General features: G+C 45.5%; 1 protein-coding gene and 2 pseudogenes across 1 annotated transcript; 1 reads left to right on the forward strand and 2 right to left on the reverse strand.

Moving 5' to 3' along the window:
• Window positions 1–581: 581 nt before the first annotated feature.
• Window positions 582–91,264, forward strand: ITIH5 (inter-alpha-trypsin inhibitor heavy chain 5). The gene is made up of 14 exons (XM_055427231.2): window positions 582–755; window positions 11,598–11,642; window positions 29,202–29,365; window positions 30,548–30,649; window positions 32,832–33,082; window positions 51,063–51,232; window positions 51,954–52,070; window positions 70,551–70,719; window positions 75,162–75,471; window positions 76,294–76,859; window positions 80,508–80,561; window positions 82,524–82,640; window positions 84,399–84,776; window positions 86,882–91,264. The coding sequence occupies exons 1-14, from the start codon at window positions 666–668 to the stop codon at window positions 87,169–87,171; spliced, it is 2,823 nt and encodes a 940-aa protein (XP_055283206.2). The 5' UTR covers window positions 582–665; the 3' UTR covers window positions 87,172–91,264.
• On the reverse strand, window positions 47,504–47,731 carry LOC148775471 (dynein light chain 1, cytoplasmic pseudogene; annotated as a pseudogene).
• A 46,059-nt stretch (window positions 91,265–137,323) lies between the features above and the next one.
• Window positions 137,324–138,396, reverse strand: LOC148775472 (14-3-3 protein theta pseudogene; annotated as a pseudogene).
• Window positions 138,397–144,179: the final 5,783 nt, after the last annotated feature.

A 144,179-nucleotide genomic window follows, 5' to 3' on the forward strand; every position in this document is an offset into this window, starting at 1 on the left:
ACACTTCCAGGAGGGCGGTATACATGCGGCGGGGGAGCGAGGTCTGTACAGCAGGTGAAGGGGGCGGACTGTATATGGAGGGTCAGGTTGGCTCTGACGGTGTCCTCCTGCGACAGGAATGGCGCGAGTTCACGAAGGAGCGGGAGAGGGGCATGCAGGTGGTGGCAGGTGCCCCCAGCGCTGGTTGGAGAAGGCGAGGGAGCGGCGGGGCAGGAGCGGGGTTGCGTAAGGTACTGGCGGGAAGGCGACGGGCGATGGGGGGCGAACCGTGCGCTCTGGGCTGGGGGCACCCGGCATGGATGCAGCGGGCCGGGGGCGGGCCTCGCGGGGGTGAGGAGTCTGAACCCGCGAGGGGTGAGGAGCCGCGGCTGGGCGCGGAGGCCAGGGCAGGAGGGGCGCAGGGCCGGGAGGGGCGCCGGGGCGGGGCCGGAAGGGCCGGGGGCGGGGCAGAAGGGGCTAAGGGGCGGGACCAAATAGGCCTCGGGGCGGGGCCGGAGGGCTCAGCGGGCGGGGCAAAAAGGGCTAAGGGGCGGGGCCGGAGGGCTCAGGGGGCGGGGCGGGGCGCGAGGCGCGGCCGCGCGCGTCTGCAGCCCGAAGTGCAGCCCTGAGTCCCGCGCTGTATCCGCGCGTCCCGAAGCGTCTTGGTGCAGCCGCCCGGCCTCACCATGCTCCCGCTGCTCGGGCTGTGCTTTGCGCTGCCGTTCTGCGCCGGGTTGCTGGAAGAGGCGAGGAGCTGGGGGGACACATCGGATCAAGTAAGTGGAGCTCTAGGGGGCCCCGGCTGCAGTCTCTTCCTACCGCCGCCTTCGGGCGCGTGGCTGCGGGACAGGCTACTGGACGCGAGGGAGGGTGGGATCACCCGCATGTCCTGACACATCGTCCCCACTTCTCCTCTCCATCCCCAGTCTTCTGCTTGGGAGCTTCCCCATCTACTGTTCCCTCGAGGAGAGAGTCTAGCTGACGAAGTTTCTTGCAGAATTGTGTCTGCACTTCAAAGTCCTGCAGAACCAAACCTTTTCGGCTTCTGTTACCTGCGCGGGTTTCTGCGGGATTTGTTCATTTCTGAGCCAGCACCCTAAGTTCTGGTTCTTTCAGATGCGCCAGTGGGGTAGAGTGCTGGCAGGTTGCTGTTGGTTTCTAGTTGTTCCAGACAGAGAGCACGTCTAGGAAATGTTCTAAACTCGTGGAAGCCTCCGCTTTTCTCATCTGAAAACCAGGAGAACAGTTTTCATCTCTTAATGCTTTAGCAGCTTAAAGGTGGCCAAATGATGGGCGGAGGACGAAGAACCAAAGGGTCTCAGTTCCCCTGGTTAATACTCTGTGTATCTGCCAGGATTTTTTAAATGGCTTAACCTCACAAGTGAATGAAACCTGCAAACATGAACTCTTAATACAATGTCTGATGGATAGGAAGGCTCTTGAAAGAATATAAAACAGGTTCCCACAGATATCAGTGCATAGACCTTATAGGGAGAAAGGGCTCTGTCCTGGTTAAGGTAGACGGTGCACTTCTGCATCTCCTGGTGCTGTTTGCACACATGTTTTTAAATTGTTTAGCTGAAAGCATGCTTTTGCAGGATGAGAAGAAGAGATAAGCAGGTATACTTTCTGACCCCTTTCCCAGCGCCTTGGTTTGAAGGCAGATCTGTAAAACAGAATCTGCCTAAACATCCCATGGTTACTTTCACGTCAACTCTGCCTTCAGGATGTGCTTATCTACAAAATGGAATGATTCTTCTCTTGTAGGACTGCCATGAGGAATAACCCATAAAAATTCCGGGAGGCTGGGTGGTGGAGGAGGAATGTGCAAGCTTAGCATCCAGAGAGCAAGGCTGGTCTCTCCTTTGCCCTTTACAGCTGTGTGGCCTGGACAAGCTCCTCTGTGCCTCTCTGTGCCTTCCTTTCCTGTCCCTTACAGCAGGGCACACGCCTCCTCTTGAGCATACTTGTAAGGATCCAGCTGCTAGTTTGTGTAAAGGACCTCGTATACTGTGGTGTATGAAATGGTAGATGTTTCGGTTAAGGACGGGGGCTTGATGCCCGTTACCGGGGCTCAATTCCTGATTCAGGCGCTTTTCAGCTCTGTGATGCTGAGCACAGTCCTGAGTGCTTCAGTCTCCAATTTTGTACAAAGTGGGAAAGAATGGATTAATGAGGGTTGGGTCGGTAATACATCTAAAAGTGCTGGGAATGGTCAGCACTTGATGTTGGAGCCTGCTGTTAGGCCTGGGCAGCTGAAGTGCTGAGGGAAGGAATTTAGGGTAAAGATCCGAAAACTTTTTAGGGGGCGGAGGGAGAAGATGTGGGAAGCCCTGAAACAAAGATTCTGTTATGAGCTAAGAGGAGGGATTAAAGCTCTGACATCTGCAAGTCCAAGTAGGTTTAACACTGAACTTCCCTGCTTATAAGAACACGGGTTTGGCCCATGTTAGTAATTTCATCCTGTCGTCAGCCGGAGGCACTGTTTATTCTTCTGGAAGATGACTAAATCAGGAAAGAACTCTGAATATAAAGTTTTGCAAAAATTTGTGATTTTACCTTTTAATCCTTACCCTCTTAAAAATTTTTTTTGTGTGTATAAGATGTAGGACTTGAGAGCACAGCCTCCAGAACCAGACTTCTGGGCTCGAATCCTGTCTCTGTGCTTACTGGAGAGTTAGTTCACATCTGTGTGAGTGCTAAGTCACTTCAGTCATCTCTGACTCTGCGACCCTGTGGACTGTAGACCACCGGGCTTCTCAGTAAATGGGATTCTTCAGGTTTGAATAGTGGAGTGAGTTGCCATGCCCTCCAACCCAGGGATCGAACCTGTGTCTCCTGCATTGTCAGGCAGTTTCTTTATCACTAACGCCACCTGGGAAGCCCTAATTCACATCTGCGAGCCTCTATTTACCTATCTCGAGGATGGGGGTGACTAGATTACTTAATTAAAGGATTCTGAATATTAATTAATATACTTTGAACAGTGCCTGGCAATACAATTAATGCTGTGGTCTCAATAATTATGACCTTCAAAATTATATGTGAACCATTTTTTAAAATTTGTTTTTATTGAATTGTAGTTGAATTACAATGCAGTTGTAGTTGTATTCGTTTCTGCTGTATAGCAAAGTGATTCAATTATATATATGTACATTCTTGTTTATTATATAATTTGATTGGTCACTGTACTGTGACTTATTTTTGTTTTACTTTTTTTTTTTTAATCTTTTGGCCACACCACAAGGATCCTAGCTCCCCAACCAGGGGATTGAACCCACACCCCCCCTGCATTGGCAACACAGTCTTAACCTCTGGACTGCCAAGGAAGTCCTGTATTATTCTTCTGTATTCTATTCCATTATGGTTTGTCACAGGGTATTGAATATAGTTCCTTGTGCTATACAGTAAGACCTCATTTTGTATCCATTCTGTAGCTAATAGTTGGCATCTGCTAACCCCAAACTCCCAATCCAGCCCTCTCCCACCCCCTCCTCCTTGGCAGCCATCAGTGTATTCTCTTTGTCCCTGGCTCTGTTGGTGTTTCATATAGACAGGTTCATTCGTCACATTTTAATTCCACATATGGTATTTGGTGAACAGCTTTCAGAGCTTTCTAGGTGGCTCGATGGTAAATAATCTACCTGCCAAAGTAGGAGATGCAGGAGACTTGGGTTCGATCCCTGAGTTGGGAGGTTCCCCTGGAGTAGAAAATGGTAGGCATGGCAACCCACTCCAGTATTCTTGCCTGGAGAATCCCATGGACAGAGGAGCCTGTTGAGCTACAGTCCCTGGGGTCATAGAGTCAGACAGGACTGAGCGACTGAGCACAAACAGTTTTTAGATGTCAGTGAATTTGTGAATTTTAGTGTACCTGAATTTGCCTGTTAGCCTGCATTCCTATTACTTATCTTTTATTGAAAATATTACTAGTATATGCTGGATTCAAGACGCTTTTCCCCCCACACCTCGTCTATAAACAGCATTATCCACAGTGTAATAAACCCACTATCTGCAGTGGTTTTCAAACTTCCTCTTGCAGAAGGACACTCAGGGCTCTTTAAAAATTCAGATTCCTGAGCCTAACTCCCATCGATTTCCATCCACCAGGTTTGGATGGGACCCCGACCGTCCTGATGCGGGCAATGTATGGACCACATTGAGACTGATACAGCTTTGAAAGCACCTTTCAGGGAATTAATATTGAAAAGCAAGTCTCGGTTTCCCCTGGTGACTCAGTGGTAAAGAACCCACCTGCTAATGCAGGAAGTGAGGGTTCCACCCCTGATCTGGGAAGATCCCACATGCTTTGGGCCACACCTATTGAGCCTGTGCTCTAGAGCCCGAAAGTTACAACTACTGAGCCCAAGTTCTGGAACTAGTGAAGCCCACACTCCCTAGAGCCCATGCTCTACCACAAGAGAAGCCAACACAATGAGAAGCCTGCGTACCGCAACTAGAGTCTCCCCTGCTTGCTGAAACTAGAGAAAAAAGCTTGTGCAGCAGTGAAGACCCAGTGCAACCATAAATAAATAATATTTTAAAATCAAATTAACTGCAATTTTTTTAAAAAAGCAAATGTCTTGTATAAAATCAGTCTGCTTTCAAATTGATATGCTTTCTTTAAATAAGGATGGAGCTGCATTCCCATTATTGCAAAATCAGTGTTTAATTTACAGATAATAGTAGCTACCAGGTATTGAGTGTCATGGAGAGTTTTCTAGGAACTCTATGTAAAAATTATAAGAAGTAGTAAAGTATATAGTTAACAACATTCCAAGTGGAACCAGGCTGCCTGGGTTCAAATCTGGATTCCACTGCCTACTGGCTGTGTGTACTTGGGCAAGTAACTTAACATCTCTGGGTCTCTCTCATCATCTGCAAGATAGCATTGTTAATGGTTCCTACCTCATAGGCACGGGTGGATCTAAATTTTTGAGAGGGGAGTCAAGTTTACATAATTGGCAAAGCCTTCTTGACAAAATTCTGTGCTAAAATGAACATTTATTTTTAAAAATTAATTAATTAATTTTAATTGGAGGCTAATTCCTTTACAATATTGTAGTGGTTTTTGCCATCCACTGACATGAAGCAGCCATGGGTGTCCATGTGTCCCCCATCCTGAACCCCCCTCCCACCTCCCTCCCCATCCCATCCCTCAGGGTTGTCCCAGTGCACCGGCTTTGAGTGCCCTTGAACAGTTATTTAGAATGATAAATCACAACAGATGACACATTTCGACAGACTGACAAGCAGCATAATTTTAGAATAATGTTTTTTTCTCAGACTTTTTTTTTTTGTAATTTATTTATTTATTTTAGGCTCCTCTAGGTCTTCATTGCTGCTCAGGCTTTTCGCTAGTTTGGTGCGAGGGCTTCACACTGTGGTGGCTACTCTTGCTGCAAAGCACGGGCTCCAGAGAACAGGCTCAGTAGTAGTGGCGAACCGGCTTAGTTGTCCTGTGGCATGTGGGATTTTCCTGGACCAGGGATCGAACCCGTGTCTCCTGCACTGGCACGCGGATTCTTTCCTACTGAACCACTAAGGAAGCCTGATATCATCATTGTTAAGGGACTGTGCAAGTGAGGGATCCTGATGCTTACCTTTCATCAGCTTCTAAGTAATAACAGACTATTAAATAAAAAATAATTAACCCACTCTGTTGGGTAAAGCACTTACATATAGTAACACTCAGGTCTCATGAGCTATTTTTATTATTTATAAACAGCCTGGTTGAATCCCTACCACTGCAAGGAAAGCCTCAGGAAGCTTCCTCTCCAGGAGAAGAAACTTGGAAATCCCCCCAGGGGGAGTGATGCACCCAAGGGGATAGTTTAGAGCCTGAATTAGACCCCAGGTGCGCTGAATGCCAAGCTGGGCTCTCAGTGACTCTTCCAAAGACTGCACCACTTTCATATTTACAACTCGATGTGGTCTGTTTAGGGAGGTTATCTCCTGGCACACAGATAGTGTTGAGCCTTTGCTTCCAGTAACACATTCATTGTGGTGATCTGTTTCTAAGTCCCTGAACTGAGCATTTCTGCACTTTTAACTTTTATAATCTCCCACTTTGCATTTGGGAAAACACAGAAAATCAAGACAATTTTTTTTAAATTCTTTGAAAAATAAAGGCAAGATCTTGTGAGCCCAGACCACTCAATCATATCTCCTTTATGTGCATGGCTGTGATTGTTTCAGTGGAGTCGTAAGGCTGGATGGGGAAGAAGGATATTGTGGGAGAGATTCCAGAGATTGGCTCACTTCTGAATTAGCCGTGTCTGGTTTCTCTGGGGGTGGGATTGGGGAGAAGAGGCGCGAATCCTAAGAGCTGAGCCATGAGTCCTGTGTGGCCTTGTGTTCCTATCACACACTCCCCCAAAGTCCTGGATGCTCTAATGTAAAGGAGCCCTGCCCACATGCTGTCAGAGGTCCAGCTGAAAGTCCTGCAAGCTTTTTCTTTTTAAGTTTTTATTGACTTTATTACCATATTGCTTCTGTTTTATGTTTTGGTTTTTTGGCAGCGAGGCACGTGGAATCTCAGCTCCCCAACCAGGGACTGAACCCACACCCCCTGCATTGGAGGTCTTAACCCCTGGACCACCAGGGAAGTCCCCTGCAAGTTTTCAGTATCTAAGGAACAGATGGTCGGTTTAGGAAGATGGAGCCATTGGATGGAGACCTGAGCTTTTTTTTTTTTCTGCTGGGAGGGTCTCTGACCTCTTCATTATCTTCCCACAAGCTGAGTCCATGTCCCTTGTTTCTCACAGATTGAAAGTGACAGGGTAACTCACCTAAGGCTGGTTGGTTTGGGTTTTGTTATTGTTTTCCCAGCTGCCTGGAAACTGACATTTCAGCCCCCCAACCCCTGCACCCGACCCCAGATGAAGTTTCTTCTCCCATTGCTGAGGTTATGGGCAGCCCACATGGCGCATGGCACGTGGCTGAACAACATGCAGCCCCATTTCTCCGAAAGAAAACTTTTGTGCCAGTGATAGAGAATTACTGGAATGGGGCTCTTCAAAGACTAACTGTCCTCAGCCCAGGTGATGGGTGGCATCTCCTGTGCTGTCTGGCCTGTCACCCTGGGGTCAGTGTCAGGTCCTGGCCAGGTCTCTGAGGCAGCTGACTCCTGAGTTCCTGGTCTTGGCTTCAGAATGTCCTCGGGAGATGCAGGCCATGGGGTAGATAAGTTCCTGGCACAGAGCCCACTAGGAGCTCATGTCTCAGCCATTTGATGGTGTGTGGCTGAGACTGGCCTCAGTGCAGCCACTCCTGGCTCTGTGATGGAACCTAGAGAGACAGAGGTGGTGGCAGAGCTCGGAAGGAGTGAGGGCTTGAATCCGGCCTTTCTGTCTCTCGATCAGTGGACCCGGGTCATGAAAGCACCCATCCCTAAAGGGAATGTGTGTATTGTACGTGTTTCAAATACCCCTCACCCTGGGTGGAAGTAAGTTTCACTCCTGTCCTCCCTTCCCACACTCTTCCCCATCTGTGGACTTTCTGGAATGCTCTCTCTTCCCTTCTGAGCCTGATCCAACCCTGTGATTGATCCTGGGGGGAAAATACCATCTGTTTTATCCAGATGATGAACATTAAGCTGTTTTTCACCTGTAGTCGGACCGTCTGATGGTGGGATAGATGGGGATTCCAGTCCCCCAGGTCTGTTGGGGTTATTGCTACATTCTTGGTGCAAAGGCAGTCTTCAGCCACCCATGTACGTTCTGGTGGTAAATGCTGCTTGGTCCCTGTGAGTTGAAGAGGCAGATAATGAGTGATTTCTCAGCATGGTTCTCATGTTGAACCTGATTCTCTTTAAATTTGTCTTCCCTCTTTATTCCATTCCAACCAGCATCCTACACACCGACTTCAAGCCATCCCTCCATCGTAAAGCCTCTCGTAGTCACTTGAGAGCGTAGTGAACTCTTCTTTTTCTCCCCATTTTCTTTGTAACTTATAAAAATTACCTCATCTGGTAAGTTTTCCTGAGTGTATTTTCTTTGAAGTTAGGTAGTATGGCATGAAGTAGGTCCTTCATGGCAAAGATTGTGGCTGATACTTATTAAATACTGTGGTCTGGACATCTGTTCTGGCGCTGGAGAAGTAAGCTCAGCTTGGAAGGAGTAGAAATTCCTATCTGAGCCATCTCATAAGTCTGTGATTTGGGGCCCATGCTCTGAGGTTATTATTCAGAACACTCCTTGACTTTAAGCTGGATTCGGTTACCTGTCCTTAACCCCCACTTCCAGGTTCTTATAAGGGAACAGGAAAGCTCTCAAACAATAAAAGGGGCCAGGAATTCCTAACTAAAAACAATGAAGATGACATTAGTGTCATTTCCACTTCTAATCCTAGCTGGCACCAGGAATTTCTGTTCACCAGGAAGTTTTGATTCTGGTTTGGTCTGTGTCTAAATCTGGACTCAAGTGCTGCCATGGTGATTCCCTGAGATATCAGATAGCCACCTCAAAAATGAAAAACCAACTTCTCTTGTTCTCCTGAATACTTGTTTATTTTCTTGGAAAACTATTCTTCAAAGGAGGAGACTTCAAAGAGAATACTTTAGATCGACCAGAGAACATAATACCTGAGCAGGGCCAGGCTTCTCTTCTGACCATGGTTAGTTATTTTAAGTGGTCCCCAGACGATTCCACAATTTTAGGAAGGGAGGGGCCAGAGACAAACCTGCAGAACTGGTGGAGACCTTGCCCAGGACACTAATTCTGGTTCCCTTTGGACCGCTCAAATCATTCCACCTCATTTTAGAAATGAAACCAGTAGTCTCCTAGTGACTAGTTCTCATTTGGCGTCAGAGCATATGTCAACTGAAATCCTATATTAGTTCTTCCTGTTCCATGTTCTATAGAATAGGGGACTCTATGATGGCTTACAATTGTAATTTACAGTAGCACATATCTATTTGCAGAAGGGATCAGAAGAGGATCATGATTAAACCAGTTTTTTAGTTTACTGAATGGAAATATCTTTTTTTTTTTCTATTTGCAAGTGATACAAAGCTAAGGTACTACAGAAGAGTTTAAAGAAAAAAAATTCAGACATTCGGAGGTAATTGCCATTAAAATTTTGGGTGCCTTTCTGCACATACAGACACTTATACTTAAAAAATGAGATCGGTAAAGATAGCATTTTGTTACATGATTTAATCATTCAAAGTGTGTCTGACTGTATCAGTGAGGACAGGCCAGGCTGAACTGGGGTGAGAACCCCCAAACTGCAATGATTTAAATGACAAACATTTATTTCTTTTTTTAAAAACTTTTTGTTTTGTATTGGAGTATAGCCGATACAATGCTGTGATACTTTCAGGTGAACAGCAAGGGGACTCAGCCATACATGTACATATATCCATTCTCCCCTAGATCCCCCTCCCATCCAGGCTGCCACATGACATTGAGCAGAGTCCCCTGGCTATACAGAAGGTCCTTGTTGGTTCTCCATTTTAAATTCAGCAGCGTTTACATGTCCATCCCAAAGGCCCTAACCATCCTTTCTCTCCATCCTTCTGCCCGCTACCTGGCAACCATAAATTAGACGAACGTTTGTTTCTTGCTTGTATGGTGCCCATCCTGGGGTGTCAGTGGAGCAAGTGTGACCTTAGGCTTGATGGGGCAGCAGCCTCTCAAATGTTACTGCTTACTGCGCAGGTGAGAAAAGGCAGTTCTGGAGACTCTCATACCTTCTATCAAGTCCTTGGTGGAGAAGTGACAGAGGCCACCTACATTCATAAGTTATTGGCCAGAACCAGTCATGTGGCTCTGTCTTCCCACCAGGGGCCAGGAAATGCAATCCTTCCAGCAGACAGCTAGAGAAATATTTATTGAACAGCTCAGAAGTCAGGTAAAACTAACATTTGATGTCAATAAATATAGGTCCATACCATTATTTTAATAGCTGTATTCTGATTTCACTAAAGCATGATATATTTAACCAAACCACTTTTAAAGGATATGTTAGGCTATTTCCAAGGATCAACAATTGTTTTAAAAGTTGCAAAGAAGTCTTTTCATGCTTTCATTTTTTTTGTATTGATATTCCCTCCCCTCCCAATTGATACTTTTCTGAAAGTAGGATTTCTAAATTAAAAGACATGCATACTGGCGGGAATGTAAAATGTTACAGCTAGCTACTTTGCAAACTGGTGTATCTATTTCTCAAAAGTTAAATTTACCATATGACCCAGGAATTCCACTTATAAAGGAAATAAAAACACAGAGACATCTATGTGAATATCCGTGCAAGTTCCACAGTGTAAATAATAGCCAAAAGGTGGAAATAACCTTCGAGTCCGACAGCTGGGAAGTGGATAAACACAATGTGATGTATCCACACAATGGACTATTATTCAGACATAAAAAAGAATGAAGTGCTAATAAATCTACAAGATTATGCTAAATGGAAAGGGCCAGTAAAAAATGACCACATATTGTACGAGTCCATTTATACGAAATGCCCAGGATGAGTAAATCCATAGAGACAAAGTAGATTAACGGGTGCCTAGGTCCAGGGAAAGGCTGGGGTTGGGAAGTGACAGGTAGAGCAGGGTTTCTTTGGGGATAAAAATATTCTAAATTATTTGTGGTGATGGTTTGTCCAGCTCTGTGACTATATTTTAAAAAATAGAATTGTGCACATTAAAAGAGTGAATTTTATTGTTTGTAAGTTATACCTTACGAAGCTGTTAAAAAAGGTTTGTGTAAAGTCTAAGCATATTTTCTAAGGTTTTGATCAACATTGTCATACTGCCCTCCAGGAAGGCCGACTTATTACTCACAACAGTGGAGTCCACACTTCTGTTCTTTAAACAGTGATTTATCTTGAGAAGTGGTTGGCAACCAGCTAGGATTTCTACATGAGTCCGGAGGGGCTGGTTAATTATTAGATGATTTTTAAAACTAAGGACGCTATCACCTTCCCGTGCCCCTCCTCTGCCTGTGGGAAAGTATGGCAAATCATCCAGACAAAACACATTAGAAAGTTCAAGGTAAGTTCAGTTTTGCCTCTAGAACTTCCTGGGGTTTTGAGCAGAATGAATGATCCCATCAGAGGCAGGCAGACATGTTTACTCATTGTAATAGACACAACAGCGAAGAGTTGATTTTCAAGCCAAAAATAAATGGAAACTGAATACAAATGCTCTTTTTTTTTTAAAGATTTTTCTTTTGATGTGGACCATTTTTCAGGCCTTTGTTGAATTTGTTACAGTATTGTTTTGGATTTACATTTTGCTTTTTTGTCTGCGAGGCATGTGGAACCCAGCTCCCTGACCCAGGATTAAACCCCAGCTCCCTGCATTGGAAGGTGAAGTCTTGCCCACTGGACGGCCAGGGAAGTCCCTGAATACAGATACTCTGTTCTGGTCATTTCATCTGCTCCCCTAACAGATGTAAGAACCCTCAGATGAGGAGGGTTAAGCAGCCAGCCAGGTCTGAGAAGCATGAATTCTAACCTTGTTCTGGGTTCCTCCTTGTTCAAAGTCAAAACTGCTTTTCAGGTGGTGGATAACCCTTCGTGTGCCTTCGTGGGTCTTAACCCTCTTCGTGTAACTAATTCACGTGAGAAAGACCTCACAATCATATTTCATGTCTCTTTTTTCCTTCTAGGTTGGACTCAGGATCCCAAGGCAAGTCAGGCTGTTGCAAAGGCTGGTACGTATATTCACATAAATTCTCTTAAAAGTCTGTACCCCTCACGAGTCTGTGCATTTGGAGCCAGGTAACAGCTATGCTCGCAGCTACTCCAAACCTTAAAGTTGCATGTAGAAGAAATTGAACGTGAAACAGCATAGCTTTTTTAAAAATGTTTATTATGATGATATTGTCATGTTCTTTTTTTTTTTTTTTGGCTTCACAACATGGGGGATCTTAGTTCTCCGACCAGGGATTGAACCCTCACCCTTTGCATTGAAAGCATGGAATCTTATCCAGTCGACCACCACGAAGTCCCCAGCATAGCTTTTATAAACCTTTCTTTGATAAACTTTTTCTTTAAGTGGATGTTTTTCTGGAAAGGAACCTGATTATTCCAGTAAAAGTATAAGGACGAAGTGTGAAGTTTTCAAAGACCTTCTTAGAAAAAAGCTAACACCTAAAGTGAACCTTTCCTTTTTTTTAATAATGTTCTTACACAAGAAGTAAAGATGGTGTTAGGAAGTAAACAGTGAAAGCAAGCAGAGAATTCCCATTTGTAGATTGAAGCTTCATATGATAGAAGTTGGGCCAGGCTCTCAGTGTATGCTGCAGGCTTCCAGATGGAACTTGGGAAAACGTTCAGGATTCTAAGTGTTTATTTGAAATGACCTCAGTCCTTCCTTCCCACGGTGTGTACAGTGATATATCCAAATGTGGGGACACGTCTTCAGGCTCTGAGGATACGGAATCCTCTGCACACCCTCAGGGATAAGCCATAAACCCAAGCTGTTTACTCCCTGTTCCTGGCTGGTGTCTGAATTCCTGCTGAATTGCTCATGACCAATGTCACAATCATTCCCACCTTTATTTGGACCGGGACTTTGTATTCTCCTCATTTTCTGCATGGCTTCCTCCTCCCTGCCCACCCCATCCTCCCAATCCTGCCTCCCCAGATTTACTACCCTCAGTCTTTTTCTGTTTTGCTGCATGTTCACATAATCATAGACACTCATACCTGTAAGGTATAGTTCGGGCTGAGGCAGAAAAGAAGGAGAGATGACCTCAACGGAAGTAGGTTACCTTTATTCAGGCAAGGAGGGGCAACAGTCAGCCTAACGACCAGGCTGAGCGCCCAGAGGGATCAGGGAGGCTCCATATTGATAGGGAGGTTTATGGAAGCGATAAGGGAAATGTTAGTCAGGTGGGCAGGGGGTGATAAGTCTTCTGGGCAGGTGTAGGGGGTGGAAGGTTTCTGGACAGGGGGTGATAAGCCCCAGCTAGATACAACCAGCCTGGAGCATCAGGGCGGGACCTAAAGTTTGGTTTTGTTTTCTCCGAAGTTAGATGATTCAGCAAGGGCCTTTGAGACTCTTGTTTTCTTTTCTAGGCCCAAAGACTCCTTCAATATGTGAACATAAATGGGGGGCAGGCGACACCTACACACCCGGCACCTTGTTGGTTTGACCACAAGAGGGGCACTGAATACCGAGGGGATTGCCAGCCTCTAGGGTCTAACGTCTGATGATCTGACGTGGAGCCAATGTAATAATAATAGAAATAAAGTGCACAATAAATATAATAAACTTGAATCATCCTGAAACCATCCGTCAACCTTCTGGTCCATGGCAGGATTGTCTGCCATGAAATGGGTTCCTGGTGCCAAAAAGGTTGGAGACTGCTGCGTTATAGCACAGGGAACTCTACTCAGTACTCTGTAATGACCTATATGGGAACAGAATCTAAAAAGGAGTGGATATATGTATGTGTATAACAGCAGAAACTAGCTCATCACTGTGAATCAACCATACTTCAGTTCAGTTCAGTCGCTCAGTCACATCTGACTCTGCGACCCCATGGACTGCAGCACACCAGGCTTCCCTGTCCATCACCGACTCCCAGAACTTGCTCAGACTCATGCCCATCAAGTTGGTGATGCCATCCAACCATCTCATCCTCTGTCGTCCCCTTCTCCTCCTGCCTTCAATCTTTCCCGGCATCAGGGTCTTTTCAAATGAGTCAGTTCTTCTCATCAGGTGGCCAAAGTATTGGAGCTTCAGCATCAGTTCTTCCAATGATTATTCAGGACTGATTTCCTTTAGGATTGGCGTTGGATCTCCTTGCAGTCCAAGGGACTCTCAAGAGTCTTCTCCAACACCACAGTTCAAAAGCATCAATTCTTCAGTAAAAATCCATAAAAAAGGGAGGAGGCCTTGCTCCCAGCAAGACATAGATGCACATATTCATTCATTCAAGGATTTTGTTAAGTCTTCACTGTCTGCCCAGCACTGTTCAAGGCATTGGGAATCCAGCAATGGACAAACAGGCAAAAGACACTATCTTTCATAGAGCTTGAATTCTAAAGAGGGGCAGAGATAGGCAAAGTCTATAAATAAATGGTTAAATGCGTTAGGAATGGAGAAGATAAGTACCACTGAGAAAAAAACAGCAGAGCAATGTGGGGACTCTTGTATACCTTTTAAGATTTTGAGATTTTTCATATTTGCTATCAGACAGTGGGACCATGTAAATACAACTGCTGTTCCCTGCATGCTGACCACAGGCCAGGTGTTGTCCTGAGTATCTCTTGTGTTCTAGCTCAGCCAAATACAGACACATTTTACAGACAAGAAAACAGAGTCACTTATCCAGGATTACACTTTCCATAAGAGGTGATCGAACAAGGGTTTTGAGTCCCAACAGCCTGGCTTCTGAGTTTGTACTCGGCACTAATACACCCAACTGCCTTCTCACCTAAATATATTTGTTTCTTATTATTTTCACTCAGCAGTGCCTCACCTGGCCTAAATCTGTTCCTCCTTCTAGACGATGAAAAATATACCACGTCGTTGGCACACCATAGTTTATCAAGCATTCTGCTATTGAGCTTTCAGTATGGTTTCAATTTTTTGGCGTCTGTAAACGTTGCTGCAGGGTTGCTGATCAAAGTGCACATACATTTTTAAAAATTTTGATAGATGTAGTCAGACTACAGGAAGATCCCCTGGAGAAGGAAATGGCAACCCACTCCAGTGTTCTTGCCTGGAGAATCCCAGGATGGGGGAGCCTGGTGGGCTTCCATCTATGGGGTCGCACAGAGTCGGACACAACTGAAGTGACTTAGCAGCTTAGCAGTCAGACTAGTTTTTGAATACTCCTAGTACTTTCTGTCATAATTCCATTTCTATCAGCAATGATGAATATGCACATTTCCGCCAGCAACAGTAGAATTACTCTTTGATTTGTCAGTCTCTGAAATATAAAATGATATCAGTCCTTCAGTGTGTATTCCCCTGACTTATGAGTTTGGATTTTTCTCCATACAGAGTCGTTCTTCCATGAATTGTTTTTCAGGTCCTGCAGCCATTTTTCTTTGATTTCTTTTCAAATTTTTCTTGTTGCTTAGTCCCTAAGTCATGTCCAGTTCTTTGTGACTGCATGCACTGTAGCCCACCAGGCTCCTCTGCCCATGGGATTTCCTAGGTAAGTATACTGGAATGGGTTGCCATTTCCTTCTCCAGGAATAGAACCCACGTCTCCTGCATTGGTAGGTGAATTCTTTATGGCTAACCCACCAGGGAAGCCCTCTTTTGTGATTTTTATCTCCTGATTGTCAGTATGGGCTTCCCAAGTGGCGTTAGTGGTAAAGAACACATCCGCCAATGCAGGAGACAAAGAGAAATAGGTTCGATCCCGGGTGGGGAAGATTCCCTGGAGGAGGGCATGGCAACCCATTCCAATATTCTTGCCTGAGAAATCCTGTGGGCAGAGGAAGGAGCCTAGTAGGCTACAGCCCATAGAGTCGCAAAGAGTCAGACATGACTGAAACGACTTAGCATGCACGCACGCACTTATCAGTATGTGGGAGATCTCTGTGTGTTTTGGATACTCTGTATTCTGAATTGGAAGAGTTCTTCCCTAAATCTGTCATTTGTCTATTAACTTTGTTTATGAAATATTTGTCATTATAAAGGCTTTAAGTTCCTGAGTAATAAATAAGTTTATCTTTTCTTGTTTTCATTCGTAGTTACAAAGATTTTCTTGACCTTTGACTGTTTCATAGCATCTCACAGATTTTTCTTTAGAAATCTAGGAATGGTGAAAGCCTCTCTTTAATTAGTATCATATAAATTTGTTAATGTTGACTTCATTTACCCATCCAGACAGTATCAGAATGATCTTTCCAGCATGGGTCTGGTGTATCACTCTCTTTTTTTTTAAATTTATTTATTTTAATTGGAGGCTAATTACTTTACATTATTGTATTGGCTTTGCCACACACTGACATGAATCCGCCCCGGGTGTACATGTGTTCCCCATCTTGAACCCCCCTCCCACCTCCCTCCTCCCCATATCATCCCTCTGCTTCATCCCAGTGCACCAGCCCTGAGCATCCTGTATCATGCATCAAACGTGGACTGGCGGTTCGTTCCACATATGATAATATACATGTTTCAATGCCATTCTCCCAAATCATCCCACCCTCGCCCTCTCCCACAGAGTCCAAAAGACTATTCTATACATCTGTGTCTCTTTTGCTGTCTTGTATACAGGGTTATCATTATCATCTTTCTAAATTCCATATATATGCATTAGTATACTGTACTGGTGTTTTTCTTTCTGGCTTACTTCACTCTGTATAATAGGCTCTAGTTTCATCCACCTCATTAGAACTGGTTCAAATGCATTCTTTTTAATGGCTGAAAAATACTCCATTGTGTATATGTACCACAGCTTTCTTATCCATTCGTCTGCAGATGGACATCTAGGTTGCTTCCATGTCCTGGCTATTATAAACAGTGCCACGATGAACACTGGAGTACATGTGTCTCTTTCAATTCTGGTTTTCTCAGTGTATATGCCCAGGAGTGCGATAGCTGGGTCGTCTGGCAGTTCTGTTTCCAGTTTTTTGAGGAATCTCCACACTGTTTTCCACAGTGGCTGTACTAGTTTGCATTCCCACCAACAGTGTAAGAGGGTTCCCTTTTCTCCACACCCTCTCCAGCATTTATTGCTTGTAGACTTTTGGATAGCAGCCATTCTGACTGGTGTGAAATGCTACCTCATTATGGTTTTGATTTGCAGTTCTCTGATTGTGAGTGATGTTGAGCATTTTTTCGTGTGTTTGTTAGCCATCTGTATGTCTTCTTTGGAGAAATGTCTGTTTAGTTCTTTGGCCCACTTTTTGATTGGGTCATTTATTTTTCTGGAATTGAGCTGCAGGAGGAGTTGATTGTATATTTTTGATATTAATTCTTTGTCAGTTGTTTCATTTGCTATTATTTTCTCCCATTCTGAAGGCTGTCTTTTCACCTTTACTTATAGTTTCCTTTGCTGTGCAGAAGCTTTTAATTTTAATTAGGTCCCATTTGTTTATTTTTGCTTTTATTTCCAATATTCTGGGAGGTGGGTCATGGAGGATCCTGCTGTGATTTATGTCAAAGAGTGTTTTGCCTATGTTCTCCTCTAGGAGTTTTATAGTTTCTGGTCTTACATTTAGATCTTTAATCCATTTGAGTTTATTTTTGTGTGTGGTGTTACGGAGTGTTCTAGTTTCATTCTTTTACAAGTGCTTGACCAGTTTTCCCAGCACCACTTGTTAAAGAGATTGTCTTTTCTCCATTGAATATTCTTGCCTCCTTTGTCAAAGATAAGGTGTCCATAGGTGCATGGATTTATCTCTGGGCTTTCTATTTTGTTCCATTGATCTATATTTCTTTTTTTTTAATTTATTTTATTGGAGGCAAATTACCTTACATTTATATATTGGTTGGTTTTGCCATACATTGACATGAATCCGCCCCGGGTGTACATGTGTTCTCTTTCTTGAACCCCCCTCCCACCTCCCTCTTCCCCATATCCTCCCTCCATGTCATCCCCGTGCACCAGCCCCAAGCATCCTGTATCATGCGTCGAACCTGGACTGGTCACTTATGATAATATACATGCTACAATGCCGTTCTCCCCAATCATCCCACCTTCACCCTCTCCCACAGAGTCCCAAAGACTGTTCTATATGCCTATATCTCTTTTGCAGTCTCGTATACAGGGTTCAGGTTACCGTCTTTCTAAATTCCATATATATGCATTAGTATACTGTATTGATGTTTTTCTTTCTGGCTTACTTCACTCTGTATAAATGGCTCCAATTTCATCCACCTCATTAAAACTGATTCAAATGCATTCTTTTTGATGGCTGAAAAATACTCCATTGTGTATATGTACCAAAGCTTTCTTATCCATTCATCTGCAGATGGACATCTAAGTTGCTTCCATGTCCTGGCTATTATAAACAGTGCTGCAATGAACATTGGAGTACATGTGTCTCTTTCAATTCTGGTTTCCTCAGTGTGTATGCCCAGGAATGCGATTGCTGGATCATATGGCAGTTCTATTTCCAGTTTTCTGAGGAATCTCCACACTGTTCTCCATAGTGGCTGTACTAGTTTGCATTCCCACCAACAGTATAAGAGGGTTCCCTTCTCTCCACACCCTCTCCAGCATTTATTGCATGTAGACTTTTGGATAGCAGCCATTCTGACTGGTGTGAAATGGTATCTCATTGTGGTTTTGATTTGCATCTCTCTGATTATGAGGGATGTTGAGCATTTTTTCATGTGTTTGTTAGCCATCTGTATGTCTTCTTTGGAGAAATGTCTGTTTAGTTCTTTGGCCCATTTTTTGATTGGGTCACTTAGTTTTCTGGAATTGAGCTGCAGGAGCTGCTTGTATATTTGGAGATTAATCCTTTATCAGTTGCTTCATTTGCTATTATTTTCTCCCATTCTGCAGGCTGTCTTTTCACCTTGCTTAGAGTTTCCTTTGCTGTGCAGAAGCTTTTGATTTTAACTAGGTCCCATTTGTTTATTTTTGCTTTTATTTCCAATATTCTGGGAGGTGGGTCATGGAGGATCCTGCTGTGATTTATGTCAGAGAGTGTTTTGCCTACGTTCTTCTCTAGGAGTTTTATAGTATCTGGTCTTACATTTAGCTCTCTAATCCATTTTGAGTTTATTTTGGTGTATGGTGTTAGGAAGTGTTCTAGTTTCATTCTTTTACAAGTGGCTGACCAGTTTTCCCAGCACCGCCTGTTAAAGAGACTGTCTTTTGTCCATTTTATATTCTTGCCTCTTTTGTCGAAGATAAGGTGTCCATAGGTGCGTGAGTTTATCTCTGGGCTTTCTATTTTGTTCCATTGATCTATATTTCTGTCTTTATGCCAGTACCATACTGTCTTGATGACTGTGGCTTTGTCGTAGAGCCTGAAGTGCAGCAGGTTGATGCCCCCAATTCCATTCTTCTTTCTCAAGATTGCTTTTGCTATTCGAGGTTTTTTGTATTTCCATACAAATTGTGAAATTATTTGTTCTAGCTCTGTGAAAAATACCATTGGTAACTTGATAGGGATTGCATTGAACCTATAAATTACTTTGGGTAGTATATTCATTTTCTGTCCTCAGTGGCTTTGTGGTTTCCCTGGTGGCTCAGTGGTAAAGACGCCACCTGCCAATGCAGGAGACTTGGGTTTGATCCCCTGGGTCAGGAACATCCCCTAGAAGAGGAAATGGCAACCCACTCCAGTATTCCTGCCTGGAAAATTCCATGGACAGAGGAGCCTGGCAGGCTATAGGTCATGGGGTCGCAAAACAGTTGGACACGACTTAGTGACTAAAATGAAAGCAAAAAATCAGTGACTTTGTATCATCTGTAGGATTAACTCTGAAGATGTCTAAGCCCACCCCACCCCTGCTCCATGATCTGGCTCCTGCCTGTCTCTGTAGCCTTAGTTTACCCAAAGTTTCCTTGTATTTCACGTTCTAGCTGTGCCGCACTAATCTGAACGTTCTCTACTCTGATTAACGAAGAGGATGTGGTGGCAACAGCTGGGATGTTCCTATCACTCCCAGCTCAAGGACCCCTGGGAACACGCTTTGATTTTATTCTGAATTAATTAGGTACCCTTTTAAGGAAGCTCTCTGCTATTGAAGATACGTACAGTGTTTACCTTTTGAAAAGCAGGAGTATCTTTTTGTTGGAGTCTTCTTGGTGCTTGACAACTACTGGCCTGGTTTTCCTAGAATAATTCGCTGTCATATGTTAACCTCCCGATGGCAGAGCCACGGCTTGGCATCCTCTTCATAACAGAGATTCTAAAATTTGCAGCTTTGTTTTGAGCGGATGTGGAATGACCATCACGAAGGAGGAGGTTTACACTCACAGGTCCCCAGGGACGAGTGGCATGCAAGGCCACGTGGAGAAGCACCAGGTCACTTGGGGCAGCACGGTCAGAGGGGAGAACATGGCCAAGAGCCTTTATTGGGGTTTTTGCAGGAAGGAATTGATGAGTCAGGTTAGGTGTGCTGAGTAACCATAGGACTGGCTGGTGGTTTAGTCACTCAGTTGTGTCCAACTCTTTGTGACCTCATGGACTGTAGGACTGGGTAGCTGAAATAATTTTGGCAAGCTCTGGGCTACAGAGTCTGACCATGGTGTGATTTGGGGCAGGGGGAATATTGGCTGGTGTGCAAAAGCTTGGTAAAGTAGGTGGCTGGGATGGGGGTGGTGCTATTACTGATTGGTTGTATCTTGAAGGTATGCTCACAGGGCATCGTTTGCTATCTCCAGGAATCAGCTGACCCTGGGAGGGGAGGAACAACCTCTCCAAGGTCAAATCCCCAAATGCCGGAGCATCAAGAATATAGAAAATAATGTAGCAATGTAAATTGATGTCCTGTGAATTAGGCACACAATCCCTACTCCTACCCCAGAAGACAAATGGAAAGGACATACAAAGGACCCACCCCACCCCTACTGCCACCAGCATAACTCAATAACATACTTAGCAGAAACCTACCTCTTCTATTGTATTAAGTTTTTTTAAAAATATTTATTTATTTGGCTGTGTTGGCACCTGGGATCTTGCATTGCAGTGCACAGGCTCAGTTGCCCCTTGGCATGTGGGATCTTAGTTCCCTGACCAGGGATTGCACCTACATCCCCTGCATTGGAAGGCGGGTTCTTAACCATTGGACCACCAGGAAAGTCCTTTTCTTATTAATCTTTAAAATTACACTCAGCCTAAACATTCACTTTTTTTCTTTAGAAGGTAATGTCATTATAGGGCTTCCCTGATGGCTAAGTGGTAAGAATCTGCCTGCAATGCAGACGATATATATTCGATCCCTGGGCCAGCAAGATCCCTTGGAGGAGATGGCAACCCACTCCAGTATTCTTGCTTGGAGAATCCTATGGACAGAGGAGCCTAGTGGGCTATAGTCCATGGGGTCGCAAAGAGTCAGACACAACTTAGTGACTAAACAACAAGAGCAACTATGTCAGTATACATAGCTAATAAATGTAGTAACAAGCACTTTATAATCTATAAAAATGACCTATATATTAATATTTGTATGCTGACTACAATCCCAGTTTCAGTAATTTAATTTTTCTGTAGTATTTCTAAGTATTAAAACATTACTAGTTTTCTTGGTGTTTAAAAAAGGGGATATAGAAAAGAAGAAAATACAGTCGACTCAGCAGATAGCATGGTGCCGGCACTGTTACTTCACTGAGAGCTAGTAATGTATGTGTCTATCTCCCTAATTCCAACACCAGCCATCTTGGTTCATCTTTTAAAATTTGTTTTTCTTTTTTGGCCTCAAAAAAGTGAGCGAGTCGTTAATGTTTTTAAACGACTCACGTGGGCATGCAGGATCTTAGTCCCCCGATCAGGGACTGAACCCACATCCCCTGCACTGGAAGCTCAGAGTCTTAACCAGCGGACCACCAGGGGAGTTCCATCATGGTTTATCTTAAGAGATTATAGAATTTTTTTTTCTGAATAAAAATAAACGCCTGTTGTGTTTACTCTCTAAAGCCTCTTGATGAAAGTGAAAGAGGAGAGTGAAAAGGTTGGCTTGAAGCTCAACATTCAGAAAACAAAGATCATGGCATCTGGTCCCATCACTTCATGGGAAATAGATGGAAAAACAGTGGAAACAGTGTCAGACTTTATTTTTGGAGGCTCCAAAATCACTGCAGATGCTGATTGCAGCCATGAAATTAAAAGACGCTTACTCCTTGGAAGGAAAGTTATGACCAACCTTGTAGTATATTAAAAAGCAGAGACATCACTTTGCTAACCAAAGTCCGTCTAGTCAAGGCAATGGTTTTTCCCGTGGTCATGTATGGATGTGAGAGTTGGACTGTGAAGAAAGCTGATCGCCGAAGAATCGATGCTTTTGAACTGTGGTGTTGGAGAAGACTCTTGAGAGTCCCTTGGACTGCAAGGAGATCCAACCAGTCCATTCTAAGGGAGATCGATCCTGGGTGTTCATTGGAAGGACTGATGCTAAAGCTGAAACTGCAGTACTTTGGCCACCTCATGCGACGAGTTGACTCACTGGAAAAGACTCTGATGCTGGGAAAGGTTGGGGGCGGGAGGAGAAGGGGACGACAGAGAATGAGATGGCTGGATGGCATCACCGACTCTGTGGACATGAGTTTGAGTGTACTCCGGGAGTTGGTGATGGATAGGGAGGCCTGGCGTGCTGTGATTCATGGGGTCATGGAGAGTCGGACACGACTGAGCAACTGAACTGAACTGAACTGAACTGTGTTTACTCTCTAAACAAAATGAAATATCACGCCATAGAATGTTACTACAAATAGGCGATTCAGAGCTGATGACACCCTCTGTCTACAGAGGGGAAGTTATTTCCCCATGGTGGTAAATACAGTCCTCAGGGAGGTACCGTGTCTGGAGGTCTTCTGCTTCATATAATAGCAGCATGAACTTTTTCTTGATAAGAAGAAGCATTAAAAAAAGAAGAAGAAGCATTGAGGTTTATTAACAGTTAAGATCTCTGGACTTGGGGATTCCCTGGTGACTGAGATGGTAGAGTCTGCGTGCAATGCTGGAGACCCAGATTCAATCCCTGGCCTGGGAAGATCCCCTGGAGAAGGAAATGGTAACCCACTCCAATATTCTTGCCTGGAGAATTCCATGGACAGAAGAGCCTGGCGGGCTACAGTCCATGGGGTTGAAAAGCGTCAAAAACGGCTGAGCGACTTCAGTTTCCTCTCTGGACTTGGAGCCAATCAACTGCCAAGCTCCATCAAGTGAGGGGAGTGGATGAGGTGGTTTCTGAGGTTCTCTTCCACCTCTGAGATGATTTATTCATGGTTTATTCTTGGTTGAGGAAGAATTGTTAGCCCAGAATAAAACAGCAGGAGGTTAATCCTCTGGGAAGCGGCCTGGCTTCTGGCACTGCCCGTGGCAGACACTCCCGGTCACCTTTCCGTTTGGCATTGTAGGTGATTCGGGATGTCTTCTGTGTGGCTTGATCTTAAACGGCTCACATGAGTCACACGGAAACCTCTGATCCCTGACTAATTAAGACTCTCCCTGCCTCAAAACGCTTTTCCATCTGTTTAGGTTTTGTAGGAAAAAATAATGAAGAAATAATTATGTCACAGGAAGGCTTGGTTTCTGCCCACATCCCTAAACAAAATACTGGGTCGAATACAAATATGGAAAGCATGTTGGATTTTTAAGCACTGTGCTTTGGCAGAGGTTGAGGCCACTGTTTTATATCCTTTCTTCTATGACACGTTTTTGTAAACCTCTGCCATTCCAGGTTCTGTGCTTGTCCTTGGGGTAGTTTGTCTCCTCACGATTTTATGTACCTGGCCAATATTCTTCACCCCACGTGCCCTCCTCTCTAACTAAACTGCTCTATTCTCATGCCAGGAATGGGCTCTGGTTTATTCTTGTTTCTATGTCTTTTATGTTTCTAGAATTTCTTTTTGTTCTCTTTCACGCCATACAAATTCTATATCTCTTTAAAAGCGTTTTCTTACTCCTACGGTCTTCACTGTTTTTCTCTTCCTTCTGGGCTGTGGAAAGTCTTCTAGCCAATAAATAAATACATATACCTCCTTGTATCTTCCTGTGTTTCTGCCTATTTTTTTGCACTTTCTTCCCCCCACACCTTGAGAGAACAGATTGTATGTTAATATTTCTTCCCAATCCATCCTAGAATGTAGAGTTGCACTTAACTAAATACTACTTATTACCATTTCCTGTTGGGGGGATATATATTTTTCTTTAATTGTTCGAGATTCAGAAAATTCAGTTTTGTAATTGGTTTTGATTTTGACTCCATGCTGAGAGCTGTGCATGGAAAAAATAAAAGAATAAGTCACGAGCCCTCTTTTCCATGTGTTTACAGTCCAAGAGGGGCAGGGGAAGGGAGGGAAAGCTTTTGGGGATGGGGATGCAGGAGTGCATAATTGATGTTAATAGATTTTCAGCAGACAGTGCCATCACGGCCTGACAAGGGGTGTTCGTGTCAATAACACAGAGCTTCCTGTAGGCAACCTGTAGCAGGGCAGGAGCAGTAACAGTTAGATAGTTTCTTGAAACTTTTCTCAGCCTATCTCTTGGGGCCATGAGCCATGAACTGTGCTTTGTCACATTTTAGTTGCAGTGAAATTCTAACTGATCATTATCTCATAAATGAGAACAAATCGGTGTGACATCGAAGATTGTCTCAAGGGTATCGAGTGCAGCCGATCTTTCATTACATCAGAAACAGTACAGGGCAGAGACCCTCTACAAAAGAAGCTCAGCTTTGTTCGGAATGCTAGCACTGTCCTCTCTGCTTATCAGAAACGTAAACTTAACAAGAATTTTTTCTATGTTAGTACTCAACTTTGTGTAAAGAAGTGATAAATTGATAAGAAAAAAATTGGGGGAAATGTCAGAAGATGACACCAATGCAGAAAGCATTCAGCTCCCTGCTCTGTCTGGAGTGCTCATGATTTAATGGGGTAATAACTCTGAGGTTCACAGGTAACTTCTAAATCAGTGTTGTATTTATGATGTTTTGGCAGTTTTGTATTTTACTGACTGTCTAACAGTGACCGCCGTGAAAGCCTTGACCGGCCAGCTTCTGCAATCCTTTAACAGAAGAGGCAGGACTGGAAGTTAGGGACTTCTGATTCTTACTCTGGGTTTTGTTTAAAGTATCGTAAGACTTTGACTTTATTTTTTAGAGCAGTTTCAGGTTTAAACCAAAGTTGAGAGAAAAGTGCAGATTTCCTATATACTCCTACCTTGACACAGACATCACCTCTGCTATTGTCAACATCATTCTCTAAAATGGGACATTTTTAACCAGAGATGAACCTGTATTGGCCCATCATAATCACTCAAAGTTTATAGTTACCTTAGGGTTCACTCTCGGTGGTGTATTCTATGGGATTGAACAAGTGTTTAATGACATATATCCATCATTATTGGAGCCTCCCAAGTGGTACTAGTGGTGAAGAACCCACCTGCCGATGCAGGTTCGATCCCTGGGTTGGGAAGATCCCCTGGAGGAGGGCATGGCAACCCACTCCAGTATTCTTGCCTGGAGAAAACCATGGACAGAGGAGCCTGGTGGTCTACAGTCCATGGGGTCACAAAGAGTTAGACAGTGACTGAAACGGCTTAGCATGCATCCATCATTATCATATCAAAGGAGAAGGGGGTGGCAGAGGATGAGATGGTTAGATAGCATCGTTGACTCAATGGACATGAATTTGAGATTCCCTGGTGACTCAGATGGTAGAAAATCCACCTGCAGTGAAGGATACCAGGGTTCGATCCCTGACTTGGGAAGATTCCCTGGAGAAGAAAGTGGCTCCCCATTCCAGTATTCTTGCCTGGAGAGTTCCATGGACAGAGGAGACTGGTGGGCTATAATCCACAGGGTCAAAAAGAGTTGGGACATGACTTAGTAACTGAACACAACAACAAAACTGAGTATTTTCACTGCCCTGGAAATCCTGGACTCGACTGTTCACAGACTGCCCCCCCTGCAATAGTGGTTGTACTTTTGCTCTTTCCAGAACATTATAGGGTTGGAGTCATACAGTATGTAGCCTTTTCATATGGACTTCTTTCATTTAGGAATATGCATTTATGGTTCTTCCATGTCTTTTTATGGCTTGATAGCTTGTTTCTTTTTACTCTGGATTTCTTAGCTCCCCCTGTGTGACTGGAGGCAAGTACCTTACCCTGATCTTACATTGGTGAAGCGAGGGGATTGGACTTGAGTTGTTTTTTTTTTTAATATTTGTCTTTGCAGCTTACACTATAACTTCTTCATTTCAGGGGTGTTTCTAATATGCAGAAGTCTAGTTCCCAAAACAAAACCAGTAAAATGTGTCATGATCAGACAGAGCGTAGAGTTTGGAATAATTAACCCAATGTCTAAATGCAGCTCAAGGGCAACTCCCAACTAGAGCAGGGTTGTAAACTCAAACATCTAAAGAGACGAAGAGGGTGTGCAGTTTTTACTGTTGTGTCAAATCCTCTCCAGACACCGTGGCGTCATGCAACAGATTTTGTCCTAAAGAGACGAGAGGTACACAAAGAATATTTTGTCGTCAGTTAGTCCTGATTTCAGGAATAATTTCCTAAAATCCAAAGCTTTATTCCTTACTTTTGACTCTGCTTTAGATTCTTGGATCTCAGAAGAAGACATAATTTTGGTGATTTATTCAAGCCCTCTCAATTTATATTGTTGTTTAGTTGCTAGGTTGTGTCCAACTCTTTGTAACCCCTTGGACTATACCCCACCAGGCTCCTCCGTCCATGGGATTTCCCAGGCAAGAATACTGGTGTGAGTTGCCATTTCCTTCTCCAGGGGATCTTCCCGACCCAGTGGTCAAACCCGTGTCTCGTTCTTGACAGGCAGTTTCTTTACTACAGAGCTACCTGGGAAGCCCTCTCAATTTAGAGATATTATAAAACTATAGAAGAAATACATGAAGTGTCATCTATATTAACTTTAAAAAGTGTTTCTCAAACATCAGAGTCCCTTAGAGGGCATGTTGAAACATAGATTGCTGGCCTGTCCCCCTGAGATTCTTGCTCTGTGAGTTTGGGGTAGAGTCCGATAAACTACATTTCTTCTTCTAAAATTTTTTATATTTTAATCAGAGGATAATTGCTTTACAGTGTTAGTTTCTGCTGTACAAGAACGTGAATCAGCTGTATGTATACATATATCCCACCGCTCTAGTCATCACAGAGCACCAAGCTGAGCATCCTGTGCTATTCAGCAGCTTCCCACTAGCTGTCCATTTCATGCATGGTAGTGTATATGTGCATGCTAAGTAGCTTCAGTCGTGTCCGACTCTTTGGGACCCACCAGGCTCTTCTGTCCATGGGGATTCTCCAGGCAAGAATACTGAAGTCGACTGCCATTTCCTCCTCCAAGGGATCTTCCCAACCCAGGGATCAAACTTGCTTCTCCTGGGTCTCCTGCATTGGCAGGCGGATTCTTTACAGCTGAGCCACTGGGGAAGCCCGGTACAGTACATAGGTCAGTGCTGATCTCTCTATTCGTCCCACCTTCCCCTTCACCCACTGTGTCCACAAGTCCATTCGCTGTGTCTGCGTCTCCATTCCTGCCCTGCAGATAGGTCATCAGTACCATTTTTATAGATTCCACATATATGTGTTAAAGTCTCTACATTTTTAACCAAAGTTTCTGGGTGATACTGTTGTTGCTGATCTGTGGCCCACATCTTGAGAACCATTGTTTTGAAATAATTCCTTCTCAGACCAAATGAGAGGATTTCTTTTCTTTTTAGGTGAAGATTTTTCAAATGCAGTTAGATTTTTTTTTTCCCTACTTGAAGTTCAGCCACGGAGTGAATAGTCTCCAAAACTCTGCCTTCAACCCCACCCCTACTCTGGCTTGGCTCAATGCTGGTGCCGAAGACACTTAGCTGAAATTATAATACAATGAGATAGAAGCATATACATGTATTATGGATGCACAGAGAACAGGGCATAGTTTTAACCAGCTTTGAAATTTGCACTTTCTAGCCACTGCCCTTTATCAGAAGCTTTAGGGATGAATGTAATTAGCATACACTTTCCTTTTTCTGGGTTCTAATTCCCCAAATACTTTCTTGAGCTCAGCATTGATTCTTATTGTATAACGGTGGGCTTGTCATCTGAATGGAAACACCCCACAGTATAGTTTCTCTAAGTGGATGTTGAAATTAATTTGGAAGTATGAGAATTTCTTTAGGCATGCTCTGATCTTGCGATCAATTCAGTGATCCTAGAAATGTGATCTAAAAATTTATAAAAGTATTATGTGCTTCACATACTTATAAAATTCCAATAATTTTTTAAATTCTTTAAGAAAAATTAACTCTGTTAAACTGGAAATTTTGCATGTGTCTTTTTTTTTACAATTAAAAAAATTTTTTTTGAAGTATAGTTGATTTATAATGTTGTGTTAGTTACAGGTGTACAGCAAAGTGATTCAGTTGTATACAAGCACATATCCATTCTTTCTCAGATTCTTTTCCCATATAGATTGTTACAGAGTATTGAGTAGAGTTCTCTGTACGCTACAGTGGGTCTTTGTTGATTATCTGTTTTATACATCTGTGTGTGCTAAGTCTCTCAGTCGTGTCCGACTCTTTGTGACCCCATGGGCTGTAGCCCTCCAGGCTCCTCTGTCCATGGGGTTTTCTAGGCAAGAGTACTGGAGTGGCTTGCCGTTGCCTTCTCCCTACTGGTTTCTAGGCAAGAGTACTGGAGTGGGTTGCATGCCCTCCTCCAAGGGAATCTTCCCGACCCCAGGATCAAACCCAGGTCTCTCGCATTGGCAGGCAGGTTCTTTACCACTAGTACCACCTGGGAATCCCTATTTTATACATAGCAGTGTGTATATGTTGGGTTTCCCTGGTGGTTCAGCTGGTAAAGAATCTGCCTGCAATGTGGGAGACCGGGATTCGATCCCTGGGTTGGGAAGTTTCCCCCTGGAGAAGGCAAAGGCTACCCACTTCCATATTCTGGCCTGGAGAATTCCATGGACTGTATAGCTCATGGGTTCGCAGAGTAAGACGTGGCTGAGCGAGTCTCACTTTCGTTTTCTTGCATATGTTAATTCCAGTCTCTAATTTATCCTCCCTGCTAAGTCACTTCAGTCGTGTCTGACTCTGTGCGACCCCATAGACGGAAGCCCACCAGGCTCCCCCGTCCCTGGGATTCTCCAGGCGAGAACACTGGAGTGGGTTGCCGTTTCCTTCTCCAATGTGTGAAAGTGAAGTCGCTCAGTCGTGTCCGACCCTTAGCGACCCCACGGACTGCAGCCTACCAGGCTCCTCCATCCCTGGGATTTTCTAGGCAAGAGTACTGGAGTGGCTTGCCATTGCCTTCTCCCTACTGGGTTCATTTCTTAAAGCTGGGCTAAGCAGGTTGTTCTCTGTCATGTACTTGTTGTTCAGCTGTGTTTCTCTTACAAGTGAGGGGAAGAATCACAGAAACTCAGGACAAGTCAAAGAAAGGAGAGAACAATCACAAGTTCAAGGACTCCCAAATTGAAGATGATTTTCTCTTACAGAAAAAAAGACCACCCCTACCCCCAAATGATTGAATCACGCTTTTGTGGGCTATGTGTGTGGGAAATACTGTGTTTTTTTTAAACTTGAAGTATAGTTGATTTACAGTGCTGTGATGGTTTCAAGTGCACAGCATACTGTGTGTTTTGATTCCAACAGAAAACCAAACCCTTGATGACGGAGTTCTCGGTGAAGTCTACCATCATCTCCCGCTATGCCTTCACCACAGTTGCCTGTAGGATGCTCAACAGAGGGTCTGAGGACCAGGAAGTCACGTTTCAGATGCAGATTCCAGCTGCAGCTTTCATCACTAACTTCACTGTGTAGGTGAACCCTGGAATGAAGATTTCTCTGTAGAGTGGTCAGGGGGAGTCTGAGATGCTGTGAGGACAACAGCCTTTGACCCTGAGAATATATAAATTCTCAACCCAAAGGACTGTGCATGGGAAAGAAGGTTGATTCCCTCCCCTCTGCCCTCTTCTCTGCGTTCCCATTTCCCCCTTCCTCCTTTTTATTATCTCTTCTTTTGTCCCATTCCTCTCTTCTTTCCTCCTCCCTCTCATTTCCTATTTCCTTCCCTCCAACAAATGGCTCCCCACCCCAGGCCAGGCACACTTCAAGGTGATTGGTCTACTTCTTTGAAAAAGATGAGTGTTGCTCTGCTCTGGAAATTCCTCTGGGGAAAAACAAATAAGCAAACAGATGAATAATGAGATTGCCTTCAGATAGCTGTGAGTTCTCTAGAGATGACAAGTAGGATTGAGGGGGCTCTTTTAGGTCGGGGAGTTGGGGAGGTGGCTCCGAGGAGTCAGTGTTGAAGCTGACATCTGAAGGACCAGCCAGCATGGTAACCTTGATAACTAGATACCATATATTTCTTCTTTTCACCTGAACTAAGAGGTAAAGAGATGCAAAATAGGTGTGTGGGTTTAATTTTCTGTCTGGGCAGGATTCAGGTTGGTGCATCTTCTTGGAAGATTGTTTGAACAGGTCTTCTGTGTCCCTCCTGGAGAATCAGAGACACCATGAGTTGGCTCTTAACACGTGGACCTGTTGAAATTTGCCCTAGAACGAAATGAGTGATGCCCCAGTCTGGAATGCATTCTCAGTGCATATCCAAGAGGCAAACAAAAATATTTTCTAGGGTTGTCATGGTTGTGAGATCCATGCTTGAGTTTGTCTTGGCAAGCTGGCAGCACAGCTGTCTCTTTTTCTTTTCAATTAAACATTTTGCATGGCGGTATAGCCCATTAACAATGTTGTGATAGCTTCAGGAGAGCAGTGAGGGGACTCAGCCATCCATATGCATGTACCCATTCTCCCCCAAACCCTCCTCCCATCCAGGCTGCAACATAACATTGAGCAGAGTCCCCTGTGCTATACGCTAGGTCCTTACAGCAGCATGTGCATGTCCCCTGCAAACTCCCTCACTATTCCCCCTCCCACCCCTGCCCCCAACATCCATAAGTTCTCTTAAGTCAACACAGCTGTCTCTTGTGTTTCAGGCTTATTGGAGACAGGGTGTATCAGGGAGAAATCACACAGAGAGAAAAGAGAAGCGGTGACAAGGCAAGAGAGAAGAGGAATGAAACCATGGAGGATAATGGGTGAGTCCCACTGCAGTCAGGAATTAAAACTCCACCACAGCCACGCGTCAAGTTTCCTGCCTCTTGGACGTCTCATCTTGCTTTCGCCCTGTTTCAAGGATTTATCTTTTTATTTTTATCATATTAATAATATATAATATAACTGGTTAATAATATAGTAGCTAAGGGTTTATGATCAAAAATCCACCCACCCCCATTCCCCAGTTCTTACGTCCTAGAAAGATCCACTTCTGATATTCCTGTAGTTTTATGGTAGTTACCTCCCTTATTCTAAATATTTTGGTTGTTGTTCGTGTTCAGTCACTTAAGTCATGTCCAACTCTTTGCGACCCCATGGACTTCAGCACACTAGGCTTCCCTGTCCTCCACTATCTCCCAGAGTTTGCTCAGACTCATGTTCATTGAGTCGGTGATGCCCTTCAACCATCTCGTCCTCTGCTGCCCCCGTCTCCTCTTGCCCTCAGTCTTTGCCAGCTTCAGGGTCTTTTCCAGTGAGTCAGCTCTTCTCATCAGGTGGCCAAAGTATTGGAGCTTTATCTTCAGCGTAAAAGTCTTTCCAATGAATGTTTCATTTAGTATTGTCTGTTTTGATCTCCCTGCTCTCTGAGGGACTCTCAAGAGTCTTCCCCAGCACCAGAATTTGAAAGCATCAATTCTTCGGCTCTCAGCCTTCTTCATATCTGTACATGACTATTGGAAAAACCATAACTTTGACTATAGTCTTGCTTTTTAAAAAATTTCTTGATAAAAATCAGATGTTGATTGATTGTTGATTCTCTGCTGTGAAGAAAGAGGATTCAGCAGGTTTATAATACTCCCACTTCCTCTCTGCATTCCAAATTTTTGTATGATTTCTTTTTCTTCTTCAATATAAGCAGTTATACCATCCTAGATGAGCCCTGTTATCTTCAATGGTAGTATTCTTTCTCCTGCATGTCACCCGACCTTTTCTTTTCCTACTTAATCATTTACTTTTGCATTGTCAGAATTATCAACATTTAAATTCTGATCTGTCATGGTGTTTGAATTCTTTGTCTACAAACTGAATCCGAAGACCAATAAGTCAATTCACTTTTAATGACTGTGAATAACATTAACTGCAGAGCCACCTAGTGTACTGAGATTTGTTTCCTTCTCTGCTAGCCCAGTTGAAAAAAGTTTCTGTTCCTTTTGAAGAAAAACGATCACAGGATCTAGAGAAAATATTGTGAGCTTTATGAAGATTCTTATTTTTTTTTGCACTTCACAAATTGTTCAGAATCATGCCACAGTTATGTTTAGTTGGACCACAGCATGTATCTGCTTTCCATTTTTTTAAAATGTTACTTTATTCATTAATTTATTTTGGCCACGCCTCGTGTGGTATGTGGGATCTCAGTTCCCGGACCAGGGATCAAACCCACACCCCCTGCATTGGCAGTGCGGAGTATTAACCACTGGACCACCGGGGAAGTCCCTGTGTGTTTTTCCTTGAGGTCACCTGTGTCAGTCCTCTTCCCCTTTGCCCCCCCGGGTCTGCATCAGGGAGAAAGAAGTAGAAGGGTTCCGTGGTCTTTGAACTCTCTGCTCTTCAGGATTCCTTGGACCCACATAACCTTCCTCTAGTGCAGGCGTTTGCTTCTCCTCCCAAAGCTAAATTCTAGTTTTGCTTTCTAATGTCGACTGAAAAAGTTACGCACAACCTGGAAGTCGAGGATTATGTTTTCTTGGAGGCATTTTTGAGGACTATAGCCCTGGTGACCATCTCTCAGGTAGCTCTGAGGGACTGTTCCAGAGAGGTAAGGGAGGACTAGGATATGGAGGAGGTTCTACTGAAAAAATAAATGTAGTTGAACATCGGAACGTGCCTGCTAATCAGAAAAAAATCCAGATGTCTCAGGTGAATGGTTTTAGTGCTTTTCTGTGTATGGGAAGGTGCGAGAGTCTGGGCTCATTGAAACGAGTCCTTAGGTATGCACCTTAACTACCTATAACTATAACCTGTAACTAACTATAAGTCAGTCTCCTATTTTTCTCCATCCAGAATCCCCTCAGGGTGCATCGTGGGGATGGCTGCAGTGGCTGGTGGCTTGTTGGTAGGGAATGCTGAGGGTTCTCACTGAGCGTGCTTGGCTGGGACCATCTTGGACTTGAGGGCGCCTGGCTTTCTCCGATCCCCCGTCATCTTTTCTCTTCCTTCCAGGGAGAAGGGGACGGAGACATTCAGAGCTTCTGTGGTGCTTCCCAGCAAGGACAAGGCTGCCTTCCTCCTGAGTTACGAGGAGCTCCTGCAGAGACGGCTGGGGAAGTACGAGCACGTGGTCAGCGTGCGACCCCAGCAGCTGGTGGGGCGGCTGACAGTGGAGGTGACCGTGCTGGAGAGGCCAGGCATCGCGGAGCTGGAGGTGCTGGGGCTGCAGAACAGCCGGTACAGGGGCAGCGGCCGGGGGCCAGGTGAGAGGTGCTGGCGGGCGCACTCAGGTGTCCCGGCATTAAAGCAGATGGCGCCCCTGCTGTCCAGGCCCAGGGTGAAGCGGGGATCTGAAGGACAGCAACCAAGCAAAGACAGTGCCCTGTGCATTTTGTAAGAAAATTTATTTGGCTGCATCGGGTCTTGATTACAGTTCAGGGGATCTTTTACGGTGGCACAGACTCTCTAGTTGTCCCGAGGCACGTGGGATCTTAATTCCCTGACCAGGGATCAAACCTGTGTCCTCTGCTTTGCAAGGCAGATACTTTGCCATTGGACCACCAGTGAAGTCCCAATAATGCCTTTTTTTTAAAGCCGTGCTCTATCAGGAGATTTTACAATGTTCTAATCATCTCTCACTGTTGTGTCACTTCTGGGAATCTACCCTTGGTGAGACATCTAAAATGTTGGGATGGTTATATATACAAACGTGTTTGATAATGTTTGTAGGAGCAAAAGCTTTCCTTCATCCTAAATATTCAAGTACATGGATGTGATTAGTAAATTGGGTTGTAAAAACAATTCGTCATATGATAAGGAAAAAAGAGACACATTTGTATGTACACTTTAATGTTAAATATGGTAACTGTGAAGCTGACCAAAGAATAGGGAGTCATATAAAATAATCATTTATGGGTGAGGGATGATGGGGTCATTTTCTAATGCTGTTTTATTTTACCTTATTTTTTAATACACTGTTATCAAAACAAGCATTTAACATTAACAGAAACATCTAAATAATGTGCTATGTTCTTTCTAAAATTAGTGAAAAATATGTACTAGAAATTTGATTTAGACATAGACATTTGTGTTCATCAGCAGGATCACTTAATTTGAATTTTTCTTAGATTTTAATTTTTTTTAAGTTAAGTAATTAATTAATTTTAGACTGTGCTAGGTCTTCATTGCTTCGTATGGACTTTATCTAGTTGTGGTACTTGGATTTCTCTTGTAGATGGTAAACTCTAGGGCAAGGGAACTTCAGTAGTTGCTCCTTGAGGGTTTAGTTGCCCCAGGGTATGTAGAATCTTCATTCCGGGTCCAGGCATTGAACCCATGTCCTCTGGGTTGGCAGGCGGGTTCTTAACCACTGGACCACCAAAGAAGTCCCCTCATATTTTAATTTTTTAAGTAGCACTCTTTACTGAGATGATCATGAAAAATTCAATCTAATTTAATTGCTATATTAATGTCAACTAATAGTTTATATTTAATATTCACTTGCATTCAGCCTTATCCTAAATATATCTGTAAGGTCTAATGTCAAGTTGGATAATGAAACAGATGTGCCCCCAAAATTGCACCAGGGTTAAAATGACAAGACTTTGGGTACCTGTGATGCTGAGGTCAGGGAAAGGCTGAGTGGTAAAGGATCACAGAAAATGCAGAACCTGAATTCAACCCCTGTGACTGCAAAGAGGGTGCAGAGTTGCCTAAGAAGCCTTCTCGTACAAGAATATTTAGGGATGAGTTTGCAAAGAGATGAGAGAAATGACTTGACACAAGGAATAAGAGAATGTCGTTATCTTACTTGAGGCGAAAATAGTGAAGCCCTGGAGCTGTTAGTGAGAAGAGTAAAGAGTATGGAACCTAGTTGTGCCCCCAGCACACAGTTCAGTGATGGAGAGAGGATGGGAGAGGTAGTTTGCTCTCAAAGACTGGAGCATGGATGCAGGTCTTTGTTAGAAGTTAACTCCAAGCAGTGAGTTTGCAATCTATCCAGATCTCATCAAGAAATTAAAGATATTGTCAAGAGACCTGACATTCAGAAATGATGAGATAAAATACATCATTCTTAGATCATTGAGGTCACCGTGGGTAGGATTAATGGATTTGTGATCTGTTAAGAGTTAATATCCTTGAGAAAAATGACTTGGGCCCGGTGAGACTCAGCTTACAGATCTGTAAATAGGGATTATAACTGTCTCTCAGGGTCATTGAGAAGCTTTCATGCAGAGTAAAATCGTAATCATCATCATTGTTACAATTACCTTCTATTTAGTTTTTCCTCTGCAAATCTTATCTCTCCTATTAGATCATAAATTATTTTGAAACAGGACTTTGTCAGATTAACCTTTGTCACCTTGTAATAGTTTTTTAAAAAATATTTATCATTTATTTATTTAGCTTCATCCAGTTTTAATTGTGGCATGTGGGATCTTAGTTCCCTGACCAAGGATGGAACCGAGGCCCCCTATATTGGGAGCATGGAGTCTTAGCCACTGGACCACCAGGAAAGTCCCTCCGTATGGTATTAAACACTATGCCTTTTAAAGAGTATATAGCTAATTAGGTGTCTGCAAAGTAAAGAAGAAAAGGGAAAAAAGAAACAAACAAAAAAAATACACACCTAAACTAATAACAAAGAATGTTTTAAAATTTCATTTTTTCCTAATCATAATTTATCACGAAATGATCCCACATGGGAAGGATGATTATCCTGCTGTAGAAATGAAGTGCCTGTGCGTCCTGCCAGGTTCAGAACCACCATGACTCTTCCAAGATGTGTCTGTGTGGTGGTGTGTGGGTCATCTTGTAAGGGGTAGGTCTGAATCCTGATGGTTGTTTGTAAAGTTGCTCACTGCTTATCAGCAGGGCCTGTGGGAATCTCTGAGGAATGTTTCCAGACCATTGATCTCCTGGGAATTTGTTTATTTTTAAGAAAATTGTTTTCCTGGCTCTTTGCACCAGACCAGATATCTGGCCTTACAGAGCGAGAGATCTCACGGGCCGTTCCCCGGGCCAGGTGCAGTGGACTGGGGCCCTTTTTTGCTCCTCAGTCTGGTCCAGAGCTCAGCTGCTTCTGTTCCTGCAAAACAGCCGCTACAGGAAGGAGCCAGAGGCACAGGATGCTGTGATTGTGCCTGGATGTTGTTGCGTGTATTCTGAAAGCACCCGGGCAGAGATGCAGCTAGAATAGAACTGAGACCAGGACGTGGGCTGCGAGCGTGTGAATGTGGACTGGAGCCAGCGCGGGCCTCTGAGGTCAGACTTCTGGATGTTCTCTGAGCAAATCTCTATCCACTGGACCCGCTGATATGGTTAGGGAAGCAGTTCTAGATAAGAATGACCGTGTGCTAGCTACTAGACTCGGTCTGTACACACCAGACTTCTAGGACAGCCCTCCCTGGGAGTTTTTGTAAAATTCTCAGGGTGTGGGTTCAGGTTCCATGTCTCCGCGTAGGTCCATAAAAAGAAGAGAAAGCCTAAAAGTTGTGCAACCTACTTTTGCCTCGGTTTGCTTGTCTGATGTGTTGGGCCCATGGCTATTGAACCATGAATGAATGAACTTTGTCTCAGTGTGAAAGCCAGTGCTGTGAGACATACTTTGCAAGTCAAAGCATTCTACTTTCTGGATTATTAAAGCAGTTAACTTGTGTGTGTGGTTCACACTCTAACAGGTTACAAATTGGTGTTCAGTGCACGACCACACTCCCTGTCTCTTCCGTCACCCTGCTTCCTTCTCCCTCAGTAACTTGATGATTGGGCTTCCCTGGTGGCTCAGAGGTTAAAGCGTCTGCCTCCAATGCGGGAGACCTGGGTTCGATCCCTGGGTTGGGAAGATCCCCTGGAGAAGGAAACGGTAACCCACTCCAGTGTTCTTGCCTGGAGAATCCCATGGACGGAGGAGCCTGGTAGGCTACAGTCCACGGGGTCGCAAAGAGTCGGACATGACTGAGCGACAGACCGGAACTTGATGATTTGGGGGCTCAATGGAACAAGAGTATTTGAAATTAATTCTTTTCTGGGACATCCCTGGATGTCTGATAATCTTAAATTATAACCTGGATAAATATTCTATCTATGTGATTGGTTTAAAGCTGGTTACTTCACTCTCTAGGTTAAAATCTCAAACTTCATGTGGTCCTATGGCACCTGAATTACTGTCCTTTCCATGACTCAAAAAAAAAAAAAAAAAAGCAAAACAAAAAACTGGTTGGGGCCATAAAATTTTCATTTATGATCAGATCCCTGATGGCTTGGAGTAAAATAAAATGAGATAAACAATATTAGAAATAAGGTACCTTGCCTTTTTCATCTCCTTTAGCTTTATATCAATGATGCTCAAACCTGGCTACACCCTAGAGTCACCTGGAGAGGTTAAAAAAAAAAACAAAACACAGATGACTGAGTCCTCACTCAAACTCTTGAATTAGAATTTACCCAGGTTGGGGCCTCGATAACTGTATTTTGAGGTGTGATATTCTGAGTTTATTCTATGAGAAACTGAAAATTTTATGAGTGCTTTTAATTAATTTATTTGTAATGCTCAAGAATAATGCTCAAAATTTTTCCTACCACTGAACAGATATGACTCTGTGACTTGCATAGTTTAGCCTTTATATTCTTTGCTTATTTCTTTTTGAAAATTTTATTTCTTTATTTATTTTGGCTTTGCTAGATCTTCATTGCTATGTCTGGCTTTCTCTACTTGCGGTGAATGGGGTCTGTGGGTTTCTTATTGCTGTGGCTTCTCTTGATGTGGAGCATGGGTTTTAGGCACGCGGTCTTCAGTAGCTGCGGCTCACCGGCTTGGTTGTTCCGGGGCATGTGGGATCTTCCCAAACCAGGGACTGAACCCTTGTTCCCTGCATTGGCAGGCAAATTCTTAACCACTGGACCACCAGGTTCTTTGCTTTTCTAAAAAAGCAGTTTTATTGAGGCTATGTTTGCATAGCATAAAATTTACTCATTTTAAGTCTTCTAACTCAGTGATTTTTGTACACTTGCAAAGTTGCGCAACCATCAGCCCAGTCCAAGTTTAGAACATTCCTTTCACCCCGAAAAGATGTTTGTGCCTCTTTGCAGTCACTCCCTGTTCCAACCTCAGCCCCAGGCAACCACTAATCCACTTTCTGTCTCTCTTTTCAGACAGCTGCGTTTTTCAAAGCACCCCAGGTGGTTTTGACAGTTGGTAAATGTCAGGAGCCTTACTTTGGACCTCCCAGCAGAGTATATGGACATAAACTCTGTTAGGATCCTGCCCTATAGAAGGAGCTTTTTTGAGATGAATTACTTTTATTCATTTATTTTTAACCATTTAAAAAAGTTGAAGTATAGTTAATTTGCAATGTTGTGTCACTTTCAGGTATACAACAAAGTGAATCAGTTATACGTACATGTGTATCTATTTTTTCAGATCCTTTTCCCTCATGTACTGTGCTGTGCTTAGCAGCTCAGTCGTGTCTGATTCTTTGCGACCTCATGGACTTTAGCCAGCCAGGCTCCTCTGTTCATTGAATTCTCCAGGAACTAACACTGGAATGGGTTGCCATTCCCTTCTCCAGGAGGTCTTCCTGGCCCAGGGATCAAACTGGGGTCTTCTGTATTGCTGGCAAATTTTTTACTGTCTGAGCCACCAGGGAAGCCCACATATAGTAGTATATGTTACTCCCAAACTCCTCATTTATTTCTTCCCTTACCCCACCTTTTCCCCTTTGGTAACCCTAAATTTGTTTTCCATGTCTGTGGGTGTATTTCTGGTTTGTATGTAAGTTCACTTGTATCTTTTTTGGAAGAAAAAAATTATGTTTTAGGTTTTTAGAACCCATACCCGCGCCCCAACCCCCCTCCCAGTCCCCACCAAGTGCTCTGCAAGGAACGTGTGCTTTATATCCTTTACCTGCCCAGGAACTCAGCCTACAGCTTGCTTTTCAATTGTATCACTCCTAGGTCAGCTTCCCATAAAATAATCCTAAGAACCAAGAAAGCTTCATTAGAAAGAAGAGAACCACTCCAAATACAGTTTCATTACCTTTGATGCTGGAAGATGAGATTGTCGACTCTGCCAGGGTCTTTGAGGATAAATTAATGACCAGTCTTGAGTCCTGCAAGCTCAAGTCGCCTTTGACTGCAGGCTAGACTTGTGTGTGTCTACAGTGTCTTGTGTATCCGTAGACACCAGTGAGGAGTTGGTTGAATCTGTTTAAAAATCATATTTTTCTTTTCCTTTGCTTGGTCTGTCAACCTCCTGACTCTGCCGTTTGCTGTGATGGCACTCAGGATTGTAATGGAGGCAACTAGCGTGGTGCCTGCCATAGAATGGGTGCTCAGTAAGTATTTGTTAAAAGAATTTAAGAATAGATAACTGTCAACAATGAAGATGCCGTTGGGTTTCCAGTGCCTTCCTGGCTTGCTGTTGTTCAGTTGCTAAGTTGTGTCCGACTCTTTGCGGCCCCATGGACTGACTGTATATAGCGTGCCAAGCTTCTCTGTCCTTCAGTACCTCTTGGAGATTGCCCAGACTCATGTTCCTTGAGTCAGTGACACCATCCAAACACCTCATCCTCTGTCGCCCCCTTCCTGGTTTAAGTTGGTGAAGTTCTCCCGATCTTGGGTGTGGCTCTTATTCTGTTGTGAAGGAGGGATTCAGAGGCAGAGTTTGGTTCCACAAGACTCGCTACAAGAATATAGATCCCTCCCATTTCCAGAATTGTCAGATAAAAGAGGGGATGCTGGGTTTAAATTTGAAACTCCAGGTAAACAATGTGTCCCATGCAGTATCTGAGACATGCTTATCCTAGAAAGTCACTGGTGGTATATCTGAAATTCAGATGTGACGGGGCATCCTTTTTCTTTGCTAAATCTGGCTACCCTGCACTATTAAAGGCTGCATTGTGACTAACAGTTCACCCCCAGCTCCGGTTCCCCGCTGCCGTGTGTCCCTCCCCGGGATCCAGTCTCCAGGCTGCAGCTGGAAGGGTATGGCCCCGCTTGGCCTCTGTACCTTTGCCAGGAAGCAATCTGGCTGTCATGTGAGGGTTTCCAACATTGTTCAGTGCAGAAATCACTGATGTATGAATCATTTGGCTCCACAGTCAGGTCTGTTTTGTTTTATTTTTAATGCTGATAGGAGGACCCACGCTATCTCGTCTGTTTGGTCGTCGGCTGTAGCTGGGTGGGGGTCAGCTGTGAACAGGATGGCTCGGAGACACCCGGGAGGGTGACCTTCTCTCTTTCACTTAATACTGGTGAGCATCCTCCTCTTCTTCAGGATACCTCACTCTGCTTCGTCCTTTTCCCTGCTGCGTTAGTTTGCCATGCAAGGTGGGATGTCTGGGCAAATGGCACCGTCTGCCATAGGTGTGACCGAAACCAGAGGTGGAAGCATGTGCCGTGTTTCAACTAGAGCACTGCCACACCCATCAAAACACTTCCAAGGTGATCCTCTTGAAGGGCCCCTCCGTCCACCTGCCTGAGTGTGTGCCGATGTGTTGAGCCGTGTCCATGTTAAATGTTCCAAGAGCTCACAGCGAGTCCTCACCATGTTCCTGCTCTGTGCTACAGATGTCCACCGCCATTGTCACTGCCCTTGAAGAACTTAGAGTGGGCAGTTTTTAAAAATTACCAAAAGTGTTTTTCTTTAATTTGCATGTATTTGATTTGCAATGCTGTGTTAGTTTCATGTGTATGACAGAGTGATTCAGTTTATATATACACATATCTGTTCTTTTTCAGGGATTTCCCCAGTGGCTCAGTGGTAAAGAATCCACCTGTCATGCAGGAACCATAGGAGATATGGGTTTGATCCCTGAGTTGGGAAGATCCCCTGGAGGGGAGGACATGACAACCCACTCCAGTATTCTTGCCATGGACAGAGGAGCCTGGTGGGCCACGGTCCATGGGGTCACGAAGAGTTGGACATAACTGAAGTGACTTAGCACGCATGCACATTCTTTTCCAGATTCTTTTCCATAGAGTTTGTTACAGAATATTAAGTAGAGATCCTTTTTGATTATTTATTTATGTTGTTGCTATTTAGTCATCAAGTCGCATTCAGCTCTTTTGCAACCTTGTGGACTGTAACCCACCAGGCTCCTCTGTCTGTGGGATTTCCCAGGCAAGAATATTGGAGTGGGTTGTTATTTCCTCCTCCAGGGGAAGCTTCCTGAACCAGGGATCAAACTCCCATCTCCTGCATTGCAAGCAAATTCTTTACTGTTGAGCCATCGGAGCCACCCCATTTTATAATGTATATGTTAATCGCCTGATTTATCCCTCCTCTTTGGTAACCATAAGTTTGTTTTCTGATTTGATATTTGTATATGATGCCAAATGATGATTGCAGTAAACCTCAGTGATATCCTTCACCATACACAGTTACAGAATCTGTGTGTATGTGTGAGATGAGAACTTTTAAGATCAGCTCCCTTAGCAACTGCTAAATTTGCAGTACTGTATTACTAACCATAGTCACCATGCCGTAATTATATCCCCATCACTTTTTCTGTTAACACTCTGCCGATTGGCCTGAATTTGTCTTTTTGTCGATGACAGGAGGATAGTTGCCCAATTATTCATTCCCTCTGTTGCAGAAATCTCCCCACTGGAGCCCAGGTGAGCAGGTGACATAAACAAACATAGGCAGTTTAACCTCTTTTCCAAGGGGAAATGAGGAGACAGTGTTTGGAAATGCTTTTGTAAAATCACCAGGTGTTGTCTGCTTTTCCCTGACAGTGGGGAAACCCAAGGCCCACAGGAAACAGAGGCCAGGAAATCCCCCATCAGTTGAGTGAAAGGGGCGTAGTGTTCAGCTGATGACCTTGACTGTGGTTCTTTGCTCTTAAATTTTTTCGCCTTTAGACTCTGTACATAGCAACTGGCTTCCCTTTACCCCCATGTGGTTGTCTAGGAGGGGAACGTTTGTCTGTAAATAACATCCTGTTCTCTTCACCCTTTATGCAAAATAAACAATGTCTTATCATTACAAGATAGAATCAATGGGGAAAATAGGAATTTTAAAATTATTTATTTATGTGGCTGTGCTAGGTCTTAGCTGTGGCACATGGAATCTTAGCTGCAGCTCTCAGACTCTTAGTTGTGGCATGTGGGGTCCAGGTCCCTGACCAGGACTCGAAGCCCGGGCCCCATGCATTGGGAGTCTTCGTCACTGGACCACCAGGGAAGTCCCAAGAATAAGAATACTTCATAGCACTTGTAGGTGTGGTTCTTAACCTTAAGGGGGCTCCTTGGAGAATCTGGTGAAAGCTACAGACATCTGTCCAGAAACAAGTGTACATGTATCAGTTCAGTTCAGTCGCTCAGTTGTGTCCAACTCTCCGCGACCCCATGAATCACAGCATGCTAGGCCTCCCTGTCCATCACCAACTCCCGGAGTTCACTCAAACTCATGTCCACAGAGTCGGTGATGCCATCCAGCCATCTCATTCTCTGTCGTCCCCTTCTCCTCCTGTCCCCAACCTTTCCTAGCATCAGAGTCTTTTCCAGTGAGTCAACTCGTCGCATGAGGTGGCCAAAGTATTGCAGTTTCAGCTTCAGCATCAGTCCTTCCAGTGAACACCCAGGATTGATCTCCTTTAGAATGGACTGGTTGGATCTCCTTGCAGTCCAAGGGACTCTCAAGAGTCTTCTCCAGCACCACAGTTCAAAAGCATCAATTCTTCGGCGATCAGCTTTCTTCACAGTCCAACTCTCACATCCATACATGACCACGGGAAAAACCATTGCCTTGACTAGATGGACCTTTGTTGGCAAAGTAATATCTCTGCTTTTTAATATACTGTCAAGGTTGGTCATAACTTTCCTTCCAAGGAGCAAGCGTCTTTTAATTTCATGGCTGCAATCAGCATCTGCAGTGGTTTTGGAGCCCAAAAAAACAAAGTCTGACACTGTTTCCACTGTTTTTCCATCTATTTCCCATGAAGTGATGGGACCAGATGCCATGATCTTAGTTTTCTGAATGTTGAGCTTCAAGTCAACATTTTCACTCTCCTCTTTCACTTTCATCAAGAGGCTTTTGAGTTCCTCTTCACTTTCTGCCATAAGGGTAGTGTCATCTGCATATCTGAGGTTATTGATATTTCTCCCAGCAATCTTGATTCCAGCTTGTGCTTCTTCCAGCCCAGCGTTCCTCATGATATACTCTGCATATAAGTTAAATAAGCAAGGTGACAATATACAGCCTTGACGTACTCCTTTTCCTATTTGGAACCAGTCTGTTGTTCCATGTATAGTTCTGACTGTTGCTTCCTGACCTGCATACAGGTTTCTCAAGAGGCATGTCAGGTGATCTGGTATTCCCATCTCTTTCAGAATTTTCCACAGTTTATTGTGATCCACACAGTCAAAGGCTTTGGCATAGTCAATGAAGCAGAAATAGATGTTTTTCTGGAAGTCTTTTGCTTTCTCCATGATCCAGCGATGTTGGCAATTTGATCTCTGGTGCCTCTGCCTTTTCTAAAACCTGCTTGAACATGTGGGAGTTCACGGTTCACATATTGCTGAAGCCTGGCTTGGAGAATTTTGAGCATGACTTTACTAGCGTGTGAGATGAGTGCAATTGTGCGGTAGTTTGAGCATTCTTTGGCATTGCCTTTCTTTGGGATTGGAATGAAGACTGACCTGTTCCAGTCCTGTGGCCACTGCTGAGTTTTCTAAATTTGCTGGCATATTGAGTGCAGCACTTTCACAGCATCATCTTTCAAGATTTGAAATAGCTCAACTGGAATTCCATCACCTCCACTAGCTTTGTTTGTAGTGATGCTTTCTAAGGCCCACTTGACTTCACATTCCAAGATGTCTGGCTCTAGGTCAGTGATCACATTATCATGACTATCTTGGTCGTGAAGATCTTTTTTGTACAGTTCTTCTGTGTATTCCTGCCACCTCTTCTTAATATCTTCTGCTTCTGTTAGGTCCATACCATTTCTGTCCTTTATCGAGCCCGTCTTTGCATGAAATGTTCCCTTGGAATCTCTAATTTTCTTGAAGAGATCTCTTGATTTTCCTATTCTGTTGTTTTCCTCTATTTCTTTGCATTGATCACTGAGTATAGTTTCATGCCAAATTCTGTATTTAATTTCAGGGAACTCTGGAGAAACCACTACCTCCACAACCTTTATAAAGGTTGTTCCCTGTATGAGAAGCGAAAGTGAAAGTCGCTCAGTCGTGTCTGTGTCCATGGAATTCTCCAGGCCAGAATACTGGAGTGGGCGGCCTTTCCCTTATCCTGGGGATCTTTCCAACCCAGGGGTCAAACCCAGGTCTCCCGCATTGCAGGCAGATTCTTTACCAGCTGAGCCACAAGGGAAGCCCAAGAATACTGGAGTGGGTAGCCTATCCCTTCTCCAGGGGATCTTTCCAACCCAGGAATTGAACCCAGGGTCTCCTGCATTGCAGGCAGATTCTTTACCAACTGAGCCAGACATTATTGAATTCCTTGTTATGAATGTTCTACATGATGCACCTTTTTTTCATCCAAATAATGAATATTTGTTTTTACTAAGTTTTCAGTGGTATAAAGAAATGTGCTATTGGAAAACGTAAACTATATGTTACCAAAATGTCTTTTTTTTCTCATGAGTTGCCTTTCATCCTAGACAGAATAACAAGGTGCTTCTTGAGGGAGAGAGGCTGGGGGCTAGTATGTATTGAGCACTTATTTTGTGTCTGGTGGGACTTCCTTGGTGGCTCAGACAGTAAAGAATTCAGGAGCCACGGATTCAATCTGTGAGTCAGGAAGATCCCCTGGAGAAGGGAATGGCAATTCACTCCAGTATTCTTGCCTGGGAAACCCCATGGACAGAGGAGCCTGGCAGGCTACAGTCCAGGGGGTCGCAAAGAGTCTGACACAACTTAGCAACAGCACCATCCTTAGTTCCTTTTAGATGTGATGTCATTTAATTCTGACCATGATTCTATGATGTGGATTTAAAAGACATGGAACTGAAAGGCTCAGAGATGTTAAGTCAGTCATTTGAGTCTATCAAACCCTGGACTCCACTTCCCATATTTTCCAATTAAAAAATATGGGACTTCAGACGGGAAGGCCTCGTGGGGATGCTGGTGACCTGAGAAGCAGGGAAGAGTGGGTGGGGACAGACCAGTTGGTGCATCTTCAGGGGTTGCCCTAGAGGCAGTCCTGTGCCCGTGAAGGTCATCTTTCAGGAGACCACTCTCGCTTGGGTGAAAACTGGGAGACGGCATGAGAAGACACAGCTTCCTCCAATTCAAAGCAATCATGAAGTTCACTGCTAGCCCTGACCAAATGGATGTGAAGAAGGCAAGCCAGGATATGTGGGTTCTCATTAGAAAAGTAGGTCAGATTCTCATTCTCTTGGTCTGCTCCCAACCTGTTCCCTTGCACTCTTCATTATGTGTAGGACACATCCTGTGATTGCTGAGGGCCCTGCTAATAAATTAGCTCATTGTGCTTCCGATTGTGTGGCAGGCAGCAGGACCCCTGTTCACACGCAAGAAAAGCTAAATAGTACTATTCTGCTTTTCGATCTTGGTCTGTCATTAGGGGCAGCCTCATTGATTTTTTTCTTTCTCTAATAAAAAGAGGATTTTTTGTTCTAGAAATACTTCTCTGGAATTTTTCCCAATGGGCCTTTATATTTTTTTCTGATAGGTAGTGGAAAATTCTTTCGGTCACATTGACTGTCTGATACTTAGTGGGTGGAGGTCAACCTCAGGAACTGGGCTTCTTGGTGAATAACCCGGTTGGGAATCAACCCACTCTTTGAGCACATAAAAGAAGCCCATTTAGAGGAATCTCATGAATTTTCATCACGCACTAGCAAACATCAGAGGTCAGTAGGAAACTAAAATAATAATACACTATCCTTTCTCATGGCTTATATCAAAGAGGCTAGTCAAATTAATTTTGAAGAGAGAAATTATACTTTTTAATCCTTGGTGCTTTCATTCAGCTATGAATGGTATTAATTCAGGGTAATTGTGAAGACCATTTCAACAAGAAAGACTTGAAACATGAAATGGTAGGTACGTCCTGATAGTGTTGTTGTTCAGTTATTCCGTTGTGTCTGACTCTTTGCCACCTCATGGACTGTGCATGCCAGGCTTCCCTGTCCTTCACCGTCTCCCGGAGCTTGCTCAAACTCATGTGCATCGAGTCAATGATGCCATCCAACCATCTCATCCTCTATTGGCCCCTTCTTCTGCCTTCAGTGTTTCCCAGCATCAGGGTCTTTTCTAATGAGTTGGCTGTTTGCATCAGGTGGCCAAAGTATTGGAGTTTCAGCTTCAGCATCGGTCCTTCCAGGAATATTCAGGGTTGATTTCCTTTACTATTGACTGGTTTGTTCCTCTTGACAGTGTAAAGAGAATAAAATTTCATTTGTGTCAACTTTGAAGGTTAGAGAGAATCTAGTGCCGTCCGCTCACATACGTCAAAGGCACACCACCATTGTCTGTGCAGGAACCAGAATCATCTGGGAAGCCTTGTGAAAATACAGATTCCTGGGTCCCAGTTGCGTGGTTTCTGACTCCAAGTTTCTGGGATGAGCCCAAGAATTTGTGTTTCTAGCAAGTTCCCAGGTGATGGCCACTGGTCCAAAACCACACAGGAGAGCTGGTCCGTGTCACCTGGCAGATGATGAACTCATCTAGGGTTTGCTGGAGCACTGCTAGAGAGACGCATTGTGAAGCTGCCTCTGCCAACAGGACATCTTTCTTAGAGCCGAGGGATGCGGAGGGCTTCCCTGGTGGCTCAGTTGCTAAAGAATCTGCCTGCCAAGCAGCAGACTGCCTGCAGTTCAAACTGCCTAGGGTTCAAATCCCTGGGTCAGGAAGATTCCCTGGAGAAGGAAATGGCAACTTACTCCAGTTTTCTTGCCTGGAAAATTCCATGGACTGAGGAGCCTGGCAGCTACAGTCCATGGGGTCATAAAGTCGGACACAACTGAGCATGCACACACATAGGGACATTGCACAAGAAAATGTTTCCCTGTTCCTCTGTCCCTGGTCTTCGTTCTGCTAGCTATTACACTCCGTAAAACCACCAGGTATTACCCTGTATGTATAAATGCCCACACAAAAAGATTTACCCTAAGACAGAGGTCCATTTGACAAATAATGCTGTGTTCCATCTTGGGAGTTACTTATTCAATCTCTTGTGCTTTGCAACTTTCAACAAGTTTAAATTTTTTTTTTAAATTGGGGTATGCGTAAAATAAAGTGTATAAACCTTATGTGTGTAGCTTAAGGAAGTTTTACATCTCTATATATACATATGCACACCCAGCAGTTACTTTTGAGTCAGATGTAGAGTGTTTTCAGCACCCCAAATGTCCCCTTATCCTCTTTCCCCGTCAGTGTTTACCCTCCCCGAAGGAACCAGTATGCTCTTTTTTTTTTTCCCCAACAGATTCATTTCTTTAAAGGAATGGATTTTGAAAAGAAAAAACAGGGGGCAGACAGGTATGAAAGAGAAAATAAATACAAATGTAAGCTGTTTTGCTCATTGCTTTATAATCACAGCAAGCTAGTACAGAGAATGCCCTGTACAAAACACAGTAAAAGTTCAAAGATGGAGGGGTTCCCTTAGGCAAGGCTGAAGATTTCAGCCTCTGGAATTTGGAGTTTTGGCTGCAGTCCTGGTTTTCGGATGGATCACTGGGTATATGGCATGGTTCATGCTTTTAACCAGATTTGAACAGGAGAATGGCCACTTGGCCCTGGTAAAAGTGGATGAAGTGTTTGGTGCCATGTGTCACATAACTAGTTCATCCCCACGATGCCGCGCCAGGTGGGGTTGTACTTCTTGCCACACGCCTTGTTGATATGGGCCATGATGCCCTTCTGTATATTGTATGTCTCCAATGCCTGAGTAGCATGTCCTCCAAGTCCTGCTGCATCTCCTCTGACATATCAGCATTCTTGATCACGGCCTTTGGGTCACCAAGAAGCAGGGCCTGGCCAGCTGCAACGGTCTCCTGCGGGAGGGGTTGATTAGGCTCACACCCGCGGAGAGAGGCCCCAGTATGCTCTTTCTATTGCTGTGAGTCTTGCCTGCTCCTGAGCTTCGTATAAATGGAAATAGTGAATACTTTCTTCTGTATCTTATGTTTTCACTCAGAATGGCTCTGACTGAACCATGTTGCCAATAGCAGTTGTTCTTTCCTCTTCCTTGGATAGACTGTCCCAAGCTTGACACGATGTATTGTTTCTCGCCTAATTCACCGGCACTTCTATTTTGTACCTGTTTCTGGTTGATATTAGCAAGCATGACTGTTCCCCATGAATCAGAATGGTGCTAAGTACATCACATCACAACCATGTCAAGAGTGTGTTTGGTAGACCACTAATCCATTTGCAGTTCAGTTCAGTTCAGTCGCTCAGTCGTGTCCGAATCTTTGCGACCCCATGAATCGCAGCACGCCAGGCCTCCCTGTCCATCACCAACTCCCGGAGTTCATTCAAACTCATGTCCATCGAGTCGGTGATGCCATGTAGCCACCTCATTCTCTGTCGTCCCCGTCTCCTCCTGCCCCCAATCCCTCCCAGCATCAGAGTCTTTTCCAGTGAGTCAACTCTTCGAAAGGATGGCCAAAGTATTGGAGTTCAGATGAGATAACAGCTGGACCAGTGCCAAGTGCAGGTCCTTGTGACTCTCCTGAGATCGCGAGTTCTTAGCCAGGGTGTTTTCATACGTCTCATTGTTGGTGCTTGACCAGTAATCATCAGTGAGAGACGACTCCAGAGAACACAGGCTGGTACTCTTCATGGTCCCCTGGAGATTTTCCCAGCACCTTTTTCACAGGAACAGGTCTGTTGGAAGTATTCTCTTACCTACCATTGACTTTCTGCAAAAACAGACTTCCCTGTTTGCTACCTCTCTGGTCAGTCCTGAAATTCCTGCCCTTGGTAAGTATAAAAATAGAAGAATCAGTTCTGCCTTGTGGTGTGTCAAGGTTACACCAAATGGTGTCTTAAAATTAATTGTCTCTTTTGGTGAAGGAAATGTTTAAACTTCTTTTGAGTTTTGTCTAATAAGCCCTTGGCAGAAGGAAGTTTATTCTTAGACACAAATAACCATGGGCAAATGATGCCTTGTTTCCATTTTTGTTTTGCTAATTAAGGATGGAAAATTGTTGGTCAGCTTACTCCATGGTATGAACTTGAATAGATTTAAAAAGAGAATCTGATGCTTTGTGGCAATTTCAAGCCAGCCTTTGATTCAGTATCTGGGTTAAAAGTCTCCACATACTGATGTTTAGGAATTCCTCATTTTCCTATTCTTCATAATGCATGCAAATCTCAAAAAACTAGTTGCTCAACATATAGACACAGCATTGATTGGATTTACAAAGTTGGGTAGTCTGTGAAATAATTCTCCGTAGTGTGTCTTACTGAAGGAAATGAAAGTTAGGAGTAAAACGAGATTGTTCTTTGCTTAATGTATCATCTCACTCATTTTTCTTAAATCACAGGAAAAAATAATTTATCTCTCCCTCTTTCTGGAATTTTAATTTACATCCTAAGTTTTTTGCTGGGGAAGGCTTTGGGAAATGTTTTTCTGAAGAGTCATAAACCTTCTGGACAAGCAGCACATTATGAGAACTAAATGACTGATGGAGAAGCGCTCCTTATGGAAGAATTGCGTATGGAAGGAATGAGAGAATCAGAAGCCGCCCTTTTGCAACTCTGATGAAACAGTGAACAAACATTATCAGTGACTGGTAAATCTGTTAAGGGAAAGACTGATGAGGAATTTCACCATGGGTGATCAGAACCGTCCAGCCCTCTTGCTGAATCTAAAAGCAGACAACTAGATATTGTGTACTTCCTGATGTGGTAAAGAAGAACTCAGCATAACCGGGAAGTGTTCTTGCCCACAGCACTGAACCTGAATCTAACCAGCCTCTAGCTCTACCCACCGAACACAAGGAGGTACAGGGGACTGAGCTGTGAGCCTCAAACTTGACTGAGCATTAGACCACAGAGGGAATTGAAAAGACCCAACACCCCGACTGTGTCCCACAACAGTTAAATGAGCTCTTGGCCTTGGCATTGGCATGTTTTCTGCTCCCTGTGATGCTACGTTCAAACCAGAGTTGGGGACCAGGAGAGCAGGGGACCAAAAGACAGGACAGGAAAACCATCATGACATACAGAATGTGAGAAACTCCATAGAAGAGAGGACCAGTGTTTTACAAGATGTATATGTAGCATTAGTAAAAGGGTAGAGAGTGTGGACATTTGTGGATTAAGAGAGATTTCAGAAATATCAGTCAAATGTGATGTGGGGACTTTGTTATGATCCTGAGTCAAACAAAGCTGCCATTCTAGGACATTTTCCAGAGAATCAGGAAACTTTAAATACAAGCTGAGTATTTGATGATATTAAAGCACAAAGCATTAATTTTGTTACTTTTGATACCAGTTTTGTGGTTATGCTGAAAAAAGTTCTTGTAGAGGTACATAAAGAAGTATGTTGGCTTCCCAGGTGGCCCTCGTGGTAAAGAACCCATCTGCCAATGCAGGAGACTTAAGAGATGTGGGTTCAATCCCTGGGTCAGGAAGATCCCCTGGAGGAGGAAATGGCAACCCGCTCCAGTGTTCTTGCCTGGAGAATCCCATGGACAGAGGAACCTGGTGGGTTACAGTCCATTGGGTCGCAAAGAGTCGGACACGGCTGAAGTATTTGTGCCCTTCACAAATGCACTCACGCACAAAGAAGCATTTATGGATGAAATATGATGCCTCAGATTTGTTTTAAAATTCGAGCAGAAAAATGGTGAAAGGGAGATTTCCCTGGTAGTCCATTGACTTAAGACTCTGTGTTGCCAATTCAGGGGGCGCAGGTTAGATCCCTGGTCGGGGAACTAAGATCCCACATGCCATGTGGCACATTCAAAGGATTAAAAACAAATGGTGAGAGGATCCATAAAGACAGATAAAATAAGACTGGTAAAATATTGACAATTGTTGGGCCAGATGATGGTTCCATGAGAGTTCACTTTACTATTTTCTCTCCTTTTGTGTGTTTTTAAAATTCTTGTAAGAAAGGATTTAGAAGAAGGCATAGAAATGAAATGCAAGCCAACGTATCTCATGCATTGAGATATGTTGCCCGTACAAAGTTTTGAAGTGCAAACCTGAAATAAAGGCAAACTTTATGTGTCCATGCAAAAGAGATCTTATTTCTTTTCAGAAAAAGTTATTCAGTTATTCATTATGTTTCTATCTTGCCTACAGATGATTCTGGGCCACCTCCTTCTACTGTCATCAACCAAAATGAAACTTTTGCGAAAGTTGTTTTTAAGCCTAGTGTGGTCCAGCAAGCCAAGATTGCCCAGAATGGCATTTTGGGAGATTTCATCATTAGATATGATGTCAATAGGGAACAGAGCATTGGGGACATCCAGGTAATGGGTTTGTTGTTGCTGTTTCTCATTAGTGGCATGACACTTTTAGTTAGACCCAGAACAAGGGATTTCAGTACTCACCTGAGAGAGTGAGAACTACCAATTCTTAGGAAATCTATTTTAGCCCCAAATGTGTCTCCGAGACCACCAGTGATGTTCCCTTGCTAGAGGCCGGGGGTATCTATTTCCTTCTTCAGTAATCTAGAGGCAAATGAAACCTATAACCTAATTTTCCCTGAGGTGCTTTAGATGAAATTAGAACTTAGTTCATCTTTTTAATTTAGAGAAACTGGCCCATGACTCAATTTCCTGTAGGTCATATTTCTCCAGAGACAGGGCAGGATTATCAAAATGTATTAGTGTGCATCCAGCATGTAGGCAATCTTTATGTCTGAACATGAAAGATGCTTCGGAAGAAAAAAACAGATAAAGCAGGAAGCAGGATTCTCAAGTGACAGGGGTCAAGAAGAGATGAATGATTTAAATTGAGTCAGTGTAATCGATGTATTTTTAAGGAATTATTTTGCCCTTACCCAAATTAAATTAGCAATTAGTTGGAGGAATCAGGGCCATGGGTGCTTTTGCTCTGGATGTGGCATCTGGCCCTAGACTCTGTTTCATGCTGTCTTTGACTTTTAGATGTTCCATAGAATCTCCATTTTGGTTTCTTTTGCTACCTAATCTGGGCACTACCAGTTTTACTTTCTCTTCCCTCCACCAGGTTCTAGACGGCTATTTTGTGCACTATTTTGCCCCCAAAGACCTTCCGCCTCTACCTAAGAATGTGGTGTTTGTGCTGGATAGCAGTGCCTCCATGGTGGGAACCAAACTCCGCCAGGTGAGTCCCTGCTGCTTTTTCCTCTTTCACGTTTGTCCAGGACAGTGATGTTCTCAGTGAATAGGATTCAACTGATGCTAAATGTCTGCTTTACCATTCATCTGTTCCTGCCTGTGGGGGAACATTCCTGAACAGATTCGGTGAAGCCACTGACATGAACTGTCATTTCAGCATGGGAGTTTTAGGAGAGCAGAGGGCTGCAGAAACACCTTGAAATAAAGGGAACTGGGGGATAATGTGAGTGAGATAAGAACACAATGAGGAGGCCACTGAATAGCACCATTGTGGATGGAATAATTCTGTTCAGTGATGGGGTCCATTGAGAATAACAGAATAGAGTCATTGGCAGCTCCTTGACCTGTGGTTAGAACCAAAGACCTGTATCTCAATAATTCAGGACTCCTTGGTAGCTTAGCTGGTAAAGAATCCTCCTGCAATGCAGGAGACCCCGGTTCGATTCCTGGGTCAGGAAGATCCCTTGGAGAAGGGATAGGCTACCCACTCCAGTATTCTTGGGCTTTCCTTGTGGCTCAGACAATAAAAGAATCCACCTTCAATGTGGAAGACCTGGGTTTGATCCCTGGGTTGGGAAGATCTCCTGGAGGAGGGCATGACAACCCACTCCAGTGTTCTTGCCTGGAGAATCCCCACGGACAGAGGAGCCTGGCGGCCTACAGTCCATGGGGTCACAAAGAGTTGGACACAACTGAGTGACTAATACAGCACAGCACAATTCGGGACTCATAGTCTCACAATACTTAGGAAGAATCTTAGCATTCTAGGGATGGGGGACATTAAGGGGACATGTAATCTATGCTGAAAAATTAAGTTATCACACAAATGTAGCCATTTACATTCTTTTTCATAAACCACAGGAAAAGGCTATTCCTTGTCTTACTCTGGTATCAGAAATGTCATAAATTTGCATTTATATTTCAACTTACGGAGTGGAAAACAGAAAGAACTGCAGGTTGCCAGACGAACAAATATCTCAATGGTCAACAAAAAATTAGGCCTCTTAGATTTTCTTTTTTAATTCATTATCCGTTTTTATCAATTAACAATAAATATGTGGTCTGATGAGTAAAACAGCATCTAGCATCTCATGCCTCCTACAGACCCTCTGTCCCCCACTGCTTTCCCCTTTAAGTGCCACCCCACATAGAACTGAACTTGGTCTTGGCTCATAAACCACTGCAAATATTTTCTCTCAGTTATCACTTTGTCGTTACTTTGGCCATTTGTATGTAAATATTTAGTTTACATATTTTCTAACATGTCATATATGTATGTATATGTACTTTGTTTCAATGTGCTGTACGGTTGTTCAGATCTTAGTTCTCCAGCTGCAGATTGAACCTGGGCCCCCTGAATTGGAAGCCCAGAGTCTTAACCACTGGACCACCAGGGGATTCCCAGTATAACATACTGATCTTTTTTTCATGATGTCTGATTTTGCCCTACCCTCAAATAGTGAAAACTACGTTCCAAAATCTGATGCAAGGATTTGCTTTAGCCCTTTCTTTTTCTTTTTTTTTTTTTTTGAAGGATAGATAAGTATAATTTCTAACTGGTGTTAGTGGAGGATACCCTGAAGCCAGGTTCTCGTCGTTCTTCAGCGTTGCATTCTTGTAGTGAGCCTGCCAGCTCCTTCGTCTCCTATTTTATTTTTTTGCCTGTGCTGGGTCTCCATTGCTACATTCAGGTTTTCTCTAGTTGCAGTGATGGAGGCTGCTCCTTGTTGTGACATGTGGGCTTCTCATTGCAGCGACTGCTCTTGTTGCAGAGCACAGGCTCAGCAGTTGTGGCCCGTGGGCTTCGTCACTCTGCAGCATGTGCGATCTTCCCGGAGCAGGGACCAAAGCTGTGTCCCCTGCATAGGCAGGCAGGTGCCTCTCCACTGAACCACCAGGGAAGTCCCTAGAGCATCTTCAGTATGCTGCGGCATTTCACTAAGGGTATTACATGGATTGTTGAATTAAGGGATATTTAATCTTGATAATAATTTGGTTGTTATCCCCGTTTTACTGATGGAGAGACTGGAGCTTTGCAGGGGCAGATAACACAGCTAGTACATAGCAGGGCCAGGCTTTCAAGCCAGGTCTGACCCTGAAGGCCATGAATCAAACCAAGATACTGTGGGGTCTCAGGGCGAGTAACACAGTGATGAGGCAGCATCCTCATGTGCAGTGATAGACGTGCCGGTGCCTACAAGGTCAATGCCTTGACGTTTTAAGACTCCATGGCAAAGGCTGCATCTCAGGGATTTCCTTGCCAAGAACGGAGTAAGGATAGATGTCACCCTGTTTATTAGCCTTCCCTCTCCCTTCATTCTTGGATTTGTTGTTGTTTAGTCACTAAGTCGTGTCTGACTCTTTGCGACTCAGTGGACGGTAGCCTACCAGACTCCTCTGTCTATGGCATTTCCCAGGCAAGATCACTGGAGTGGGGTTTCATTCCTGCGTAGGAAACTCCATTCCTTGCGAGGCATTGAGCACCTGGCCTGCACTCTTGCTGGCTTTTAAACCACAGCATGGCCTCTTCCCAAGGAGAACCACCCTAGACCAGCCAAACACATGTCAGAAGCCTCCAGGAAATTTCTAAAGCCTGTGGCTACTTTAAGTGGTTTTGAAAACCATTGAGTCTTTGAGCAGCTCTCAGCTTCTCTAAGGCCACAGCCCTGAGTGGGCAGCTTAGCTGGCTTTCGGTGGAGTCTGTACACGGTATCATGTTCCCTGGTGAAGAGGAAGATTTGCCCCAAGCAAAGGGCTTTGGTGATGTGTCTACGGGCTTGGCAACACCAGACATTTGGAATGGGTCCCTTGAATGCTGTGAAGACCATGAAGCGTCTTTCTGGCATTCTTATCCAAATGTTCTTGGCTCCCTTCATATTTGCTGGGCCTGAGACGTTTCACTGTAGATATCACAAGCTCAGGCACATAGCTGCTACTGAGGAAGTACTTGAACAGTTGATCTGTAAGGAATTGTAAGGATCATTTGAGTTGAAAATGTGTTCTTTTTTTCTTTCAATTTTTAAAAAAATGTATTCGGTTGCATCAGGTCTTACTTGTGACACAGGGGCTTAGTTGTCCCGTGGCATGTGGGATCTTAGTTCCCCGAGCAGGGATTGAACCGGCATCCCCTACGTTGGAAGGCAGATTCTTTACCATTGGACTATCTGGGAAGTCCCCTGAAAATGTGTTCTTACTCAAGGGTCTGTCAGTACCCGGGAGCAACCAAAGCTGTGTGCATTTGGTATCTTCTGGTTCTGTCCTGATCCTGGTAGGCATGTGAGCCTGGGAGCCAGGACTTCACCAGCCTGGGGCAGCTTCAGCATACGCTGCAGCCGTCGATGCCGGGCTCGGCTCCGTGTTCTCTCCACGTGCTCTTCCGCTGAGTCAGGCAGGGTTTCTGCCTCCCAGCTTGAGTTTGTGAAACTTAGTGAGACAGGGGATCCAAAGAGAAACAAAAAAACGGTGAGCAGGGTAAATCTTTTTTGTTCTTTCTAGTTGCCTGCTAAAGACATTGATACAAGCAAACATACACGTCCTTGGGAGTGTGAAGGCTCGTTGTTGTTCAGTCTCTCAGTCACTTCTGACTCTTTGTGACTCTGTGGACTGCAGCATGCTAGACTTCCTTGTCCACCACTAATTCCCAGAGCTTGCTCAAACTCATGTCCATTGACTCGGTAATGCCATCCAATCATCTCGTACTCTGGCGTCCCCTCTCCTCCTGCCTTCAATCTTTCCCAGCATCAGGGTCTTTTCCAAGGACTCAATTCTTTGCATCAGGTGGCTAAAGTATTGGAGTTTCAGCTTCAGCATCAGTCCTTCCTATGAATATTCAGGACTGATTTCCTTTAGGATTGACTGGTTTGATCTCCTTGCAGTCCAAGGGACTCTCAAGAGTCTTCTCCAACACTACAATTTGAAAGCATCAATTCTTTGGCGCTCAGCCTTCTTTACGGTCCAACTCTCATATCCACACATGACTACTGGAAAACCATAGCTTTGACTAAATGGACCTTTGTCAGCAAAGTGATGTCTCTGCTTTTTAACGCTGTCCAGTTTTGTCATAGGTTTTCTTCCAAGGAACAAGCGTCTTTTAATTTCATGGCTGCAGTCACCGTCAGCCCAAGAAAATAAAATCTCTCACTGTTTCCTTTTTGCCCCGTCTATCTGCCGTGAAGTGATGGGACCGGATGCCATGATCTTAGTTTTCTGAATGTTGAGTTTTAAGCCAACTTTTTCACTCTCCTCTTTCACATTCATCAAGAGGCACTTTATTTCCTCTTTGTTTTCTGCCATTCAGGGGGGGTTGTCATCTGCATATCTGAGGTTATTGAAATTTCTCCCAGCTAATAGATGTCTATTAAATACAGTTTCCATTGACAGGGTCTATACATTCTTCTCTTTCTTTTCCCTAATCTATATAATTTCCCCAATGGCTCAACAGGTAAAGAATCCATCTGTAATACAGGAGACACAAGAGATTCAGGTTCAATCACTGGATTGGGAAGATCCCCTGGGGTAGGAAATGGCAACCCACTCCAGTATTCTTGCCTGGGAAATCCCATGGACAGAGGAGCCTAGTGGGCTACAGTCCACAGGGTTGCAAAAGTAGGACAGAACTGAGCACTTGGGACATTCAATATAATTTCTATCACTTTTGCCCTCACATTTGCTGTTGGCTAAGGGACCCGCCTTGGTGACCAAGCAGTGGCTAATTTATCAGTTACCAGATGTCTTTAATGATGCAACTTTCTGCGGACCTGTTCCTGGGTTTGTTCCCATAATCAACGCTATTCTGTGCCAATCCTCGACTCCAGTGTGGCTTTGGAAGCTTGTCATCCTTTTTCTGCTTAATTTAGTCAACAATTTCAGAAGAATTTAGTCAACAATTTCAGAAGAATAAGCATAGGGATTCTTTTTTTATTGAAGCATAGTCAATTTACAGTGTTGTGTCAATCTCTGCTCTACGGCAAAGCAACTCAGTTATACACGTCGACATTTCTTATATTCTTTTCCATCGTGGTTTATCACAGGATATTTCACAGGATATTGACTATGGTTCCCTGTGCTATACAGTGGGGCCTTGTTGTTTATCCATTCTAAATGTAATAGTTTGCATCTACCAACCCCAAACTCCCAGCACAAGCACAGTGTTTCTTACCTGTAGTTCTCAAACTAAAATGAGGGCAAATGTGAGCTAGCAGATTGGAGAACCAGCATCTGAATTTCATTCGCACTTCCTTCATGGGCTTACTTCACCCTGCAAAACCTCACTTTCTTCTTCTCTGTACAAAATTGGGCTTCCAAGTGCTGTTTGAACATTTTATGTGTAACCTTATAGGCAAGTAGTCCATGAGCTCCATGAATTTGGGAACCATCTTGGTTTTGATCATTAAAGTACACATTTCCAGCTCCTAGCACTGTACCTGGTAATGATTTTTGCCAAAAAACCCACCAGCCCATAAATTCTGAAATGTGACTTTTAAAGGCACGGTAGCTTTAGCCCCTGAGTGACCAGCACATACCCAGCACTCTAAGGGTTTTGCGTACATCTGTTCATTTCAGCTCCCAGCCAGCGGAATATCATGGGTATCCCTGCTTCACAGATGAGACGGTGCGGGGCAGGAAGGTAATAGCAGTGCACTGAAACACATCGCGTTTCAAGTAGAAAAGGTTGGAGTTGAGCTCAGTCCACCCCACTCTGAAGCTCTTCACCAAACATTGTTCACTGCATCATCAGATATAACCTCAGACTCGCTCTCAGGCTTTTAAGCTTTACCTGTTCTCTTCCTTTCTTCCTTTTATAAATTACAGTTCATTTGCAGTGTTGTGTTAATTTCGCGTGTACAGCAAAGTAATTCAGTTACACAAACACCCACACATACACTGGAGAAGGGAATGGCAGCCCACTCCAGTATTCTTGCCTGGAGGATCCCATGGTCAGAGGAGCCTGGTGAACTGCAACCCGTGGGGTTGCAAAGAGTTGGACACGACTGAGCTACTGAGCACACATGCATGCACAAATACACATATATATTTATTTTTCCTCAGATTCTTTTGCCTTTAAGGTTATTACAAAATATTGAGTGTAGTTCCCTGTCCTTATTGATTGTTTATTTTATTTATAGTACCTGTTCCTTTTATTTGTTGATTTGGCTGTGCTGAATCTTAGTTGTGGCACATGGGATCTTTAGTTGCAGCATGTGAATTCCTAGTTGCGGCATGTGGGGTCTAGTTCCCTGACCAGGGATCAAACCCGGCCCCCTGCATTGGAAGCACAGAGTCGTAGCCCCTGGCCCACCAGGGAAGTCCCTATAGTACCTGTTCTTATGCCAAGTGAGGAGATCTCTTGAATGCTGCTCCTCGCGGTGACATGGTTGGAAGAGTGAACTCTTTGCACAAATGCAGGCGGAGCTGCAGAAAAGCAGGGAGGCAAGCACATGTGCCAAAGGAGACCTCGTCTAAGAAACTTGTAGGGTCTCAGGAGCAGGCACTGTGTGGCTGTCTTGCAAATGAAAAATGGATGATGTAAGATTTGGATCCTCCTGCCTCTGAAAGCATAGCTTCAGTTCATAACAGTGTTCGGCTTCCCTCTTTCCAGTTTTCCAGGACAGGGGTCAAGAAACATTTTCTAAAAACTGACAGATCAGTGAGTGTGCTAAGCCTTGCAGCCTGGAAAGCTTCTGTGGTGATGACTCAACCCTGCTGTTGTAGCGCAAAGACGGCTGCTACACGGTGCAAAGACATGGGTGTGTCCTGTTCCCATAAAACAACGCTTATTAAAAACAGGGAGCGGCCTGGATTTGGCCCCCAGGCCATGGCTGGTGGACTCCTGGCCTGTAGTGATGGCTAATTGGCGCTTGCTAGAAACACTGTTTCAGTTGATAAATACTATTTATTCTCATCCCCTGAGCTGCCCTCGCCCAAACAGTACCTCTAGCAAGCATGTGTCTTAGAAATATATTGCAAAACAGAAGTCTGGGCCTTGGGGCCATGGACAGAAGGCAGCGGAGGAATCTGGTGTCTTTTGGCTCAAACTCAAAAAAATGAAAAAAAGAAATGATGGACAAAGGGCAAAATATTTTTACCCTGGGCCACTCATGAAAACTTGGACTTTTTGTTTCAAAAAAATTTTTGCTTTTCAACAAAATCATAAAGAAAATTTTAAATAAATTGGAGGTTCAGTTCAGTTCAGTTCAGTCGCTCAGTCATGTTCCCATTTTTAAAAAGGGCTTCCCTGGTAGCTGGTAAAGAATCCACCTGCAATCCACCAGGAGACCCTGGTTCTATTCCTGGGCTGGGAAGATCCCCTGAAGAAGGGATAGGCTACCCACTCCAGTATTCTTGGGCTTTCCTTGTGACTCAGCTGGTAAAGAATCCACCCGCGGGAGACCTGGGTTTGATCCCTGGGTTGGGAAGATCCCCTGGAGAAGGGAACAGCTATCCACTCCAGTATTCTGGCTTGGAGAATCCCCATGGATAGAGGAGCCTGGCGGGCTACAGTCCATGGGCCACAAACAGTCGGATACAACTGAGCAACTAAGCACATTTTTTTAAAATGTTGAAACAGTAAAGATTGAGGTCATGTTTAAAAACATTTGAGGGGGATTTCCCTGGTGGCTCAGTGGTAAAGAATCTGCCTGCCAATGCAGGGGACACGGGTTCGATCCCTGGTCGGGGAGGAACCCACATGTTGTGGAGCAACCAAGCCCATGAGCCATAAGTATTGAGCCAAGCTCTAGAGCCTGTACTCTGCAACAAGAGAGGCCACAGCAGTGAGAGGCCCGTGCGCCTTAACTAGAGAGCAGCCCCCTCTGCTGCAGCTAGAGAAAGCCCACGCCCAGCAGCGAACCCAGCGCAATCAGAAATAAAAATAAGTTTTGAGGATCTCTACATGAAGGTACTGTGTGGTTATCGTGGGAAGGAAAAATGAACAATACAGAGCTTTGAGTTCTCTTGCATTTTCTGTTCAGAGTGCAGGCCTGGCAGACGGCATCCAGAAGCATGGTCATCCCATAACCAAGAGCCTTACTTGCCCTTCCTGGTGTCCTGACCTTGCCCTTAAGTTTCTCCAGTGGGCATTGCTATCAGCCAACTTTCTCTATAAAGGGCTAGAAGTCTATGCTACAAGTCAAAATGAGATAACCTCTGTCTGTCAAAGAGGATTGAATGAGATAAGAAATGTGGAAGCGATTATCAGAGTGCCTGCAAGTGTTATTACTGTTGGATTGCATCTGTTTGGTGGCTGCTGGAAGCTGCAAAGGGGGTGCAGTTCCTAAGAGTTGCCCGGGCCTGACGTCACAGCCAGCTCGCTCTCTTGCTTAGGACCCCACGCTCCCCCAGGCTGGCATCTTGGCTTTGACTCCAGACTTCAATTCTCCAAAATGGAACGTCACATTGATTATGTACTGTGGGAGAGGTACAAGGCGTGGGGGATACAAAGATAAACAAGACAGAAAATTTTTTCCCAAGAGGTCCAGAGAAAAAGTCATGGAGAAAACTGTATGCAAGGTGTTCCCTGTGATAGAAGTGAACGTGGGATCTGGTCACAGAGTAACAGGGGTGCTGGTCAGAGTTTTCAGCCCTGGAGCAGGGACAACCAGGGCTTCCTAGGGGAGGGGAGAGTTGAGTGAGTCTTTCAGAAATTAATTCAATGGATGGGGCAAGAAGGGAGACCGAGAACATTCTTGCTTTGGCCACCCCTCAGCATGCGGGATCCTAGCAGGGAATGAACCTGTGTCTCCTGCAGTGAACGCAGGAGAATATATTTTTAATATTTCTATAATAAGCAGGTTAGAGGTGGACCCCTAACCTCCGGACCACCAAGGAAGCCCCTCTATTTTCCTGTATGTATGATCCTCCCATGCTGAAGTGCTTTGTGTGCTTCTTCTGTAACCGTTCCACTGTCTCACTCTGACCGTGGCTCTTTCACAGCCTCCCCACATCTGTCACGTCCTTTATGTTCATCAAGGCATACCCCTGAGGGTTTGCAATGAGTAGCCTAGGTGGGCCTCTGCCAGGGACGCAGGAGTCACAAGAACTCACATGTAAGGGAAAGTTGAATGGGGCAAGGGGCGGTCAGAGAGTCAGATACCCCCAAAATATGTAGACAGAAACGGGCAGGGCTCCAGAATCCAGACATGCAGTTAGGCAATGTAGATTTCAGACCCTGGACAGGCACTGGGGACCAGAACTCAATCCTGTCAGTCAGTAGTGTGTGAGCACGCGGGTGAAGCATGCCAGCTGCAAGGATCCGTAGACTCAGGGGACCTTGTCTTGATCAGCACCCTCTTGTCCACTTACTGTTTAAGCAAGAAGCCATACCTGGGGATGACTACCTGTAGCCCATGACCACCTGGATAAAGGCGGTGAGACTAAGTTCTTTCCCAGAATAAGAGATTTGGGATCAGCCTTGTGAGCAGATCCTGATAACCACAAACCTTCCATGTGAAGAGAAGTGAAAAATATCATCTCTTTCGAGTCTTGAGTTACTTCTACATCAAGCAAGAGAAATAGATGTCCAATGTCACCCCACTCCAGTACTATTGCCTGGAAAATCCCATGGATGGAGGAGCCTGGAAGGCTGCAGTCCATGGGGTTGCTAAGAGTCAGGCACAACTGAGCGACTTCACTTTCACTTTTTACTTCCATGCATTGGAAAAGGAAATGGCAACCCACTCCAGTGTTCTTGCCTGGAGAATCCCAGGGACGGCAGAGCCTGGTGGGCTGCCATCTATGGGGTCGCACAGAGTCGGACACGACTGAAGCGACTTAGCAGCAGCAGCAATACATGATAAAGAATCAAAGAAATATTGTTGGCAAAGAACTTTTTACGAACATATACCATGACATTTTTAGGTAAATACTTGGTACATTTGTCAGAGCAAAGTCAAAACATTTGGTGATAGATTGTAACAATAACCAGAGCCTTCATATGAGAGAGACTTTGCTTCTCAAGTTCAGTTCAGTTCAGTTCAGTTCAGTCGCTTAGTCATGTCCATCTCTTTGCGACCCCATGAACCACAGCATGCCAGGCCTCCCTGTCCATCACCAACTCCCGGAGTTCACTCAAACTCATGTCCTTCGAGTCAGTGATGCCATCCAGGCATCTCATTCTCTGCCATCCCTGTCTCCTCCTACCCCCAATCCCTCCCAGCATCAGACTCTTTTCCAGTGAGTCAACTCGTCACATGAGGCGGCCAAAGTATTGGAGTTTCAGCTTCAGCATAAGTCCTTCCAATGAACACCCAGGACTGATCTCCTTTAGAATAGACTGGTTGGATTTCCTTGCAGTCCAAGGGACTCTCAAGAGTCTTCTCCAGGACCACAGTTCAAAAGCATCAATTCTTCGGCGATCAGCTTTCTTCACAGTCCAACTCTCACATCCATACATGACCACGGGAAAAACCATAGCCTTGAATAGACGGACCTTGGTTGGCAAAGTAATGTCTCTGCTTTTTAATATGCTAACTAGGTTGGTCATAACTTTCCTTCCAAGGAGCAAGCGTCTTTTAATTTCCTGGCTGCAATCAGCATCTGCAGTGATTTTGGAGCCCCCCAAAATAAAGTCTGACACTGTTTCCACTGTTTCCCCATCTATTTCCCATGAAGTGATGGGACCAGATGCCATGATCTTAGTTTTCTGAATGTTGAGCTTCAAGTCAACCTTTTCACTCTCCTCTTTCACTTTCATCAAGAGGCCTTTGAGTTCCTCTTCACTTTCTGCCATAAGGGTGGTGTCATTTGCATATCTGAGGTTATTGATATTTCTCCCGGCAATCTTGATTCCAGCTTGTGCTTCTTCCAGACCAGCGTTCCTCATGATGTACTCTGCATATAAGTTAAATAAGCAGGGTGACAATATACAACCTTGACGTACTCCTTTTCCTATTTGAAACCAGTCTGTTGTTCCATGTACAGTTCTAACTGTTGCTTCCTGCTTCTCAAGTTAGAATAACATTAATCCAAACACAGAGACTAATAAATATAGTGATGTTTATATTGCAAAAGATGCTCTAATGTCTAAATATATTCAGACTTTTTTTATTTAGCCAGAATTTCATTAGAAATTCTCTTTTGGAACCAGTCCTAAAGTAATACTGGCATTTTTGTGTGTGCCACTGAAATCTACAGTATTTTATTTATTTTGGACTTTCTACGCAGCATGTGGGATCCTAGTTCCCTGACCAGGGATAGAACCTGAGCCCTAGGCAATGGAAGTGCAGAGTCTTAACCACTGCACTGCCAGGAAAGTCCCAATACTTGCATTTAGATCTGAATTTGTACTAGAACAGTGCTTTTCTCTCGCTATGAAGAAGCACCCATTTAATAATATTTTTGCACAGATTGGGTGATCAGAACTAGAGTTATAATCTAGCACAGTACTGCATTGAAGGAGCATATGAAATTAGAATTCAAACAATAAATGAAATTTTAATAGCTTATAATAATGTATTTTAAAATACAGGAGCCCTATGATTTTGTTTAATTTCAAAAATAATGCTCTTCATGATAGTGTGAACAGGGTAGAGACCTAAGAAATACTATTACTTTCTATTTCCTTCTAGGTGAAATTTCAAGTTAATGTTTAGTATTTACTAAACTGTTTTAGGGCTTACCAGGTGGCACTAGTGGTAAATAACCCTCCTGCAAATGCAGAAGATGTAAGAAACACAGGTTCGATCCCTGGGTCAGAAAGATCCCCTGGAGAAGGGCATGGCAACCCACTCCAATATTCTTGCCTGAAGAATCCCATGGACAGAGGAGCCTGGTGGGTTACAGTCCATGGGATCGGAAAGAGTTGGATACAACTGAAGCAACTTAGCACACACACGCACGGTTCAGTTCAGTTCAGTCGCTCAGTTGTGTCCAACTCTTTGCAACCCCGTGGACTGCAGCACTCCAGGTTTCCCTGACCATCACCAGCTCCCGGAGCCTGCTCAAACTCATGTCCATCGAGTCGGTGGACATCCAACAATCCAACCAACTCATCCTCTGTCTTCCCCTTCTCCCATCTTCAATCTTTCCCAGCATCAGGGTCTTTTCTAAGGAGTCAGTTCTTCGAACCAGGTGGCCAAAGTATAGGAGTTTCAGCTTTAGCATCAGTCCTTTCAATGAATATTCAGGACTGATTTCCTTTAGGATGGACTGGTTTGATATCCTTGTCGTCCAAGGGATTCTCAAGAGTCTTCTCCAACACCACAGTTCAAAAGCATCAATTCTTCAGCGCTCAGCTTTCTTTATAGTCCAACTCTGACATCCGTACATGACTACTGGAAAAACCATAGCTTTGACTAGATGGACCTTTGTTGGCAAAGTATTGCCTCTGCTTTTTAATATGCTGTCTAGGTTGGTCATAGCTTTTCTTTCATGAAGCAAGTGTCTTTTAATTTCATGGCTGCAGTCACAATCTACAGTGATTTTGGAGCCCCCCAAAATAAAATCTGTTACTGTTTCCATTCTTTCCCCATTTATTTGCCACGAAGTGATGGGACAGGATGCCATGAACTTGGTTTTCTGAATGTTGAGTTTTAAGTCAGCTTTTTCACTCTCCTCTTTCACTTTCATCAAGAGGCTCTTTAGTTCTTCTTCGCTTTCTTCCATAAGGGTACACTCAAACTGTTTTAAAATATTGGAAGATCTGATAACTTCTAGCCCCAATTTTCTAATGGTGTAAAGAAAGCTTCTGAATTTCTGCTCTTTCTCTGAAAAGAACACTTTGGTCAGTAGAAAAATAGTTTTTGTTTTTTTCAACCAGTTCTTTGTATTAGACATAGACACCTTTTGATGTTTTATGTTTCTTGTAGTACAGTTTTCATTTTTTATTTTTAATATAAATTATATAATGTGTTTCACTTTGAGAGTCATTTATGACACAGGTGACAGTAGGGCGTCATGCTTTGTGCATTCAATGTTTTCCTTTATGAGTCTGTATAACCTCTTGAACTGTGCTTACTTTGTCATCAGTTCCATTCTGTTCCGTTCAGTCGCTCAGTCATGTCCAACTCTTTGCGACCCCATGGACTGTAGCCTACCAGGCTTCTCCGTCCATGGGATTCTCCAGGCAAGAATACTGGAGTGGGTTACCATTTCCTTCTCCAGGGGATCTTCCCAACCCAGGGATCGAACCTGGGTCTCCCGCATTGGAGGCAGATGCTTTAACCTCTGAGCCACCAGGGAAGCCCATCATCATCAGTAGGGTGATATTTTTTAATGTTTGAGGTTCTTCTTTGAAACCAATTTGTTGCTAGATTTTTCTGGAAAACATAACAATGATATAGACACGAATACATTATGGAGAAATGGTCTTTCTCACTCAGTTTATTGCCTTGCTGGTAAAGATGGGATTTAAAAAAAATCACTTGGCGGGTCAGTCTGGATATGATTTCAAAAAACTTCAAACCATTGAAAGGCCTGTAGCGTGTCCAAGTACGGTTGTGCTTCCTTTTATGGAATCCATGTTTGTGACCTTGAAATGCCACGGTCTTGGAATACTCCCACTGAAGCATCATCGGTGCCCAGGGCCCGGCCGCAACCGGCTGTCTCAGCATGGCTGCTGTGGTTTTAGCCGTGACGGTGACTGCAGGGTGACTTGGGTGGATGTCTATGGAGGGCGCACAGAGAGGCCGAGATGCTGGACATCTTCATTCTTACTCAGTGCCAACTTAGACAGGTAATTTGAGGTTGCAAGGAGAACCTGACGTTGCAAACTTTGAAGGGATCACAGACTGTTTTTGTCTGTCCTTCCAGTAGCGGGACTCCATCGCCAGTCCTGGGGATGGCGCTCTCCCCCTGCTGGCCGCAAGAGGGACTGCACCGCACAGGAGGACAGTCCCACACCTCTTTCCAGACCCCGCCCTGGTCCCTTGTCTCCACCTGCGAAGGGAGAAGGCCCATTTGTGTCCAGTTGATGATGGGTGTATTCCACTTCCCAGTATTACCTCTCAGAAACTTAGGGCATTCTAGGGTACTTCTCTGTTGAGCACAATTCTCTGTCGTGGCTCGAGCCAGACTTTTAGAAGTTCTTAGCTTTCTTTTGTTTTGATGAGAAGACTCACAGAGGATTTTCTCTTGGGTTCATCCAGAAGGAATGTGTGGAAAGGGAAAATGTCAGCTCCTCAGCAAACATTTTAGAATGGGGCGAGCGAGAGGACTGCTTCGGAGCACAGCAGGGCCGTTCTGCTGAAAGCTTGGCATGTCTGGTGTCTAAGACCCTTGACCTTAGACTTCCTCTATGATGTCATGGACTTGTAACCACCCCAGGGCTGGTACAAAAACCTTTTGTGTCAGACTTGGTTCCTGGTGCGGGTGGTTCGGCAGGGACACAGAAAGATTTGAGGAGAGTCAGCGGGTACCCTGATGGAGTGGGTGGGCAGCTGGGTTTTCCATGGGCTCCACTGATGGGTCCCCTAAGGGTCTTCTCTCCTTGGGGAATGTCTCAGAGTGAGTGGTTCAAAACGTGTGTAGTTGGAACACTCACCCCCTCGAGGGCTGAGCCAAGAGCCTGCAGCTGCTCAGGCTCAGTTTTGCAGGGAAGGGAAAGGAAGGTCCATCTTGTCTCTAGGCTGGCTTAACAGAGGGGCTCTAAGCCCTCTAGACAGAGCAGTTCCCAGAAACTCCCCACCCTGGGAGCAGCCCTAACAAGGAGACAGTAAGTGGTGTAAAAGGGGCTGCACCTCCAGGGGCCCAGCCCTGCCCCTCCCCTGACAGACACCGCCAGGGAAGGTTGCACAGTTCCCTTTTCCTGAAGACCCACTAGACCAAGAGGGACCATCGCCAGCCACACTGATGAACAGAGAATCTGAAACCGAGAGCTCCTCTTTATTTATTTACATTCTCCTTGCTCCTGAAAGAACTTAAGTGGACAGAGATGAAAAGGCTTACTTAATAATAAACCAGAGGCAGAGCTGGAATTAACTTCTAAGACATTGTTTTCAGAGGAAATACTTTCCCCCCTCCTTTCAAACCCAAGGGAAGTACCTGCGAGCAGGATTCCTCTCTGCGGAACTGTTTCAAGGAGCCAGTCATCCCTAGTCTCTGTTTCCGCGAGGCTCAGATTAAAGGGGGTCTTGTCTGAACGCTTCCTGCAGGCCAGGGAGCTTCTTTACTGTCTGAACAATGAGAAGTATTTCCTTTGCCTCTCTCCTTTGTATTGGTGTATCTTTTGTATCTTCCTTCAGTCCAGACACAGCTTGGAACATCGTAAGGAGCCCTTCTGGTGACGTGTAGAGGCTTGTGTTTGCTGGGTGCCCTTTGGGATCGCCACGGAGTGGATATGACCAGTCAGTGCCTCCAGGGTAGCTCAGGCCTTTGAACCAGCTTGCACCGTCCATTCTAGTCTTTCTGGGCTTCCTCTGATCTTTCTAGAATGTGCTTACCTTGGTCTCTAGGGCGTACTCTTGGGAAAAGCCTGCCCAGGTTTCTGCCTGTCTTCAGCATATAACTGCAGGGTGCAGAAGCAGCAGCTGAAGCCACCTCACAGTCCCCCTTCTATCTGGGCATTCGCCTTGCTCCTGCCTGTTCAGCCTTCTGCAGAACGCAGAGCTCCCCAGACCACGAGCCGGTCGGAGCTCAGGAAGGGTTAATGGGTGGTGGTGGCTCCAGGCAGCATCTGCCCCCGCCCCTTGGAATAAGGACCTGGAGACCAGCACAAAGGCCCCGAGGCAACTGGAATTGGAACTCCCGGGAGCCCGTGGGTCTGCCTGCCCCAGTGCTCCTGAGGACAAGTCCGAGCTGTGGCCTTACAAGGTCATCAGAAGCTCTTCATTGCTGAGCTCAGGGGAGGAGGGTGGAGAGACTTGAAGGACTGCTTCTAAAGCAGCGAATCCTTTATGATGGGGAAAAACAGCAGCCAAGAAGCCAGGCCAGCCCCTCTCGAGGGCTTGAGCTCGCTATTTAAGGATCCTTAGGGATGCCAGCCGCTAAGCAAACAGCAGCCTTCTGAGGAGATTCCCCAGGCCCCAGCCCGCACCCTGGGGGGCCCTGCCAGCTCTGAACCCCAACAGCGGGAACGTGTCCAAGTGAATGCCTTAGCAGCGGGCCCCCGACTATACTGTCCCAGGGACTGCCTTGGCTTGCCGGGCCTGTGTGTCACCGCCCAGCTGTGGACCTTCAGGCTTCCCAGAGGTCCAGCCTCTCGGATGGAGAGCGATGCTGAGCCCGTCTTTGCTCATGCTGGGGCCGTGTTGGCTCTGAGCCGGTGGAAGGGTGAGGGGTCAAGGTGGGGCCAGCTTCCCGGAGTTCCGCCAGCGGCGCGCTCAGGGCCCTCCACCCGCATCTGTTTATTGTCACGATCTGATCCACTCATTCTTGCTTTCATGCTGTCCATCATTCAGCCGCGTTTCCTGCACATCACCCTTCTCCATGTTCTGTCTTAGCTTCTCAAAGATGGGGGCTATATCTCTCCTCCTTCCTTTGTAACCACTCAGTAGAATTCTCCCTCCCTCTCTGTCTCTCAATTACTCAATCAGCAGCTATTTACTGACAGCCCACAATGTGCCAACTGTTGTGTTGGGAGGGCAGGGAGGAAACAGGGGGACTGCTGTTTTGAGGAGTCTGGTGTCACAGGTGGAGAGTCTTCCCAGCACTCACTTTTCTCTGCAAGCCTGCACCAAGAACCCGCCATGCTGGCAGGCTCTGCCGGGTATGACCCAAGCGTGATGGAGCAGGAAAACCTCCTGCATACGGAGACGTGGGGCTGAGTTGGACCATTCAGCAAATGCGCAAATATGTCATCACATTCTCTCTATCGACGCTGCGAAGCCGGGGGCCAGGGTGCTGGCTCGAAAGGACAGAGGAGCGAGTGAACCCAGAACCGAAGGACGAGTAGGGGCAGCGGGCATGCCGACTGTGGGACAGAGCATCCGTCACAGGGAACGGCAGATGCAGAGGTCCTGGAAGAAATAACAACACTGCCATGTCATGAGTGCCAGAAGAGGTGTGTGTGTGTCACGTGAAAGAGGATCTCGGAGAAGGGGCTGTTGTTTTTTGTTTTTTGTTTGTCACTTGATTTCCCCCGAGTTGTAGTGAGGAACAGTTGATATACAGCGTGGTAAGTTTAAGGTGTACAGTGTAATGTTTTTTAAGTATTTATTTAAATTTTATTTTGTTTTTAATTGGAGGGTGATTGCGATATTGTGATGGTTTCGGCTGTGCATCCACATGGATCGGCCAGAGGCATGTCCCCTCCCTCTCGAGCCTACCTCCCACCCCATCCCGCCCCTCTCGGTGGTCCCGGGGGACCGGCTGGGGGCTCCCTGTGTTGGATACGGCAAGTTCCCGCTGGCGACCTGTGTTCCGCGTGGTGACATATGACCGGCTTCCTTCCGGGCTGTCCCCCCGTTTCTCACGTTACCCAGGTCCTCCGCGCCGCATCCTCGGGGCCCTCGCCCCTGTAGCGCCTTCCTACGCCGCTCCGCCGCGGCGCGTCATCCTCCAAGTGCTGGTCTTGGTCCGCGCCCGTCCTGTCATCCGTCCTTGTGTCCTTCCATCCCTTCACTTCTCTCTAGCGTGTGTCAGGAGTTCTCCGCTCTGGGTGATAAGAAGACAGATGGAGGGAGGTCCCTGGCGGCCCCGTGGCTAAGAGTCCGCCTGCCAACGCAGGGGGGCGCATGTTCAATCCCTGTTCAGGGAATTAGGATCCCACGTGCTTCAGGGAAACCAGGTCTTTGCTCCTTAACTAGAGAAGCCCCAGTGCCACAACAAAGACCCAGCACAGCCAAAAAAAAAAAAAAAAAGATGGAACCTACCTTCACTGGAGGAAGGGAAAGAGACGTGGAGCAGACTGCAGTCGTGACGGGTGAGGCACGTTCCTCTGTAAGTACGTTGAGGGCAGTGCTGGCCTAGAGGAGAGAAGGCCCTCTCTCTTTGGAGGAGCTAGAAAATGTTTCAAATACAGAATGTAGCACATTAGCTGGGTTTTGCAGAATGACTAAGGACTTGTCAGATGAAACAGGGGCATAAGGCCGCGGGGAAGAACACTCCAGGTCTCGAGAACAGCAGTCGTGAAGTTCCAGAGGCTTCGGGCTTGATGTATGTGGATTGGAGCATACAGGACATTTCATACGTGGAAAACATTTGTGCTTTATATAAAGCTGTAACATGTTGTTTAGTTGCTCAGTCTTGTCCGACTCATTTGTGACCCAGTGAATCGTAGCCCGCCAGGCTCCTCTGTCCATGGGATTCTCCAGGCAAGAATACTGGAGTGGGTTGCCATTGCTTCCTCCAGGGGATCTTCCCGATCCAGGGGTCAAACTCAAGTCTCCTGCATTGCAAGCAAATTCTTTCCCACTGAGCCATTTTTTTTTTCCTGGCCAGGTGATAAAGTTCCTTGACATTTATCCAAGTCCCTTTACAGAGCAGGCACTTCATTATAACCCTGGGATTGGTCCCAGCGTGCAGTTTCCAAGCCAGGGGGATGTGTAGACTCATGTGATAGGACACGACTGGACTTGCTTTTGTGTTTGCCTAGACCAAGGATGCCCTTTTCACGATTCTGCATGACCTGCGGCCCCAGGACCATTTCAATATCGTTGGGTTTTCCAACCGGATTAAAGTGTGGAAGGACCGTTTGGTGTCGGTTACTCCTGACAGCATCAGAGACGGCAAAGTCTACATCCATCACATGTCACCGAGCGGAGGTAAGCACGTCCTCTTTGCCTGTTTGCTGAGACGCGATACAGGTATTTGAAAGTTGACGCTGATCACCAGAGAGGAGATAACAGGTGAGCACTTTCCCCAGGAGCTTGCTGCTTCTTTTCTGGGCACTGAACTAAGATGGTCAAATAAGTTACAGGGGAAATACCTGATAGGTTTTGGAGCCTTTCCTGGTTTATCTCACGGATCCCAAACAATGCAGCTCTTTTTGTAAAGCGATTTTCGGGGCCAGGGATGAAAGCCAAGTGGATGATTCAGTGTTTTGTGTGTTTGAGTGTGAGAACCTTAAGGCAGCAGATGGAGCCGCCCCCCCGAGCTGTTAGTCCTCCTGGACTACAGGTGGCCTGGGAAAAGCTCTAGGTAGAAAGGTGCCGGAGCCTTTGCACCCTCGCCGGGGGATGGTGCCTAGGTAAGGACGCAGGTGAGGGGAAAGGCCAGAAAGAGCTCTGGGATGATCTGAGACTCAGGACAGTGTGTTACCAACTGTGCTGGCTGTCTGTGCCGTCAACCCTGGACCCAGATCTTACTCCCGCTGTCACCTCATCCTGAGGACAGTGGGCGCCTGGCGGAAGCTCAGTATTGGCATGTTGACTGGACCTTTACCATCCTTCCTAAAGGCCCGTAGAGACGCTGTCTCCTGGGGGATTCAGGTGATTCTGCTTTCGAGAGCTGGAGACAGAAAACACCCAGCTCTGTCCACCCTCTTCCGTCTGAGTTTCTCATCACTCATAGTTGGTTATTTTCCATCCAAGGCAAAGCTCTGGTTTCCCAAATGAACTTTGTTTAGAACTTGATCTTGTGTGAATGGAATTTTGCTTTATGGATACAATGGGATTTCTACCAGTTTCCACAACAGTGTGATCTAGGAATTGTTTTACTGGTTGAAGCGAGAAATGAAAGTTTAGAGTTAATATTTTAGTGATGATCCTTGGAAGGAAGTTGGGAAGTCTCTGAGGAAAGAGACTTCCCTTCATCTTTGTTTAGCCTGCAGTTCCTGGAGCCAACTCATTGGAAAAGACCCCGATGCTGGGAAAGATTGAAGGTGGGAGGAGAAGGGGACAATAGGATCATATGGTGGATGGCATCACTGACTCAAAGGACATGAGTTTGAGCAAACTTCAGGAGATGGTGAAGGACAGGGAGGCCTGGTGTGCTGCAGTCCATGGGATTGCAAAGAGCTGGACACGACTTAGTGACTGAGCAACAGCAACTTGGCATAGCTCCTGACATACAGTATCTACTTAAAGAATATGCATTAACATGAGTTTATTTTAAAGATGCTGCTTATTATTAGAATGCTATGTGTGTGTGGGTGGGGAGCAGGATAAAGCTTTAGAAAACAGTTAATGCATGTTGTGCCCTTTTGGAATCTAAACCTTAGAAACCACACTGGTTTCCTTTTTTTGGTCTCAGCACTTCATTGACCCAGCCTCTGCAGATGAACAGATAATTAATCTCCTCTCCTCATCAGGAGATGAGCATGGATTCCGAAGCCAGACTGTCTGGATCTGAATCCAGCTCCACCAGCTATGAGGCATTAACCTCTCTCTACCTCCTTTTCTTCGTCTGTAAAATGAGGATATAATGGACTTGTTTTTAGGATGAGTTAAAATATTTAAAGTACTTAGAACAGTGGCCGCACACAGGAAGTCTTCTCTAGCTGTCAGATATGGCCATTTTTGGGCTTCCCTGGTAGCTCAGCTGGTAAAGGATCCTCCTGCAATGTGGGAGACCTGGGTTCGATCCCTGGGTCGGGAAGATCCCCCCGAGGAGGGCATGGCAACCCACTCCAGCATTCTTGCCTGGAGAATCCCCATGGACGGTCCGGCAGGTTTTGCAAAGTGTCAGACACAACTGAGCGACTAAGCACACACACACACACGGCCATTTTCACCCAGATAGTCCCTCCTGCTGGTGCACTGTGGTCCTTTAATATCCCTGGGAGAGCTCTCAGTGGAATGGTTGGGGAGGCGCCATGTGAACTCTCCCTGGGGAGAGAGGCCCCTCCCGTTGTTTTTGCATTTTTTGTATTTATTTGGCTGCACCAGGACTTACTTGCATCATGAGGCATCTTGTAGTTGTGGTATGCCAACTCTTCTTGTTGGCATGTGGGATCTAGTTCGCTGACCAGAGATTAAAGCAGGCCTCCTGCCTTGGGAGCCTGGAGTCTCAGCCTCTGGACCACCAGGGAAGTCCCAGCCCCCGCTACCCACCCCCGCTGTTAAGTGTGCAGAAGATGCCTCAACTTAACAGAGGTTCGGTGCCAAGCCCTGCTGTGCCTGGCGTGAGAAAAGCTAAGCACATCCTTTGCCTGGGGCTATCCTTGGCTTTAAAGTGCAGTGAGAGATTTGGCATCATCGCTTAAGTTCTGGATCAAAGAGGAAATAAACACCTGCCTTCTGGTCCATGTCCACACCTTCAGAGGCAACGTGAAGCTAGGCGAGGCATTTGGAGAGGCAAGCGGGCGAACCCAGAGAAGTGCTGCATGCTGTCTCAGCTGTAAGTTTCCCTTACGTGTGGACCATGTGTGCACCTTAGAATGAATGAGCAATGTGCTTGCACAGTCACAGACATCTATATTTTCAGCCAGAAATTCTGCAGGATGTGAAGCAATGGGGGAAATTTTCTGGTTCAATCAAATATGGTAGATTTTGCAGGGAGATTAAAAAGCACGCCAGTCAGGTGGCAGGATGGTGGTGATGGGTACACAACTTTATACATTTACTAAAAATCATTAACTGTGTACTTAAAATGAGCGAAATATTTGGTCTGTCAATAAGGCCACTTAATAAAATAACCACTGGGGTCAGAAAAAGGAAATAAGTGTTCACGGCTGCTGTCAGAACTCTTGGCTTTTCTTGGCAATGGTAGAGCAGCTGCAGCAGAGTTGAATGAAACTCTTAGCAACTAGAAGCCTTGTGTTAGTTGGTAGATTTAACTTCCACCTGCCATCCATCTCGCCTTACCCCAAGCGAAATATCTATCCAGCACTGCAGCAGACACTGTCCCCTGACTTTAATCAGAGGTGCTAGTGAGAAGCGTGTCTGAATTAGAAATGGCAGGGGCGGCGGGAGGTGTAAACTGGACAGCCTTCGCTTGGTGGGGTCCTTATGAGCAGGGGAGACCCTGAAGAGGCAGGAAGCCGGAAAGGCGATGCCAGCAATAAAAAAAAATAATGAGTGAGTCCTCTAATCCTCGTCCTCCAGCCCCAGGCCACAGGTAACATTCCCAAAAAGGTCTCTACATTCCCACCTCCACACACACTACTTCCTTCCCTCTGGGGTGCGTTCTTTCTCCAAGTCCCTGCACTCAGCACCCTCCTGCCCTTTCCAAAGCGATTCTCCGAAAGAGGTGCAGATGGGTCAGGCTCAGGGAGTGGAGACTCCTGAGCTGGGCACCGTCAGACCCTCACGTGTGCTCAGTCGCTCAGTCGTGTCCGACTCTTTGTGACCCCGTGGACTGCAGCCCGCCAGGCTCCTCTGTCCATGGAGTTCTCCAGCCAAGAATACTGGAGTGGGTTGCCATTTCCTCCTTTAGGGGATCTTTCTGACCCAGGAATCGAACCCATGTCTCCTGCATTGCAGGCAGATTCTTTTTTGAAAAAGTTTATTTATTTTAATTGGAGGCTAATTACTTTACAATATTGTAGTGGCTTTTGCCATACACTGACATGAATCAGCCATGGGTGTACATGTGTTCCCCATCCTGAACCCCCCTCCCACCTCCCACCCCATCCTATCCCTCAGGGTCATCACAGTGCACCGGCCCTGGGCCCCCTGCCTCATGGATCGAACCTGGACTGGCAATCTGTTTCATATATGGTAACATACATGCTTCAATGCCAGTCTCTCAAATCATTCCACCCTTGCCCTCTCCCACAGAGTCCAAAAGTCTGTTCTTTACATCAGTGTCTCTTTTGCTGTCTCGCATCTAGGGTCATCATTACCATCTTTCTAAATTCCATATATATGCATTAATGTACTGTATTGGTGTTTTTCTTTCTGTCTTACTTCACTCTGTATAATAGGCTCCAGTTTCATCCACCTCATTAGAACTGATTCAAATGCATTCTTTTTAATTGCTGAGTAATACTCCACTGTGTATATGTACCACAGCCTTCTTATCCATTTGTCTGCCGATGGACATCTAGGTTGCTTCTGTGTCCCAGCTATTGTAAAGAGTGTACAGGCGGATTCTTTACCCACTGAGCCACCGGGGAAGGCCATCAGACACCTTCAGGACAAAGTTATATAAGTGTGCCATTCCTGTGCATCTGCGGAGTTTCTCGGCCACCCGTGTGGCCTGGAGTGAGTGCAGGGGGCTACTCTCCCCACCTGTTACTCCTGCAGGTGCATGGGAGGGGTGCGAAGACGTGTCCAGGTGAGGGAGGCAGCCAGCCTCCAGCATCGTGCTCTGTGTCCCGCAGGCACGGACATCAACGGGGCCCTGCAGAGGGGCATCCAGCTGCTCAACGACTACGTGGCCCACAACGACATTGAGGACCGCAGCGTGTCCCTTGTGGTCTTCCTGACGGACGGGAAGCCCACCGTCGGGGAGACCCACACCCTCAAGATCCTCAACAACACCCGGGAGGCCGCCCGGGGCCGGGTCTGCATCTTCACCGTGGGCATCGGGGCTGATGTGGACTTCAAGCTGCTGGAGAAGCTGTCCCTGGAGAACTGTGGGCTCACACGGCGTGTCCACGAAGACCACGACGCCCGTGCCCAGCTCATCGGGTCCGTGGTCTGCCTGTGTCCTCAGGGCAAGGGGAGGGCAGGGGTGGGCTCGGCGGGAGGCCTGGACGTGAGGCTGGACCCCAAGTCTGCCTGTGTCCTTGCGGTGGGAAGGGCAGGCTAGGCGGGAGGCCTGGACGTGAGGCTGGACCCTGAGTCTGATCAGCAGTGCGTTGATGGGCAGCGTCTCTGTGCATCTGGGTTCACTTTCTGGCCTTTCCTTGTGACTTGAGGCCTTAAGACCCTCTGTGGCTCAGCCTTCTCACCTGTGACAGGAGGATTCTGGCCGGATAATAGAATTTAACAAGAAAAACCACATCAAATATTGGCAGGACTGTTAGGGATCCTTGAAATTATATTCTGTGAAGCCTTGTCAAGATGGATTAGGCTAGGTAAGAGGGAGTATGCATATTCACGGGATATGCAGCAGTGCCTGTACCCATCTGAAGGTGAGTGTCTTCCAGCATCTAAATACTGAAGGTGGATTACCCTCATTCACGCTATGTTACTCCAGAAGTAAAACTGAGACCAGTGGGTGGAACTTGCAGGAAGGAAAATCATGATTTACTGCCAGGAGCTCCCTGGTCCTCCTCAGAACAGTGGGCAAGAGACGAGGGAGCTTGTGGGGTAGTGAGTTCCCTGTCACCAGTGGTATTCAAGCCTCTGTTGCACGGCCTCTTGTCTGAGATGTTCTGGGTGGGATGTTGGACTTGGCTGCTTCTAAGATCATCACTGCCTCCCCAACAGTCCACGGTTTCCTCTAAGCCGCATCCTGCTTGCCGCCCAGGCAGGCCCTGATTCTCCCTCTCCATTCCTCCTCTCCAGGTTCTACGATGAGATCAGGACCCCGCTCCTCTCTGACATCCGCGTGGATTATCCTCCCGGCTTGGTGGAGCGTGCCACTAGGACCCTGTTCCCCAACTACTTCAACGGCTCGGAGATCGTCATCGCGGGGAAGCTGGTGGACAGGGCAATGGACCGGCTGCACGTGGAGGTCACGGCCAGCAACAGTAAGAAGTTTGTGGTGCTCAAGAAGGACGTGCCCGTGGAGCCCCGGAAGGTGGGGATCGACGTCCCGCAGAGCTCCAGGCCCAGAGGGCGCGGCCAGGAGGAGCCCAACCACCTGGAACGTCTCTGGAGCTACCTGACCCTGAAGGAGCTGCTGAGTGCCTGGCTGCAGAGCATCGAGGAGCCAGAAAGGGAGCGGCTGAGGCAGGAGGCCCAGGCTCTGGCCATGAACCACCGCTTCCTCACCCCTTTCACATCCATGACGCTGAAGTCAGCACCGCGGACAGAGACCCCAGAAGCCGCCTATGGCATGTCCAGCACGTCCCCGGCCACTGGACCCGAAACCGTGATGCAGAGCCTGCGGGGCACGCACCTGCAGCCAGGTGAGCACATAGGAGTTTCAGTGTGGGGACCCGCATGGCCCTTTCCAGCTGCTTTTTCAGGCCAAGGTCATCTCTTTTATTTTCTTGTATCATGATTTTTATAAACACTGTTCTATTCCTGCAGCTCCTAGCCAACGGTGGGTTAGCTTGTGTTTGTATTGTTATTATAAACCGTGGATCGCTCTAGAGAAGTTAAAGAAGGTAAAGTCAGTCTATCGATAAATCATCAATATTGAGTGCCTACCACCACCCACAGGGATGAACAGACAAGTAAACAAATATTCATTTTTAAGTGCCTTTCTATGTATTTTTTAAAGATTTGTTTATTTTATGTTTTGAGCTGTGGTGGGTCTTCACTGCTGCGCGTGGGTTTCCTCTAGTTGGGGAGCGTGGGGGCTACTCTCTGGTCGTGGCATGCAGGCTTGTTTGCAGTGGTTTCTCTTGTTGTGGAGCACAGGCTCTAGGGCACACAGGCCTCAGTACTTGCTGCACGTGGGCTCAGTAGTAGCGGCTCCTGGGCTCTGGAGCACAGGCTCAGTAGTCATGGCACACGAGCTTAGTTGCTCGGTGGCATGTGGGATCCTTCCCGACCAGGGCTCAAACCAGTTTCCCCTGCGTTTCAAGTCAAATTTTTATCCACTGGACCACCAGGGAAGCCCACCTTTCTATATTTTTAAATACTTCAGTTATGTCATGTATGCTTGATTTTATATGGATAAAAATAAAATTTATATGATAAAATTTTATAGGTAAAATAAAGTGAAATTTTACTGTATATTGTAGTGTGTTGTTCAGTCACTCAGTTGTGCCCAACTCTTTCTGAGCCCGTGGACGGCAGCACACCAGGCTTCCCTGTCCTTCACTATCTCCCAGAGTTTGCCCAAACTCATGTTCATTGAGCCGATGATGCCATCCAATCATATCATCCTCTGCCACCTCCTTCTCCTGCCTTCAATCTTTCCCAGCATCAGGGTCTTTTCCAATGAGTCAGCTCTTGTTATCAGGTGGCCAAAGTATTGGAGCTTCAGCATCAGTCCTTCCAGTGAATGTTCAGGACTGATTTCCTTTAGGATTGACGGTTTTGATCTCTTTGCTCTCCGGGGGACTCTCAAGAATCTTCTCCAACACCACAATTTGAAAGCATCAATTCTTTGGCGCTCAACCTTCATTATTGTCCAACTCTCACATCTATACATGACTACTGGAAAAACCATAGCTGTGACTATACAGACCTTTTTCAACAGAGTGATGTCTGCTTTTTAATACACTGTCTAGGTTTGTCATAGCCCGTGTCTTGTATATTTTATGAATTTACTTTTAACGTTTTCATTAAAATTTTAATGATTTTGTTTACAATAAAATAAAATTAATGAAATTTTATTTTATTATAGATATTATTTAAATTATATAGGAGAAACTAAGTTCTTCTATATAAGAGAATCCAGAGTTGAAACAGAAATTTTTTATTATCTGTCCCAGTGCTTTTTTTCAGGGGAAAATAGTAGAAACAAGAATAAGAGGGACTTCCCTGGTGTTCCAGTGATTAAGAATCCACTTTCCAATGCGAAGGGCACAGGTTCAATCCCTGGGCAGGAAACTAAGATCCCTCATGCCTTAAGGTGCAGCCAAAAAAAAAGAAAAGAACAGGGAAAGGGCAGGAAAAGTAATTCAACCAAAGCGAAAGGTTATATTCTCAGGAATCTCTGCTTGTGGAAAATAGCACTTTTTCATATGTGACATTTTTATTAGCTTCCTGCCTGGTTCACATGTCCTAAGGTGAGGGAACTGACATGAACCCGGGCCTCACGTGATCCTCACATTCTAAACTCTGAGGATCACCTGGAGAGAATCACGGTGGGGAGCACAACCTCAGGATCCAGACGGTTTCAGCTCGAGGCTCCCCCTAGCCAGCTGTGGCCTGGGGCGGGTTTCTGAACCTCCCTGAGCTTCTGTTCTCTCACCTGTAAAATGTAGATAGTGGTATCTTTCCTGAAGGGCTGTTGCAAGGATTAATGTGCAGCATCTTAAGTACAGAATGAGCGTTCTGCACACGTCACACACCCTCTCCCATGAGGAGTGCAGAACTAGGAATTTAGCAAAAAGTGGACCCTGATGCAGAGGTGAAAAAATGCTACAGCGCGTTTTTAGAAAGAGTGGAGCTTGTCTTGGCAAAACTAGGACAATACTCATTCTGGTGAAAAGGATGAAGAATAAGTAAGTTGCATGGTACTGTGAGTTCACGCTACAAGATCTGTGCCACGTCCAGGGAAAATGGCTTTTTTGAGTAACATCTTGATTTGATGTTAGTAACTCAAATTTCCACAGCTTCAGGAGACATCAAACTCATAAATGACCCTGGACCCAGAGAGCCAAGAACACAGATGAGGGAATAACCAACCGACTGAGCAAAAGGCTCATTAGACATAAAATTCTCCTGAAGCATCAGTTAGTATTCAGGACAATTTACTCCTTTTGTTTAAAGCGCCGATGAATTTTTAATTTTAAGATTTTTTGAGTGTCTGTGACAGTTTAAGGCTCCCAAAGCAGGCATCCAGACTGAGATGTCACTTCTCCCGTGTGGCTGACCTGACTCTGTCCATGTCATGCTGATGAGGGGTCAGTTAGAGAAGGGGGCAGTTAAAAACATTCAGATACCGTGATCTTCATTTTCTGTGTGCAAAAGTCAGTGAAGCACAAGCATCAGAGGAGCATAATCTTGTTAATACAGACAGCTTGAAACAAGATATTAATTTTGTTTTATTGACAGAAAGTAATTTACTTTTGGGTTATTTTTTAATATTTCTTTTTTGCTGCTGCTTTGTGAATTGTGTTTACACTCATGGCTCTAGACCTGGATTGCCATGATATCTTTTTCTTTTACATTTTTGTATCTTTCTGGTTGTTTAAAGTGCTATTTTACACAAAAACATGTTAAGTAAAATTTGCCATCATAACTGTTTTTCCACTGTTTTTTAAAATTGAAGTGTAGTTGATGTACAATGCAGTGTTGGTTTCTGCTGAACAGCAAAGTGATTCGGTTGTACATAAATACATTCTCTATTTTTAGTCTTTTCTGTTCTGGCTTGTCATAGGATACTGAATATGGTTCTCTCTGCTATGGGGTAGGGCCTTGCTGTTTATCCATTTTATTTGTAAAAGCTTACATCTGCCAACCCCAGCCTCCCACCAGCCCTCCCCCAACCCCCTCCCTCCTGGCAGCCACCAGTCTGTCCTCTACACTGTAACCATTTCTAAGCGTACAGCTCAGCAGTGTCAAGTATATGCACATCATTGTGAAACAGATCTCCAGAACTTTTTCATCTTGCAAATCTAAAACTTTGTCCCCATTAAACAATTCTACTTTCCCCCTCCTCCATAACTATAGAATATTTTCTGCATTTTTTCCTATCATATACACAGAAATCACAGGCAAGAAAAATATTATTTAATTTATAAAGGAATAAAATAGTTACCCCTCCTTATGCTTTCTGTTGGGAGGCCAAGCTCCTCCTGTAAAACAAATGTTTTTAAATGGTCACAAATGTATCTGAAAGCTGTATTTGACTCATCTCAACTCTCTATACCTCTCACTTTTCTCCCCCTCTTTAAATAAATAACAGTGGTGGATCTCTTCTTTCTCCTCTCTAGGACCTGCTGTCAAGAAACCATACAACCCAAGGATTAAAATCTCCAAAACATCAGGTAAAGGAAAGAATATACTTGTGTGTGATTGAGAATTGAGATATTTAGGGCTAAGATGACCAGGAATTCCCTGAAGCCAGTTAGATAAGCTCATAGAACAAGATGTGAGGACCTATATTTATTTATCTCAAGTCTGCAGCATAGGGGCAGTTCTCAAAACCCCAATTGTCATTACACCATCACATAAACTCCACAGATAACACAGTCCTTAGGACCCTAGCAGGAGCCCTGGTAGAAGGGTGGATTGGACAGAGGCACATGTTCATCATGATTGAGTTGAAAAGACATTTGTTTTTAGAGATCTGAAGTATGCTCGCTTCCAGCTTCTGGTGTTACAGTTATCTGCCAGGGTGCACACTTTTTAAACATTATTATTTTATTATTTTCATAATCCTTGGCTTTAGAAGGGAAGAACGGATAACGATACCATAAAATTTCCCTTGGCCAGCTTCCTGGGATTGTAATAAAAATCTGTATGGAATAATGACCCACGCACTGGGTTTTATTCTTCAAATGTACACATCTGCCTTTGTAAGCCTTCCTTACTGCCTTGCCACTGACGTACTGGGCATGCAGGTTTGCATAGCCAGCGACAGTCTGGAGATTAGCTCTGGGCAGAGGAAACACATCGTCCCCAGTGGGTAGGAGACGCGTTATGGAATGCAAGAAAACTTTCCTCTTGGATACTGAGTGGAGTAATGACTTCCAGACTTCCAGACTTCCAGACCTCTCCTCTCTTTTTCTGGAGCAAGCAACATCTTCCCTTGTAAAGGAATTTGGAAGATTTGAGTACAAATGATATGGTGTGAGCACAAGTCGCTCTCAGAGAACTGTCACATACTTACATGCGTACCCACCACGTGCCAGAAATATGCACTTTTATCGTCAGTGGTTGTCACTTTTTCATCTACTAAAGTACCTTGTATGTCTTTATTATGTTGTCCTTCACTGGATGCTTGAGGCAATTTACAGTGACATCAATCAGATTCTTCCAGAGGCCCCTCTGAGTCAGGCTGGGGACAGAAGGGGTTTCTCAGCAGTTCTTCCAAGACCCTTAATTGGCTCATCGCTTGAAAACACCGAACTCCTGGTCCACCACCGCTCACCACATACAAATGGGGGAATATGTACATAGACAGGAAAACCAGCCCTGTGCATGCATGTACGCATACACATGAGGGAGAGGGGAATTTGGGAGCATGTGTGTTTGGTGTATAGAGAAAAACGAACTCTCCAACCGTGTGGGAAAACAGAGCTGATGTAGACTCTCGGGAAATATTTTGTCTGTACAGTGAGAGGCAAGACCATCCATCTTCAGCAGAGTGAAAATGAGGGGCCAGGCGAGGAGCAGGGCCAGCCCAGCTCTGTGGTCTTATCTGCGGACAGAACTTTGAGAGCAGTGATGTCAGTGGGCCCCAGAGGAGGATTGCCGCGGTCATTGTGGACTGACCTCCTGCCGCCTCTGTGTCCTTCACTTGTCCCCAGCTCTCAGCTGGGCTCAGTCGTTGCCACGCACGCAAGGGCTGTGTCCGACTGGCGCTGGGAACGCCTCTAGGTCTGTGGCTCTCCAGTCGCAGGACAGGAAGTTCTCATCCACATCACTTAACTAGGCTGGTCTAAGCGTGACAGAAGGGGTTAGGAGCAGCCACATAGGAAATTGAAGAATGTGGGCTCTGTAGTCGTGGGGGGGTAGGGTGAGGCCCCGCTTACCTCTGCAGCTCAGTTGACTGCAGTGTCATCACAGGATCATTGGATCTGAATTTTGAGGACCTGCATTCAAATATTTACTTTCCACAAGCTACCTGTGTGACCACTGCATCTCTTCATCTCCCAGGCATCTTCCTCATGTTGACACAGAGGACGTGCCATTGAAAAACCAGGAAAAGAGTGCTTACATGGAGAAGGTGCCCAATAAGTGTCTCTTCTTTCTTTTTCTCTCCCGTTCTTGCCCTGGCCTGGCAGCGGATGGAGACCCACACTTTGTCGTGGATTTCCCCTTGAGCAACCTCACCGTCTGTTTCAACATTGATGGAGAACCCGGGCACATCCTGAGGCTGGTCTCTGATCACGCGGACTCTGGTGAGTTCTGCCTAGAAAGTAGAAGATCTTGCGCTTGCAGACTAGAAATAAATAAATCCTAATCTTTGCACTTTACCCAACTCCTCATGGTGTCATGGCATCTGGTCCCATCACTTCATGGCAAATAAATGGGCAAACAGTGGAAACAGTGACAAACTTTGTTTTGGGGGGTTTCCAAATCACTGCAGATGGTGACAGCAGCCATGAAATTAAAAGACACTTGCTCCTTGGGAGAAAAGCTATGACCAACCTAGACAGTATATTAAGAAGCAGAGACATTATTTTGCCAACAAAGGTCCGTTTAGTCAAAGCTATGGTTTTTCCAGTAGTCATGTATGGAAGCAAGAGTTAGACTATAAAGAAAGCTGAGTGCCGAAGAATTGATGCTTTTGAACTGTGGTGTTGGAGAAGACTCTTGAGAGTCCCTTGGACAGCAAAGAGTTCCAACCAGTCCATCTTAAAGGAAATCAGTCCTGAATATTCATTGGAAGGACTGATGCTGAAGCTGAAACTCCAATCCTTTGGCCACCAGATGGGAAGAACTGACTCATTTGAAAAGACCCTGATGCTGGGAAAGATTGAGGGCAGGAGGAGAAGGGAACGACAGAGGATGAGATGGTTGGATGGCATCACCGACTTGATGGACATGAGTTTGAGTGAACTCCAGGAGTTGGTGATGGACAGGGAGGCCTGGCGTGCTGCAGTCCATGGAGTCGCAAAGAGTCGGACCCAACTGAGCGACTGAACTGAACCGAATCTTTGCATTTTACCCCACTGCTCACAGTGTCCCGGGATCTTCAAATCAGGAGTAGTGGAAACTAGTGGATCAGAAATACTGTGTCACGGCCACACGAGAGGTTTTGGAACAAAAGCAGACAAGTGTCAACCCCCTTTTATTTTCTATTTTTTTACTTTTTTTTCACTTTTAAATTTTTATCAGAGTAGAGTTGGTTTACAATGTTGTTTTAGTTTCAAGTGTACAGCAAAGTGAATCAGTTGTGCATATACGTATATCCACTCTTTTTTTTAAGATGCTTTTGCCATGTGTTGTTCAGTCACTGAGTTGTGTCTGACTCCTTGCGACCCCATGGAGTGCAGCACGCCAGGCTTCCCTGTCCTTCATTATCTTGCGGAGCTTGCTCAAACTCATGTTCATTGAGTCAGTGATGCCTTCCAACCATCTCATCCTCTGTCATCCCCTTCTCCTCCTGCCCTCAATCTTTCCCAGAATCAGGGCCTTTTCCAATGAGTCGTCTCTTCCCATCAGGTCCAAAGTATTGGAACTTCAGCTTTAGCATCAGTCCTTCCAATGAATATTCATGGTTGATTTGCTTTCTGATTGACTGGTTGGATCTCCTTGCAGTCCAAGGGACTCTCAAGAGTCTTCTCCAGCACCACAGCTCAAAAGGATCAATTCTTTGGTGCCCAGCCTACCTCCCATATCGGTCATTACAGATTATTGAGCAGAGTTCCCTGTGCTCTACAACAGGTCCTTGTGGAATATCTGTTCTATATATAGCAGTGTGTGTATTTTCACAGAAACCTACATCAGCTTTTCCCGCCCAGGACATTGGTCAAAAATCGCTTATACCTTCCTGCATGCATTCATTCATTCACTAGGCGCTGAGTGGTCCCCACGTGAGAGCAGAAGCTCTTGGTTCTAGAAACACAGGAAAAGAAGGAAGTTCTAATTTGATACCTTCATGTGGGAGTGGGGCAGTTTGTCTAACCGCTGCTCTCTTTCCCTCCTCCTTTGAGGTGTGACGGTGAACGGAGAGTTGATTGGGGCCCCTGCTCCTCCAAATGGCCACAAGAAACAGCGGACATACTTCCGCACCATCACCATCCTCGCAAACAAGCCGGAGAGATCTTACCTGGAGATCACACCCAGCAGGGTCATTGTGGATGGTGTGGACAGGCTGGTCCTCCCCTGCAACCAGAGCACAGTCGTGGGGTGCCGGGGGCTGGAGGTGTCCGTGTCTGCCAATGCCAATGTCACCGTCAGCATCCAGGGCACTGTGGCCTTTGTCATCCTCCTCCACCTCTACAAAAAGCCAGCCCCTTACCAGCGCAACCACCTGGGCTTCTACATCGCCAACGGCCAAGGCCTCTCCGGCAACTGCCACGGCCTGTTAGGTAGGTGGCTGCTTGCCATGCCCATCACGGCACAGAGTTCAGTTTCCCAAGGTGAGCCTGATGCCGCCCATGCCTTAACTTGGCTGAGAAACTCCACAGAAATGTGGTCTCCTTTATAAAGTTATACTTTGGCTGTGCTGGGTCTTTGTTGCTGGGTATGGGCTTTTCTCTTGTTGTGGCAAGCGAGGGCTGCTCTCCAGTTGCGGCATTGCTCAGGCTTCTCATTGTGGTGACTTCCCTCGTGCGGCGCACCGGCCCTGGGCACATGGGCTTCAGTAGTTGTGGCATGTGGACTTGGTCGCACCAAGGCATGTGGGATCTTCCCAGACTAGGGACCAAACCCGTGTCGCCTGCATTGGCAGGAGGATTTGTAACCACTGGACCACTAGGGAAGTCCAGGAATGTGGTCTTTATGTGGCTCATGAAAAGTCTGTTTCTTTCTCTGTCTCTTTTTTTCCTTTTTAACGATTTTTTTTGGTGGCTTGCCTGGTGGTTCAGACGGTAAAGAATCTGCCTGCAATGCAGGAGACCCGGGTTCAGTGCCTGGATCGGGAAGATCCCCTGCAGAAGGCAATGGCTACCCACTTCAGTAGTCTTGCCTGGAGAATTCCATGGACAGAGTTGCTGCAAATGGCAAAATGTCATTCTTTGTCATGGCTGAGTAGTATTCCATTGTCTATACACCACATCTCCTTTATCCATTCATCAGGTTTTGGACACTCTCTATCTAGGCAGTTGTAAATAGTACTGCTGTGAACTTTGGGGTGCACGTATCTTTTCAAATTAGTGTGAAAAGTGTATTTCTTGCTTCATGACTACTTTCTAGAGTAGGAATGAACTTTGCTAATTTTCACTCACCTTCGGGGAAAGGGAGCAAAGAAGTGGGGCATCCTTCTCTTCATCCTTCTCTGGCTCTATACTCAGGGAGACCATGCAAACACAGGGCAGCCCATGGCCCCGCACCCAGCGGCCCGCTCTGCCTGGCTTCCCTCCACGTGCCATTTCATCTGGGCCCTTTGCCCACAAGTAAGGAGGGAGCCGCTGCCAGGGCTGGGTTTAGAAAGCAGGATTTCCTGGCACCCGAGCTGGATGTCTCAGTGCAGCCTGCCTGCCAAGCGCGAGCTCCTCTCGTGGACGCAGAGCTCGGTTCCCTCGGCCTTTGTGATGTCCTGGCTTGACCTGGAGAATTCTGACACTGCTTCCCACACCCTCTAAGTGCACGCACGAACAAGATCCCTGGGCGGGAGGAGGGCAGGGAAGGCTGGACCATCCTTCTCTATTTATTCACCCATCTCGTCCTCCTGCCTCAGTAGGAGACTGGGTATCTGTGTCTTTATTTTATAATTTTTAAATGTTTATTTTTGGCTGCGTTGGGTCTTCGTTGCTGCTTGGGCTTTTCTTTAGTTGCAGTGAGCGCGGGCTACTCTCTAGTTGCAGTGTTCAGGCTTCTGGTCACAATGGTTTCCCTTGTGGCGGAGCACAGGCTGTAGGGCGAGTGGGCTGCGGGAGTTGCGGCTCCCGGGCTCTAGAGCACAGGCCCAATAGTTGTGAAGCACGGGCTTACTTGGTCCGAGGTATGTGGGATCTTCCTAGATCTGGGATTAAACCAATGTCTCCTGCATCGGCAGGCAGATTCTTTACCACTGAGCCACCAGGGAAGCCCTGGTTTTGTTTGTTTCTTTATTTAAATATTTATTTAGCTGCACCAGGTCTTAACTGAATCTAGTTCCCTGACCAGGGATCAAAGCCAGGCTCCCTGCATTAGGAGTGTGGAAACTTAGCTGCTGGACCACCAGGGATGCTCCCCGGGGAATCTCTGTTTGCAGGTGGGGCACCTTTCCTGTGTTGGCTTCCAGAAGTGGAGGCAGCAATGAACATAGCCTCAGGTCTCTCCTCCCTACACCCGCCCCGGACACTGGTGCAGGTGCCTCTGGGGGTGTCCAGCCCAGTATTGCAGGCATCACCTTGACAATGACGTCATATTCCCCTTCCTCTGGGTCACACCTGGGCATATGTCGATCACCAGCACCCGAATCGAAGTTAGATGTTGTTCAACCGCACTGCTTGCACTTGACCTTGACCTGATGTCTTTTGTGCCCTCTCAGGTCAATTCCTGAACCAGGAGGCCAGGCTCACAGGGCTCAGCAAGAGCCCTGCCCATCCTGTGGTTCCCGAGGCAGGGGAGAGGTCTGAGGCCGTCCTTGAGGTTAAAGGTCACCAGGTCCCGGTGGTCTGGAAGCAGAGGAGGATCTACAACGGGGAGGAGCAGGTGGACTGCTGGTTTGCCCGGAACAACGCTGCCAACCTGATCGACGGGGAATACAAGGACTACCTGGCGGCCCATCCTTTTGACTCCGAGACCACCTTCGGCCCGGGCGCCTCCCGGGGACTCTGAGACCAGCAGCCGTATCGCAGGAGTGCATGGCAGGGTCTGGTGGTCCCGTGGTCTGGTTCTTGGCTGGTAGCCACCACCCTGACCTCACCCCTAGTAGCGGGGAGGTCTGCCATCAGCTTGAAAAGAGAGTGGGGTCAGGACCTTGAAGGGAGGATGGGATTTTCCCCCTCTCCTCTCCCTCCCTCATCTCCAGTAGAGAAAGATGGTGGCACCAAGGGACCAGTCACAGCTAAAAGCAAGTCTCTATCTTGTCCCAGCTGGCTTGTCCATCTCACCGCAACCCTAAGGTGACTGATGAAGGAAGGTCTGGTCTGTTTTCTTTGTGGAAATGGCCAAGTTCGGGCACTTTGCTCTTCGCCTCATACTAATGCTTAGGGATCTCTCCTTCTAGCTTGGCTGCATCCTCCAGACATGCGGCCAATCTCTGCCTCAGGGGAGCCTTTCCCTGGGCTCAGCCCCCCCAGTATTGCAAACAGCACGCAGACTGGATCATTGTAAACCACTCAGCCTGGCTTTAGCAGAGGATTTTCTTCTGCCCTGATGTCTTGCCCTTGAAAATTTGTTTTCATTTTTTTTTAAAAAAATCGATTCAAAATAGAAACGCTGCATTCCAGATACCAACATTCTTCTTACAGGCTCTGTAAACTGCTTGTCTTTTGCTGGTGAGACTCTCCTATTTATTCCGGAAAGCTGATAATACACAGGGCGGCCCACGTGGGAGTATTTCACTGGCCCGTCTCAGAGCTGGAGTGCTGGCCAGCTACACGATGAATCTTCCACTTGGCTCTTCCAGCCTGGCCCTGCTTCAAGCCTAGTTCGCTCGAGGTCCCCAGGAGGTGATGAGACAGGCTCTTGCAGAGCTGGGAGGGGGAGGAATTGGATCAGCACAGAGCCTACCTATGGGGATCAAACCCTCAGAGGAAGCATGGATCTAAGGGGCCCACATCCCAGATCCGGAGGCCGGAAGTCAGTGTGAGCGAGGGGCTGGAGACAGATCTGATTCCGTCAGGACAGGTTACAGTCAGGGGTCAGGGGTGATGTCAGAAGTCAGTGACGTCACCTTCCTCCTTGCGGGAGCTGTGAAGCCTGCTGCGTCATCAGGGGACGGGAGGCTGGTCGTGGCCTCAGGACCTCTTTTCTTGCCCCCAGCTTGTGTTCTGCTTGGTCTTCTTGGACCACAGAGGTCGTCCTGTGAGTCTGACCCTCACAGCAGTCGGGGCGCACATGGACACAGAGGGCCTGCCAGCCAAGAGCAGGGGAGGAAAGATTTGGGTCAGAGAAATGGAATATTTTAAAGGCAGACTGAACAGAATAAAGGCTTTTGTGCTGGTTTCATGGAGGTCCCGTCCAGGAGGGAGTGACTCTAGAACGTCCATGCCATGTGGAAACCGGCGGCACTTGGAGAGAAATCAGAGTTAAGAAAATTGTTTATCATCTTGGCCCTCCCGTGGGAAACATGTGAGCAGCAAATTGACCTGCCCGTGTTTCTGTGGACCAGGTGACTGCAGGAGCTGAAGGTAGTGCCGGGGCTGAGCCGGGGGCCAGGGGCTGGGGGGTGGTCGGTTCTGTCTCAGAGTCTCCGTGCCTCTCCACTCCAGAAGCCCACCAGCCCAGAGCCGGCAGCTGTGTTATTTTTGACTCAACTCAGCTGCCTCTTTCCGTGCCCGCGGTGTGAGCACACCAGTCCGGGCCGCCACCAGCTGATCCCGTATTTCAGAGGGAGAGAAGGAGAGGGAGGTGGGCCAGCAGGGCCGTGGGCAGGCTCTGCAGGGTCCCTCCTGTTCCGTAGACCTCGGCCCCAGCTGGGCAGACCCTGCAGCCACGGGGTTGTGTTCCAGGCTCTGCGTTCCAGGTGCGGCCTCAGCGGCAGACAAGACGAGAAGCTATTCCTCCAGGACTAGATACTACAATGAGGCGCCCGTCCCTTATTCGCCAATTCAGGGGAAAAAAAATCCATTTTGTAGGAGTATTAGGTTGAACTTGCATTTTAACGTTTTTACTTTAGACACATCCCACTTTTCCTTCTCCTCCTCTTCCATTGTATATCTTTTTTTTTTGCAAAAAGTATGTACCAGGACATTTTCTGTTTCAGCCAGAGACTGTGAGATTTGTGGGCCCCAAACTCCACACCAAAGTCATACTTCAGGTTTTTTTTTTAACTTGATTGAAAAAAATGTCATATTTTCTGTTGGTCACGTGTGTCATGAAGAGCAAAATCTTTTCAAATAAACTTAAGTCCCCTACATACAAACGAGTTCCATTCTGAGAGTTCCATTCGTTAGTCCAGTTTGTTCATCACTCCAGGTGAGTCCAAAAAGTTAGCCCAGGTACCCAACTAACACAGTCAGCTCTATAGGACTGTACTGTAATCGATTTATAATGCTTTTCATGCAAATAATACATAAAAAACAAGCACAAAAAATAAAGCAACTGTACTCCAATAAAATTAATTTTAAAAGTAATATTTTAAGAAATGAGACATTTTTAATCTTACAGTATAGTACCTTGAAAAGTATGGCGGCCCAGCTGGCATACAGGAGCGCGTGTGAGTCTGTGAAAGCTCATAAGCTCACAACTTGAAGGTCTGTATGCAGAGGACTTACTGTAAATGCAGTGGCAAGGAGGGATCATGTTCTCAGTAGGGGGACACTGAGGCACGGGGCAGGTGGGCAATTTCCCCCACATCACACAAGACCTAAAGCAGGACCAGGCTGAGTCTCCAGAATGCATTCATTAGCTTTGACGCAATGTCATCGTCTGGAGAATCATTTATTTTCCTCGAGCATTTGAAAATAAGGTGGGGTCAGGGATACTCAATGAGCAGTTCAGTGAGCTTGAGAAGTCTGTTGCAATAATGAGGGTTTAAACCTCAAGTTAACTCATTGCTAATGTTAATGAGTCCTAACTGTTGCTAGGCTGGGCTCTCTAGCAAGCCTCCAACCCTGGGTTCCTAATCCCCTCCCTCACCTGAAAAAGAGAGGCATCTCCGTGTGTTGTCTTTAAGGCTCTCCAGATGTAGTTTCACATTCCCTGAATAAAACAGACTGATGTTCTCTGCTCATTAGATGCTTTATCTTCCATTTGACGCTTCGCTGGTTTACTAGTTTAGGATGCAGGGCGTATGTGTTGGGAGGACAACCCTTCCTGAACCTCCATCACCCTGGTCTCTGGAATGGGAGAGGTCACCTCTGTTTCTATTCGAGGAAACACTTGATCTTTAGTTGAATCATGTGTCCCCACAGGTGGACTCAGTACAGGTTTCATTTTCTTTACATTTATATCTTAGCTGTGCTGGATGGTATGGGCAGAAAGTTTGTGTCCCTCCAAACTCATATGCTGAAGCCTAAATCAAAGCCCCAAGGTGATGGCACTAGGAGGTGCGGTGCTGGGGGAGGGATGAGGGTGTGAGGATGGGGCCCTTGTGATGGGACTGGCGGTTGGTGGTTTAGTCGCTCAGTCGTGCCCGACTCTTGTGATCCCGTGGACTGTAGCCCACCAGGCTCCTCTATCCATGGATTCTCCAGGCAAGGATACTGAAGTGGGTTGCCATTTCCTTCTCCAGGGGATCTTCCCAACCCAGGGATCGAACCTGAGTCTCTTGCATTGCAGGCAGACTTTTTACCACTGAGCCACCAGGGAAGCCCTTTGTGACGGGATTAACGCCCTTCTAAGAAGAGACGTGTTGACTCACTGGAAAAGACTCTGATGCTGGGAAAGGTTGGGGGCGGGAGGAGAAGGGGACGATGGAGAATGAGATGGCTGGATGGCATCACCGACTCTGTGGACATGAGTTTGAGTGAACTCCGGGAGTTGGTGATGGACAGGGAGGCCTGGCGCGCTGTGATTCATGGGGTCTCAGAGAGTCGGACACAACTGAGCGACTGAACTGAACTGAAGAAGAGACGTGAAAGAGATGATTTTTCCATTCTCCACCCTGTGAGCACCAGAAGGAACAGCTTCTAAAATCAAGAACTGGGCTCTCATCAGACACCAAGTCAGCTGGCATCTTGAGCTTGGATTTCCCAGCCTATAAGAATTGGGAGAAATAAATGTCAGTTGTATAAGCCACATTGTCTATGGCATTCTTTTTTTTTTTTAAGATTTATTTGTTTATTTTGGCTTTGCACGTTCTTCATTGAGCAGGCTTTCTCTAGTTGTGGCGGGCGGGGCCTCCCTTCACTGTGGTGTGCAGGCTTCTTGCTGCGCTGGTTTCTCGTTGCGGAGCACAGGGTCTAGGGTGTGTGGGCTTCAGTAGCTGCAGCCTGAGAGCTCCAGAGCGCAGGCTCAGTAGATGCGGTGCACAGGCTTAGTTGTTCCGAGGCATGTGGGATCTTCCCAGATCAGGGATCGGACCGTGTCACCTGCATTGGCAGGTGGATCTTTAACCACTAGGGAGCCCCTATGGTATTCTCGATGGAGGAACCTGAGCTGACCAAGACGCTGACTCATTTAAGCTGCCAATTCCTTTTCCTTCCTTCAAGCTACCCCGAATGTATACACACAATGTTATTGCTAAATCCACAGGACTCTTGGAACCATTCATGCATGATACAACTAAAGTAAACAGCAAATAAAATAACACAGCTAAGCAAACACTTAGAATTGTGACTTTAAATATTTATTCTGTTCAGTTTAAAATAATAAGTAGGGCACGAGCTAGTTCACCTTCAAGAAGCATTTTCCTTCCACAAAAATTTGTAAAAGAATAACATCTAAAAACAAACAACACCCTGGTGTATTTGTTCTGAGGGGAAATGCCTAGAGAGAATAAAACTTGTTGATTCTAACTACACAGTTTGTAGGAATTTCTGAATTCCATAGAAATATATGTAAATAGAGCAAGTGACTTGATACTGGAAGAATCATGTGGAAACGGCAAATTGCTGTATGGAACAGCCAATGCACATCAGCCATTTCTGACCTTTTATCAAACAGTCAAACTCATGGAGAAGTGACTTAAGCTTCAGTCCCTTACCTGCTAGGGGAGTGGGCATCCCAACCCTTTTATTGCCTTATGCTTGGGTCACTTGCCTGCCCAGACTGCCCATCACCTTGCTCAGTACTTCTTCCATTGGCTCAGGGCATTTCTCGATTGTGGTTCTGGCATTTCTACCTGCAGTTCCTCAGGTCCTGCCAGATCTTGATGTTAGATTCTGAATCAGAACCAGAGCAGACCTACAGAAGGACTTAGACATCACTGCGAGGCTGTGTTAAACAGAAAACCAGCCAACCCCTTATCTTAAGGGCATGAAATCAACCTCTCCCGGCTTTGGCTTCGTCTCTAATGAAGGGACTGAACAAGGTAACGTGCTCAGATCCCATGATCTTTATCTTCTCACGGCGTGGAAATCCTGCCAGAGAACTCTGCAGAGGCCTAGCTGTGAAGGGAGGAAGTAGGTGGGGAAAGCATTCCAAAGATGGAGTGTATTCAGCTGCAAGGAAGAAGTGCATATTCAGAGGCTCCCACAGGAAATAGCTTACAGCTTGTGAATTGAAGTCATCTTTGTACTCCGTTCAGCTTCAGCCAGTTTTGACCGGTGCCCTATAGATTCTGGGGTTACTGAGACCCCACGGTGGATGATGCTGAGTGGCCCTGCAGACTCCTCTCTCCCTGCACCCTGGCTGGATCTGTCTCCAGCCCCACATCCTTCACTTGTGCCCCTACGTATGGATGCACCGGGAAATCAGAGTTCTGCCGTAGGTCCCTTCAACCAGCCAGGCTCCTGCTGGCCTTTAGCAAAACCTAATCTGTTTTCCTTGAAGCGCATCGGCCTCCATGGCACCTGTGTTCTGCTTCAGCTTTCTAGACTACCTCACTCCACAGCTCTCCGCAGAAGTTCGCCTCCTTTTATGCCGAGGAAACTGTAGCGGGAGCTCCCTCCGTTTTTGCCATGGCTCATCACGTCTCCATCTGCATCTCCCAGGGTAACAGTCCACCTTCTTCTGGGCTCCATTCTTCTCGCTCCCTCCTGCTGGCCTTTTATTTCACTGTTAAGCTTGTGCTAGTGGTCGGTGTTTGAACCCTCTTTTATTAAGATATTTTTTTTTACGGGGATCATTTTTAACGTCTTTATTTGTTACAATATTGTTTCTGTTTTGTGTTTTGGATTTTTGGCCACGAGGGGATCCAACTCGCACCCGCTGTGCTGGAAGGCAAAGTCTTAACCACTGGACCACCAGGAAGTCCTGAACCCTCATTTTTTCACCTCTTGTCTGTCCCTTAAGTCATCACATTTAGCTTCTGTCTTCACCACATTTATTAAACCTTGTCTTAGACGTCACGTCACCGCTTCTGATGTCCAGCTCCTGTGATGGGTAGCTCCAGCCTCTACCACGGGACAAGGTCAACCTCTTCCTCTTTTTTAAAATGTTAGATCCCATTGTTTCTCTTAGCTGATTAGAATTTCTTCCTAGTCTCCTTTGCTACTTGTCTTTCCTCCTACCAACCTGTGGATGTTCCCCAAGGTCATACTAGTCCTTTTAAAAATTTTTTTTCTTTTTTTTTGGCCAAGCCATGTGGCTTTCCCTGACCAGTGGCCCTGCAGTGGACGTGCGGAGTGCTAACCCCAGGACCACCAGGCAAGTCCCCATACTGGTCCTTTATAGTCTCCGCTCCCCTCTTCACAGTCTCACTTCTTGGTCTCAGCATCTGACTTGATGTGGACTTGAGAACACTTCCTTTCTGTTACTCTGGCATCAGCTCAAATTCAGGAGTAAAAACAAACTTTCCATGTTCAAGGTGGTTGGTGGTTTAGTCACTAAGTTGTATCTGACTCTTTTCAACCTGATGGACTGTAGCCCACCAGCCTCCTCTGTCCATGGGATTTCCCAGGCAAGAATACTTGGAGTGGGTTGCCATTTCCTCCTTCAAGGTCCCAACCCAGGGATTGAACCCACATCTCCTGCATTGCAGGCGGATTCTTTACCGACTGGGCCATCAGGGAAGCCATATTCAAAGTGTCTGTATATATTAGAGCGATTTGAGATTTGGGAGGAAGGGAAGAAGTTCTGGCACAATATTTTAAAATTTTGATTGTTGCAAATAGCGGTGGAAATGTCTAGTGTGTGTGTGTGCATGCATGTGTGTGGGTCTTTGGTACATTTCCTAGACCAGTTCAACATTTATTGACACAGAGTTCTTCCTGAAAATTCTCTGTTAATCATATTATTTTCTCAAAACAGCAGCTGTGTTTGTGTAAGTGAAGACTCCACATCCTGATTTCTCACTGGGAATTTCTACTTATAAAAAGATGAAAATCGCAGGTCCTAAGTTTATCAATGCGTCAGTTAAGTCACTTCATTGTAGTACAAGTACAAAATGCATCCTAAATATGTGTGATTTTTTGAAATGAATACACTTTGTTTGAAATGTATGGGGTGATGTAGAAAATACAGCACTGTAGATAACTTGAGTGTGAATCAGTGTCTGTATGGTAGATACACACTGCTCCATCTGGGACGTTTCCTGCCCAAAGTCTTCTCCGGCGCTGGGATCCTTCCTCCTGAAGATAACATAACCTGTCTACGTGTTATGGAATGTTATAAAAGAAACAGCTTTCCAGGGAAAAACAGAAACAGTGTGTCTGAAGGCTCAGCTCCAACCTGAAGTGTATTTGCTTTTGAAAAAAGCTGGATTCTAGGAATATTCTAGAAACTAAACGTTCTCCTAGGTTGGAAGCAACTATTTATCCTTTTGATCTCTTCATTGGCCTGGCCTGGAAAACTTAATAAGACTTTAAGACCTTGTGATGAAAATATAGGATAAAATTGTGTCTATTACACTTTAAACTGTTCCTGCAAATTTCCCAGAAGAGAAAATGCTTCAAAGCAAGTCCATTCACTTATTCATTCACTGGACTCATGGAAGTGGGTGCTAACCATATGGAGGGGACAGAGGGCCCCCCCTAGCCTGCCCTAGAGATAACTTTGTATGTAATTAGTTACAAACATAGGCAGCAGTCTGCCCTTAAAAGATTCAGGAAAAAAGTGTGGGTGGGAAGGGGTTTTAAAAAGAAGAGACTGCTTTCAGCCTGGGTAGAAGAGGTGCTGGCATTTGATCTGGGTTGTACAGAACAGGTGAGGAAAGAACGGGCAAGCATCTAGGAGTATTTTATACAATAACATTCATAATAAAGACATTATAAAGGCAAGGAAATAGATTGTGTAAAGGAACTAAAATTTCAGGGAGATGGCCTGACCAGCCCTCATCACAGAGCTAATATCTGGGCTTAGCCTGGATGCAGGAACTCTGCTCTTCTCATGATCCTGAGATGCTCTGGACCAATCAGGAACAGCTTCCACAGTGACGGCCAGGACGCTGGACCACAGGGGCAGGATCCCACCTGTGTGTATTGGCTGAGCATCACAGGGCAAGAGTAAGGCTGGGGAAGGGGTGCTCTTTTACATGTCTCTGAACTCACTGATTTCAAGATTGCTTTTTCTCTCTAAAAGCCGGTGTCCTTTCCATGGAATGTTGGACTGCTTTTTGCCAGCGGTCTGGGCTTGAAGTGGGCTGGGAATTCTATGGGCTGGAGATACAGGGTTGTTCCAAGTTCATCTTTCTCTTCTTTAGGAATGACATCTTAGAAAACATCTCACAGTCAAGTAGCTCCCTGAAACAAATTGCCCCCCCGCCTCGTGCGAAGGACATAGACACACATCTGGGGAGTTGGGGCAAGGAGAGCCCTCTGGAGAAGGGGGTCCCACCCCACCCCGCTGCCACTTAAATTCACAGAAATGGAGACAGGACTCATGTGTACATCCGGTGGCTGTTAAATGTCGCTCCTCTTCCTTGGGAGAGGCGCAGACAATGCAGCCCTCGACGTGATTAATGAGCCTCTGGCCGCACCTGGCGGAGAGAGACTCAGGCTGAGGCGCTGGAAGCTCCGGGAGCCCCCCTTTCCTCTGTCGGACACTCAGCGGCGTGCCCATGGAGGCTGAGGGCTGAGAGGAAGAAACCAAAGAGCCGACACAGACTCAGATCAGGGTCTGCGGGCTGGAGAGGCGGGCTGTGCGAGGTGCTCTGCTGGGAGCACTCCCCTGGCCCGGGGGTCAAACACCTGGGAAGGAGGTCTCCCGGGTCCCTGCCTAATCTCACCTGCGCATCCTTCATCGGGCGGATCACGTGGGCCATGTGCCATTGGATGAGGCTCTCCACAGGTCCCGCTGGCGAGCACTGGCTTCTCTTTCCACCCCGCCCCCTCTTGCTTCCCTGCCCTTTGCCTGGGGTACTCCCCCCCCACCCCATGGCCTGACAATCATGAGGGCGTTTAGGTCCTATCACCACAGCCGGATCCGCTTGCCCGTGCCCATCGTCACCCATAGCCGTTTCTGCTCCAGGCACCTCCGTCCTAGAGTCGGGAGGAGGAGTGAGTGGGGAAAGCCTGAAGAAGCATGGCTGCAACTTGCCACTCATTAGGGAACCAAGGCGTCTTGACAGGTCACAATAGCTGGATTTTTCTTTCATTTGACTTTGATGAATTTATTTCATGTAGTCACAGAAATTCGAAGTTGCAAGTACAGGATGTTACCGCTTTCTAATAAGAATAAACGCATAGATACTAAGAAATGGCCATCTTTTCTTTGGATACTAATAAACGACCATCAGAAGACTTCCAGTGGCTTGAGACTTTGCCTTTCAGTGGAGGGGGTACAGGTTCAATCTCTGGTCGGGAAGATAAGATCCCACATGCCTCGAGGCCAAAAAACAAAAACATAAAACATGCAATATTGTAAGAAATTCAATAAAGACTTTTAAAATGGTCCACATCGGGGGAAAAAAAAATACCTAAAAAGAGAAAACAGCCCCCAAGGGCATATTGGGCTTCCCTGGTGGCTCAGAGGTTAAAGTGTCTGCCTCCAATGCGGGAGACCCGGGTTCGATCCCTGGGTCGGGAATATCCCCTGGAGAAGGAAACGGTAACCCACTCCAGTATTCTTGCCTGGAGAATCCCATGGACGGAGAAGCCTGGTAGGCTACAGTCCACGGGGTCTCATAGAGTCAGACACGACTGAGCGACGGAACGGAACGGAAGGGCATATTAATACCTCAGTTTGCAGCTGTTATTAATAAAATGAGCAATGTATTATGTCATGTATATTCACAAAGAAAGCTGTCTAACATACATGCAATTAAAAACCAAGTGGATCAATAGCCTGTACAGAATAATCCTACAGATCACAACACCTTCATGTTTAACATCTTTGGTGTCAAGGGCACTTCTGAGCACGTGATCAAATAGGAAAGCTAAAATATGAAATGTGTTTCCCTCTCCAAAAAAAAAAAAAGCTCACTTCTAGGTTAATGTTTTACTAAAGCTCTTCAAAGCAGAAGAGTGCTTGCAATCATGTTCAAGTGTCAAACTCCAGTCAAGCCTGAGTGCCTGGGCTCTGATTTCACCCTGATTCATCCAGGACGGGTCCTTAAATGACCCTCCCTACCCTGGTCTGCTCCCAACTGCCAGTCCCTTTGAAACAGCAGTGCCTAATTCTAGAGAAAAAAATGTATCAAATGTAACTACTGATGCTCAAAGGAAACAACATAAGTTTTGAATCACAAAATCCAATTTTTATATTATGAAAAGTCTTTGATTGTTCTGGTTAACACCAGTTACTGTTTATTAGTCGGAGTTAATATTGAGCCAAGATGTGCCAGTATGACAAACCCCTGCTGCTGGGGGGCACTGAATAGAGACTGATAAGTAATGGATATTAAGGATTTTGAATGTCAAATTGTACTTACAGACCCTTTGTTGTATTCTCTTTCATCTACAATGTTATGCTGTTGTTCAGTCTCTAAGTCGTCTCCGACTTTTTGCCACCCCATGAACCGCAGCACGCCAAGCTTCCCTGTCCTTCACTACCTCCCAGAGTTTGCTTAAACTCATGTCCACTGAGTCACTGATGCCATCCAACCATCTCATCCTCTGTTGCCCCCTTCTCCTCCTGCTTTCAATCTTTCCCAGCAACAAGGCCTTTTCAAGGGAGTTGGATCTTCGCATCAGGTGGCCCAACTATTGGAGCTTCAGCTTCAGCGTCAGTACTTCCAGTGAATATTCAGGGTTGATTTCCTTTAGGATGGACTGGTTTGACCTCCTTGCTGTCCAAGGGACCATTACAATGTCATAACTGGCTAAAAATAAATTGAATAAATAAAAATATCAAAGGAAAAAAACAAAGACAAACAAAGAAAAATACTTAGAATTGTTGTGTTTTCCCACCAGCTCTGCAACTCCTTTTCTCCGTGGGACTTTCACATTTAGACTAAAGGTTCCCAAGCCCTCTCTGCAAGGTCAAGAGAAGGGAGCCTGTTCTTTCTTGCTTCTGGGGTCACGGTGGAAGCTGAGACCCGCCGACCCGCCGTTGGCCACAGAGTCTGGGAGGCCCGGCGGCGTTCTCACCCCCGGCAGGAGCCAGGCTGGGCTCCCCTCGGCCCGCCGGCTCGGGTTTCCGCTGAACCGACTGGAGAAAGGCGAGAAGAGGCGCGAGCAGGTCCCACAGAGCCGGGGTCCCCGCGCGGGCGGTCCCGGGGGCGCTGCTGTGGAAAGAATGAGGCTTATTATGCGCGGAGGCGGCGAGGCGTCCAGCGGAGCAAACGCTTGAAACCCAAGTCGCGCGGCTGCTGGCAGCGCGGCGCCTGCTGTGAGACAGTCAGATGAACCCTGATAAACGCCCGGGCACTTTCCCCACCCCGCCTGCTCCCCGCCCGGCCCGGAAACTTCCGCAGCACGCGGAGAGCGGAGAGCCGAGGGCCGGGAGGGGTGGGCGAGGCGGGCTGCTGGGGCAGGGAGGGCTTTCTGCGTTTCCAGAGGGGCAGCGAGAGGTTGACTGTGCTCAGGTCAGGCCGCTCAGCTCTGGCCTGGTGACAAATGGGGTCTACAAGGGCGGGTGGGGGTGGAGGGAGAGTGCATGGCCAGGAGGGACCCTGTTGGAGGGGGAGCAGAAGGGCCGGAGTCCAGAAGGGCTGCCCTGGAACCACGGTGGGTGACCAGAGGCTGGAAGGGAGGCCAGTGAGAAGCCCGCCTAAGAAACACCCCAGGGTTCTCCTTCTAGGCCTCGAGATGGGGCGGCCTCCCTGCTGGGTCAAGCCTGTACTTGTGTGCTTGATCCCCGAATCTTCAGTATCCGTGCAGAACAAGGTGACTATACCTAATACCACTGAATTATACATTTAAAAACGGTCAAACGTAGAAGAACTACCAGGTTATCCAGCAGTCCCACTTCTGGGTTTGTAGGGGTGAGTGGATAAAGAAAATGTGGCACACACACACACACACACACACACACGATTATTCTTCTGCCCTGAACAAGAAGGAAACCTTGTATTTGCAACAACATGGTCAAACCTGGAGAGCTAAGTGAAATGAGCCAGGCAAAGAAAGACAAATACTGCATGGTATCATTTACATGTGGAATCTAAAAAAAAAGGTTTCATACAAACAGAAAGTAGCAAAGTGGTTGCCAGGGACAGGGGTAGCTGGGGGCCAGAGGCAGGAAATTGGGAAAGTTTGGTAAAGGTACACATTTTCAGCTCTAAGTTGAATAAAGTCAGAGGATCTAATGTGTAAAATGGTGACTATAGTTGATAATTGTATCATATAATTGAAATCTGCTGAAAAGTAAAATTTGTGCTAAAAAGTGATCAAAACAGAGACTTGAAGAGATATTAGTACTTTAAAGCATTGTTTGCAATAAGCCAGAGATGGACGCCACTGAGTGTTCATTGACGGATGAGTGGATGAGCAAGATGTGGCCTGCCCATTTCCTCGAATAAGAGTCAGCTTTGAAAAGGACATCCTGACGCTGGCTGCAATACGGATGAACCTCAAGGACCTCATGCCGAGTGAAATAAAACAACCACGAGAAGACAAATACTGTAGAGTCCACTTATATGACGCATGGAAAATAAAATAGAAAGAGAAAGTAGCGTGGTGGTTACCAGGGTCTGGGAGAGGGGAAGGGGACTGCTGTTTAATGTGTCCAGAGAGTCTTAATGCGTGCAGAAAGTCCTGGAGATAGGCGTCACAACAATGTATGTGTCTTCAATGCCGTGGAACTGCACACTTAAAGGTGTTAAGGTGGCCAATTTGATGTCATGTGTTTAATAGGCTAGACTCAGAGCAATTTTAGGTTCACAGCCAAGTGGGGAGAAGGTTCAGGGATTTCCCACAGACTTGCTGCCCGCTACACCATCGCCTCCCCCACGATCAGCGCCCCCAACCAGAGCGGGACACTTGTTACAACTGATGATCCCTCACCGATATATCGTCACCCAAAGTGCTGCATGCTTTTTGCTTCAATTTAAAAAAAAAGTGAGCACAACATTGATAGAAAAACGTGACAAATTGCCCAGTGAGACAATTGTAGACAAAACATTTGTGGACACAGATGTAAAACTTCTCAATAATGTTGGACTCTACGTTAAAAGAATAACATAGAAAATAAATGGTAAATGTTATGTTCTCTGTACTTTACCACAATTAAAAAAAAAAAAACAAAAAACAGCCTTGAGTGGTTTACTTTCCAACCTGAAGAACAAAACCCTGTGGGGCTCCAAAGTGAACAAGAGAGGCCGGCTGGGCATCAAGGCCAGGCCTGACTGTGGGAAGTCCCAGACAGGTGCCAGGATGCGCTGGATCCTGGTCAGCAGCACAGCCCGCTGGGGGCGGGGTGGGGCCCAGAGGCTCACAGGCTCCTAGATGTCTGTGACTCGGGGTTTAGCTTGGCCAATCACTGGCAAATATCTGCAGGTGAAAGGGTGGCCCAGGTCCCTCAGGACAGGGGCCTTGGGTACCAACAAGAGGGTTGGGTACCAACGAAAAGATTCTTGAGAAGAAGAAAGCAAAGAGAAAAAGCACAAATGGAATACCGAACCCAAAATATGTTATTTTTAATTATCAAAAGAAATACCTAGCTTCTCTGTAGGGTGGGATAGGGTTAACTGACTCCTGTCTCTCCCCTCCTTTTTTTCCTCCCTCCTCCTCCTTCTACCTCTTCTCCTCCTGCTATTCACATGCGTCCTTTACATCTGCTCCAATGTTTCTTATGTCACAAAAGTGTTTCCACATAAGCCATACAGCATATATATAAATATATGCACACATATATTTCATTTCCTACCTGAAGACACACTCAAGTTGACACACTCCAGGGCTCCTGTGACTGATCACAGGATGGACTGTGTTGCCGCAAGGCAGGTGCTGTGTCCATCACCTCCTTTTCCCATCTACACACCCAGGACACCTACTGGCCTCTCTCACAGCAAGAAGATAAACCCTGAAGACCGAAACCTTTTTAAAATGACCAGAATTTATCGTAATTCAAAGGAATCAAAATGGACCACTGTTCATACCATTGCTTCAACAACTTTGCATCATTTTTTTTCAAAGGAAGAGGAAGGTACGAGGTTGAGGTGGGTTTGTGAGATGAGTAGTACAACACTCCAAAATTACTTCTAAAATTATTGCAAGGGACATCCCTGGTGGTTCTGTGGTTAAGACTCCGAGCTTCCAATGCAGAGGTCACAAGTTCGATTCCTAGTCAAGGAACTAAGATCCCACATGCTGCATGATATGGCCCATAAACAAAATAAAATAAATACAAATATATTCAGCTTTCTAGTCTTTTATTAAAGCTGCCAACTGTTGAGAAGGACTTTGCTTCACTTGTGGGTAGCTGGCAATAGATAATACGTGTAAAAGTGCTTTGTTCTTTGTCTGGGAGACAGTGCATTAACCTCCTCACTGGAAGAGCGTCGAAAGGAACATTCCATGAAACAAGTTCTCCAAGAGGAGGAGTGGGATGGGAGAACGACTTGAGAGGACATAGTGCAAAAAGCCTCTCTGTGCTCCCATTGGCCTTTGGGCTGGAAGTCCTTCATTTTCAATTACAAACAAAGCACAATTGTTATCTGATTGCAAAATAATACACATTCACTGTTTAAAAAAAAAAAGAAGAGAGAACACCTTGGAAAATAAGACCACAAAGGATCCATTTCTTTTTGATTTTTAAAATCTTAGGGTCCTTTAAGGGGAAAACGTTTTCAAAAGAGATTTTTTTCCCAGGAGTTTATCTAGAAGGAATGAAACACCTCTTCTGACAGTTTAGGTAAGCCATGCCAGTAAACAACAGGAAACTGTATTCTCTGAAGTAAGATTCAGGCTCTTTAGCCAAAATTGAGAAAAAGGATTGGGTCTCCATAGTCCTGAATTATTGGATTTTTTTGGTTGTGACAAAGTGTGGGAAGGATCCTGTCCCTATCTTATGAATATCTCTCTGACCCTAAAGAAAGACGAGCTGACAAATTGAGAAGAGCAATCAGCGAGCACCAAAAGACCTGATCCTTCGGGGCTGTAACTGACCACGTGGCCTCAGGAAGATCCACAAAGATCCTCTGAAGTTTCCTCCTGTGTAAAACGGAGATCTTAGTGACTGCCTCCCAGTGGTTGAGAAGAGTCAAGGAGCTGATGCACAGAGAGAATCTGGGACTGTAGGTGGCATGTACTAAATTTTCAAAAAAGATAGTTTCATATCCAATAAATAGCCAAACAACTGAATTTTTCTACAAAGCAACCCCCCTTGAAATTATGATGCTGAAGCTCCAGTACTTTGGCCACCTAATGCAAAGCAGCAACTCATCGGAAAAGACCCTGATGCTGAGAAAGATTGAGGGCGGGAGGACAAGGGGATGACAGAGGATGAGATGGTTGGATAGCATCACTGACTCAACAGACATGAATCTGAGCAAACTCTGGGAGACAGTGAAGGACCTTGGAGGCTGGCATGCCGCAGTTCACAGGGTCGCAAAGTCAGACACAACTTAGCTTCTGAACAATGACAACAAAGTTAGAATACCGGTTCTGAACTAGTTTTCCTGAATAAGACAACAAAGACTTGGGTTCATCCAAGAGGTGGCCTTAGTACAGTAGGACTTCCCTGTAGCTCAAATGCTAAAGAATCTGCCTGCAATTCAGGAACAAGAGTTCAATCCCTGGGTTGGGAAGATCCTCTGGAGAAGGGAATGGCAACCCACTCCAGTATTCTTGCCTGGAGAATCCCATGGACAGAGGAGCCTGGCAGGCTACAGTTCATGGGGTCACAAAGAGTTGGACACAGTTGAGTGACTAACACACACACGAGGAGTGGCCAGCTCTCTCCCAAGTGATCTTTGTTTTCTGTTTACTTGGCTTCTGATGCCACGAGCCTGCCTGGCTGCCATGAGACTCTCGGGTCTTGGGGGCTGTGCAGGAAATCTCGTCATGTTTGTATCTTTCTGCTCTGCTGGGGGTGAAAAGTGTGCAATGCCCTGGACTATATGCCAGAGAGCTAGAAAGTGCCTCTCCAAGGATGAGTGAGTACTGCACTTCTGCCCTGAATTCTAGGGCAGACACTTTATCCCCACACATTGTTCAAAAGGCGACTCCTGCCAGCGGGAGAAAACAAGACTGCGGTAATAGAGCTGACCCTTTCTCTCCTAATCGGCGGCTGAAACCAATCCCGTCTGACGCTGTAATTGACAAGAATGGAGTGGATAGGACCCCTGCCACCTGCACTGAACTTGCCACTGACCTCACCCTTTCTATCGTATAAGCGATGACACTGAACCCCTGTCTCGGTTTTGTTCTTATGGTGGTGGTGATTTAGTCGCTGAGTCGTGTCTGATTCTTTCGAGACCCCCATGGACTGTAGCCTGCCAGGCTCCTTTGTCCATAATATTTCCCAGGTAAGAATACTGAAGTGGTATTCTTTACCCCTGAGCCAGCAGGGAAGGCCCTGTTCTTACGCTTGGAGTTTTAATGCCTGTGTGAAACCCCTGCTTATTTCTCATTTGCAGCCCTGAGACTTTCTGATTTCGTTGTATGGTGTTTTTGTCAGCTCTGGCCATCGTTACAAACTACAGTAGACTAGGGGGTTAGCCAGCAGGCGCTTATTTCTCACAGTTCTGGAGGCTGGGACTCCCAGATAGAGGTGCTGGCTGATTTGGACCCTAGTGAACACCCACTTCCTGGCTTGTAGACTGCAGCCTTCTTGCTATGTCTTGGTACGAAGGAGAGAGAGCGAGAGAGAGCTCTCTGGTGTCACCCCTTTTTAGGGCGTTAACCCAATTAAATCAGGGCTCCAGCCTCACGACATTAGATCCTTCTTTCCTTCAAAGGCTGGAGGTGAGGGCTTCAGCACTGGAAATCTGTGCGGACACAATTCAGTCCATTGTAGATCGTTATAACTTAGTCTCTATATTCCTTCGATCCATGCCATTCATGGAAAAGGTGATCGGACAACATTCTAGGCAACTAACCATGGGAACAAAGTCTTCAGGGAAGAATGAAGAAGCTTGAGTTCCTGTCTTGTCCACCAAAACTAGAAAATCTTTAGGCAGGTCTTAGACACAGGGTCCACTAGGTTTCCTTAACCTTGGATGGAGACCACTGCTGCTGCTGCTAAGTCGCTTCAGTCAGCGACTGGGCGACCCCATAGACGGCAGCCCACCAGGCTCCCCCGTCCCTGGGATTCTCCAGGCAAGAACACTGGAGTGGGTTGCCATTTCCTTCTCCAATGCATGAAAGTGAAAAGTGAAGTCACTCAGTCACGTCCGACAGCGACCCCATGGACTGCAGCCCACCAGGCTCCTCGTCCATGGGATTTTCCAGGCAAGAGTACTGGAGCGGGGTGCCATTGCCTTCTCCAGAGACCACTAGTGCGGCAATGAATGTTTTAAGAGTTCTACAAGCTGGCATCACTATTAAGGTCTGACCCTGTTTGTTAAGAGGGATGTGTACATGCTCAGTCATATCTGACTCTCTGCAACCCCATGGACTGTAGCCCACCAGTCTCTTTTGTCCATGGAATTTCCCAGGCAAGAATATTGGAGTGGGTTGCCATTTCCTACTCCAGGGATCTTCCCAACCCAGGGATCAAAACCACGTTTTCTGTGTCTCTTGCATTGGCAGGTGGACTCTAGCACTGAGTCACCTGGGGGAGGAATGTACCTTTTGAAGTGGTCAGAACTCTAAGCAAGCCTTGGCCAAGAGCCAGGAAATGAGCATCAAGGTGACCTGGCTTTTCCCGCAGAGCTGTGAACTTAGCTTGGGCAGCTCCTGAACACTGGAAACCCACCTGGGCTTCTCCTCACTATTAGGAAACATGAAGGAAAATCATTATTAGCATATGGTTGACTATTATATGGGCTTCCCTGATAGCTCAGATGGTAAAGAGTCAGCCTGGAATGCAGGAGACCCCAGTTTGATTCCTGGGTTGGGAAGATCCCCTGGAGAAGGAATAGGCTGCCCACTCCATATTCATGAGCTTCCCTGGGGAATCAGTCAGTAAAGAATCCACCCACAATGCAGGAGTCCTGGGTTCAATCCCTGAGTTCGGACAATCCCATGGAGGAGGGCATGGCAACCCACTCCAGTATTCTTGCCTGGAGAATCCCCATGGACAAAGGAGCCTGGTGGGTTATAGTCCACAGGATTGCAAAGAGTTGGACACAACTGAAGCAACTTAGCACACACATAAGCACAGTTCAGTTCAGTTCAGTCGCTCCGTCGTGTCCAACTCTTTGTAACCCCATGTACTGCAGCACGCCAGGCTTGAATCTGTAAAATCCTCATAAATCTGTAAAATCCTCCCAGCCTCAAGGGGACTCTGCTGAGGTTTATTTTCTGCCCAATAAGTGTTTGGCCAAAGCTACTTTAAGATGCAAACAGTGGGTCGGGTTCTGTTCCCCTGGAGGACCAGAGAAATGGCTCAGGTGTGAGAGGCAGGTTGGATAACTATCATCAGTGCTTGAACAGCCTAGAGTCGGCCAGACTGAAACCTGACCCTGGCTCCCGACCTCACTACTCCCGTGAACAACACCACACAGAACTGCCAGAAATGTCACCCGAATTCTTACCTTGGTCCGGCCCAGGAAGCATAGAACCAGGCTGGTGGCCACCTGCTCAAACACCATGGTCAGCAAGCCTGGCTCAGAGAGAGTCACCTGAAGGACAGGATGAGCCCAGCGGGAGCCACTAATACCCACCCAGGGGATATCCGTGGGAATCACACTGGGCAGGCTGTTCAGCGAAACTTTTGGTGAATCCAAATTTCAACTTTTTCTTTTTTAAACTGCAGTACAGTTGCTTTACAATGCTGTTAGTTTTTGCTGTTCAGTAAAGTGAATTAGCTATTAATATATGTGTACATATATTCCCTATATATTCCCTCTTTTTTGGGTTTCCTTCCCATGTAGATCACCACAAAGCACTGAGTAAAGTTCCCTGTGCTATACAGTATGTTCTCATTAGTTCTCTATTTTATACATAGCCTTTTCATACTGTTCATGGGGTTTGCAAGGCAAGAATACTATACTGGTTTGCCATTCCCTTCTCCAGTGGACCACATTTTGTCAAAAGACTGAATGCTGAAGAATTGATGCTTTTGCACTGTGGTGTTGGAGAAGACTCTTGAGAGTCCCTTGGACTGCAAGGAGATCCAACCAGTCCATCCTAAAGGAGATCAGTCCTGAATGTTCATTGGAAGGACTGATGCTGAAGCTGAAGCTCCAGTGCTTTGGCCACCTCATGCGAAGAGCTGACTCACTGGACAAGACCCTGATGCTGGGAAAGATTGAGGGTGGGAGGAGAAGGGCAAGACAGAGCATAAGATGCTTGAGTGGTATCACCAACTCAATGGACATGAGCTCGAGCGAACTCTGGGAGATAGTGAAGGACAAGGAAGCCTGGCCAGCTGCAGTTCATGAGGTCACAGAGTCGGACGTGACTTAGTGACTAAACAGCAATCGATATGCGTCAGTCCCAGTCTCCCAGTTCGCCCCACCCCTCCCCTGTTGTCCATACGTTTGTTCTCTGTGTCTCTATTTCTGCTTTGCAAATAGGTTCATCTACACCATTTTTTAGTTTCCATACATGCATTAACATGCGATATTCGTTTTTGTCTTCTTGACTTACTTCATCCTGTATGACAGTTTCTAAGTCCATCCACGTCTCTGCAAATGACTGAGCCATCACTGCTTCTGAGCTTTGGAAATTTAATGGCCAGTGCCACCTGGTGTCCATCACCGATATTCCCCCTTCTATAGTCAGCAAACCATAGTGCAGCAGGAACAATATTTCCAGAAATACTTACGGACCCAGAAAGTCAGGTGGCCTAAGCGGCCGTGGCATTGCGTTCTATTTCCCCAAATGTGCTGGTTTGGCTGGGATTACTTTCTATTCCCCTCGATGTTAGAATACTCCAGGAGGGCGAGACTCCAGGGACCTCCTTCTCCCCGTTGCTGTTGCTGGTCCCCCAGAATCTGAGGCAGGTCCCTTCCTAGTATCTGCCACAGCTCTGCACTCACCTGTTTTCTGCAGAACTAAATCTCCCATGACGTCGGGTTTTGGCCTCATGGCTCCAGAGTACACGGCATGGTGACTGGTACATGGGAGGTGATTGATACACATGGATTGGATGAAGGAACACAGAGGGACTGCAGGTAAGCTGCTGCCGCCGCCGCTAAGTCACTTCAGTCATGTCCGACTCTGTGTGACCCCATAGACGGCAGCCCACCAGGCTCCCCCGTCCCTGGGACTCTCTAGGCAAGAACACTGGAGTGGGTTGCCGTTTCCTTCTCCAATGCATGAAAGTGAAGTCGCTCAGTCGCTCAGTCATGCCCGACTCTTAGCAACCCCATGGACTGCAGCCTACCAGGCTCCTCTATCCATGGGATTTTCCAGGTAATAGTACTGGAGTGGGGTGCCGTTAAATCTGATCATTTTTCTTTTCATCACTATGTTTCTTTATTAGTGGGAAGAAGCCAGAGCCTGCTTGCTTTTGCTTTTCTTTGGCTCCTTTCTTTCCCCCTTCCTCCAGTTTCCCTCCGCATCATCTTCCAATCTGATCTGCACATAATCATGAATGCATTCTACCATCATTTCCCAAACAGACAGACACATGCCACCATTCTTTTAGGTCTTATACACATAAAGCAATAGTGCAGTGCTGAAGGGTGAGAAAGTTATTCCCCATCCAATTCTCTTCCAATCTTTTTGATTCTGACAGTGAAAAAGAGAAGGAACTAGATCACATTACTCTGCCATTAACACCTCTCAAATATCCATGTTAACAAAGAAATCACAGCAACCATCACAAGGAAAACCAACAGCATGCAATAAAATCCTTCCATAACTGAAAAGGTTCTATTGCCAAACGTGGAAGACTAATCTGTTTTCAATATTGATGTTCTTTGCAAAGTAAGTCCATTAAGCTTTCTGAGTCAACTTAAGGGAAAATATTAAGTAAATCATTGTAAAGACAGTGAAGAAGGAATTCATAAGGCCTGGACTTCATCTTAGTCCTGTTGACGCTGATCATGCTCGGCCACCTCTCCAATGGACTCTGAACTCTGTGCTTAGGGCCTGTGGAAACTACAATAGAAAGATAAGACCCCTCTGGACCAGGGAATCTTGAAGAGCACATCCAGGTTACTCATCACCTAAAAGAAAACATACTCTAATCACCCCTGCCTCCGGACAGGTCATAAACTCTTTCCTTGTCTATTGGAATGTAATCACAGGCTTATTGATTATTAACTGTTTGAACACCTAACACATGAATGATGGGGTTATTGTGATTGTATTTACCCTTCCTTTGTTTTACGCAAGTCTCAACAAAATTGGGGTGATGGGTTCAACGTACACATAGGGTATAAAAGATTTTCACAAACGGTTGTCGGGGTCCTTGGCTAAGAGGAGACTCTGCCTTGGGCCCGCCGGTGTAATAAACTGCACTCCACTATCTGCACTGTCCTTCTGAGTGAGTTTGTTTCCTGGAACGCGTGGCTACAACAACAGTACCAGTTTATGGCAAGAAAAACAGGACGGTGGTATATGGTATGGGCATGACTTAAGTTTGGGAAACAGATAACCAGGTATCTTGTCCTTCCTCTCACTGCCTTTCGGCACATCCGCTCCTGGTGTGCCTTTCAGGGCTTGCTCAGCCATTTCAGAAAAGGTTAGGATGCCAGTGGGAAGGTCTACGCAGAGGTGGGCCTCACTCAGACGAATGCGTTCCCCATCAATACATCATTTCTGCCCAGCATCTTGCATCAACGAGGCCAGCCTGTGGACCACAGTGAAAAATTCAACCCCTCTTTAGTTTTCCCTGGGGCTCGCTCACTTTGCAGCAAAACTTGTGAGCCAGGCTCAGCTTTGTAGAATCTCATTCATCAGAATCACTTTAAGGCTAACAAGCTGGCCCCTCTGCCTGGGCCCCATGTGGGCAGATCAGATGTCTAGGGGCTGGCGATGCCGGCGAGATCGACGTAGAAACATGTGGTGACTAAAGGTCTCAGGAAAGAACCAGGAGTTTCCATTATCCTTGGCTTTCGGGGTAATGCAATCTGAAAATCAATTCTCATTAAAAACAAGTGATACTAAGACCTCTGACAGGTTACATCTTAAGTGATAATTAAAAGCATATTTCCTGACGCTTAGCTGCGATGAAATGCATCCCTATTTATGCCACAGAGGGGGTCTCAGGCTAAAACCCTGTGGACAGTCATTCGCTCCCCCAGGAAGCCTCACAGTTCCTGGAGTGTCATTCATTATTTTAATCTGATTTTCTTTACTTAAGTGAAATAGAACCTGGCACTGGTACTTTCTCTCCAGTTTCACCAACAGTCCTCAAAAAGCAATTAACATCTTGCTAAACCAAGGAAGGAAGACTTATTTTGCACAAATAAAGTCTTTAGTGCAATGAGTGGATGGAGTTTATGAATTACCAACAGCCCTCTGCTAAGCTTTAAGAGACTGTTGTTCAGTCGCTGTCAAGACTGACTCTTTGCAACCCCATGGACTGCAGCACTCCGGGCGTTCCTGTCCTTCACCATCTCCCAGAGTTTGCTCAGACGCATGTCTATTGAGTCCGTGATGCCATCCAACCATCTCATCGTCTGTCGCCCCCTTCTCCTCTTGCCTTCAATCTTTCCTGGCATCAGGATCTTTTCCAAAGGGCTGGCTCTTCTCATCAGATGGTCAAAGTATTGGAGCTTCAGCTTCAGCATCAGTCCTTCCGGTGAAGATTCAGGGTTGATTTCCTTTAAGCTTTATAAATCTTCCTCAATTAATAAAAGGCGACATGGTGACTGAAACGTGAAACTCTTTATTTGTGGGATCTCAGTGTCAAGGGCCCTGAAGTGAGCAGCAGGGTGACAGGGGGCTCAGAATTTCAGAAAAGCAGGAGACTATTTATTGCCGATAACACTTACTGACGTGGCCCTTCTGGCATCAAGCTGTTGAATTTTATCTCAAAAACTATTGTGAAAAATGGGAATGTTCACAATCTCTGAGCTGGATTTGCAGGTTATCAAAACATATCATGAAGGCACAGGAATAAGCCTCCATGTCAAAAGAACAAAAACACGTCCACGTATGTCCATCATACGTGGTAGCAAATCAGGGGACTTCCCTGGCGGTCCTGTGGTTAAGACTTTGCCTTCTGATGCAGGGGGTGCGAGTTTGTTCCCTGGCCGGGGAGCTATAAGATCCCACATGCCTCACAGCCAAAAAACCAAAACATAAAACAGAAGCAGTATCGCAACGAATTCATTAAAGACTTTGGAAAAGGATCCACATTAAAAAAGTGTCTTAAGCAGAATCACAGCGAGAGACTACCTCACACCTATCAGGATGGCTATTATCAAAGCAACCACCACCAGAACAAAAAGCAAGTGTAGGCAGGGGTGTGGAGGATTTGGAACCCTCACCCACAGTGGGAACGCAGTACGGCATAGCCTCCACGGAAAACAGTATGGAGGTGCCTCAAAGACATGCTAAGAAGTAGGTGCCTGTCCCTGGTGGCTCAGACGGTAAAGAATCTGCCTGCAATGCGGGAGACCTGCGTCTGATCCCTGGGTCAGGAAGATCCCCTGGAGATGGCAATCACTCCGGTATTCTGGCTTGGAGAATCCCATAGACAGAGGAGCCTGGCGGTTTGCAGTCCATGAGGTCTCAAAGAGTCGGCACGACTGAGCGACTAAGCCCAGCCCGTGACAGCAGCAGTGGAGGTGGCCGTGTGGTGAGCCCGTGGCAGCAGCAGTGGAGGTGGCCGCGTGCTGAGCCCATGACAGCAGCAGTGGAGTGGCCGCGTGGTGAGCCCGTGACAGCAGCAGTGGAGGTGGCCGCGTGGTGAGCCCGTGACAGCAGCAGTGGAGGTGGCCGCGTGGTGAGCCCGTGACAGCAGCAGTGGAGGTGGCCGCGTGGTGAGCTGTCTTCGCGGACGTCCGTCGGTCTGCTGAGTCACCAGCAGGAGGACCCCTCTCAGCCCAAGTCAACGTTGTTTCTGGTTCTGAGTAAATGCAGTTAGTGAGCTTTGTTGCCTGGATACTTGCTGCTCTGGTAAAACTGGTGACTGAAGTAAGATCTGAGCCCACATGTGGATTCCAAGCTGCCTCAGCATGCTGCAGTTATGACAGGAGGAATCCTCTTTTCAGTGACATAGACGATCCCCAGATGGCCGTGTTTTGCCATTGCCAAGAAACAAAAAGCTCTCCTCAAACTCGAGCTTGAATTACATTCCCTCACACTTCTATGGGTGAAATAGCTAGCTAGTGGGACAGCTTGGTGCCCTGTGATAACCTAGAGGGGTGGGATCGGGGTGGGTGGGAGGGAGGCTCAAGCCGGAGAGGATCTATGTACACATATAGCTGATTCCTGTTGCCCTACAGCAGAAACTAACACAACACTGTGAAGCAATTATCCTCCAATTAAACAAATAGAAATAGTAATAAAATTAAAAAACAAATTATGTTCCTGAAATCCTTTTTGTTCTTTCGCAGAAAAACCTAAAATCTTGAGCTGGGGAAGTTAGCCATTGCCTGCCCTCTAGCCATCAGCTCCCTGCTGCTTCTCATCTTTCCTTTTCTCCCCCTGCTCTCTGCAGCTGCCTGGATCTCACGGACACGCAGACCCTGCAGCTGAGACACTCAGCCCTCCCCACAAAGGAGAGGCAAGAAGGGAGAAAGTCAAAGCATTCAATACCTTCCATTCAACCCTGTGTCTTTCTCCATGATCTTCCCCTTTCCCTCTTGAGCCTGTGCTTCTGTACAAGCCTGACTTGAGCCGGAGTTAAACTTTCACACACAAAACTCAGCATAGCAATCCCCAAGGACCCTTGAGCCCTTTCCAGCCTGACTAGCATCATGCAGGGAAAACTGTCCAAATCGGCTTGCTCAGAAAGCGGGAAGGCTGTGTTATGGAAACACTGCCTGGTGTCATGGCAACGAAATGGACAACATCCTCCACGTCTGCCTCCGTGGCCAGCAGGATGTGTGTCTAAGACAGGAGGGCAGAGGACCAGCCATATTCAGAATCAATCATATTTTAGGGAGAAATTAAGTCTCCATGTCCTTTGGATGATGAATGACTGCAACCCCAAGGGCCATATCTATAGAGACAATCTTGGGCCACAAAGAAAAAAGACTTGACTCGGTTCAGCCTGCATCTGAATATAATACACAGCTTTATCCTTACACAAGGAGGAGAATTTATGTCAGACTTGCATCCTGTTCTTTCTATATGATCTTATTGAGTGCTCACCACCAGCTACACGCACATACGCTATTTGCACGGGGTCATAGGATACGCCACGTGGGTCTCTCCCAAGGGAGCAACTGTCTCAGCACTCAGGTGTTTATCCTCAAAAGTGAACTTCAATCTTTGCTATAAAAATACAGAGGGAGTGAAATGGTTGTCTAGCCTACTAGCACAAACAGTTTCTCACTGTTTAATCAATCACATACCTGTTAATTGTCAACTAAGGATGCAAAAAGAAATGCTATCCATGAATAGATAGTTGGTATAAACTTGCATCACCTGTGAACCTAATGTGCTTCCAGGACAAATTTCCCCACCACAAACTGGCATGTGCTTCAGGCAATACAGAGACATTGTGGAATTAAACAAATAGAACATGATCGGGACAGTGAAACGACAAAAGCAGCACAGTCTATTCCAAGCCAGAAAGAGCTGAAATGTGGATGAGCCGCTGTTGGCTAAGTAGCGTGATCATTCCATTGCTATACAACTCATTCAAGACCCCCCCCCCTCCTTCTCGCCTCCACGGTGCCCATCATGGGAGAAACAGACACATCTCACTTCTAACCAGGACAAACCCTCCGGGTCCCAAGGAGGGCGGTCCTGCTGGCCCCTCTGCCAAGAGTGTTACTGAAGACAGCTGGGAGCAGGGTTATTAAGCAAAGAGATGGGAGGAGAACAAACATAAATTCTCTCCCCTTGGGCTTTCAGATTAAGAATGATGCATAGCCTCCCATTGGTAGAAAAAACTAAGCCTCAATAAGTCCTTGGAAATTACCTGTGAAAGTTCATAGGCATGGTCTTAGGTGGAGCTGGAGGATTTTGCTGGAAGAATTTTAAACTTCTAAGGAGACGGCTCTTTAGAATGCCGAGGCTCACCATCACTGACTTCCCTAAGTCCAACCAGCATGCACTTGACCTCACAGTGACTCTATTCCCACCCACTCCCCGTTTTTGGAGCAACTTGAAGCAGTCATTTCTTCCACCCTCTCCCCATCTGGTCTCCTCCTGTACAAAGGGAGTCAGTGAGGAGCGCCCCCACCCTGCCCCTAGATTCCATTAATTCTGACCCCTCCCAGCTTCTTTCTACCACCCCCAGAATTACACGCCTAGTGCTTTTCATGCTTAATTCTAAGCAGTCATGAAACATCAGACTTCCCAGCCCAAGAAGTACAAAGCCAGGACTGCACCAAAGTCAGAGAAGCTAGAAGACAAATTTGACATTTATTTTCTTTCTTTGAAGGACAACCCAACACTCAGATGAGATGTCACATTTTTCAATAGGTCATGGGGCTGCGGTTTCCTTCCTTGTGTGTGTAGCCCACGGAGACCAACTTTGGAGTGAGCTAATAAATGTATAATCTAACCAAGGACCAATTGCTGCATGCCCGCTCTGTGTTCCTCAGTGTAAGAGGTGCCACGGTGTGTGTGCAGTTGAGAGGTACACGTGCACACGGGGGCATCAGCTTATCACAAAGCAAGTCTATGCAGAGTTCTGTCGGTGATTGAGAGGGCACCAAGCATTCAGAAAGGCAGGGGAGGTGGTGTGGCATTTTCCCCAAGTCTTTGTAACTTTCTAGAAGGCCAGTTTCACAGTCAGTTGAACCAGTATGAAAAAGATTGAGTGGGTATCCGTTGAGCTCAGGGCGACGACCGCAACTTAGCCAAGCCCTGGTCAGGGATAAAGCTGGAAATACTGTCTGAAAAGTGCTCCCTTCATAGGAAGTAAAATTAAAAATAGATTCGTCTCTATCAGTGCAAATCTTATCACAAAGAAGGACCAGACTGACATAGGGGGAGAGCAGGGTGCAACGCACGCCTCGTGCTGTGGTGGGCAGAGCTGTTCGCGAACTCCCCGCTGAGATGGCAGGTGGCTTTCTGATGATGACAGCCCTGCAGTGCCTCGGTGGCCATTTCTGCACTGTGACTTTGGGAGAAGTTCCTGGAGCTTCTTCAATGTCAGCTCAGCCTAGAACTTCTTCAATTTCTTCAGTCCCACTGAGGATGCTGGGAGTCATGTAACCTCTGCTTAAACTCACCAGAGCAGACTTTGCTCTTTGCCAGGGAACCCTGTCTGATGTGGAAACTCTCCAAACTCCTGTTGTTAATGGGACACTGGGGTCTCAGGGATCCCACAGAGGACCTTCTGTGAAGACCCACAGTAGGAGGGAAAAGAAGCTCTGAGCAAAGAGCAAGCTAACCCCAGTGTCTCTCTCTGTTGCAGGGACTAAACCCTCCTGAGATGGATTTCTTCTGTTTCTCATTGTGTTCTCCAAATGCCAATAGGAATAATCCTGACATCCCACTAGCCAGGGCATGAATTTCACTCTAGCCCCTATGAGTTGCACTCCCACGGTGGTCCCTAAGACAAAATTTACTGGGTAATTAAGCAAAGAGGAAAGGAAAGGAAACAGGAGGTGCTAAAGCCCACTCTGTAGGCGCTGACCATCATGAAAGACCCATATGTGGGAGACACTTTCCTTTCACTGGCTTAAAAAAAAAAATCCAAGGCTTTATATCCACGGCCAGTTCTGCTATGGCAATCCCATTTTATTGAAATGATCCTTTTTTTCCCCACAATTCTTTGGCTAAAAAACACAAACACCACCTTTTCCAGGCGACAGGAGTTTGGTCTCTGCCCTTGTGGACGATTCTTTGCTGGACATTGTTCTTCCCTGATGAGGTGTGAGCTCCACCAACAGGAATCAGGGCTGGCACTGCAGCTTGTCCTGTCCCCAGGACCCAGCGCCGGGCCTGCACGCGGTAGAGACTAGGCAGAGACGTCTCAAAAGAACAAGTGAATGAAGGAATGGATGCACTTGAAAAGGGAGAGGGCCAAGCCAACGGTACACGTAGGGACAGACAGGAAAGGAGGGACCGACGCAGCAGGAGAGCCAGCCGTCTGTGTTTCTCAGAAATCCGTCAGCCGAGGGCGGAGACTAGTGAACTTCTGTTTGGCTCCGGCCCCAGCACAGGGTCTTGTGGGCAGTGATAGACACCAGGCAGTGATCAGTCCAGTCAAGTGCTGCTGTGCTACCCTGTCTCATTTCTGACAACCACCACCTCTCCAACAATTTTCAAAGAAACTGACTGACCCACTGTCATAGATCAGAGGCAAAAATGCGATGCAGCCTATCCAGTGAAAGTGAATTGAATTGTTTTCCCAAAGACATGTTCATTGACTATGAAATGCTATCAGTCAAAGAAACAAGGATGGAAGAAAAGGAGATGCTCAGCACCACGACATCAGGTTTTCCTGCTGATAAAGGGCCCTGATTGGCTCAGAAAGACTGAATGTCCATCCTAGAGTCACTCAGCCTGGCTCATTGCCAACCAGAGCCCATTTTCAGATGGACAGCAACTTGTGATGATTACTTGTGTTATGCATATTTATTTGTAGACAAAATTCAATTAATTACAGTTGCAAAGACAACGGCACATTTTAGAGCACCCTGTATGTGCACAGAGATCAAGGTCTTGTTCTACAAGATGTTACAGGGAGATGCTGGTGAGGTACATGAAAAAGGGTCCTATTATTTGTTTTCATGTATCACAGAGCAGAGGAACAGGTTTCTTTATACATTACCATTTATTATATGATTATAGTCTACTCTGTACTGTTCTATGTCATACCTGTGCAAATGCATTTGCGTCTACGCTATTCACGTGGGTGAATTTGAGAAAATGAATGAGATGGACGTAAAATACAAATATTTACAGTTCTTTATACATTACCATGTTTGCCCCAATTACTTCAATGAAAGAATTAAATGATAGCATTAATATTTTATTTATGTTCACAATAACTCTGACCATAAGTCATCCACTTGATTTTTGCATAATGAGGAAATTATGGAGACTTTAAGAAACATTCTCAGACTAATCAGTTGGATTAGAATCCAGAAAGCATCCATATACCCAAACCCATGGCATTTTTGAAATAAGCTAAAGAAAGTCAAATGTATTTCTGAAGTAATTCTATGCTTTTTGGGTAAATGTTTAGGTTTATCTCATTAGACTCTCATGTGTGGTAGGTAAAAGGAATAACAACATATTTTGTGCAGGAGGTTATTATATAAATGAAGGAAAAATACCCCCAAATGGGTCCTGTTTAGACTATCCAGGAGAAAAAAGCAGTATGATGACAATTCAACACTAGGAAAAACTCTCTGGGCACTGGGAGCTTCCATGTTCTTGAGATAGACATTAAAAGTGGTCAGATCAGACCAGAATCTCCAAGAGTGTCTTTCATCCTTTGGTTCCTTAAAGTGTTCCACTAGAAGTGAAGGCAGAAGAAAAATCAGAATTCCACCACAGTATTTTCAGATTCACCGAGAGGAAAAGTTGTAAACAAAGATATAAAAAAGAGAGAGCTGAGCCTACCCTGTAACTGTGTGAAGTCTTTTTTCTTATTGCTATCAATCATGAGACCTAAACCTTTGAAGCCATCTCCGCATCTCCCCTGGGGGGCATTTGCATAAACCTCCCCCATCACTGAGGGTCCTCCTGGGGCCTGATCAGTTTCAGCAAAAATATTTGAAGCATGTGGCATTGTAATCAAGCGAGCCCATTGTATGTACAGCGGTCCATGAAACAACAAAGCTGCTGTTTGGTGGAATCTTTTTAAAAAGCAGAAGCACTAGGTGGACCTGGTCTTAATTAATCATCCTCATTTTTAAAGTGGCTTCTTCAGCGCACTTAGGCAGACTTGAGGGTTGCATAAGTCACTGACTATGTGTCTAAGACCTCTAGAGAAGACAAGAGCATTTTCTACTGTGACCTCAAGTTGAATATTTTAATTTACGGATGGAAGGGCCAAAACACCATCAGTTATGCCCTCCCATCAAAGTAGCCTGTCTTCCTCCAAGAGTTCACCCTGCTGAGCACGCTTGGGTCAGAGAACAGTGGTCACAGGACCACACCAACTCCACACCCCGAGGAAGTGCCCTTACAGTGGAGACACACACCGCACCCCGTGGAAGCGCCCTAGGACCTCAGCCATTTCCAGGCAGGATAAGGGCTGTGTTTATTCTTTTGCTTCTGAGTTCTTACTTGGCTTTGTTGCTTCAGAGAAAGGCCTTCCTGCTCCCGCACCGCTGCCCACCTTCTCTGTGGACGGAGCTCACTGCCGTCCCAACTCTGACATGTTCCTGCAGTATCCCCCAGAGTATCCCAAACCAGAGGAGGATCAACAGCTCATTTCACCAAAAATATGCAAATAGGATTTCTCTACGATGTCACTTAAAAAATTACTTGTGCCTTTCCTTTGGATAAAGTAAACTGAAGTATAAAATCTGTCTAACCGTCTTCCACTTACCTATCTACCCATCCACCAGTAATATCTATTGTCTCTCCACTGATCTATGTGTCCATAATCTATCCATCCATCCACCCATCTAATCTGTTGTGTGTGTGCGCTCACTTTCCTATTCTTTTGCAGACCTGTGGATTGTAGCCACTCAGGCTCCTCTGTCCGTGGGATTCTCCAGGCAAGAATACTGGAGCGGGTGCCATGCCCTCCTCCAGGGGATCCCCCCTGGTCTCTTAATATCAATGATCTCTCTCTTCCTGTCTCTCTTTCTCCTCTTTGGTTAAATAAAATGGACACTATCAACTCTTCCAATGATGCCACAGAGGGTAGAAACCTCACCCCCACCTCCCCACCCCCTTCCTCCCCCTTCAACTTCAAAAATAAAGTCAGTTTTGGAAAGCACCCCCCAGGGTGAGTGCGTTTAGACAGCTTGGACCAAGTCTGCCCAACAAATAACAAATATGGTAAAGGCATCTCGGATGGATGAAGTTGGGAAGCAGGGGAGGGGGCCCCAGGCAGCGGACTAACATTGTGAGTCTGCATGGGATGGGGGCAGCGGCCTGTTTGCCCGAATTCTTCCCCAAATGTGTCCCAGGCGCCTTCCTGAGAAGTGAAGAGGTGACAGGTCGTAATGTTGATGTTAATGCAAGCGGACGCACCACGGGGTGGTCTGGGCAGAGCTGTCGCCCTGCATATCATCAGCCTGGTGGTCCAGTAGCAGGGAGTCCCCCTCCCCACCTCGGGGATACCCGCCCCCACTTCCAGGTGGATAGGTGGTCCTGAGCTCAGAAGGTCTGGTCATCACAGTCCGTCAAGGACAAGTCTGGTTCGTTGTGAATCTGAAATAATCAGATCATTATTTTTTAATAATAATAAACTTTTAGGCAGAAATCAAACCAACATTGTAAAGCAATTATCCTTCAATTAGAAATAAATTTTAAAAACTGTGAGACGAAACTTTGAAAAGAAAAAAAAAAAAAGAAAGTAGCAGACTGTTCTGGTCAGAGGTTGCAGAAAAACCAGAACCTAATAAGAGAAGGGGACAGAGGGAAGCAGAAGAGAGGCGAGGCAAGAGCTGGGCAGCCAAGGTCAAGGCAGGGACCGGACAAGAAGGCCCAATTCAGCCTGAGGTTGGAGCTGCCAAGACACCCCATCATGGAAATCTCTGTTCCACATGCCAACGTGCCCTCGGAGCTCAAACCCAGGGAAAGACCTGGAAACATGAGCGCCATTCACAGGCGAGACATAAAATGTTTCTGAAAGTGGCTTGATGACTTCCAGATGAGGACAGGCTCACAGGAGGAGTCACTGCTCTCACCCAGTGTGGGAACCCAACCCTCCAGGCCCCGTGGGCAGTCAGGGGAAGTAAACACTAGGAAGCACTTTCCAGGCAACTGCAGTATTTATTGAAAATGAGAGAGGGTGTCCCATGCAATCTTCCCTCTTTGGTGCCTTCTGTCCATTTGCATTGTCTGGGCTTTCTTACAAAATCCCCTCACATCAGTTGCTTAGCACACTGAGCCTTGCAGCTAGGAGATTTGGACCTGCATCGGCACTTTATATTCAAAGTGATCTTTATTTAATTTACTTTTTAATGAATACGGGGTTTCTAAGGAAATCTTGCCCTCTAGCTTTCTAGTCTCAAAACTGGATTCCACCCTTGGAAGGGCTGCAGGCTGGTGGATAAACAGACGAATGGTGCCATCTAGTGGATGATAGTCATGAGGCTCCCTGAGTCCAAGGAAAAATCAAGTCTAAGAGGAGGAAACAGTGACAGTTTTCTTGAGCTCCAAGATCACTGCTGGTGGTGACTGCAGTCATGAAATTAAAAGACGCTTGCTCCTTAGAAGAAAAGCTATGACAAACCTAGACAGCATATTAAAAAGCAGAGACATCACTTTACTAACAAAGGTCCGTATAGTCAAAGCTAGGGTTTTTTCAGCAGTCGTGTATGGATGTGTGAGTTGGAGCAGAAAGAAGGCTGAGCACCGAGGAACTGATACTTTTGAACTATGGTGTTGGAGAAGGTTCTTGAGAGTTCCTTGGACTGCAAGGAGATCAAACCAGTCCATCCAAAAATAAATCAACCCTGAATATTGATTGGAAGGACTGATGTTGAAGTTGAAACTGTAAACCTGATGCAAACAGCCGACTCATTGGAAAAGACCCTGATGCTGGGGAAGAATGAAGGCAGGAAAAGAAGGGGACGACAGAGGATGAGGTGGTTGGATGGCATCACTGACTCAACGGACATGGGTTTGAGCAAGCTCTGGGAGGTGGTGAAGGACAGGGAGGCCTGGAGTGCTGCAGCCCGTGGGTTTGCAACAAGTGGGACACGGCTTAGTGCCTGAACTACAACAAGGAGGAAGAAAGGATGATGCATTTTCTCTCGTGCAGAAGATGACACTCACGGCTGCGTTTTTTTCACTGTGGATAGACCTGCTGTTGCATTTTTCTGAAGTACAGCTATATTCTTCAGATTATTTATGGGTACAACTTCTCTCCTGAGGACTCACAGTACAGCCCGCTGTCATAGTAAGGTGACGTGAATAGCTCCAGCAGACTTTAATCCACTTGTTACAAAACTAGGAAGCAGCCAATTCTAACCTTCTCCATCATTACCACGGGGAGGCCGGAGAGCAGAGAAAGGATCCGCACTCCTGGCACAGACCCTGTAGTCTCTCCTTTGGGCTAAGAAAGGATTTTTGAGGGTAACAGTGCAGTGGTCTTTCCAGACTTGTAAGCATGGAAGCACAGTTCATCATGTTTTTATTGACATTATAAACTGATCAAGTTCCTAAGACCGTAACTTGGAAAATACCTGTGACCAACGACTTGATTTTGTGTCTTCCTGAAAATAAAGAGAAATCCATTTGCCCAGATGAAAACCAACCTTCTATTCAAAGTGTGTGTCTGAGATTCATTTCCAAATCACAGAAATAACCCTGACAAGATGGAAAGTCTTGCCTGAGATGTTGCCTCTGAAGTTCATTTATAGAAGCAGACTCAGAATGAGCTCCAAAGAGAATAAATAAATAGACCCCCAGGACCCACTCTCTCAGCCCCAAATGATTTGAGAGTGATAACAGTGGAAGCTTGGTCTGGGGGTGAAAGAAAACCTAAAGAAGTAGATTTTGATGGCACCTCGACTCTGTATGAATTTATGCCCTAACTCATTTCAGAAGTAGACTGAAAGGAGCTATCTTACTTTTTTCTCCAGGCTGATGTGGCTTGGCAACATATGTACCAATGAATTCATGTAGTTTTGGAGAACCCACAGCAGTGTGTTGTTCAGGATAAGGAATTAGAGAGGTCAAAGGGTTTGCCTGAAGCCACTCGGCACCAGCTCAGCAAGACTGACTCAACATCTTATGACTAAACCCCATGCTCAGTGCAAAACTTCTCCCTGTTACTTTCAGGGGATTTTCTCTTTTTTTGGGGGGCACGCCTCAGAGCTTGTGGGATCTTAGCTCCCAGCCCAGGCACTGAGCTCTCAACCCTCGGCCGTGAAAGCACAGAATCCTAACCACTAGACTGTCAGGGAATACCCTTCAGGGGCTTTTTAGATAAAACATTATACTTCCTGGGAGCAGAGGATAATAAAGTTGAAAGTGTTAGTCACTCAGTCATGTCCAGCTCTTTTCGATCCAATGGATGGTAGCCCTCCAGGCTCCTCTGTCCTTGTAACTTTCCAGGCAAGAATACTGGAGTGGGTAGCCATTCCCTTCTCCAGGGGATCTTCCCAACCTAGGGATTGAACCTGGGTTTCCTGCATTGCAGGCAGATTCTTTACTGTCTGAGCCACCAGGGAAGCCCAGGACCTCCCCTAAAGATCTTATTGTCTGGTTAGTGGAAAAAGGATTTTTCTGAGAGGTTCCCTCAACCTGGTTTGTGGGTGGGATAAAATACAGGATTCTAAGTGGTCCTGGAAGGCTATTAAGCACCAGGGCTAAGTGACCTGCCAGCAGGTCACTTCATACCGTCCTGCCGATGGCAAGTGGCCGGTTAGCATCTGACTGGTGACGCAGTGATGGAGGAGAAGCTAACGATGCACCGCCTTATTAATCAGAGTTGGCCACACCTCATTAGATTAAAAAGAGTTATCAAGACACAGTAATTATCAGAGACGGTAAAACTGCTGTATTAAGATGAAAGAGCCAGTATCAAAGGGAAATAATTAACTGCTTACCAGGGCATCTGATGAACTGTGGTCCAGGAACCAGACCCCGAGAGACTGCACAGTGGGGGCCCTTCTGCTGGGTGGGGCTTCAGGCAACATTAGTCATTTCTTTTTCTTTCATTTTTTTTTATGGTGGTAAAATGCACATAACGGGAAACTTGCCATCTTAACCGTTTTTGAGTGTACAGTTCAGTGGCAATAAGTACATTCATAATGTTGTACAGTCATCACCACCATCCTTCTCAAGGTTATCATCTTGCAAAACTGAAACTCTTCCCCGTTGAAACACAACTCCTCATCCTCCTCCCCAGCCCCTGGCCACCACCATGGTACTTTCAGTCTCTGAAGCTGACTCTGCTGCTGTTGTTTTTCAATCACCAAGCTGTGTCTGACTCTTTGTGACCCCCATGGATTGCAGCAGATCAGGCTTCCCTGTCCTTCACTATCTCCCAGAGTTTGCCAAGTTCATGTCCATTGAATTGGTGATTCAGTAGGAACTGCATGTGAATGGAAGCATGCATTTGTTTTTGTCTTTTTGTCACTGTCTTATTTCACTTATTTCAAGATTCATCTGTGTTGTAAGATGTATCAGATCTTCTTGCCTTTCTAAGACTGAATCATATTCCATGGTATGGATGGACCGTGTTTTGTCCACCCATTTATCTGTTGATGGACATCTGGGTTGCTTCCATCTATTGCCTGGATAATGTGTACAAATATCTGTTCAAGACTGTGCTTTCATACTCAATATCCTGTGACAAGCCTTATCGAAAAGAATATAAAAAAGAATCTATATATATTCATAAATGAATCACTTTGCTGTACAGCAGAAATGAACACAATGTTGTACATCAGCACTACTTCAATCAAAAAAAATTGGCAAGAGAATCAGGAAAAGGAAGACATTGCTTTCAATTCTTTTGGCTTTATATCTGGAAATAGGTTTGCAGGGTCACATGGTAGTTCTATTTTTTATATTTTGAGGAACCACCAAACTATAGGATTGGCCAAAATGTTCCCCCAGTGTTGGCCATTCAAGAGGTGACCAGTAAATACATTAATTAAATAGGATTGAAGTTTCTACCCCTGTCATTTCTACAGGAAGACCTTGAGTTTTTTTCATGTGGATTTGTTACTTTAGATTGCCGTGTGTAGTTGGAGTCCATTTAAACCGGTATGATTCAGTGACTACTGCAGCTATAACAATGTGATTCATCTTACAGATGGGGGAGACAAAAGGAAACTTTTCGGCATATATTATAATTTGCCTTATTTTCTATTGGTCAGATGTACTCAATCTCTGTGTTTATTCAATTTCTGCCAGTATTTTTCCTGGAGACATCTTATACACTTAATCTCAGTCAAAATTCAAAACTGGTGAACAGAAAGGGAAAAAGCAGGAAAGGGGAGGAAAAGACGGTGTAAAGTCGCACTAGGCCACCTGATCTGGTAGCTTAACTGCAGAGCAAAAAAGAGGGTTTATAACATCTTTTGTTTGCTTGGTAAAGAGAGAAAAAAGAGACCTATAATCACCTTCCCCAAAGAGAAGCAATTTTTAAAAGATTGCAGGCCCCAGGATATTCATGATCATGTGTAAATTCATTTCACAAAAGGATTTTCTTAAGACCAATAAATGTAGCATGTTAACTCTGTACCAAAGGAGTGATAAAGAAAAGTTCAGGAGGAGAGCAGGTAGGTAGATGTCTCCATCTCCCCAGACTGGTAGAAAAATTTTTTTAAACTTTTTATTTTATACCAGGGTATAGCCAAATAACAAGCAATGTTGTGGAAGTTTCAGGTGGACAGCAAAGGGACTCAGCCATACATATACACATATCCATTCTCCCCTAAATTCCCCTCCCATCCAGGCTGCCACATGACATTGAGCAGAGTCCCCTGTGCTGTACAGTTGGTGATTGTCCATTTAAAATATAGTAGATGACCCAGAGGGAGGATAAAGGGAGGAGAGAGGTGGGAGGGGGGTTCAGGAGGGGGAACTCATGTACACCCGGGGCGGATTCATGTCAATGTATGGCAAAACCAACCAATATAATATTGTAAAATAATTAACCTCCAATAAAAAATAAATTAATTAAAAATAAATAAATAAATAAAATAAAATATAGCAGTGTGTACATCAGACTGGTAGAGGTTTTGATCTACAAAGGTGACAGTTCAGAAATTTGAGTATTTTAAAAACCTAGGTGCTCACTATTTCCAATGAAGGCCTTAGTTTAATTCAAGTCATCTAGCTACTATCAGTTAAGAAAGTGGAAAAACAAACAAACTCTTATATTGTCAACAAGTCAAATCTTTTAAATTAATATTTAGAGCAGTGACTCCTATCGTTTTGAAATTCTGGCTTCCTTTTAAGAATGAGATGAAAACTTTGATATTTTCCCCCAGGTTAACAAAAGTTACAAGTACAAACAGACATGGCTCAGACAGTAAAGAATCTGCCTGCCATGCAGGAGAGCTGGATTTGATTCCTGGGTCAGGAAGATCCCCTGGAGAAGGGAAAGAGTGCCCACTCCAGTATTCTCGCCTGGAGAATTCCATAGACAGAAGAGCCTGGGGGATACAGTCCATGAAGTCACAAAGAATGACTAACACTTTCACTTTTTCACTTTTATAGACAGACACACAGAGTCTTTTTAACACTATTCAGAGGACTCAGAACCATTTTATACTATTCTGAAGGGAAAGCTCCTTAAGTGGGGTCCATTCTCTCCAGATTACAAAATGCTCATCTAGAAATATCCAGAAAGAAGGCAGCAAAGGAATTCATATTTCATTCTGTTGTTTAAAATGTATCAGGAGTTGATTACAAATAAAGAGAGGTAAGGTTTCATGCAAAGCAAAATGCATTTAATGTAATATATTTATTCTAGGACTTGTATGCAAAATTTTCATCTTGGGGTGGATAAAATAATTTGATGTTCGAAGCAGAACAAATGAATGGAGTGTGTATCTCATAAATATTGAAGAGAAAACCAAGCAGCTTTGAATTTAACACTTTGTGCTTAATGTTTTAGAAAAATCAGCTTGAAAATTTGGAACCACTGTTGCTAAAAAAAAAAAGGAACTTCAGAAAATGACCCTCTTCATCCCTTATATGAGACAAGTCAGGGGTAACACTCTCCTCGTAGGAAAGGCATGAAATATAAAGTTTGAAGAGCTGTAGTTTACTGGTGACGCCCACACAGTTTTCCTTACAGCCTATATATTTTCCCCTGTTACAAATTACAACATAGTTTCAGCCATATCTGACTCCTTGTGAACCTATGGATGGTACAGAGGAATACTGCTCAGCTATGAAAAAGAACGAAATAATGCCATTGCAGCAACATGGATCCCCCAGGAGATGATCAGACTAAGTAAGTCAGAAGCAGAAAGGCAAACAACATATAATACAAGGTATATGTGGAATCCAGACTATGACGCAGATGAACTTGCTTACTAAACAGAAATAGACTCACAGACATAGAAAACAAACTTAGAGTTACCAAAGGGGAACAAAAGGGGGGAGGGGAATTAGATTGGAATGAATAGATACAGACAACTATAGTTAAAACAGATAACCAACAAGGTCCTACTGTATAGCACAGGGAACTATACTTAACAGCTTGAAACAACCTGTTATATAATGGAAAAGAAACTAGACTTCAATACAAGTTGGAAAAAACCCTTCATTGCTTTGGGCCTCAGTTCGGTTCAGTAACTCAGTCGTGTCTGATTCTTTGCAACCCCATGGACTGCAGCATGCCGGGCTTCCCTATCCATCACCAACTCCCTGAGCTTGCTCAAACTCATGTCCATTGAGTCAGTGATGCCATCCAACCATCTCATCCTCTGTCACCCCCTTCTCCTCCCGCCTTCAATCTTTCCCAGCATCAGGGCCTTTTGAAATGAGTCAGTTCTTCGCATCAGGTGGCCAAAGTATTGGAGTTTCATCTTCAGCATCAGTCCTTCTTATGAATATTCAGGACTGATTTCCTTTAGGTTTGACAGGTTGGATCTCCTTGCAGTCCAAGGGACTCTCAAGAGTCTTTTCCAACACCACAGTTCAAAAGCATAAATTCTTAGGCACTCAGCTTTCTTTATAGTCCAACTCTCACATCCATGCATGACTACTGGTAAAACCATAGCTTTGACTAGATGGACCATTGTTGGCAAAGTAATGTCTCTGCCTTTAAATATGCTTTCTAGGTTGGTCATAGCTTTTCTTCCTAGGAGCAAGAGTCTTTTAATTTCATGGCTTCAGTCACCATCTACAGGAATTTTGGAGCCCCCCAGAATAAAGTCTCTCACTGTTTTCATTGTTTCCCCATCTATTTGCCATGAAGTGATGGGACCAGATGCCATGATCTTTGTTTTCTGAATGTTGAGCTTTAAGCCAACGTTTTTACTCTCCTCTTTCACTTTCATCAAAAGGCTCTTTAGTTCTTCTTCACTTTCTGCCATAAGGGTGGTGTCATCTGCATATCTGAGGTTATTGATATTTCTTCTGGCAATCTTGATTCCAGCTTGTGCTTCATCCAGCCCAGCATTTCTCATGATGTACTCAGCATATAAGTTAAATAAGCCCAGTGACAATATACAGCCTTGACATACTCCTTTCCCCTTTTGGAATCAGTTTGTTGTTCCATGTCCAGTTCTAACTGTTGCTTCTTGACCTGCATGCAGATTTCTCAGGAGGCAGGTCAGGTCGTCTGGTATTCCCATCTCTTGAAGAATTTCCCAGTTTGTTGTGATCCACACAGTCAAAGACTTTGGCATAGTCAATAAAGCAGAAGTAGATGTTTTTCTGGAACTCTCTTGCTTTTTCGATGATCCAGTGATGTTGGCAATTTGATCTCTGGTTCCCCTCCCTTTTCTAAATCCAGCATGAACATCGTTTACCCACAGACAAAATGAGAGCCCAGACAAGTACCGCAGTTACAGCATGAGTAATTTATACAAAATTACTCTGATGCTTCTTGGCGAGCAATTTGTCACGTTTTAGATGAGGAATTATTGACCAATTCTCTTGGGTGCCATGGTCACAGTTGATGTGAAAGTTCAGTTTGGAAGGAGAAATGCCCCCATAAATGTGGCTCCTTAGAGGCAGAATTAAGCTTAAAAGCCCGAGGCTCTGAAGATAATTATTCTGTGTAGAATCTCATTTTCTTAATCATAACAGGCAGCTGCAAAACTTGTCTTTGAGGGTCTTAATCATTTGAAAGGAGCCGTCAAAGCACTCAGGAGGGAGGAGAAGAAGGAGCAGTTTTAAGAAACAAGGAGGGAAGGACTTTGCTGGTGGTTCAGTGGTTAAGATTCCTCGTTCCCAATAAAGATGGCCTGGGTTCGATCCCTGATCAGGGAACTAGATCTCACATGCCTCAACTAAGGCCCAGCACAGCCAAATAAATAAACATTTTAAGAACAGAAAGGAGAGGAGGAGAGGTGCCCCCACAGTGTTGTAACTCCCTGCAGCCTGAGAAAACAGGACTGTGAGCAGGAGATGACTTTCTTCCCTCCTGTTGGGTAAGGCAGTGCGGTGATTGTGTCTGAGCTCTGAAATGAGCAGCCGAGCGGCCGGTGATGTGCACAGTGCCTCTGCTGAGCCGTGTGGCCGCGCTGCCCTATTGCAAAACAGAGTCCTGAGTCCTGATCTTTAGAAGGACTCAAGGTGAAAGGGGTGGCCACCATGGTTCACAGTCTTAGCAAAGGAAACGAAAAGGATAGAAATTAGGCTGCGCTCTCATTTGCTTTAGAATCACTTAAAAAATTACCAGCACGATTCAGTATCCATTGTCCTGTCTGGCTTTTCATTAGGATGAGAGAAAAATGGGTTGAGTGAACAGATAGCATCTCTGCCTCCCAGGAGACGACAATATTGACTAAGACTAAGAAAGCAAATAGTATCAGATAACCTACTAAAATAAAGCAGGGAAAGTCATTACGCTTTTACTTTATTGATCTGGGCCCTGGCTAGTGGGGGGAAGAAACAACTTACATTGTTGAAGCTGGAAATCTCTAAGGTTCTAACAACATGATATTTAAAAAGAGGTGTATTTATCAGCAGTAAGAAACAAGACATTGTATTGAACAGTCTGGGGACATGCTGAACACCCAGCCAAAAATGGAGAAGAGGGAAAACCATTTGCTTTTAATTGTTGGACATGCTGTCTGAATAGATAACCATTTCAAATACGTTTCTATATTAGCAGCATCCTTTAGGCAGGTTTTGAGAATGGAGTCCAGGCCAGTCTTGTTCATTATTCTCTACCAAACTTATTAAAAATTCATAAATAAATGAAGGGTATCTAACAAGAGAAAATTTAAATGTTAACATATTATGATAATTGTGCTAATTTATGTCATTACTGTAGAATAGAAAAACATGACGAATTGCAAGGGTTAATTTCCTGGTATATACACACACACACATATATATACATATGTAAATATATATGTAAATACACATGGCTTCCCTGATGGCTCAGCAGGTAAAGAATCTGCCTGTAATGCAGGAGACGCAGGAGATATGGTTTGATTCCTGGGTCGGGAAGATTCTCTGGAGGAGGAAATGGCCACCCACTCCAGTATTCTTGAGAATCTCCATGGACAGAGGAGCCCGGTGGGCTACAGCCCAATGGGTCGTAAAGAGTCTGACACAAATGAGGGAGTTAGCACAAAATTGCTTTAAATTCACTCAGTACAGTAAATTTCAGTGTATGTTTTTATTTTTGTTTCAAGATTTTTTTTGTACTTATATTTTCTATTTTGCAGCTCAGACAAACTTCTCTCATCGCCAGATTTTACTGGTTGAACTTCTCTGAGATCTTACAACACCACGAAATCTAAGGCTATGACAAACAAACACGAAAGGTAGACACAGACCTTCAGCACCCAAAGGCTACCAACTGGAGGCCTGGGGCTTCAGATGCCCACTTTATATCGGAAGCAACACTCCAGTTATTCAGTTGCTAAGCTGCGTCCAACTCTTTGCAACCCCACGGACTGCAGCACGCCAGGCTTCCCTGTCCTTCATTATCTCCTGGAGTTTGCTCAGATTCATGTCCATTGAGTTGGTGATGCCATCCAACCATCTCATCCTCTGTTGCTGTCTTCTCCAGCGGCTGGTCCAAAGCTCAGCTCTTCGAGGTAGGACTGAACCTCCAGGGAGGGGGCAAGTGGCCTGGAGAAGGAAGATGGGGATCTCAGCACTCCTCGGGGTCCCTCTACCGCTTCACTCACTGCTTCACACCGGCCTTTGGCCCCCCGCGGACTCCGAGGGCCCTGACCTGCCCCACAGGCCCCAAGATTCTGCTCGGGAGAAGTGGACTTCTTATTTCCATACAGCATTGCGCTCATGAGTACAGGTGCCGGGTTCCTCCACCTGCACCTTACAGCGAGATGGACACTGGCTCCACAGTCTGACCCTCTGCACCCTGGGCCTGGTATACTGGGCAGGCACAGGTGGATCCAGCACCGCCAGTTTTCCATCCTCTCTTCCCTGGTGGAGAGCAGAGAATGCCTCGTGCCCCTCAGACGATCCTATTCCACATTTAGTGGGGTGTGAGCACAGCGTGCTTTGCCAGCTGCCATGGAGCCTTACAACTAGAGAAGACGTGACTTGTGCCATCAGAGAATGTGTCATCTAGGGAGGCATTTACAGTGTGATTGGACGATGAAGGAGCATCTTCGGCCCTGAGCTGGAAGCCTGGTGCTCAGTGCAGGGAAGAGGAGGTCCTGCCCTCAGAGACTTGACAATGGAATGAACCAAGGATAAATCATAGGGGACTTCCCTGGCAGTCCAGGGGTTAAAACATTGCCTTACAAAGCAGGGGAGGTGTGTTTGATCCCTAATCAGAGAGCTAAGATCCCACATGCCTTGTGGCCAGAACACCAAAACATAAAACAGAAGAAACATTGTAAAAAATTCAATAAGACTTTAAAAAAGACATCAAAAAAAAAACCCTTAAAAAAGAACAAATCATAGCACAACAATGTTATGGAAACTAACACAATATTGTTCATCAGCTAAGCTTCAATATAAAAACAAAGAAACAATCAAACAAACAAAAAAAGGTCAATGGGTAATGTCTCAGTCAAAGGAAATACTGACTTGAGACAAACAGAAACCTAAGTCTTGGTCTAACGTGAGCAAAACTGGTATCACACTTTGGAACTGAATTACTTCATTGAATAAAGGGCTCAGAACTGAGGGGCCATTCTCACCCACAGGGCAGGGCTGCTTAACGATAGCCCATGGATGGTCCCAAGGCGACAGTCAATAGGGAATTCCGATGGGCGTGAACCAGCTGTGCACCGGCCCTCAGGCAGGTCTGCAGACCAACTGCTCTCTCGATTTTCTGCTTTGCAATCTAGAGCCACTGGGAAGATGACCCAGGGACAGGGAGGGGAAATTGGGGGGTGGTGCTTTGACATCTTTCAAAATGGATAAAACAATTACTTATAAATCAATCACTTAGGGAGACAGAGAATCTCATGCCTCGGGGAATCTTTCTTTTCTCCCTGCTTTTCCTTTTCCAACTTTCCTTTGCTGTCACAACTTTCCATCTATATTTCAAGACTTTAATAACGTCTTTAGAGTAACAAGCAGGTCAAAGACTTGAGGAAACATATGCCAATCCTACTTAGCACATTTCCCTCCCCACCATCCCCGTCCAACCCAACCATCTGCTGCTCTGTCAGCCCAAGTATTTATAGCCTCTTGCTTTTGCCTCATTACTGGGGCCCTGGAGTCTAGCTTTCTCTCTCCCACCCGGAAGAAATAACAGGACAGAGTTAACTTCTAATCATTGGACCATTTCCTTCCATTTCAGACCTTAAGACCAAGTCAATCTTGCAAAGTCTTGACTGAGATCTGGTCAATAATTTGCCATGTATTCAGCCTGCAAAGAACAAAAATCACTTCTGACTTTTCTCATTCTCTCAGATGGAACTCAATAGCCATAATTCAGTAGAATAGGGTATATTAAGCCGTAGGCATTCAATCCCATTTTTTAAAAGCTGGCTTTTATTCACAGTTTGGGATGTCATATTATTGACCTAGAAAATCACAGGACTAAGAACAAGAGACATAAACACTTGCAACAACAAGTGTAATCAGATCTATTCATCCTGGTCGAACTGGAAAGCTCTTCTCTCTCAAGAGGAAATCATGGACTGACCCAGAGATTGTGAGTCTGTGGTTTTTCGTGTTAAACTTTCCAAGCATCTGTTTCTTCATTCACATCACAAACCAACTGATGGACTCAGAATGCTTGATGAAGGGAGGCTTTTGGTTTAACCCCTTCTTTTGATGGAATCCTGCAAGTCCAAACAGTTTCTCACCATCCACAGGTTCTTTATCCTTTGAACCAAGGGAAACTTGCTAAGCAGCACCCCGACACTGCCCACCCTGATGTCACGCAACTGTCACCCTAATCCTAAAGCAAATCTGACCAAGAGCTCCTACCACTTGGGAACATAGTTGCCAATAGCCAAGTCTGAGTGGGACTCAGAATAAACTCACAGACCGATTTTCTGCTGCTGCTGCTGCTGCTGCTAAGTCACTTCAGTAGTGTCCGACTCTGTGTGACCCCATAGACGGAAGCCCACCAGGCTCCCCCGTCCCTGGGATTCTCCAGGCAAGAACACTGGAGTGGGTTGCCATTTCCTTCTCCAATGTGTGAAAGTGAAAAGTGAAAGTGAAGTCGCTCAGTCGTGTCTGACCCTTAGCGACCCCATGGACTGCAGCCTACCAGGCTCCTCCATCCATGGGATTTTCTAGGCAAGAGTACTAGAGTGGCTTGCCATTGCCTTCTCCGACCAATTTTCTGAGTTTGGGTTTAAAGTACCAGGCCTCCCAAGGAAGATAAACCAGAACTCTGCATTTACACGTCAGGGTTGCTGGAGGTGCCTACAGACAGGAGGGCTTGTAAGGAGACCCCAGATGGTCCCAAAGCACCTCACTGTTGCAGCTTCAGGGTGCGGTCATAGCGAAGGCTATGAGGAGAGGGGCGTAGCCGGGAGGAGGGTCCTCAGGGCTGGCTGTTTTGCAAAACGCCCCTTCTGCCATCCACCTGCATGGGAGACGGATGTGCAGGTGAGGGAGTCACTCAGACCCCAGGGCACAGGCATACCTTCTGGATGGGACAGTGAGGGTTAGGGATCTAAGACTCCGGAAAGGAGTATGTAATAACACTAACGCTGCAAGGAAACATTTTCTTGTGCCCACAGATCAAGGTCCTTATAGCCAAAATGCTACTTCAGAAAGGCCTTTCCTGGACTTCTCTGGCAGTCCAGTGGTTAAGACTTGGCCTTCCAATTCAGGGGATGCTGTTTCAGTGGTTGGGGAGCTTAGATCCCACATGCCTTGTGGCCCAAAAAACCCAAACATATAACAGAAGCACTATTGTAACAAATAAAGACTTGTTTTTACAGCCTTTTCTATTTACCACCTTGTGCAAGATTGCGTGGAAGGTCATGGTTTTCAGAAAACGCTTCTGTGTTGGATGTCTCTCTGAGACTTGTCACCACCCCGTCCCTACCTCACCCACCTGATAAAACCTGGGATGCGTGGAGGGCTTCCCCTGAGCAGATGCAGGTCAGTTGTCCAGTCCTGTGGGTCCACAGGGAGTCCCTCTGTTACAAAGCCTCCCACAAAGAAAGAGAGGACCTGGCCAAGTGGATGAAACTCAGAACTAGAATTTCGGAATTTGAGTTCTAACACCAGAAAGTTACCTACATCTTTATGCCCAGGTCTCAATAAATGAGGAAATGGGGGCCAATCATCTTTTGGGTCCTTTCTGGCTCCAAGATCCTGGACATCTTTGCCTTCAGTTTCCCTCCCTTGTCTCCAGGTTAAAAGCACATGGCCGTGAGAGGGTGGCCTCATAATGTCTTTTTCAGTAGCTTATATTTCACTGTGACTTATTTTTAGAATTGTGATGAAATAAAGCTGTGAAATCTTCATTCCTGGCTTATCACTGATAATGCAGATAACTTGGCAAAGGATTTTTCATCTTCTGCAAAGTGAGGGCTCTCCTTCAAAGGCCTGCTCGCATGGTTTGCAGAAGACTGCAGCCTTTGCTGCAGAAACACAGAAGGATAATGACCAGGTCTTCTGTAGGCTCTCTGATCTTGGTCTTCGTTCATGTGAGACTGATTTCAAAGCAAACCTGTGAAGACAAGTCTCTTCCACTGAGCCTCAGTTAGGAAATGGCCAAAGAAACAGCTGTTTTGCTGAGTGTTTTTTTAAATGTCATAAGTTGCTACACACTACACTTTTTAAATAGGAAATCCCCGCATTTGGGTGCTTATGTTTCCTGTGGTATCTGGAAACTTTGCTTGAGAAAGAACCCTCTGATTCTTTCTGTAGCCCTCTAAAGTTCCCAAATAGTGATACTTAAAAGGTGTTCTGCAGGGCTTCCATCAGTCAAAGGCAGAGTTCTGCAAATCTAGCGCCAGGAGGGCAGATAGAACCATTGGCTGCTTGCCAATAGATTTGTGCTATTTTCCTCTGTAACTTACAGGCCTGGAAATTCTGACAGTGTCAGCAGCTCAGTGGTTTTCTAAGTAGCTGCCCCCTCGCCTGTTGGAAATGCTTCTCGCTGGCTGGTGAAGCTTTAGATGCTGGCAATTTCTTGCTTCCTTGGTTTGTAATAATTAAGACATTTCTGTTGAGTTTAAATCAACTCGAGGAACAAAAACACATACTCCCAGAAGAGGAGGTCCGAACAGCATGCCTTACGTCTCCTGCAGCATGATATAAGGAAATAAGTACTTGAATTGGGAAGTAAATTTAAATGTCTTTGGGAGAATCACCTCAACTCTTTGAGCCTTCAGTTTTGTCATTTCTAAGATGGTGATGCAAATATCAATCTTGCTATTTTGTTGGGAAGTTTAAGATGAATATCTAAAGTGCAAAAATATAACATCTTGTAAGTTGTCCCTCCAACATTGGATATTTTATTGTCTGGGGTGATTTCATTTTTGTAAGTAATATTTAGACCAAACTATCTCATAGCTGATAGATTCTTCAGTCCAAAGATGGCAGGGTCCAACTTGCATTACCTCAAGAGGGAAAATGCAATTAAGTGCTTAACATTTTTCCACTTAAAATACAAAATGAAAGAGGTCTTTATTAATCCAATTTTCATTTATTAATCTTTGCATTAGTAAATACTTGTTTTGTAATTTTTTATGAGGTCTGTGTGAATCAGACTCTTTTTTCCTTCTTTCTGTCTTTAAAAAATGTTTCCTAAGCACTGTTTATCCATATTTTATTTTTGAATGTGAAAATAAAATAGAGGAAATAAAACCCAAAGATAGCAGGGTCACCTTGGATCTTGTGGGCCTTTTGGACCTAGAACTTCACTTTCTTGGTAACCAACAGGGTCTCTTCCCTTTGGTTATGGGGTGCAAGCATGTGGGAGCAAGAATGGTTACCTTATAAGGGGTCAAAGCCAATCGCATGGAAGGCTTAAGTCCACAGTCCTTATGTGTAACAGGGAATCATCCTACCGTGGTCTCTGTTTGATGGCTAGAGTCGATTATATAAAGACCTTCATCCTGATGTCCTCCGTCATGGAGCTGGGACATTACATGACCAGCAATAGTATGCTACCACTTGCTATCTCATGTTTGTAAGTGTGGCTTTCTTTTTTTCTTTTTCAGCCATGCCTTACAGCATGTGGGATTTCAGTTCCCTGACCAGGGATCAAACCCGTACCTCCTGCATCGGAAGCACGGACTCTTAACCGCTGAGCCACCAGGGAAGTCCCTTGTCTCTGTCTTTTCACTGATCTCCCTGTCCCGCTTAGTTGTATGTCTTGCTTGGTCAACCTTTTCTCCTTATATCTGTGTGTTTTTCCATATCTACTTTGTCTCCACATGTACATGTTTCTAACTCCTTTTGTTCTATTCAGTTCAGTTCAGTTCAGTTCAGTCGCTCAGTCGTGTCCGACCCTTTGCGACCCCGTGAATCACAGCACGCCAGGCCTCCCTGTCCATCACCAGCTCCCGGAGTTCACTCAGACTCACGTCCATCGAGCCGGTGATGCCATCCAGCCATCTCATTCTCTGTCGTCCCCTTCTCCTCCCGCCCCCAATCCCTCCCAGCATCAGAGTCTCTTCCAGTGAGTCAACTCTTCGCATGAGGTGGCCAAAGTATTGGAGCTTCAGCTTTAGCATCAGTCCTTCCAATGAACACCCAGGATTGATCTCCTCTAGAATGGACTGGTTGGATCTCCTTGCAGTCCAAGGGACTCTCAAGAGTCTTCTCCAGCACCACAGTTCAAAAGCATCAATTCTTTGGCACTCAGTTTTCTTCACACTCCAAATCTCACACCCATACATGACCACTGGAAAAACCATAGCCTTTGTTCTATTACTGATCCAAAATGTACAATTAAAATCCTTTTTAAAAATTATTTTTTCTAGTTAAAGATGGCAGGTGAATCTCATACATGCATCTCTAGTCTCTCCTAAAACTTCAAGCAACTCAAAGAAGGTTATGAAAAAGCAAACAATCATCATAAAATATAAATCCACACAGATAAGGAGAACAGAAGGAGAGGCAATGGAGGGGGGGAATTTGCAAGCTGGAAGTAGAAGGTATCTCTTTGGTAGAAAGAAGTACAGATCTAAGAAAGACAGATTCGAAGCCAGCATTTAGAGAAGCCAAGAAGCAAAATGCTCACACTGCTGCTTCACGATTTTTCTGGAAACGCGAAATTAATTCTAAGAGAAACAGTTGAAAGTCATTGTTTCTGTGGAGCAGGAGACTCTTCAAATTATTTACATGTATAACTTCAATAAATATAAAAATGAAAGGGAAAAAGCACCAGGGGAGAAATATTAATTATAATACTTCTCAAGCAAGTATTCTTTTTAAAAAATAAAAACTCTTTCTTAAATTAAGTTGCACTTTCCTTATGTGACATGCATAGCCTTCCCCTGTAAAAGAAAGAGTCTCAATAGAAAAAGATATTCCTAGTGCCAAAAATAACACAACTAAATCTAAGCTTAATAGCTTAGCTATTAATAGCTATGGTGTCTTTGTTGAGGTAATATATACATACAATAAAATACACCCATTTAAACTTCATTTGATTTGTGTCTATGCAACTTCTAGTACAATCGAGATAATGGGGCATTTCCACCACACTTTTTTTTTTTGGTTTATAAAATGTAATTTTATTTTATGTTACTCTGCTGTTACATAGGGCATAACATTTTCACAAGGCTTTCTCAGGACTACAGTCAATGATTGCTGCTGCTAAGTCACTTCAGTCGTGTCCGACTCTGTGTGACCCCATAGATGGCAGCCCATCAGGCTCCCCCGTCCCTGGGATTCTCCAGGCAAGAACACTGGAGTGGGTTGCCATTTCCTTCTCCAATATGTGAAAGTGAAAAGGGAAAGTGAAGTCGCTCAGTCATGTCTGACTCGTAGCGACCGCATGGACTGCAGCCTACCAGGCTCCTCCGTCCATGGGATTTTCTAGGCAAGAGGACTGGAGTGGCTTGCCGTTGCCTTCTCCGTCAGTCAATGATTAGCAACATACAATAGTGGTCCAACTCTAAATAACAATCACTAGACAAACTGGACACCCTCTCACATGTGCACAAATCTGCATGGAAAAGTACTAATGTTTTAGACTGGACTGTGTGCTTTTTTTCCCCCTTTCTAGTGTATTAAGAAATGACATGCACTTTAATTTGCCAAAAGCAATGGTTGTATTCTGGCAGCAACATGCTACTTCTATTACATAGTAAAGTGAATACCAGAACTACAAAGGCAGGAGATGTAAGTGAGTTTTTATTGGGAAGGGAAATTGTCAACTTAAACAGCAGCAAATAAAGAGTGAATAAGGAAACTCCCTGTTGTCACAGATAACACAAGACCTCCATCACATGTGATATAGGAGGCATTTTAACCTGTGATCTCCCAGTCCCAAAATGTCGAATGTTTTTCCATTCAATCTAATACTTCTGGATTCCTACTAAAAAGGAATGCATTAAGAGGATGGAAAAGTTGCTTACTGAAAGGAAATCTCTGAAGAAGAGTAAGGGAGGGAATGTAGAAATTAAGAAATTATGTAGAACACTCTTTAAATTGTAATTAGCTACATTTTCATATCTTCACAGTAATACAAAACACAGTCACTTGCAGAACTGGTTCAGATTACTTAAATACCAGATACATTTTTAGTCTTCTACATAAGTGTTTGGAAGTTACTCATGTTTGTATGAAATGAAGCTATTAATACTTTTCTACAGCAGTAACTGCACACCAGGAAGGCTAAGACAAACACAAATCAAGGAATGGAGTTTTCCCAAAGCTGCAGTGTGAAAAGACTATAAACAGTTGATTCCATACACATGAATGGGTTTCTTTGCTATAGGAAATCCAAATGGAACAAGGAATGGAGATGAGTAAAAAGGTTTCCAGGGGAAGAAAGATGACACCCTGTATGCACCTAGTTTTCTGCCCCTCCTGCCGCATCACATTCTTCTCCCGCACTGTCTGATGTCCATAATGTGAGGTCCTCTCTCAGCAGCTGCATGATGAGGGTGCTGTCTTTGTACGAGTCTTCAATCAGTGTGTCCAGTTCTGCAGTAGCCTCATCAAAAGCCGTTTCAGACAGCGTGCAGGCCGGTTCCGGGTTATTGAGGATCTCATAGTAGAACACAGAAAAGTTAAGAGCCAGCCCCAGCCGCATGGGGGGTGTGGGTTGCATCTCTTTCTTGCTTATATCGAAAGCCTCTTGGTAAGCTCCTTGGGAATTATCTATCGTTTGCTTCCGATCATCACCACAAGCAACTTCAGCAAGGTACCGGAAGTAATCTCCCTTCATTTTCAGATAGAAGACCTTACTCTCCGGATTATTGGCTATTAAATACTTATCCAACAATTCCAGGACCGTGGTGCAGATGGACCTCAGCTCGGACTCCACTTTCTCCCGGCAGTCCTTGATCAGCTGCAACTTCTTGTCCGAGGTGTCGGTCTTCTGCTGGATGCTGGAGATGACCCTCCAGGCGGACCGGCGGCCCCCGACCACATTCCTGTAGGCCACCGACGGGAGGTTGCGTTCCTCGCTGGGCAGCTCGGCGCCCTGCTCCGTCACGGCCTTCATGCAGGTGGCCATGTCGTCGAAGCGCTCGGCCTGCTCGGCCAGCTTGGCCTTCTGGATCAGCTCCGTCTTCTCCTTGGGGGCCGGGGGAGCGGACAGCGAGGTCGAGCGCGGACCCGGGGGGCTGGCGGGGGCTGAGGGGGCGCGGCGAGGAGGCCTTCCCATCTCCGCGGCCGCGGCGCGAGTCCTCCACCACACTTGATGGGCTCCGTCTCAGACAACTCTTACCTGAAGCTCCAGGTAACCACTGCCCACTTTCTGTCACTTTAGATTTGTCTCTTCTGGAGTTTCATAGACACAAAGTGAAATACACGCAGTACACACTGTTGTGTCAGGCTTCCTTCTGATGCATTTAATGTGAGTTGATGTTTCATGCATCAATAGCCCGTTCCTTTTATTACTGAAGAGTGTCCCACAGTAGGAGGGATTCCCAGGCGGCAGTAGTGGTAAAGAACCCGCCTGCCAACGCAGGAGATGTAAGAGATGCGGGTTTGATCTCTGGGTCAGGAAGATCCCCCCGAGGAGGGCATGGCTACCCACTCCAGTATTCTTGCCTGGAGAATCCCATGGACAGAGAAGCCTGGCACGCTAAGGGCCATGGGGTCATGAAGAGTTAGACACGGCTGAAGCAACTTAGCATGTACATGCACACGCATCCCACGGTATGAATACACTGTCATTTATCTAAGATTGAAGCTCTTTTTTTGTAAAACTCGAGACAGTTAATTTTTTCGGTTTCTCAAGCCTCTAGATGACAAGCTCTTTCTTTCCACCAGCAAACTCTCTCCTTGGTCAATTATCAAAAAGGGAAAACAGGTCTGACAGCGCAGAGTGAGGTTCTTCTAGGTAACCCAGCTCTGTTGCTTAGCAACAACAGAATGACTGTGTTAGTTTAGTGGATTCTGAACAAAAAGATAATCATCTTTTATCCCAAGACAGATAAAAGATGATGTGATTTTAAGTAAAGTTTGGGAGGGGGGATAAAAAAACATGCGAATGGAAAGAAAACACATCTAGAAAATAAAGGCATCATGCTAACACCTAAATTCACACCATTGAGCCCCAACAGCTGTGCTATAGGAAACCAAGGGATTCTCCCTTATATTAAATATCGTGGTATAGGCACTGATGTGTCAGAATCTTCTAAAAGGCAGAAACAAGTGATGCCAGAAATAATTATAATTGATAACCAAAACAAAGAGAAACACATTAACCTTAATTAGCATTAATCCAAAAATCCACATGAAGTAAATGAGGAATTTTGTCCCGTATATCTGCCTCTTTCGAGAAGGAAACAATCCCATCACAGGCTATTCTGCACCCCTTAGTGAGGAACTGCATTCCATAGGAAAGGTGCTGACTGGTATTTGTTCACCTGGGTCCTTAACAGAATGGCATTCATTTCACGGGTGATGTTACTGACAGAAGTTTTTTTTAAACTTCCCCTGGAGTCTTGCCAACTCTACACCACTACTTCCTTCTCATTATCTGTCCCTCCCTCCCCGCTCACCACCACCCCCAAAATGATAAAATCTGGCAGAAATAGCTCTACTGAAAATCATGGATTTAACGAGCAGAATATCCCCCAGCTATTTAATGCAAAGTGTTTAATAATCAATCAGAGATCAGTTTCACTTAGTTTTACAGGGTTGAGAGGGGGACAGAAATGCTTCGCCACCATTTCTGAGCTGTCCCTGGAGCAGGTCCCCACTTGCCTCCCAGAGACAGATTTCTTGGTTTAAATCAGGCCCCGAGGGGAAGGCCACGAAACTCTGGTCGTGCAGTTCTCTGTCAGTGCCTGGGCTTCTGGTGAAGACAGCTTTGCGGTTTCATTTATTTGAGGGGCGGGGTTGACCACCAAATAGGTGGGTTCACATCCCCCCTTTTCTTGGGTGGTGAGGCTGATTTTCCCTGTTAGTGTCCTACATCGAAGCCTTCAGAGGAAAGGGGCTAGGGAAATACACCTTCCAGAGCTGCTATGCTCTTTATTTTCAGCCTAATTAAAATATTCTGGTCATGTCTGGTTTTGTATTTGTTGCTTTAGTTTTTAATCGGAAGATAATTGCTTTACACGGTTGCGTCAGTCCCTGCTGTACAATGAAGGGAATCAGCTGCAAGTATAGACACATCCCCCACACCTTCCAGAGCCCTCATCCCTGCCCCCACCCAGCTCACCCCTTAGGTCATCACAGAGCACCGAGCTGAGCTCCCGGTGCTATCCGGCAGCTCCCCACTAGCTATTCTGCACATGGCAGTGGAAGTAAGTCAATGCTACTCTCTCGATTCGTCCTGCTCTCTCCCTCCCCCACTGAAATGGACGGGACATCCACTTGTGGTTGGAATCATGTATTCTAGGAGAGCCCACCGAGGCAGATAAACAGGAAGGCAGGCCCTGCCAAAGAGCTTGTAAAACACATCCTGGGACCCCTTACAATTCATGAAAATCTCACCGACTCGCAAAGCTAGCAGAGCCGCTGCTGCCGTGGGGCTGAGACACCATGACTTCTGAGTCACAAGGAGCCGACAACGTCTCACTCCCTGTGGTGACGTGATTAAGCTCCCCCGCGATTAATCAGTGCAAACAGACTGGATGGAAAAGCCCAGCTTTGCCCGTTAACAGATTCTGGTCCACAACTGCCCCTGTTTACAGACACTCGCTAAAATGGATTCTCCTTGCAGGTAAAAGACCCTGAAAGAATGTGTCCGTATCTCTATATTTCAAAATATATAAAACAAGAGCCAGATTTCAGATTGGTCCTTTCTTAAAGTGAAGTATAGTTGATTTACAGCATTGTGTTAGTTTCTAACGTATAGCAAATTGACTCAGTTATGTACACACACTTTTTAAATGTTCCTTTCCATTATGACTTACCCCAGGACATTGGATATAGTTCCCTGGGCTATATACAGGAAGATCGCTTCATTTTTAACTCAGTGCTGTCAAGGGATCTATAATGGTGAGGGGGAAATATCAGAGCAGTGTCCTCTGAAATTCTGACTCGGGGTCAGCAGGGGCTGAGTGCCGTCTCATCTACTCATCCTCATCTTTCTGAGTTTTGTTTTCTTTTTTTAAAAAAATTGTATTGGCAAATAGTGGACTTACAACGTTGTGTTAGTTTTAGGTGTACAGCAAAGTGAATCAGTTATGCATACATACATCCGCTCTTTTTTAGATTCTTTTCCCATGTAGGTCATTACAGAGTATTGAACAGAGTTCCCTGTGCTATACAACAGGTATTTATTAGTTATCTATTTTATATATGAAAAAGTGTTAGTCGCTCAGTCGTGTCCAACTCTTTGAGACCCCATGAACTGTAGCCCACCAGGTTCCTCTGTTCATGGAATTCTCCAGGCAACAATAATGGAGTGGGTTGCCATGCCCTCCTCCAGGGGATCTTCCCAACCCAGAGGTCGAACCTGGGTCTCCTGCCTTGCAGGCAGATTCCTTACTATCTGAGCCACCAGGGAAGCCCTATGTTATTTAGAGTAGTATGTGTATGTCAGTCCTTTTTCCAATTTATCCCTCCTCCCATTTTCCCCTTGGTAACCATCTGCAAATCTAAGGACTTCGTTTCCCCTTTTCCAAGAAGAGGACAGCTAATGCCTCTTTGATTCCGCAAGCGGCTCCAGTGGCCCCAGTAGCCGGAAATAACTGTGTTTGCAGCAGCGATTAGCTATGAATTAAGGGCGCATCTGATCTTCCAGAAGGTGCAGCTCATGGGTTCCTATCTGTGAACCTTGATCTGTTTTGCACACTTGCGGGTAATTTATAAATCAACCCTACCGGTCCTACCAACAGAAAGTCTATAACAAAAGAGAGATGCTCGGTCCACCTGGAAATGCTTTTATTTGGGAGAAAAGCAAAGCATACACTTCAAATAGAAATAAGCTGAGAGTTCAGAGAGCATCTTCCTGCAGCTCTATGACATCAGGAAGGATGCACAGCCTTCCTGAAAAGCACACATTATTGACAAGCCACATCTCTCAGTTTTCAGTAGGGTCCTGGGGCTCATGAAATAACCAGGGCATGGAATTGCAACGCATCTGTAGGAATTCTTACATAAAATCAATTAGCCAGCACTTCTGACTCTGATGGAAAAGGCCTGGTTACCCACCTAGTGAAAGCACCTTTGTAAGGAGAATAGGAACATACCAACTGAAGGCACTCTTACTAAGATGTGTATTTTTATGCTTGAACTGAAAGCATTCAGGGCTTAGTTTTAAACTTGGCTGGGCTGGATACTCCCCATGATGACTGATGTGAGAGCCACAGGCCATCTGTCAATTTAAAAGTTGCACCCCAACACCCACCTGAGGCTAGATTTGACCCTTCTTGATATTTTCACTTATTCCTGTTATTTCCAACATCCTAGCTTCTCACTCATTGGCTGTGTGACCACAGTGAGTCGCTAGGCCTCTCGGAGCTTCTGTTTCCTCGTCTGTAAATTGGGGTTATAATCTCTATTTCCAACACAGAACACCTCACAAGAGCTAGTTTGCAACATACCGTTGACAGTGGGTTTCAAACTCCTCTTTTCCTCTCTGGCCCCTCTCCACACTGTCCTCCTATATCTTGTTACTGAACAGCTCCTCTGACTTCCAATGCATTTGACTTCTCCCTCTAGCACAAGACCAAAAAAAGAGATAAGAATAATCATGTGAATTACGGGCTGCAGATTTCTGTGGCTGACAATTCGACTCTCCAGGGACATTTCTGAATAGAAGTCAGGTCGATGATGAAGTCTGCAGTCCACTAGATGACAACATTTCACGTTCAAATGAGAATTATTCTTACTACACGAAGGATGGGTGATAGAGTGAATTTTCTCATCATTGCCTCTGATAAGTTTTATCTACAGGTATTAAAGGAATAGATAAAAGTCTTTGCCACCTGAGTTACTCAATATTTTCTTGTCTTACTTTAGCCCTAGTAATTTTTAAGGGCTTAAAATAATACAGGTGAATGTAACTAGGAGGGACACTTTTTAAAATAAATTTAATCTGAGATAAAACTCCTGCTTTGTTTTCCCACAGAAAGAATTTTTTATGATTGGTAAATTTTGGTCTGCCTAAACAGTTGGAAAAGAGTTTAGTAATTAATTTTGTCTTTCATATGTATATAAATATATATATATTGCTTTGTGTCTCCGTTTTATGTCATCTTGGTATTTGATTTCCAAATGCTATGTATTTCATTATCTTTTTTCCAATGTGCCCACTTAAAAATGAAAATGTATAAATATATGAATCCTAAGTAGGTGAACTACTTTCTAGTTCTGACATTGAAAGAATAAACCATAAGGGGAAAATATTACTACACAAATATTGCATAGACCATATAAATTTGTATAGACCACATTAATATATCTTAATGTGTATCAACTTATATATAAGATTAGGAGGCAAATAATGAATGAGGAGAAGGTAATCTTAAAGTATGTAAGAATAAGAAATTTAATATTCTTAATTTTAAATAGAGAGAGCACTCACAAATCAAGAAGACATAAATAACTAGAAGTAAAAGAGAAGGAAGAGTACTTCACAATGGAAGAAGAGTGACTGAGCAATAAATATATGGAAGCACGTGCAACTACAACAATCAAAGAAATATAAATTAATATTAGGAGACAGTGTTTTTAACTAATTTAATTGGCAGAATGGTTTCTTTTTTCAATTGTCAACTTTATATTGGTAAAGTTGCAAAAAACAGCAATTGTCATACATATTGCTACTAGGGATGATATTCACACCCTTTAACCCATCATTCCTCATCTAATAATTTACCTAATGAATTATTTGCAAAGATCTGGCTG

The sequence above is a fragment of the Moschus berezovskii genome, chromosome 15, assembly GCF_049115385.1.
Source record: "Moschus berezovskii isolate FMDL1 chromosome 15, NW_MosBer_1.0, whole genome shotgun sequence".
Taxonomy (NCBI): domain Eukaryota; kingdom Metazoa; phylum Chordata; class Mammalia; order Artiodactyla; family Moschidae; genus Moschus; species Moschus berezovskii.

What these genes read in the sequence shown, in the direction of transcription:
- ITIH5 (XM_055427231.2), top strand. Translation starts at nt 666, where the DNA reads ATGCTCCCGCTGCTCGGGCTGTGCTTTGCGCTGCCGTTCTGCGCCGGG. An exon ending in TAAAATCTCCAAAACATCAG is followed by an intron (nt 80,562 to 82,523) that starts GTAAAGGAAAGA and finishes CTGGCCTGGCAG; the next exon opens with CGGATGGAGACCCACACTTT. An exon ending in CAACTGCCACGGCCTGTTAG is followed by an intron (nt 84,777 to 86,881) that starts GTAGGTGGCTGC and finishes GTGCCCTCTCAG; the next exon opens with GTCAATTCCTGAACCAGGAG.